Here is a 144,179-nt window from a genome sequence, read left to right on the forward strand (position 1 = left end):
GCTGGTTAATTAACTGGCAGCTTATTGATCAGTTTCACAACCTCAGGCAACTTTCCTTCTCCTTCTTGTGCTGCTCTCCCAACCACCTGCACTCCTCCCCTGACCACAAGTGCCCCTTCCCCGACTACCTGCACCCCTCCCCTGACCACCTGCACCCCTCCCCCGACCACAAGCGCCCCTCCCCCGACCACCTGCACCCCTCCCCCGCCCACAAGCGCCCCTTCCCCAACCACCTGCACCCTTCCCCTGACCACAAGCACCCCTCCCCCTGACCACCTGCACCCCTCCCCTGACCACCTTCACCCTCCCCTGACCATCTGCTTCTCAGCTGAAGACTGTGCTATGCATTTCACAGCTTTACTATCCCCCTCATCCTACCTGCCCCACCAGTCACTGCTGGCTTCAAATGCTGGATTCAAGACGGTCTCAGATGATAAAGAGAGGAAGCACTTTCCATGCCCCGAGTTAATGTTCTGCAGGATGATTCTGTTCCAGACAAACTCTTGAAAGGGTGTGGTGAGAGATTGTGTCATAGATGATGGACTTTGCACCTTCTCCTGATGCATTTGACATAAAGTACAGGCATCCACCCTCCAACTACGATCCACAGTGTCCCAAATGTAGGCACCCTAATGCTGATTTATTACTCTGCCTATGGTCCTGTGCCTATGTTGCACAGTATTGGGACAGGGTCCTCAGCTTGGCAAAAAGCCCATGCAAACAGAAGTTGCAAAGGGGCCTCTGCGTCTTCAGTTACATGTCAGATGATGTGCAGGATGCCAGTAGTAAACCGTATACTCCAATGGTTTGAAAAAGGCACTCCACAGGCTGGGGAGGGTCAGGTGACCCGTAACATGTATGTGTCCTTTGCTCAATAAACAAACGAAAGTTTGAAGCCAGTGGAGTGACTTTTTCAAACCACTGGAGTATACAGTTTGCAGGGGTGGTGTACCTGCTGGGAAAGAGCACCGGCCAGCCACCTTATCCAGGTGAGCAACAAGTGAACCCCAGAGAAATGATTGGAGTGCCAGTAGTAAACCGCATGGTTTCATATTATTCTGGTAGTGGCACGGAGATTGGCTAGATGCTTGCCCCGCCCATCACCGTAGAAGGGAGTACAGAGAGGGGGGGGGGGGGTTGGGCAGGGGCTCTTCATATTGCACAAGCTTCACACCCTCCAAGCAAAAGGTAAAGCACACTAAGCACTTTCCCAAGGCATGAAGGAGTTGCATTCTGAGTCACATGCCCCTCGTGGAGTGAAAAACTTTGTTGGGCAATTTCAGGCAAACAAAATGGTACTTAACAGATCATTTGAAGGGTGCTTTTGGAGCATTGGACCTGGAATGATACTGTAGAAGCCCTAGGAAGATATATTAGTGTGACCCCTATCTTGAGGCGATGGGGTAACATTGTCTTTTGTTTAGGTTGTTCAGGTTGTACAATATGAGTCCAGCATGAGAGGAGGGATGGGTGATCGGGGGAGGGGTCTTTTTGTTATCTAAGATGATCTGCACTATATAGCGTCTCACAATTTTGTTTGTTGAGATAAGGTGGATAAGTGATCTACTACATCATTCTGCCGTTTTCAAATATTCCTGCTCTGTGGTCCAGCAATTGCACGATTATGTTCATGTTTAAAAAATACATAAATAAAATGTTGTTGTAAAAGAGAAACACTGGGCACACATACACATTAGAAGAGGGGGACACCGGCTGGGGGTCTATCAGATGTTGCAATATTGAACTCTGTTAGCGCCACACACCAAATCGAAATCTAGTGACAGAGATATTACAGCATTCCTGATTGAAATCGATTAAAAGGTCGATCGGGCAGCCATGTGCCACTGATTCCATAAAAATATTGTATTGGAAGCCCACAAGACCGAGCAATATACTGTATGGGCACAATAAGACCTTATTTCCTGGTTATAACTGTAAACACGTTTGTACTGTGCAAGGTGGGGTTATGTCACAGACCTGAATGGAGAAACAGGGTTGGACCACAGTTTGCAGTAACACAGACACTGGAACCAGGGAATAAGGTGCAAAATAAAGATTTATTGCAAATGAAGGCAAAAAAACGTGAATGCAAATATCATGCAAACCTATGCACAGCACACAATATATACAAATAACCCGGGAAGCAGTGACAAATATATACAACACCTGACTATGTAACTACCGGTAAGTACATGATAATATATACAGAAAGTAACAACATACAAATATATACATTCATATGCGGTAACAATGCATCAGGCAGAGTATCAGAGTCAAACAGGAGAGCAAGGTCAGTAACAGGTATGCAGGTAAAGTACAGTACCAGGGATAAGGCAAAAACAAGGTCTCAGACAGAATATACAGGGCTCGGCAACAGGAAGGCATATACAAAAATCAGGGCAAGACACAGGAACCAAGGTGTCCAGAACCTCAGGCCTGGGAGCTCAAAGTTCTGACAATCAGTAGGAGGAAGAGGCAGATCTAAAGGCACGTACACACGCCGTACTGTAGCTAACGAAGGTTCCGTCAGACCCCCCCGGGCGGGCGTTCTGCCGACAGTAGGACGTATGTACACGCTGTTGGCAGACTGATAAGACTGATCCGCTGAGTCTGCCGACAGAGTGTACACACATCCTACTGTCGGCAGACCGTTTGTCCGGCGGGAGGGTCTGACGGACCCGTCCTTAGCTACAGTATGGCGAGTGTACGCGCCTTAAAACAGTCCATATGATTAGTGAACACAGGATGCAGCTGGTGATGAGTTCACTTGAAGCCATTTGGAGGCCAAACAGGGAACTGCAAGTCCTTATAATAGTATTAACATGCCCCCTGCTGGTAAATGCTGCAAGTTCAGGACAATGCAAAGTCCTCAGAGCCATTTGCTGGTGGAATGATGGAATTTCATGACAGTCCTGACCCATGCTGCCACCAGCAGGCAAAAAGCAGCAGCACAAGGTTCCTGACAGGCTAATGGGGGGACATAAGTGTAATAAAGGTGTTACAACACAGGCAGTAAAAATAATTGCAGCAGGGATGGTATTGTTTTATCAAGTATATATACAGTCACATTTTATTTGCAGCTTCCTAACATAAACCCCCTTTAGACTCAATCATGGTCTCCATATTGATCATTGTGGTTTGGTGTACATCTGCTGCAGTGTCTAGGTGTCTGGAGCGGCAGTACGAGGATGTGTATTGTTGTGCTGGATGTACATGTTGCCGAGTTAGAAGCTATGGTCTGTCTGGGTGTCTGGAGCAGCAGTATGAGGATGTGTAATGTTGTCCTGGATGTACATGTTGCTGAGTTAGAAGCTGTGGTCTGTCTGGGTGTCTGGAGCAGCTGTATGAGGATGTGTACTGTTGTGCCGGATGTACGTGTTGCTGAGTAAGAAGCTGTGGTCTGTCTGGGTGTCTGGAGAAGCAGTATGAGGATGTGTACTGTTGTGTCGGATGTACGTGTTGCTGAGTAAGAAGCTGTGGTCTGTCTGGGTGTCTGGAGCAGCAGTATGAGGATGTGTACTGTTTTGTCGGATGTACGTGTTGCTGAGTAAGAAGCTGTGGTCTGTCTGGGTGTCTGGAGCGGCAGTATGAGGATGTGTACAGTTGCCCTAGATGGACATGTTGCTGAGTAAGAAGCTGTGGTCTGTCTGGGTGTCTTGAGCAGCAGTATGGGGATGTGTACTGTTGTGCTGGATGTACATGTTGCTGAGTTAGAAGCTGTGGTCTGTCTGGAGCGGCAGTATGAGGATGTGTACTGTTGTGCTGGATGTACATGTTGCTGAGTTAGAAGCTGTGGTCTGTCTGGAGCGGCAGTATGAGGATGTGTACTGTTGTGCTGGATGTACGTGTTGCCGAGTTAGAAGCTGTGGTCTGTCTGGGTGTCTGGAGCAGCAGTATGAGGATGTGTACTGTAGTGCTGGATGTACATGTTGCCGAGTTAGAAGCTGTGGTCTGTCTGGGTGTCTGGAGCAGCAGTATGAGGATGTGTACTGTTGTGCTGGATGTACATGTTGCTGAGTTAGAAGCTGTGGTCTGTCTGGGTGTCTGGAGCAGCAGTATGAGGATGTGTACTGTTGCCCTGGATGTACATGTTGCTGAGTTAGAAGCCATTGTTCAAGAAGTTATTTGAACAGCTCTACCTGGGGAATGTAAACCTCAATGCACAGATATCTCTGGGGCTGTTCTTCTACTGCAGAACTCGGCACAGACTTCTGAACCACACAGGCAGGTATCTGAGGGGGATTCCTCCAAGGGGCAGCATACCTCCGCTGCTCATGTGTTTCCTCTCTACTGTGGCCTCTTCTCCCAACACCTGCTCCTCTCACTGCCAGTCACCAACTTCCTCCTATATATATCCTCCTATTCTCTGGCCTCTCTGCCTCCTCGGCCTGCATTAACACTGGGCCAGTATTTGTCAGGACAGAACTTGTTCCTAGGGACATTCAGGATTGTGCATTAGTCAGTTACATATGAAAGTGTGTCTCTTGTGTTGGTACCTATGAAACATTATTACATTAATAAAATGCTACGATTCATACGCTGATATTCTCCTCATGGTTATTCTAAGGCAAAACAATGGAGAAAATAGGTAGGAGCAAAACATTTCCCACACTCAGCACAGAATTATGGCCTCTTATGGGTGTGAGTTCTCATATGAACACCAAGCTGGGATTTTCCCACAAAACATTTCCCACACTCAGCACAAGAATACGGCTTCTCACCAGTGTGAGTTCTTTTATGTAGAACAAGCTCTGATTTCCGTGCAAAGCATTTCCCACACTCAGTACAAGAATATGGTTTCTCACCAGTGTGTGTTCTCTCATGTGCAATGAGATTTGCCTTCTTTACAAAAGATTTCCCACACTGAAAACATGAAAATGGTTTCTCACCGGTATGGGTCTTTTTGTGTTCAGTAAGATTTGATTTATCTACAAAAGATTTCCCACACTCAGAACAGCAATGTGGCTTTTTCCCTGTGTGATATCTCATGTGTCTTAACAGGTTTGATTTCTGTACAAAACTTTTCTTGCATTCAGTACAAGAAATTGTCTTTTCACTGGTGTGAGATCTTTCATGTTGAGCAAGATTTGGTCTACTTCTAAAACATTTCCCACACTCAAAACATGAAAAAGGCTTCTCTCCTGTGTGGGTTCGTTGGTGATTGTTAAGCTGTGATTTGCGTAAGAAGCATTTCCCACACTCAGAACATGAATATGGCATTTCACCTGTGTGCTGTCTCTTGTGCAGAACAAAGTCACCTCTATGCATGAACCTTTTCCCACACTCAGTACAAAAATATGGCTTCTCACCGCTGTGAACGCTTTCATGTCTGAGAAGCTGATGTTTCTGAGCAAAAGATTTTCCACACTTGGCACAGGAATATGGCTTCTCACCTGTGTGCGTTCTCTCATGTATAGCAAGCTGTGATATAAATACAAAACCTTTCCCACACTCAGCACATGAATACGGCATCTCACCAGTGTGAGTTCTTTGATGGTTGACAAGGTCTGACTTCCGTCCAAGACATTTCCCACATTCAGTACAGCAATAAGGCTTCTCACCGGTGTGAGTTCTCTCATGTGCAACAAGCTGTGATTTCTGAACAAAACATTTCCCACACTCAGTACATGAATACGGCTTCTCACCAGTGTGAGTTCTACTATGACTGATAAAGTATGAGTTTGTTTTGAACCATTTTCCACACTGGGCACAGTAAAATCCCTTCTTCTGATTGGCTCCCACATGTGGCCCCCTGGGGTTAGAGGGACTGGGAGAGTTAGTGAGAGTATTTGTGGTAGTAGAGATTTCTGCAGGAGAATCTTGCATGATGTCATAATCATACGTAATACAGTCTGTGGATACAGAGAGACGAGTCTCTGAGAGGTTCCTGATGCCGGGACTCCGCACTGCAAATAGAGAAACAGCATCAATTCCTGTTATTCTGAGGGGAAGAACGGTTATAAAAAACATGAAGAAAAAAAAACTTAACACTCCCCCCCCCCCCTCTCCCCTTCCAACTGGTCTGCAAACCATCTCTGTCTCTGACTGCAACAAAAGCATAGCTGTCAGTAAGGCCACATTCACAGTGGCATGAGAGGGAGGGTTTCCTGTATAACAGGAACAAAACACAATACAATCAAAAAGTCGTAAAACACATTATAGCCGTGTTTTCATCACATACGGTGAAGCATACACACAATGAAAAGTATGCTTCACTTCTCCTGTTAATACAAAGTGGAAAAGAGGCACCAAAGGTATAATAAAGCTGTTTGGAACCTTGTGCTTCCGCTTTCTGCCTGCTGGTGGCAGCATGGATCAGGACTGTCAATAAGTTACATCATCCCACCAGCAGATGACTCTGAGGACTTTGCATTATCCTGAACCTCCACCATCCAAACAGTGGTGGCCCTGTTAATGCTATTGTAAGGACTTGCAGTTCGCCATTTGGCCTCCAGATGGTTTCAAGTGAACTCTCACCACCAGCTGCAGGATGTGTTTGCTATCACATGAACTATTCAGAGCGGACCCAAACAAAACATTTTTTAATTCAAAATATTTAGTTGCACCACTCTGACACATACGAAGATAAATAAACACTCCTTCAGGCCTATGAGCATTTCAGTGCAAGCTTTTCACCCTTCTCTATACATAACTAGGGTTATACAGATGGCAGCCAATCCTTCTGAGCTTAGTAGGAGGTTTTAGATCATGGGTGTGTTTGTCATCAGCTACCCTCCCTCACAGGGGCGTCCTCTATGTGAAATCTCACAAAAGCTGAGATCACCTCCCCTGTGACATCATCAGTAGCAGCCTGTGTTTTGTTTTTTATCTCCACCACCAGTCTGCCGGATTCTGTCCCAGCAATATGAAAGGAAGAGAGGGGTGCCTCCAATCAACGTAAAAGATTTTATATTTCTCATCATTCAGCTGAATAAAGGTTGCTATTTATTATTATAAGTTAGAACATAGATGTTATTTTGTTTTATTTCGGAAATCTTGAATTTTTTATTTGGGTCCACTTTAAGAACTGCCTCTTCCTCCTGCTAATTACCAGAACTTTGTGCTTCCAGGGCTGAGATTCTGGACATCCTGGTTCTCCTGAAATCCTGTATCTGTTGCCTGATCTATATTCTGTCTGATCCTGATTCCTGCCTGCTCCTATGCACTGCAATTGGTTTGTTGCTGAATTTGTATTATGTTCTGACCGTGATTTCCTCCTGCTTTCTTTGTACTGCGATTGGTTGTATATATTGATCCTGTGTATATTTCCTGTATATATTTAGTTAGTTAGATAGGATTATTGGTGTATTGCACATTGATTATTTTTGTATGGCGATTGCTCAGTTATGGGGTGTGCATGCATGTGGTTGCACTTATATTGCATTCTATTGTACGCACTATCTGGTCCTAATAAAACCTTATTTGAACCTTATTCCTTGGTCCCAGTCTCTGTAACACTCCACACGGTGGTCAAATCCGGGTTCTCCAGCCAGGTTTGTGACAAAAACTGTGTTAAAAACAGCTAAAATGAAAAGGGTGAGGTGGCTTACTTCAATGAATACAAATTCATATACTAAACACTTCACTTTTATTTATGCTGGCAATGCGTTTCGTAGGTCTGTGCCCACTTCCTCAGGCCAAATAAACCAGGGCTGTGGAGTCGGTCCAAAAATCCACCGACTCCTCAGTTTAGGATTCCACCGACTCCGACTCCTCGACTCCGACTCCTCAGTTTAGGATTCCACCGACTCCGACTCCTCTAATTTGCATATTACAATTTTGTTGATTAAAAGTATGTAACATGAAATTCGTCTCTTAACTGCCAACGCTTAGGAATTTTACAAGACAACTGAAGTGAGAAGGATATGTAGACTACTATATTTATTCCCTTTAGACTAAAACTAGTCCTTGGTAAGAGTACTTGTAAAAGGTACAAACCGGAACAAAGAACATCTATCAGGCCCTAGGCAATGTAACTGTGGGTACATGTAAGAATGATGTGCAGGTACTCTGCAGGGAAATGAGAAGATTGTAAACAGACAACACCTCTGTGTTCAATGTGCACAGTATTCTCAGTGGATTCCCTGCAGCTCTGTGGGGAGTGCATATGTAGAGTATAGTACTACTGTGTAACAAAGTAAACCTGAGACAGATGAAATTAAAGTTTTATACATACCTGGGGCTTCCTCCAGCCGCCTTCAGGATAATCAGTCCCTCGTTGTCCTCCTCCACCACCTGGATCTTCTGCTATGAGTCCAGGTACTTGAGCCAGTCGGGCGTAGTGCGCATGCACACACTCCGCCGCCAGGAGCATACTACACCTGTGCAGCACTATTGCGCAGGTGCAGAATGTTCCTGGCTGTGGGAGCGGCATGTGGCAAGACAGCGCTGACTGGCTGAATTACCAGGACTCCTAGCAGAAGATCCGGGTGGTGGAGGACAGCGAGAGACTGATTAGCCTGAAGGGGGCTGGAGGAAGCCCCAGGTATGTATAAAACGTTACTTTTCATCCGTCTCAGTTACCCTTTAATTTGTAGTCACCAAACCAAATTTTAACAACATATCAAATTATTTGATTTCATCAGCAAAGATAGTGCATACATTTGCATAAATCAGCATCAATGCAGAACTATTTCCATGTCGTTGACCATCTCTATTAGTGACACGGCTACACATCAGGCTTTATTCTTACAGCATAGATGTTATTTAGTATATATAAGAGATTCCTGTGTACACATCATATATACAGTCACAATCAGATATGTATATCTGACCTTAAAAATACGGGGACTGCTTTATTGAAGCAGCACAAGTAACTAATTTTGATTGGTTTATTTCATTTTTGTGGACTAAGCACAGCTATTACTGTATATATAGTGTATATATACATTATTTTTAATGACTATTATCTGAGAAATAGAACATTTTATCATATTTTCTATTTTAATTACAGTTACAAATTCATTAGGAGTCTGTTAGCTCAATTTCAGCGGAGGCAGCTACAAGATGACTTAGCAGAATAATCTGCAACCCAGGTTAAAGTTCTCCCCCAATCCAAGTGAATACCCTCTCTTCCAGCTGGGAGATACAGAACCACAAACACTTAAATTGGTGGAACAGCATCTGAAATCTTTATTTACAGGTCAATCTTATATACACCCTGATGTTAGGGAAAAAACCAGATTAGACCGGAGTGCACATAGAAAATATTTGAAACAATAGCATAGACATGGTACAGACAGCAGAGACAATAGGATTTGTTATTCTGTAAACAACTGGCAGAGGTAGACTTTGTTACATGTGTTAATTTCTCAATAGACCAGGTTTTTTAACAACAATGCATGAATAGGTCTGAGTCTTCAGATCTCTGTCACAGTGGCTTGTATGGTAATATACCAACTGGGTATTGAAATACAGGTTTTGTATTCAGGTGCCTGGAACTTCTAGAGTGTTAATTATTAATGTATCTGTAAAGCACTGTCTGGAGGAATGTGCTGCTGAAGCAATGATGTCATTTTTAAGAAATTGTGATGTGCTGTATATATTTTAATATCGGGGTGATTTAAGCAGCACATTATTACAACCTTTCAACCCAACCTTTGATCCCAACCTTTTCTAAAGGAAAGGGCGGGATCACTTAGATACTATGCACAGCTCTATGTATGTTAGAGATCAATGAGTTAGTGTTGTCATTGGTACACAAATACAATATACAGTTTAAAGGGTTACACAACTACACGATGAATTAACAGTAGTTAGCTTTGCTAGTATATCATCCTAATCTAGCCCTGCATAACTTAATGGAAAACTGAATGTGGTAAACTGTAACAGGTTGCCTAAAGCCACACCTCACCCATAAGGTTAGAACTCCTTAATGCATTTTGGAAAAAAAAATGATCCTCGAGTGGGTCCAGGAAATGTCAGTTCATTATTGCAGAGTAGAATATTGTTCATTTGAAGGGTGAAGGAGGACGGTGAATTCATCACCATAAGCCCTCATGATGAATGCAGATGTTTTTCTGCCAAGCTCTCACTGTCTCGGGGCAAACAGACAGTGGCGGCTGAGAGCTGGCCGTGTAATCACCGTGGCTACACCCAGTGCCTTTTTGTTAGCAGTTTCATTGTATGGCATTGGGCACCCATAAAAGAAATGGAAACAGATTTATAGTATTCCATAATCAGGTGATATCACAGGCAGGTCTCCAAGTGAACAGGTAATAAAGAACACTTGTGCAGGCAAATTAGTAAAGATGAATCAGACAAGAGTTCAAGGTTTGTCAAACTGCATGAGCCAAGTAATTGATAGCTCAGTCTCAATCAAAGCAGTTATGTAGAGGTCCTCAATGGTAATAAGTTAAACAGCTTAGTGGGTGTGTGCAACCTATTTACCACATGCGTAGCTATGTAACAATATTTTTGACAAAGGTTACTCTCTCTATTCAAATTTCTTTTACTAACATCATACTGTCTGTAAATCCTAGTACTATAGAGTTCTGACACTTAAACACATTTCTCTGACCTTGCTTTATACAGCACAGTATCAATACAAACAGACATATGGAGACAATTACAATCAAATCAACCAATAAGTATTTTACATGACATATTTGTCTCCACCCTCTCCAGGCATGTTAGAACACTGATGTGGGCCCGGTTATGAGGCTGTGTGATTCAGCCACTTGCAGGTTTAGTTGGCCCCCCATCTCACCCCGTGCACAGTAGGTGGTACAGGGGGTCAACGTCTGCTGTTCAAAACCCTCCCCAAATGCACAACACCAGGGTTTGTTTCCCACACCCCTCAGATTGTAACCAGAGACAGACCAGAAACCAACAAAGAAATTGCTGTAAAAGCATTTGTTAGAATTTTACACAATTACAAGTGAAAAAATATAAGTATGTCACTTTGCTTAAGGGACTCATCACCATTAATATTATACACGTACCCAAACATTCACACAATTGTTTGCATTATTCTTGGCAATATGAACAGAAAACCTGGCATGAGCATAACTTCTAGTAATTTGAGCATATGATTTTGGACACAATCTCTACATTACATTCATATCGGCATGAGTGCAAGCTCAAGTTAAAATGATTACATTTCATTCACAGCAACTTAATTCCTACTGGAAGATTTACAAACCTAATTCACCCATTGACAGCAAAACTGTTGTGTGCTTTGAATTCTCAGGTATATGCAAAAATACCTGACAAAAAAAAAAAAAACCCACATAAAAAAACAAAAAACTTCAGATGGAACATGCCTTTCCGTATGTTAATTTTTTATAACCAACTTTAAATTACAAATTTTAAGACATGTTACATCTGGTTCACCCGAAATAAATTGTTTCCTATGCAAAACACTAAATTCAAAACATCACAATGGCCAGCAACTTTGTGCATGGGTCATTCATTATATGAGGTGAAAACCAATTACACATTCAATCTCACCTGCCTTGCCTCAAGACAATTTACAAACCCTCTCCTATAGTAGACAAAGAAAGACAACACATGCACATTTACATAACCACAGTCCGCATACCTTAGACTCCAACAATAATTTAGCTTTTGACTTTTCTGACTGTAGAAAAAAACGATCAATTAAATTAAGAGGTTTATTCCTAACTCTAAAAAAAATATTTGGATACTCTCTGTGCACAGACACATACACAAACAGACAAACAACATATAGCTGGGATCTTCTTTTGTTTCTGTTTCCTGACACTCTCCTCATTGCCCCCAGTCTTTTCAGGGAAGAGGAAAGAGAAAAAACAAAAGCATTAACACAAGTCTCTCCTAATACATTGAGGGAAGGGGTAGAAACCTGCAACAACTCTGAGCAGATGTCCAGAGATGCATATTTAAAGTACAACCTAGCTGAAAAAGTGCAACCAGTCATACACAAGCAATTTAAATCACAGTTCCACAGAAACTACAGTGAGAGGAGATAGACAAACACATTTATAGTAATTAGAAGAAAAGGCTCAGAAACATCTAGTAGCCAGGCCAGAACATTTTGGAGGGACTGATAAAAAAAGTTATCCTGCGGCCGCAATGCCCATTCAAAATGTCCTGGTCCAGAGAGACACCTGCAACTGCTGAGTGTCTCCGAGAAAAAAAAATGAAACTCCTAAATAGAGTTAGTCAGAAATAAGATTCAAAGCAAATTGTGGAACATGATTCTTTCTAAAACTTACAAATCTATATATCCGCATTAAACAGCATCACAGAATATGATACATCATAAATCAAAAATAACCCGTGGGAGTCCCCTTACCTTGAGACTTTCCCATTATGCCAAGCTAAAAAAAAATAGAGTGAGATTAGCTGAGTTTGAAGGTTTATCTAGGGATGGTGACGTCAGTATTAGACTTTACTGGCAAACCTGGTCTCCAGCTTATGTGATTCTTCTATAGTTTCTAATCAGGTTTAAATACACCCGATTTATGGTTTGAATTTTAACTATCCTCTGTGGACAAGTTTATACCTTCAATCTCAGCTTAACCTCACATACAATCTACACAAATCTATACAGTAACATGCAATCTTATATAACTAAAATTCACTTAAGCGACTATACAACAATATACAAGGTTTAGAGAGAATATTCACTTAGACACACAGTACTGCTTTACTTTAGGAATATCAGATTCCTGGGAGAGGCGCTACAGAAGCACTTTCCCTCCGGGTTCTATTAATCCGCTCTGACAGTATAGGGTGGTAATCAAAAAATAGAATTACTCACCCGATACTGTATATGGCGGATCTAACTTCTCGACACCAAACTGTTAGCTCAATTTCAGCGGAGGCAGCTACAAGATGACTTAGCAGAATAATCTGCAACCCAGGTTAAAGTTCTCCCCCAATCCAAGTGAATACCCTCTCTTCCAGCTGGGAGATACAGAACCACAAACACTTAAATTGGTGGAACAGCATCTGAAATCTTTATTTACAGGTCAATCTTATATACCGTATATACTCGCAAGCAAGCCGAATTTTTGACCCCCCAAAAGTGGGCCAAAAGTTGGGGGGTCGGCTTGCTTGCGAGTCATGTGTGGGTGGGTGGGTGGATAGGTGCTGTCCCTCCCCGCTCCCCCCGCGGCCACCGCTGCTATTACCTTAGGCGGCGCCGCTGCCTCTATCCCCGTCCTCCTCCGGTAACTCATTCACAGCAGCGCGCCCCCCGCTGCTGTGATGACGCAGGAAACCATAGAGAGCGGTTCCCATAGTAACGGCATCACGCTACAGGAAGCCGCTCTCTATGGTTTCCTCGTCATCACAGCAGCGAGAGGCGCGCTGCTGTGAATGAGTTACTACCGGAGGAGGACGGGGATAGAGGAAGCGGCGCCGCCTGAGGTAATAGCAGCAGCGGCGGCCGCAGGGGGAGCGGGGAGGGACAGCACCTACCCACCCACCCATACTGGGGCATTATGCTAGCTATATGGGGCACTATACTAGCTATAATGGGGCACTATACTAGCTATAATGGGGCACTATACTAGCTATACTGGGGGCACTATACTAGCTATACTGGGGGCACTATACTAGCTATACTGGGGGCACTATACTAGCTATACTGGGGGCACTATACTAGCTATACTGGGGGCACTATACTAGCTATACTGGGGGCACTATACTAGCTATACTGGGGGCACTATACTAGCTATAATGGGGCACTATACTAGCTATACTGGGGGCACTATACTAGCTATACTGGGGGCACTATACTAGCTATACTGGGGGCACTATACTAGCTATACTGGGGGCACTATACTAGCTATACTGGGGGCACTATACTAGCTATACTGGGGGCACTATACTAACTATACTGAGCACTATACTAGCTAAACTGGGGCACTTCACTAGCTATACTGAGCACTATACTAGCTATACTGAGCACTATACTAGCTATACTGAGCACTATACTAGCTGTACTGGGGCATTTTACTAGCTATACTGAGTACTACCTACCTATACTGAGCACTATACTAGCTAAACTGGGGCACTTCACTAGCTATAATGAGCACTATACTAGCTATACTGAGCACTATACTAGCTATACTGGGACATACTGGGGGGATCACGCGGCCAGCGTTTCCTACCCCCGGCTTACATGAGGGTCAATCATTTTTTCCTGTTTTTTGGGGTAAAAGTGGGGGGGTCGGCTTACATGCGGGTCGGCTTGCTTGCGAGTATATACGGTACACCCTGATGTTAGGGAAAAAACCAGATTAGACCGGAGTGCACATAGAAAATATTTGAAACAATAGCATAGACATGGTACAGACAGCAGAGACAATAGGATTTGTTATTCTGTAAACAACTGGCAGAGGTAGACTTTGTTACATGTGTTAATTTCTCAATAGACCAGGTTTTTTAACAACAATGCATGAATAGGTCTGAGTCTTCAGATCTCTGTCACAGTGGCTTGTATGGTAATATACCAACTGGGTATTGAAATACAGGTTTTGTATTCAGGTGCCTGGAACTTCTAGAGTGTTAATTATTAATGTATCTGTAAAGCACTGTCTGGAGGAATGTGCTGCTGAAGCAATGATGTCATTTTTAAGAAATTGTGATGTGCTGTATATATTTTAATATCGGGGTGATTTAAGCAGCACATTATTACAACCTTTCAGAGTCTGAGCATTTTTTCCCGACTCCGACTCCAGGCACCCAAAATTGCCCGACTCCACGACTCCGACTCCACGACTCCGACTCCACAGCCCTGAAATAAACTGCCTAAAAACATTAAATACAAGGCACTCATTGCTCAAGCACTACAAACATATTCAATATACCATATACAAAAATATATAAAACAAATAAAATATGTTAATATGCTATTAAAGAGAATCTGTAATGTTAAAAATCGCACAAAAGTAAACATACCAGTGCGTTAGGGGACATCTCCTATTACCCTCTGTCACAATTTCGCCGCTCCTCGCCGCATTAAAAGTGGTTAAAAAACAGTTTTAAAAAGTTTGTTTATAAACAAACAAAATGGCCACCAAAACAGGAAGTAGGTTGATGTACAGTATGTCCACACATAGAAAATACATCCATACACAAGCAGGCTGTATACACCCTTCCTTTTGAATCTCAAGAGATCATTTGTGTGTTTCTTTCCACCTGCATCTCTCATGCACTGAAATTTCAGGCTGCTCGTTTCTTCCTGCAAACAGCTTTGTCCTTGTCTGTAATTCTTCAGTATGTGAAAGCCCAGCCAGCTCAGAGGAGGATTTATCCAGCTTGTAAAAGATAAGAGAGAAGAGAGAAGCTGCCCTAATCTAAATAATACACAGGCAGTGTGCATAGAGGGGCCTGGAAGGGTGAGTTCATAGCAGAACCACAACACTGAAGAACTTGGCAGCCTTCCAGACACAGGCCGACAAGTCTGACAGGGGAAAGATACATTGATTTATTACAGAGACTGTGATAGTAGAAAGTGCTGCAGTAAGCCAGAACACATTAGAATAGCTTTTGGAACTTGTAGGATGATAAAAAACAGGGTGCAATTTTTGTTACGGAGTCTCTTTAAACCTGCACATATGTGCACTTATAAACCAAATCCATGAGGACAAATATACAAAAATAAACAAAGCATGTGTATGAGTATGCGTCCATAATGGCGCATATGTAGACATGGAAGGGCATGGTGTATAGTTAATTGAATGACACTGATGCTCATATAAGGGGAAATAAATTATATAATACGCTGTTAGGGTGCATATGGATACGGAAAATTATATATATATATTGTGTGCGTGTGTGTGCTCTGGAGCAATGTCATTTGAATGGGTGGTTTGGGGCCTCTAACAGCCCTGGGCTTCATCTTATAGTTATACCTCTTATTACTACAGTACTACTAAATGTAATCAATACACTTACCTCCAGCGTGACTCATACAGAAACAAGGCATTAACCAGTATTAGTAGAAGTATTAGCACTTGAGATATAAACGTCATGGTAATAATGGTAATACGGAGCCCATGCTACAGCCCTGCACCTTCCATGCACACACACAAAGAAGTAGCCACTTCACCACAAAACATGCTATTAAAGTGAACCTCCAAACTAAAAACCTACTCAGCTGCACTGAAAAGGCTTGGTGTTTCTTTAACAGTTTCACAGCATCAGAAATTTGTTTTTCCTTACCCAAGTCTCATTTTTAGCTGCACAGAAGAAAACTGCCCGGGCATTTTTCCTCTGATGCTGTGTAAAGCATGATGGGATTTCTGATGTTGTTGTTCTCCTTCCGCTGTTTTGGTTCAAATTTGTTTTTGTTTTTTAATTTTTAATTTAAGATTTGAAGCCTAGCCTGCGCAGCTGGTCACCCCTCCGGTGATCAGGACACAGGACAGTTGGAACTGTGTCTCATGCTCCCTGCCACCTCATTTCAACCAAAAAGATGGCTGCCCCCATGAAATCACAAACATTTGCCTGGTAATTTAAAACAGGGTAGGTAAGAGATTATATTACTTACCTATTTTAATTAACATAACTAATGTAACTTAAAGAGAACCCGAGGTGGGATTTAATTATGTTAGTGGGGCACAAAGGCTGGTTGTGCACACTAACACCAGCCTCTGTTGCCCCATGGTGTGCCTCCAGGACCCCCCTGCCCGCTGCTATACACTCCGCAGTGCTAGCGACACACAGCGTGTCGCCAGCACAATGTTTACCTATGCCGTGTCTGTTAGCGCCGCTCCCCCGCCTCCTCGGTATCGGCGCTACCCGCCCGCGTCCCTTCCCTCCTAGCGCCGATACAGAGGAGGCGGGAGTGCGGCGCTGACTGACACCGCATAGGTAAACATTATGCTGGCGACACGATGTGTGTCGCTAGCACTGCGGAGGGTATAGCAGCGGGCAGGGGGGTCCTGGAGGCACACCATGGGGCAACAGAGGCTGGTGTTAGTGTGCACAGCCAGCCTCTGTGCCCCACTAACATAATTAAATCCCACCTCGGGTTCTCTTTAAAGGATACCCGAAGTGACATGTGACATGATGAGATAGACATGTGTATGTACAGTGCCTAGCACACAAATAACTATGCTCTGTTCCTTTATTTATTTATCTGCCTGAAAGAGTTAAATATCAGGTATGTAAGTGGCTGACTCAGTCCTGACTCAGACAGGAAGTGACTACAGTGTGACCCTCACTGATAATAAATTCCAAATATAAAGCACTTTCCTAGCAGAAAATGGCTACTGAGAGCAAGAAAGAGATAAAAAGGGTAATTTCTTATCAGTGAGGGTCACACTGTAGTCACTTCCTGTCTGAGTCAGGACTGAGTCAGCCACTTACATACCTGATATTTAACTCTTTCAGGCAGATAAATAAATAAAGGAACAGAGCATAGTTATTTGTGTGCTAGGCACTGTACATACACATGTCTATCTCATCATGTCACATGTCACTTCGGGTATCCTTTAATGACAGTATGTTTGTTTAGAATGAAGTTCCCGTTTAAATACTCATCTTAAAGAGTACCTGTAGCGAAAAAAGTGACCCCAGGGGGTAATGACTCAGGATGGGGAACCCTCTAGATACTAATAAGGCTTTCCCAGTCCTCCTTAGCACCCCAGATCCAGCACTGGCCCCCCATAAAGTCCACTGACAACCATGAAGGTGCAGTAATGGCTCTCACCACATTTCCACTTGACCCCGAGCGGAGAGCCACTGCTGCACCTGCGCGAGGTAAACAGATGTCAATATTGCGGTGGCCGCTTCTCTGGGGGAGCCAGCGCTGGATCAGGGCTGCTGAGAAGGATTGGGGAAGCCTCATTACCATCCAGAGGCTTCCCCTTCCCGAGGTAAGTTCCCCCGAGGCAGCTTTTCTAACTCACAGCTTTCCTTTAACATTGTTATTAGCTTATGTCTTATATTGGAGCTAACTCTCTTGCTTACAGTCTGTACCAAACAAATACTAATACCTCTATGTCATCAATGCCCCTCCTGTGTGATATAGTCAGCAGTGTTCTCATGTATCAATCTGTGTACAGTGATGTACAGTGACCGCTATCAGCTTATTACAGGCCGGTAACACTAAGTCACTCTCCGCCGGGCGGATCGCTCAGAAGCAGCCGTATCAGTCCGCCGACAGTGCGTACACACGCCGGACTGTCGTTGGAACGCCCACCCAGCGGGAGGTGACGACGGACCCGTCGTTGCCTCCAGTCCGGCGTGTGTACGGACCTTATTACAGGCTGGTAACACTAAGTCACTCCCTACTGTGACCAATCTGTGTACGGTAATGTACAGTGACCAATCTGTATACAGTAATGTGCAGTGACCATTATCAGCTTATTACAAGGCAGTAACACTAACTCACCCCTACTGTGACCAATCTGTGTACAGTAATGTACAGTGGCCATTATCAGCTTATTACAGGCCAGTAACACTAACTCCCCCCTACTGTGACCAGTCTGTGTACCTTAATGTGCAGTGACCATTATCAGCTTATTACAGGCCAGTAACACTAACTCACCGCTACTGTGACTAATCTGTATACAGTAATGTGCAGTGACCATTATCAGCTTATTACAGGCTGGTAACGCTAAGTCACCCCATACTGTGACCAATCTGTGTACAGTAATGTACAGTGGCCATTATCAGCTTATTACAGGCCAGTAACACTAAAGGCCCGTACACACGTCCTACGGGAGGCAACGACGGGTCCGTCGTTTCCCCCCACTGGGCGGTGTTTACGCCGACAGTAGCGCTTGTGTACGCGCTGTCGGCGGACTGATAAGGCTGTTTCTGAGTGATCCGCTCAGCGGATCGCTCAGGAACAGGCTTATCAGTCTGCCGACAGCGCGTACACACGCGCTACTGTCGGCGGAAACACCGCCCAGTGGGAGGAAACGATGGACCCGTCGTTGCCTCCCGAAGGACGTGTGTACGGGCCTTAAGTCACCTCTACTGTGACCAATCTGTGTACAGTAATGTATAGTGACCATTATCAGCTTATTACAGGCTGGTAACACTATGTCACCCCCTACTGTGACCAATCTGTGTATAGTAATGTACAGTGACCATTATCGGCTTATTACAGGCCAGTAACACTAATCACCCCCTACTGTGACCAATCTGTGAACATTAATATACAGTGACCATTATCAGCATGTAACAGGTTAGTAACACTAAGTCACCAATCTGTGTACAGTATTAGCTTAAAATATATTTTCAGTGCTTCTACCTACCTGAATCTATATTAGTAAAATGATCTTCCTCTTTAATTTTCACCATCATGACACCCTCCTCTGTAGACAGCTGATCACTCCTCACATACGTCTCTTCTTCTTCCTCTTTAATTATCCTCATCATGTCACCCTCCTCCATAGACTGCTGATCACCCCTCACATATGTCTCTCCTTCTTCCTCTTTAATGGTCCCCATCATGTCACCCTTCTCTGGAGATTGCTGATCATCCCTCACATACGTCTCTTCTTCTTCCTCTTTAATTGTCATCATGTGATCTTCCTCTATAGACTGCTGCTCACCCCTCACATATGTGTCTTCCTCTTTAATGGTCCTCATCATGTTACCCTCCTCCATAGACTGCTGATCACTCCTCACATATGTCTCTTCTGATTTAATTGTCCCCATCATGTCATCCTCCTCCATAGACTGCTGATCACTCCTCACATACGTCTTTTCTTCTTCTTTAACTGTCCCCATCAGGCCACACTCCTCCATAGACTGCTGATCACACTCTCCCAATCATGACTCTCACGCTCAGCTTAGTTTAGTTCTCCACCCTGAAGCCATAAAATAATAGTAAATAATATCTTTAAAATATGACCAGTAAGAAACAAAGTACATAAAAGAATACAATCTGGCAGATGGAGCATAAAGCAAGCCTGGGAATGTGCCGTCCTCCAATTAAGATGCAGGAGAAGAAAGATGAAGCTGTGGAGGGAGAAGAGATCCCAAAAGCAGAAACCTCAAAGCCATTTAGCAATACAAGGACACTAATTGTTTCTTAAAACTATATATCAAAAAAATGGCATTACTTTATTGCCTTACACTTATGACATGGTGTAGGTTTTTTTTTTGCTTGTGGTAAATGGGTAAGAAGTCTGATTCAAGACCCATCTATCATATGCACTACTGAGGGCTTGTTACCATCTCCACTGGGAGACCATAGGGCTTCCGTTCCCATTAACGGAATGAACAGAGTACACAGGGAGAGGAAACATTTGCTATCTTTTCTTACAAGCCACTGCTGACAGGCATAGGACTACTGGTAAAGAGAGCAGAGGGGGGCCCACATCCTCAAGATCCCTTCCTGCACAGATCAGAAGATTACCTTTTATAATACAAACTCATGTGTGATCAGAGTCCTCCTTGATGCAAAGAAGGCATCTTGCTGAATGACTAAGATCTGAAATAGATTACCCCAGGCGTCAGCAAAGGGCAGTTAAAGGACCACTATCACAAAAAAAGTAGGCAGTTAAGATCTGACAGGTTTTGGGCCATTCCATCTCCTCATGGGGGGATTCTCAGGGTTTTCTTTGTTTTCAACAGCATTTCCTGAACAGCAGTTGCAAAGTCTAACTGACAAAGTAGTGTGCAAGTGAGTAGGGAGACTGGCTGGAATCTTTCTATTTTGGCAGTTAAACTGCTGTTCAGGAAATGCTGTTGAAAACAAAGAAAACCATGAGAATCCCCCATGAGGAGATGGACTGGCCCAAAACCTGTTGGTTCTGTCAGATTTTAACTGCCTAATTTATTTCACGACAGTGGTCTTCTGATCCTCTCTTTCCTGAAAACTGGACCCATCCCAAATGTTCTTTTATTAAAGAAGACTCTCCTTGGAATGGTCAGATTGTCCACAGTCATCAGTAAATGGTCCACACAGGAAATATTACTATCTGCAGGTGTTAAATGCCATTCCATTTTTATCTCAGATAATACAACAGATTTTGTTAGGAGAGAAACCTGCTTTGATCTCCCCTCAGGGTTTCACTATGAGCTAACCTGTGTCCAACATATGACAATATTAGATATATAAATAATATCCAACATAGCCCACATTTGGTCATGCACCTCTTTTTTATCATTTGTCAATTAAATAAAGTAAGTAAATAGACAAATATAAATTGAGCCTTGCACTAGAAAACTGGCAAACAAGTCTCAGCAGTTATAAAAGTCTCTTGTATAACAACCACTGCAAGGGGGGTGATCACTCAGGATAGTGACAGGTGTACTATGACCTCCTCTGTAACAAAGTATGTCCATCCCGACCTCGATCTCTGCTCAATATAACAAGAAGCATACAATTACCTCTTCTTCAGCCATTTCCAGCAACGAGACCTCCATTTTCTGTCTGTGATCACTTCCTCTATGCTCATGCTGCCCACATTACTTCCGGTCTTTGTGGTCATTTCTTCCTATATGTGCGTTCCAGCTGTAGATGTGTGATCGCCATCTTGTGGTGAATTGGCTAACTGCAGCTTCCATTCCATAGTAATGGAACGCTGGATAGATGTACGTGAAATTATCCAAGAGGTTGCAACGAATAACATCCCAGAACGAAGAAAGATTAAAAACTTGGTTGTCTGATGTGGCTTCAACCACTTCCTGCAAAACTGGATACACCTGAACGTCCAGTTGGCCAACTGTTCCTGCAAATAGGATGTACAGGTGCGTCCTGTCATTTTCCTGCTACAACACATGCACACGTGTGCTCCTGGCAAGTCCAATGTGTGCACTTTTTTAACCTTAACTTTTTTAACCTTTTTAGTTCTTTTCACTTATTTTTCAGGATCACCTACGGGTGATCCTGAAAACGATCAGAACCATAGCTCTAGAGGTTCTGGAAGTCTACAGCGGTGAGGAAGCAGGCCTAGCACCACTGGCAGGGCAATACCTTCTCTCTCACTGTAGCTCTGCCCCTTTGACATCGTAATATCATTATTCCGTGGCGTTCGTTGCTCCTGAAAATGACTTTTTCTGTCTCTTTGACCCACATAAAGGGGTGCCGTACTGTAACTGATCCAGCAGCCGCTTCCCAACAAAGAAGCAAAGTGTGTCAGTTTGGCATGGGAGATGGTAGGCATAGCATAGCTCACACTGTAAGGCCTGGGCAGTGGTGCTGAGGCTTACTGCTCCCCGATCACTCCCGAGCCGCTCAAAACGCCCCATTAGCACTCATGCAGCATGTCCTATCCACCCCCCTTGTCCTGCGGTCTGGATGGGAGCACATGCGCCGGGAACGCAGGAGCTGGGGGAGCACATACACCAGGAAGTGCTTAGGGAGTGTGGCCACAAAGAAGGAATGGATATACTGTGCATGCTCAGGTTGGCTGAGTCACGACCACTTATGGCGCATTGTGCGGTGCAGTAAAATGGCACAGAAGTGATCAGTGGGAGTGGTAAGCCTCAGCACTTCTCCACACAGGACAGTAGCCTTCGCTAATATTGCATGCAAAAAAAAATGGCACTATAAACACAAACGCTGGATAATCCATGAAGAAATAGCAATAGCAGTATTAGGAATCCAATAGCATAAAACCAATTAAAAACCAGCGGTGGTGAATACAAGGACAAGGTGTGCATAAATACACAAATTACGTTCTGATGAACACAATAAATCACACCCTCCAGGTACCTACACTAATCACTGCAAATGTCAGCACTATTTTGCATAATAAATCCACAATAAACACCTCAATAGATCAAAGTAAGCTGCAGCCACCCTATAATATAAGGCCAATTGCAGGCAAAACTGGAATTCACGATTAATGAACTAAGTCTTACCCAGGGATGTAGGCACTACCCGCACGCCGAGCCCTGCATCACATCTGCGTTCTCCCGCACGGAATCCTCGTTCAGCCGCAATCCATTCCCGGTACTTGGCTCAGTCTCACTGCGCAGGAGGCCCCCCGCTGACATCACTGAGCTGAATACCGGAGAAGATTGCACTTAACGGAGGCACGCGGGAGGACGGCGAGGGACCCAGCCATGCTTATGGGGCTAGAGGAAGCCCAGAGTAAGTAAAAAAACGGCCACTTGACTCATCTCTGAGTCTCTTTAACTGAGAAGGATGTGAAGGCTGCCATATTTATTTCCTTTTAGGCCAGTTTTACATTATTTTTTGCGTTGCAATAGGGATGTGATACGTCTGCTGCATCCCCACCGCAATGCAAAAAATTACAAATATATGACCCTGCAGCAGAGGACACTGACAGGGTTATATGCATAATCATGCCTCCCCCACTCAGTGACGTAGAGTAGAATCTCGTTATAGAAAACACTCATATAATAAACTCAGTCCTTAGGTCTCAGCAAATGCGTCTACATAAATATACAACGTATGAACCATTGTTTACACATAGTGCTTCGCCTATAGACTTACATTCCCGCAAGCACCCTGCATTAAGCGCAGTGCTTGCGGTAATGGGCTGTTGCTCTTGCGTTGGGGCACAGCAAGGAACTGCAATAAGTGTGAAAGTCTCCATACACTTTAATTGCTTTTGTGGCCCCTTGTGGCAAAATAGGGAAACGCAATGCAGGTGTCCTCTGCTAGTGTAAAAGGAGCCTAACACTTAATGTGTCTTTGATAAAGGTGTGCATGAATAAGCTCTGAAGAGGAGTTGGAGAATACGTGACAGGCAGGGTGAGGCCATGATTACCCCGGAGACGCTGTGGACCCACTCTCATAGACGGTCATTATTTAAGGGTGAGTGCTCCATCTTGAGGGTTCGATGGTGGTGTTTCACACATTGATGCAAACCTGTGTCATAAACTCCTCCTACTTAACTTTTAAGATACACCTGAGACCAGTTTGGTCGGGACTCTTGCTCATATCGGACTCTTTTGCATGTGTGCTTTGACTTTAGTATTGAGCTATTTGAGTTATAGATAGGTGCACCACCATTGTGGACATCTTCATTTTTTTTATCAGCAGTGTTTTATGTGATATACATAGTGTGTCTCCACTATAATAAGATCTACCCCAAAAATAAGGCCTAGCTTATATTTTAAGCATGCCTGAAATATAAGCCCTACCATTAATATAATACCTAGCTCTGGGACGCTTTGTGTATGGGGAGGTGTTCAAGCTGTAGGGGCCCCCTTTGACCCTCACACTGACACTGTACGCAGTACGCTTTGCCGGCTCTGTGCTGGCGCTCCCCTCCTGTCATAATCTATGTGTGCTTGGCTGATGCGTTCCAGGCGCACATTGATTATGACAAGAGGGGAGCGCCCGTGCAGTTCCGACCTAGCGTACTGCGCACAGCATCAGCGTAAGGGTCAAAGGCCCCCCTCACAGCTTGAATACTCCGCCCCTTTAGCAACACTAGGCGGGGCCAGTTGGCACAGGCACAGTCTACCCCCGCAAGCCCTCCCCCAATGCGCTCCCAGTGGTGGGGCACGCACACGTGGTCAGGCCATGCATGCACAGTACACCCCAACTGGTGAAGCTAGCAGGGCATCTACTGGAGGATCCAGGAACGTAGTCATACACCGAGAACCTACATGCACCTACACAAGAAGGATGGAGGCCTCTCAGTCCCTCCCGTTTTCAAGTATTACTATAACTCCCAGCTGGAGCAGATCCCCCTTATGAATGCTGGTGCCCTTTCTCCCATGTGGGTAGAGATTGAGAATGCTTGTATTTTGCCCTATACGCTAAAGCGTTCTTTAGGCTCTACAACCTTTGCCCTCCACGTTGCCACATAACCTACCATAATTTGATTGTTTGTCATAAAATTTGATTTAAAGAGGAGCGGTCAGCCATACTGTCTCAGAAAACAAAAAAACATATATAAAGTAGATAAATACTTTCTCTACTTACATAACATATGTATTGCACTGTCCATGTTTTAATTTTAGTGATTTTTCTACAGTAAAAAAAAAAATAAAAAGATAAAATCCTTTCTTAACATTTCCGATTTTAAGTGTGGCTATTTTGAAGCCGATTCTGATGTAATTTCCTCCTTTAGTCTCCTCTACCTGATTTGCCCGCCTTTCACTATAGAAAGTGCATTATCTTAGCATGAGAAATTTTGGTCAATCAGACAGGAACAGAGGTGTGGGAGGGGAAAACAGGAGGAAGGCCTGGTGCACACCAAAACCCGCTAGCAGATCCACAAAATGCTAGCAGATTTTGAAACGCTTGGTGTAGTACATTTCATATATTGTTACAGTAAAGCTTTTAATAAACAGCTTCTGTAACAAAAATGCCTGCAAAACCGCTCTGAACTGCCGTTTTTCAGAGCGGTTTGCGGTTTTCCTATACTTTACATTGGAGGCAGAAACGCCTCCGCAATCCAAAATCTGCAGCAGCCCGGGAGTATGCGTTTCTGCAAAACGCCTCCCGCTCTGGTGTGCACCAGCCCATTGAAATACATTACCCAAGCGTTTCCACATCCGCAAGTGGATCGAAAAACGCTGCCGGACCGCTCTGGTGTGCACTAGGCCGAAAAGAGGCTTCAGCCAATCAGGCTGCATTAGTTAAGTCTGGGGGGGGGGGGGAAGTACAGAAGCGAAAAAGACAACCCAGCATGCCCTGCAACTTCTTTTTTGAGTACCAAATTTTGTGTGTAGCAAATAAGAGTCAGGTAAACTGGGGAATGATCATTTATTAACAAGAAAAGTAATAGTGATTTTAACTTTTGGATTGCCTGGTTAGCATCCTTATTACTTGTTTACCAGATAAGCATAAAGAATTGATTTTTGATTTTATGCCCGACAGTTACTTTTAAGCCCGACAGGAGTTATCAGTAGTTCTGCACCTGCGCGGTACGCTCCGATCCACGTGGCGGTGATTGACAGCGCCGCTAGACCTGGAGGTCGTCCTGACGTCATCGCCGGGGACCGGGAGGCAGCTGCGGCAAACGGCTGACGGCAGAGCTGCAGCAAGGGACATGCTGGGAGCTTGGGACTGGACGAAGCCCCGGGTAAGTAGCACTTATTTTCTTTAAAAACGGCTGATAACTCCTTTAAAAAGAGACACTGAAGCGATAAAAAAATGATGATATTATGATTTGTACGTGTAGCACAGCTAAGAAATAAAACATTAAGATCAGATACATCAGTGTAATTGTTTCCAGTACAGGAAGAGTTAAGAAACTCCAGTTGTTATTTCTATGCAAAAAAGCCATCAAGCTCTACGACTTTCAAAGTCGTGGAGAGGGCTGTCTTCTGACTTTTATTATCTCATCTGTTAGTGAACAATTTTCTTTTTCTCTACCAGAGGAGAGGTCATTAGTTCACAGACTGAAAGAATCATTTTGAATGCTGAGTGTTGTGTAATCTGCACATATTAGAGAATGATGCAATGTAAGAAAAAACACTATATACCTGAAAATAAAAATATGAGAATATTCTCTTTGCTGCTAATCTTTTAGTAATTATTCAAAGTACACAACCAATTCATTATATCATATCTTTTTTTTCCGCTTCAGTGTCTCTTTAAGTATAATTTTCAATCAGCCTGTTCCCCTCTATATCAACTTTTTTCAAATCCTGATTTTCCCCCAGGATTGCACCCGTTGGTCCTTCAGTGCTGGATAATCAAAGGTCTGGTCATGATATAGTCTATGTCCATCAATAGAATAGCAAGTAATGTGTGGTCCGGTGTAAGTTGAGGAGCAGAAATCTAACCAACAAACGTCCAATAATACTTTAATGACTAATGGTACATGGTTTACTGCAAGCTTTCAAAACGTTAAGTTTCTTCTTCATGCATTATACAGAACTGCATCAGAACCGTACAATAAGAAATATTGAATCACATAGACTTTTATATGATGCTGTAGGCTCACTCTGACATGATGTCACACATTTGTACCCCCTTTGAAATGTTTCATAGTTCTGAGGAATCTCTCTTCACCTAATTGTAACTCCACTGACCCTAGGGTCTTGGGCCATAAGCCCTCGAGAACCAAGCCATAGGCTCATCCAACGCATCTCTAATGCTACACAAATTTACAAAGTAAAAAGCTGGAGAATTGCTACCTTGTCACTTTCAGCTGTTACTCAAAAAGTACAAAATGTCATGATGTCTGAAACAATTCTAGCAAAAATTGACTCTTTTTTCACAAAACATGGAATCCCTGGATATCATACAGGGACATAATGGCACGATCCTTGGTACTTAATTCAGGCTTGTGGAGTCGGAGTAATTTTGGGTACCTGGAGTCGGAATCAGAAGTTTCATAAACTGAGGAGTCAAGTGATTTTTGTGGCGACTCCTCAGCCGTGATTTCATTTCTCCTTCTTTCCTGTTGGCAGATTAACTGTTAATTACCCATCTACTATGCCGTGCCTAGGCTAACGTACTTTAAACCTCTGAGAACCAGTTATACATGTACTGTGTCTGTCAATATGGAACTTTACCTTTTGGTATTTGGCATTCATATGTGAAATGTATAAATCTATTCACTTATTTGCAATATGCTGTTGCCTATAGGTGGGAGCAAACGATTTCCCTCACTCAGCACAGGATAATGGCCTCTTACAGGTGTGAGATCTCATGAACACTAAGCTGTGATTTTCGCACAAAACATTTCCCACACTCACTACAAGAATATGACTTCTCGCCGCTGTGAATTCTTTCATGTCTGAGAAGTTGATGTTTTCGAGCAAAAGATTTCCCACACTCGGCACAGGAATATGGCTTCTCACCGGTGTGAGTTCTCTCGTGTACAACAAGCTGTGATTTTCGCACAAAACATTTCCCACACTCAGTACAAGAATAAGGCTTCTCACCGGTGTGCGTCCTTTTGTGTATGACAAAATCTGTTTTCTGTGCAAAGCATTTCCCACACTCAGTACAACAATACGGTTTCTCACCAGTGTGAGTTCTCATATGAACACCAAGCTGTGAGTTTTGCACAAAACATTTCCCACACTCAGTACAAGAATAAGGCTTCTCACCGGTGTGAGTCCTCTTGTGTATGACAAGATCTGTTTTTTGTGCAAAGCATTTCCCACACTCAGTACAAGAATACGGTTTCTCACCAGTGTGAGATCTCTCATGTGCAATGAGATTTGCCTTCTTTACAAATGATTTCCTACACTGAAAACATGTAAATGGTTTCTCACCGCTATGGGTCCTTTTGTGTTCATTAAGATTTGATTTCTCTAAAAAACATTTCCCACACTCAGTACAGGAATATGGCTTTTCCCCTGCGTGATATCTCATGTGTCTTAAAAGGTTTGATTTCTGTGCATAATGTTTCCCGCACTGTATACAAGAAATTGTCTTTTCACTGGTGTGAGATCTTTCATGTTGAGCAAGGTTTGATCTACTTCTAAAACATTTTTCACACTCAAAACATGAAAAAGGCTTCTCACCTGTGTGGGTTTGTTGGTGTTTGTTAAGCTGTGATTTGCGTAAGAAGCATTTCCCACACTCAGAACAGGAATACGGCATTTCACCTGAGTGCTGTCTCTTGTGCAGAATCAAGTGATCTTTATGCATAAACCTTTTCCCACACTCAGAACAAAAATATGGCTTCTCACCGCTGTGAATTCTTTCATGTCTGAGAAGTTGATTTTTTTGAGCAAAACATTTCCCACACTCAGTACATGAATACGGCTTCTCACCAGTGTGAGTTCTACTATGACTGATAAAGTATGAGTTTGTTTTGAACCATTTCCCACACTGAGCACAGTAAAATCCCTTCTTCTGATTGGCTCCCGCATGAGGCCCCCCGGGGTTAGAGGGACTGGGAGAGTCGGGTGGAATATTAGAGGTAGTAGAGATTTCTGTGGGAGAATCTTGCGTGATGACATCATTCTCCGTTGTACAGTCTGTGGATACAGAGAGACGAGTCTCTGAGACATTCCTGATGCCAGGACTCCGCACTGCAAATAGAGAAATATCATCACTTCTGAGGGGAGGAACAGCAATAAAAAAAAAAAGAAGAAGAAAAACACTTCAGATTGACCCCCCCCCCCAACCGGTCTGCAAACCTTCCCAGACTCAACAAAAGCACAGCTGTCAGTAAGGCCACGTTCACAGTGAGACGTTGCATTGCGTTCCCTGTATAACAGGAACAAAACGCAATAAAATGAAAAAGCTGCACCACACCTTATGGCAGTGTTTTCGTTGTATATGGTGAAGCATACAGTGAATGAAAAATATGCTTCACTTCCCCTGTTAACGTGTGTTTAGTGGTAATGTGCTGCATGCGGTACGGTACCATACCATGCCCTGTTACACTGCAATGCACCCACCGCACTGTGAATGTTGCAGGAATGGCAGGGAGGTAAGACCCCGCATATTCTGGTAGGCGAATGCAGCATGCAAACACCTTGACATTTTAATTAGATGAGAGTCAGTGTCAATTAGTCAATAGACCCAGTATATAAGTCAGGTGAAGACTGGTTAGAAGCACACACCTTTCACTCTTCTCTAGTATGCACTGTATGTACTGTTATCTTTGGGGGAGTTGTGGGGGGGAGAAAGTGCGTATAGGTCCCCTAACAGTGGCAGTGCACCGGGGGGGTCTGCGCCCCCCCCCCCCTCGAACCCATCATTGGTGTGTTCGCTCCCAGGATGCGCATTGTGCACTATGGGTAAGTAAATAACGCAGTAGAGCATCTATCCTTTGGAGGGGCGGCATGGGTGGTCCTCCCTAAGCGTAGGGCCAGACCAACAATATTAACGTTATGGAGTGGCCAGCCCAATCCCCAGACCTCAATCCAACAGAAAACTTGTGGGGTGACATCAAAAATGCAGTTTCTGAGTCAAAGCCAAGAAATAGAGTAGAACTGTGGACTATAGTCTAATCATCCTGGGCTGGACCTGCTCACAGTGGCCATGACTCCATGCAACACAGATGTACAGCGGTTCTCAGAAACAGCGGTTATACAACTAAATATCAGTTCAGTGATTCGAAGGAAAGCAAAATCTTAAAACATTTTTCAATTTATAAAGTGAATGTTTGAGTTTATAAAGAAGAATGCAAACACTGCTGTTTTTGGTTTTTTTTTTTTGAACCGTCTAATATTTACTGTTCTTCAATATCTTGTATTGAATATATTTTTCTTCATGTTTTGATTTGGAATAGAATGCGGAGTGTTCCCAATGCATTTGTGAGTATGGAAATAAAAGCTATTCGAAGGATTTTGAGCTTCATTCCCATTTTTAAACACACTGCTATTATTTTGAACAAAACTGTATGTAAAAGTATACAGAGGACTGTTAGTATCATTATGGGAGTAATTACAAGTCATGAGAGGCCCCCACAAATGCTGGTGCCTTTTTGTCCATATTAGATGCTGTAGGCCAATCTGCCAGGGGTTACACAACCAGTATGTACACAACAGGACATGATCTGGGGGCTGAGCCCCAGAATTGTGGGAGGGTAGGGGGGGGGGGGGGGGTAAGTGGCCTGTGGCCTCTAACAGCCCTGGGCCTCATCTTATAGTTATTATACCTCTGATTACTACAGTACTATAAAACACTTACCTCCAGCAAAACACTTACATCCAGCGTGACACATCTGAAGAAGTTTCCTTTTTACCACGAAACATGCTATTAGCTCTAATATTATTTGTTTATAGCTCGTGTCTTCCTGACCTACTGTATATTGGAGCTTAAGTCTCTTGCTTACAGTCTGTACCATGCTAATTGTTCTCTATGTCATCAGTGCACCTCCTGTGTAACATAGACAAGACAAATAACATTTATATTGCGTTTTTCTCCTGCCGGTCTCAAAGTACTTGAGCTGCAACCACTAGGGCGTCTCAGTAGGCAGTAGCAGGGTTGGTCTCTCTCAGCACACAAATTCCACCACCCACCGCGCTGGTCATACTCTTGACCTCATATTCTCAAAGTCCACCTCCCTCAGCAACCTGGACATCGCACCTTTCCCTATCTCTGACCATCACCTCCTCACCTTCACTATCTCCCCACCAACAACTTCTCTCCCCACCCCTCAGCCTGGTCGATGGCAGAGAGACCTACGTAATCTCAGCCCAAATGTCCTAGCAAGTCCCCTTCTCTCCCTCTCCTCCCACCTACCCACTCTAACATGCCCCAATGAAGCGGCTGCACAATATAACCTTGCCCTCTCATCCGCTTTAGATCAAGCTGCCCCCTCAATCTTCCGCCCTATCAAGCCCCCCAACCCCCAACCCTGGCACAACACCCACACACGTAACCTCAGGAAAGAAACTCGAGCAGCCGAACGGAAATGGAGGAAATCACATCTCAATGCTGACTTTCTAGATTACAAGGCCAAACTGTTACTCTTCCACACTGCCCTCTCTGAGGCTAAACAAAGGTACTTTGCAGCACTGATTGGAACCCAAGCTTCCAACCCTCGACAGCTTTTTGCTACCTTCAATTCCCTCCTCAACCCCACTCCTCCCCCTCCCAGCTCCTCCCTCTCAGCCAATGACCTTGCCAACCACTTCACCACTAAAATTGCAACAATACGCAATGAAATTTCCCTCCTCCATCCCTCCCTTACCAATGCGTCTCAGGTTGTCCCCTTGCCTTCCCTCCCAGCGGCTCCCTTGTCTCATCCACCCCTCGCCTCTTTTGCTCCTGCCACGATTGATGAAGTCAGCCTGCTGCTAGTGGCTCCCCCCCCCCCCCCACATCCTCTCCCTGTGATCCGGTACCCGCGAATACTCTTCGTCCCCACTTCCCTGACCTGGCCCCAGTCCTCACCTCCTTGTTCAATCTCTCCCTTTCCACAGGCATCTTCCCCAAAGCATTCAAACAGGCCACTGTGCTTCCCCTGCTGAAAAAACCCTCACTCGACCCATTCCTACCCTCAAATTACCGCCCAATCTCCCTCCTTCCCTATGCTTCTAAACTCCTCGAACGCCTAGTCCACCAGCGCATTACCCAATACATCAATACCCTACTTGACCCCCTACAGTCTGGATTCCGACCTGCGCACTCAACTGAAACAGCCCTCGCCAAGGTGGTCAACGACCTTACCCTTGCCAAGGCCAAAGGCAGTTATTCCATCCTGCTCCTCCTTGACCTCTCTGCAGCATTTGACACTGTTGACCACTCCCTCCTCCTCCAATCACTACAGTCCATGGGCATCCATGGGCTTGCCTTGGCCTGGATCTCCTCCTACCTATCTAATCGCTCCTTCACCACTTCCTTCAATGGCTCCTCCTCAACTCCTGCCCCCCTTTCAGTTGGGGTCCCCCAGGGCTCTGTTCTAGGCCCCCTTCTTTTCTCCATATACACTTCCTCAATTGGCAAGCTTATCTCCTCCCTGGGCTTCAATTACCACCTTTATGCAGATGACACTCAGATTTACCTCCATACCCCCGATCTCTCAGCCACCACCATAAACAAGGTCTCCTCGTGTCTCTCAGCAATTTCCTCCTGGATGTCAGCTAGGTTCCTAAAGCTTAACCTAGACAAAACTGAGCTCCTGATCTTTCCACCCCATGCTGCTGCACCCATCCCAGGTTTCCACCTCACAATCGACAACACAACCATTCTCCCTACCTCCCAGGCCCGCTGCCTGGGTGTCACCTTGGACTCTGACCTCTCCTTCATCCCACACATCCAAAACATCACAAGAGCCTGCAATTTACACCTCCGTAATATCTCCAAGATCCGCCCATTCTTAACCCCGGACACGACCAAACTGCTCATCCATGCCCTCATCATCTCCCGCCTTGATTACTGTAACTCACTCCTTTCTGGCCTCCCCCTGAAACGCACTGCCCCCCTTCAATCAGTGATGAACGCGGCTGCAAGACTCATCCATTCTTCGCACCGCTCTGCATCCACATCTCCCCTTTGTGAATCCCTGCACTGGCTCCCTATCCGTCTCAGGATAAGTTTCAAGATTCTATGCCTGGCGTATAAATCTGTGCACAAAACATGCCCTACCTACATCTCGGAGCTTGTTCACAAGTATACACCAGGTCGCCCCCTCCGTTCCTCCAACGACCTTCGCCTCACCACCCCGCGCATTTCACACTCCCATGCCCGCCTGCAGGATTTCTCAAGAGCTGCCCCCACCCTCTGGAATGCCCTTCCACCACCCATCAGACTTGCTCCCTCTTTCAACACATTCAAGCAAGCCCTCAAAACCCACCTCTTTATGATGGCCTACCCACCTTCTACCACACAGTAACTCTCTAAGGAATATTTAACAGCCCCCCCTAGTGTTTCCACCCCTCCCTTTAGATTGTAAGCCTCTGGCAGGGTCCTCCACTCCCTAGTGTAATCTACAGGATCATGTGCTCCTGTCCTATGACAGCCTGTACTTGTATTACTGGGCCTACCTAACCAGCCCATATTGCATGATCATGTATTTTGTACAATTTGTATGTATAACTTTGTTCTATGTTGTATAACCTTATGTCTGTCATCCTTGTATCATTGTATATATTTATTGTCCAGCGCTGCGTAATATGTTGGCGCTTTATAAATACAATAAATAATAATAATAATAATCAGTGCACCTCCTGTGTAACATAGACAAGACAAATAACATTTATATTGCGTTTTTCTCCTGCCGGTCTCAAAGTACTTGAGCTGCAACCACTAGGGCGTCTCAGTAGGCAGTAGCAGGGTTAGGGAGTCTAGCCTAAGGACTCCTTGCTCAATAGGTGCTGGCTAACTGAACAGGAAGGGCCGAGATTTGAACCCTGGTCTCCTGTGTCAGAGGCAGAGCCTTTAACCACTATCAGCTTATTACAGGAAGGTAACACTAAGTTACAGTAGAGGTGAATTAGTGTTACCGGCCTGTGATAAGCTGACAGGAGTTAAGGGCTCCGCCTCTGACACAGGAGATCAGGGTTTAAATCTTGGCCCTTCCTGTTCAGTAAGACTGCACCTATTGACCAAGGAGTCCTTGGGCTAGACTCCCTAACACTGTGTACAGTAACCATTGTCATCTTAAAATATCTTTTCAGTGTTTTTACGTACCCGATTCTATATTAGTAAAATGATCTTCCTCTTTAATTCTCACCATGACGTCCCCCTTCTCTGCAGACTGCTGATCACTCCTCACACACGTCTTTTCTTCTTCCTCTTTAATTGTCCCCATCCAGTCACTCTCCTCCATAAACCGCTGATCACTACTCACATATGTCTCTTCTTCTTCCTCTTTAATTTTCCTCATCATGCCACTCTCCTCCATAGACTGCTGATCACTCCTCACATATGTCTCTTCTTCTTCCTCTTTAATTGTCCCCATCATGTCACCTTTCTCCATAGACTGCTGATCTCTCCTCACATACGTCTCTCCTTCTTCCTCTTTAATTGTCCTCATCACGTCACCCTCCTCCATAGACTGCTGATCACTCCTCACATACCTGTATGTCTCTTCTTCCTCTTCCTCTTTAATTGTCCTCATCATGCCACCCTCCTCCATAGACTGCTGATCACTCCTCACATATGTCTCTTCTTCTTCCTCTTTAACTGTCCTCATCATGCCACCCTCCTCCATAGACTGCTGATCACTCCTCACATATGTCTCTTCTTCTTCCTCTTTAATTGTCCTCATCATGTCACCCCCCTCCATAGACTGTTGATCTCTCCTCACATAAGTCTCTCCTTCTTCCTCTTTAATGGTCCTCATCATGTCACCCTCGTCCATAGACTGCTGATCACTCCTCATGTACGTCTCTTCTTCTTCCTCTGTACATGTCCTCACCATGTCACCCTCCTCCATCAACAGCTGATTACACTTGTATAAGTCTCTCATTCCAAACAGAGTTTAGTTCTTTACTCTAAAGCCATAAATCAAAAGTAAAGAATGCCTTTAAAATATAACTAGTAAGAAACAGAGTACAGATTTTTTTTTTTTTTTTTACTTTTTGGTGTTTCGGAAAGGGGTCTGATTTTCAATACCCATCTATCTCATGCACTACTGAGGGGTTGTTGTTCTCCACAGGGCTAGTGCAGACCATAGCGCTTCTGCTCCCATCTGCTTAATTATAAGTGTTAATAATTGGGGCTACTTCCTGCGCTACCATTTGCTTATTTAATTAGTCACAATTTGCTTATCTGTAGACTGGCCCTGCCTCTGTGAGGCTAGTGTCTAGTGTCTAGTATATTCACAGCTGCAATCAGTCTGCTTGTTAGCATCAATCTAGCCAGGGATATATTATCAGATCATATGGCCAGCAGTGTATAAATTTAAGGGTATACATTTAAAGAGGAACTCCAGTGAAAATAATGTAATAAAAAAAGTGCTTCATTTTTACAATAATTATGTATAAATGATTTAGTCAGTGTTTGCTCATTGTAAAATCTTTCCTCTCCCCGATTTACATTCTGACATTTATTACATGGTGACATTTTTACTGTGGGCAGGTTATGTAGCTGCTGCTAGCTGTTTTGGCTGTTGCTAGAAAACAGCTATTTCCTGTCTGTGAACCTTGTTACATTGTGGCAAACTGTCAAAAAGACCGCGGTCCTCAGAGCTTCTTGTGGGAGGGGTTTCACCACAATATCAGTCATACAGCGCCCCTGATGGTCTGTTTGTGAAAAGCAATAGATTTCTCATGTAAAAGGGGGTATCAGCTACTGATTGGGATAAAGTTAAATTCGTGGTTTGAGTTTCTCTTTAAAGGGTATTAATTTAAGGGTACTTTAGAATAACAGAATAATACCAGACTTGAACCAGAAGAAAATAGAAGTGAACTAGCACAACATTCTGGGCTGTTGTTCATGTGCTGATTTTCTATACCTTGCATAGAAGTACCCTCAATACCATATTCAACATACACCAGCTAAACTTAGTAAGAGGGATATGGAGGCTGCCATATTTATTTCCATTTAAGCAATACCAGTTACCTGGCTATCCTGCTAATCCTCTACCTCTAATACTTTTAGCCATAGACCCTGAACAAGCATGCATCAGATCAGGTGTTTCTGACAATTTTGACAGATATGACAAGATTAGCTGCATGCATTTTTCTGGTGTGATGCAGACACTTCTTCAGCCAAATAGATCAGCAGGGCTACCAGGCAACTGGTATTGCTTAAAAGGAAATAAATATGGCAGCCTCCATATACCTCACTACAGTTTTCCTTTAAGCACTGCACACCTGCTGACCAAACTACCGATGGTTTCACCGTGCCCCACCAACCACACCACTGCTGATCTTCGCTGGCTGCTCCACTGCTGAACTCCCCACCAGCTAATCCATCGTCGACCTCCAGACAAGTTACGTCATTACCAACCAGACCACCCATCTACCAATCACACACTGATGGATTTTTTTGCCATCATTGATGTTCTACCAACTTCACTGCTGATCTCCTGTGGACTGCTCCTCCCCAGATTGATTATTGATGCAATTTTGCTGAACCCCTTCAGCCACATCATTGGTGACATTTATCTCATCTTGGTCTAACTGCTGTCCCGCTGTCTATGCTTCCACTCTCCAGACCCCATCCTACCTTATCCCTTCATTACAAAATGTACCCCTTCCCTCCTATTCACTCCCAGAACCCTCCGCCATTTCCCAGCCATCTCCCTCTCCCCCATCACCACCACCACCACATGCTCTACCTCCACCTTCTTCTACACCTTGTCCCTTTCTGTTTCCCCGCACCCTCTCCCCTTCTGTCCTTAGACTCTCATTCGGCCCTCAACCCCCATGCACCTCCCTTCTCTCCTCCCCACATTCTACCCGCACACCCCCTTGGCATAACCTTATTCCAATCTGTCCTACCTCTAGGCATTCGCTCACTATTTCCTGTGGCCTCTGGAATGCCAGGTCCACCCGCAATAAGCTCACAGCCATTCACAAGCTCTTCATATCCAAATCCCTCACCTTCCTCGTCCTCACGGAAACATGGTTCACACCCTCTGACTGTACTGCTGCTGCAGCCCTCTCCTATGGGGGCCTACACCTCAGATACACCCCCAGACCTGACAACAGGACTGGAGGAAGGGTGGGCTTGCCCCTCTCCCCATCATGCACCTTCCGGGTCCTTTCACCTCCCCCCCCCCCCCTCTGCACTTCTCATTCTTTGAGGCCCATGCAATCCGCATCAACCATCACTTTCCAGCCATCTTTGCGGTCCTATACCGCCACCCTCTAGCTCCACATCTCTCTTCCTTGCCAACCTAGCCTCCTGGCTACCCCACATTTTGTCATCTGACCTCCCTACAATCGTCCTCGGGGACTTCAATATTCCTATTGATACGCCCAACACACCTGCCACCACTCAGCTACTTTCCCTCGTCAACTCCCTTTCCCTCTCCCAGCACGCAATCTCCCCAACCCACTCTGCTGGTCATACCTTCGACCTCATCTTCTCCAAATTCGCCACCCTCACCAACCTGGACATTGCACCATTCCCTCTCTCTGACCATCACCTCCTCACCTTCACCCTCTCCCACTCCTCCTCCTCTGCTCTCCCTACCGAGCCTGGTTGATGGCAAAGGGATTTGCGCAATCTGAATCCAACCATCCTAGCTGACCCCCCCCCCCCTCTCCTCCACCCTCCCCACCCTGTCATGCCCCAATCAAGCAACAGCACAATATAACATTGCCATCTCATCAGCCTTAGATGAAGCTGTCCCCCTAACCTTCTGCCCCAACAACTCCCCCAATCCCCAACCCTGACACACCACCCACACACGCAAGCTCAAGAAAGGGACACGAGCCGCTGAGCGGAAATGGAGGAAATCACGTCTCAATCCCGATTTCCTGGATTATAAAGCTGCTACTTTTCCACACTGCACTATCAGAAGCTAAACACAAGTATTTTGCTGCCCTGATTAGAACTCAAGCCTCCAACCCACGACGTCTCTTTGCAACGTTTAACTTCCTACATAACCCCACTCCTCCCCCCCCTAGCTGCCACTGCTGACAGGCATAGGACTACTGGTAAAGAGAGGAGAGGGGGACCCACATCCTCACAAGATTCCTTCCTGCTTGTCACCAGCATCTACATTTGGTCATGCACCTCTTTTTGTTATCATTTGTCAATAAAAAAGTGGGAAAATAAACAAATAAAAAATGAGCGATGTTTATATGATGTCGAGGATGTGTGTGTGTGTATATATTAGAGAGAAATAATACTAGAGAGAAATGACAATATTGGTGCAGAAATGGCTAAACAGGGCAAAATACCACTTATGTGCGGAGAGTATGTTGACTAGATATGTTGTCCTGTCCCTGTAAATGAGAATGGACTTTAAGTCCCCAACCATAATCTATTGCACACTAGGGAAGGGGGGAGATGATAATTCTAGAGGGAAATAACAATATTGGTGTAGAAATGGCTGTACAAGGCAAAATGACAGTAATGTAATGAAGGTATGTTGACTGGGCACGCTGTACTGGCCCTGATTGACCTGAATTGTGAAATGACAAACCATAATCTATGGCACATGTAGGGGGACCGCTAGAAAACTGACAAACAAGTCACAGCAGTTATATAAAAGTCTCTTATATGGCAATTGCTGCAAGGGGGGTGATCAGGATAGTGACAGGTGTACTATGACCAGGCCAGTTTCTAGGGCCGTGCGGCCCGTGCGGGCGCCCTGGGCGCCAAAGGAGTTGTGGGCGCTGTAATGGAGGGGGGAGTCAGCCGTGGGGAGGGCAGCCCGACCTCTCCCTCCCTTCCTCGCCGCGGGCCGCCCTCCATGCTCCCCCCTCCGAGTCTGACTGCAGGGAAGCGCTGTGTAGGGAGGGCAACTCACCTCCCTGGTTCCAATCGCCGCCGGTCTCCTCTTCTCTTCATAGCCGCTGATACACACGCTGCTTCCTGTTTAGCAGGAAGCAGCGTGTGTATCAGCGGCTGTGAGGAGAAGACAGAAGAGGAGACCGGCGGCGATTGGAACCAGGGAGGTGAGTTGCCCTCCCTACACAGCGATTCCCTGCAGTCAGACTCTGAGGGGGGAGCACGGAGGGCAGCCCACGGCGAGGAAGGGAGGGAGAGGTCGGGCTGCCCTCCCCGCGGCTGACTCCCCCCTCCATACAGGGGGGCACCTACCTAATCTAACCTATACTGGGGGGCACCTACCTAATCTAACCACACTGTGGGGGGCAGCTACCTAATCTAACCACACTGGAAGGCACTTACCTAATCTAACCTATACTGGGGGGCACCTACCTAATCTAACCACACTGGGGGGGGCACCTACCTAATCTAACCTATACTGGGTGGCACCTACCTAATGTAACCACACTAGGGGGGCACCTACCTAATCTAACCACACTGGGGGGCACCTACCTAATCTAACCACACTGGGGGGCACCTACCTAATCTAACCTATACTGGAGGACCCCTACCTATCTAACCTGTATTGGGGGCATTTACCTACCTAGCCTATACTGGTGGCATTTACCTACCTAGCCTATACTGGTGGCAACTATACTGGCTACCTATATTGGAGGCACCTACCTAACTAACCTATACTGGGGGCACCTACCTATTTAACCTAGGCTGGGGGCACCTGCCTATCTAACCTATACTGGGGGCAACTGCCTATCTAACCTATACTTGGGGCAACTATACCGGCTACCTATACTGGAGGCACCTACCTGGCTAACCTATACTGGGGGCAACTATACTGGGGCACCTATGCCTGGCTACCTATACTGGGGGGAGCTATAGCTGGCTACCTATACTGAGTGCAACTAGACCTGACTAACCTATACTGCGGCAATGTATACCTGGCTCCATGGGGGGAGGGGGCGCAATTTTAACACCCTCGCCCTGGGTGCATTTTAGCCTAGAAACTGCCCTGACTATGACCTCCTCTGTAACAAAGTATGTCCTCCCCGACCTCTGCTCTGCTCAATATATAACAACAATCCATACCTCTTAACTTTTTGAGATGAGAAAAAGGGACACTTAAGCCACGCCCCAGGCCACACCCTCGCCACGCCTCTTGTCATGCATACCATAAAGATTTCATAAGAAACATATGTTGTTTTATAATTCAAACCACACTGGTCCTTTCTATCCTGGTTCATTTTCCTTCATAGGCTATCATTCATAGAAGTGCTGTCGGTAAATTAAATCAGTGCGGGGAAACACCGCTGTCGGTATTTCAGCCTTCTGGGTGGTCATTCATAAAAATGTTGCCTGTTGCGGTAGGAGTGCGGAGATCGGAGCAGTGCTTTTCAGCGCTGCTAGATTTGGGAGCAGCCGGCGCCTCCATAGACTTCAATAGGAATCACTCCTATTGAAGCGCTCAGTGAGTAACGTCGGCTCCTTCAGAAGACAGAGCCGAGGTTGCTTAAAAACATAATTCGGCCTCCAGCAATTGCTGGAAGCCGAATTATTTCATTCCCAGACTATTCCTTGGTGGCCTGGAGGGGGAATAGTAATTAAATCGGCCCGGAATGGTGCAGAAGCAGGATCAGCTATATACCGCTGTATCCTGCGCCCAAGTCTACTGGCGCCGATTTCAAATGTACTCTGCTGAGATATCCCGCTGTAGGCTGTCGGTAGGCATGCGGAAACAGGAGAATCTGGCCGAGTCCCTCCATGCGGTGTTCTCTCTGCTGCTGCTTGGGAGGTCTGTCCCATTCACTTACATATACTCCGCATGCCTATCGCTACATCCAGGGGAGCGGTAATCCCCGTCCACATACCGCCTGCTTTAGTTTTTATGAATTGATATTTTGTTACATTTCCGCATGGAATCACCGTATAATGCGGTGATTTATCGCTCTGCTCGGGAAAGTCCGCTTCAAATGCGGAAACAGCCTTCATGAATACACATTTTGCTTGGTGGTCGGTAAAGTCGGCTGTTTTTAGCATTTCCGCATGGGGGAACGCTTTATGAATGATAGCCATAGTAACATTTTAAAATTAGAAATATGTCAATTTAAAGGTTGGGAATAAAGTTTAGAGTCAATCAAACACATTTTTAGTATAGAAATATATATATTTACATAGAAAGAGGGACAAAGTCCTGAAAGAGGGACAAAGTCCTGAAAGAGGGACAAATGAGGGTGACAGAGGGACAGGGCTCCCAAAAAGGGACTGTCACTCCGAAAAAGGGACAGTTGAGAGCTATGACAATCACACAATTACCTCTTAGGCAGCCATTTCTAGCACCGTCTCTCCTCCATTTCCTGTCTGCGTTCCATCACTTCCTCTATTGACACCCACATGACTTCCTGTCTTTGTGTTAATTTTTTCCCATCTGTGCGTTCCATTGGAAGAGACGAGATTACCATCTAGTGGTGAATTGGCTAACTGCAGCTTCCATAACTGGAATCTTCAGCACACAGCTATACTGTATATTATTATTTACCATAATCTATCACTGCACACATTCTCATCTACAGCTGATTCTTCTCCATAATTTGTGTTATTAACATAATTATTACGGGTAAATGTATGCCGTGTGTGAGATTAGTACAGACATGGGTATGGCCAAGACTGAAGAGTAATAAGACTTGTATACAGCAATCAATAACTGTATATGGAAGGAGAGGTGGTGGTAAATATTAAAGAATGCATTAGTATTTGATGAAATGTGAACACTCGAAGTGCTTGAGGGCTGCCGCCACAAAGGGCACTAAGTAGGCCACCCTGGAACACTAATGGACACCTGAAGCGAGAGATATGGAGGCTGACATATTTATTTCCTTGTAAACAATACCAGTTGCCTGACATCATGCTGATTTTTCTAGCAGTAGTGTCTGAATAAGTCACCTGAAAGAAGCATGCAGCTAACCCAGTCAGACTTCTGTCAGACCACCTGATCTGCATGCCTGCTCAGGGTCTATGACTAAAAGTGTTAAAAGCGGAGGTTCAACAGGACAGCCAAGCAAATGGTAATGCCACCCTGGCGTTCAGTTTCCCCAGGATTTCCGTGCAAAAAGTGTTTCAATTAATTTCCAATAATTTGCAACCATTTTTTTTTGCAACCAATTTTTTTTTTATATTAAATTTAATACAGATTATTGTATTGAATTCAATTTAAAAAAAAAAGTGTTTTCTGCAAGATGTTGATGACGCTGTGTGACCCTGGTGTCATATACGCCGATCAACGGGGGACATGTGATCGCTGAGGAAGAAGCAAAATCCGCCAAGGGACATGGAAGAAGACACTGGGGAAGCTATCAGAGGTACGCGACGAGGGATCAGCATGCCAATGGTGAGTATAAGACCCAGATGTATAGGTAGAAGATGTGCAGCCAGGTATAGTTAGCCAGATGTGCAGCCAGGTATAGTTAGCCAAGTGCAGCAAGAAGGTTCAAAACGCAATACCCCCAACCATCATACCAGTCGGTGCAGGATCAGGCAAGCCAGGCCATAGCAGAAACAATGTACAAAGGAGGATCCGCAAACCAGAGTAGGTTGAGGTAAAAGGGCTAGAAAGTTTATTCGAAAATCCACAGACAGTACAATAAAATCACAGGATCAACTAACGCGTATCGGGCCTACCATCTGCCCTTAGTCGTAGTCACGATATTACGAGACTTGGTGACGTCACCAAGTCTCGTAATGTAACTGTACAGAGAACGAGACTTCGGAGATGGAGGAGGAAGTGCTGCTGCCGTCGCTGGAGAAAGCCCTCGGTGAGTAAATCGATTTACTCAATGGGCTTAGAGAGGGGGCGGGGGGAGGAGATCGGGAGGGGGGACATCGGGAGGGAGGGGGAGGAGGGGGATAGGCCGCCCGCAACAGCCACAATAGAGGGGGATCCCCCCACCCGCACAGAGGGGGATTCCCCGCCCGCAACAGCCACAATAGAAGGGGATCCCCCCGCCCGCACAGAGGGGGATCCCCTGCCCGCAACAGCCACCATATAAAGGGGTTCCCCCCGCCCGCACAGAGGGGGATCCCCGCCAGCACAGCCTCCACATACAAGGGGGATCCCCCGCACATTCTCTGCCCCGCTGGCTGCCCAGGGATTCCCTAGGGTGGCTGGATGCTTGTTCTGCACACTGTGGGTAGCACAGATCGCTACCCACAGCGTGCAGTCAGGCATCCAGCCATCCTGGGGAATCACTCTGATAAGAAAAAAATGCAGCCGGCGGGGCAGAGAAACAGGAAATCTCCCTGTCGGCATGGACGAGCTCAGCTCGTCATTAACGTTTTTTGCAAGTTTTTGCTGGACGAACTCAGCTCGTCCATACCGCCAGAGAAGCTACAAGATACCAGATGCAAATGAAGTAGAAATAACAGGGGCAGCAGGTATATACTGACAGCAGTCCTGATGCCCACCGATGCCTCGTTCTCCTTTCTAATTCTTCAATCCTACCTAAATGTCCCTCAGCAGCCTCCCCTGGGTTGCCGGAGTCAGGCATTAGTGCACAGATGCTGGCCAGGCTGCGCACATCCTACAGCATCCGTCCACTTCTGGGAGCATTCTCTGTTCATGCACATAATGTAGTGTGCATGCACCGTGCACATTCCCAGCCACAGATGCACTGTAGGATGCACAATGCCGTGCCAGCACCTGCGTATTAATGCCTGACTCCTGCAACCCGGAAGAGGCTGCTGGGGGGCATTTAAGTAGGATTGGAGGAGTAGAAAGGAGAACAAGGGAGCAGTGGGCATCAGGACTGCTGGCAGTACATGCCTGCTCCCCCTGTTTATCCTACTTCATTCGCAACTGGTAACCTCTAAAAGGAAATTAATATGGCAACCTACATATCACTCTCATTTCATAAGTCTTGCTTAAAAAAATGACTTGCCAAAAAGGTGCTGGCTCCAGCCAGGATGCAATCTCCGCTCTTCTACATCAAAGGTGTTGTCTTTATCCAGATTCCAGTCCACTATCCAGCCAATGTTCCTAGTTCAGTCTTCATTCAAAGTGTAGAAAAAGTATGCTTGGTTGGTAAAGACTGAGCAGGTGTAAGATATGACCTCATGTGTGAGACTTTGAAACCAAAACTCAGCCATTACTATTTGTGTATTGTGATTGGATGCAATAAGGACACAGGCTTAAAAATAAAGTACAAAGGTGACGATTGGCCAACAGTATGCACATGTGGCTTATCCAGACTAGAGGCATTGTGATTCGTGTGATTCATAATTACACGTGATTCATGTAATTATGCAAGAATTAGAATCTGGGTGGGACTTGGTGTGGGTTTGGAAGTTCAACCTCGATTACGGTATGTCTGAGAACATTTTTTTTCTCTGTACCATTGCAGTCACACATGGCTCGATTAGGAGTTGAAGTGCCTATCCATCTCTTTCTGATCAGAATCTGATTGGATTCTGATTCCAGGGAATCTACTGAAAATTGATCAAACTGCAGTGTTGCACTGTCTAATGCAGTGCAGCAATGTGGACAATTGTTTGACTGCTGCTCCTGCCCTGTCCCCAATTCCAGAGGTTTTTAAAGAAGGTACACACACTGTGTTTTCAGCTGAGCCTCTTTATGCCAGCCACCAGTCAGGTGCCGGGTTGTGTCTGGTCAGAACAGATGCCCCAATATCTATATTTATAGTTCTTTAGACTGTGCATGATATTTTGTAGAGATATACTTAATGCTTTGCAAAGGCCTGACGAAGGGTTAACAACCCGAAACGGACTAGTGTCGTTGCCTGAAATGTACTGTTTCATCTAACAAAGCACACAGTGTCTAAGATCTGTTGGAATATAATGATTTTCTACATTTGTACTGTGAAGAATTCTTACTGATAAATATAAAAAGTTTATCTTTTTGAAAAAAGATTTTTTTTGGATACAATAAAGTGTGATATTAAACTTTGGAATCAAAATACTGTTTTGTGGTTTCACCTTGTTAACAAAGATCCTCCTATTCAGAAATCCAATATTATCCTGAGCATGGTGGGGTGCTCAAGCATGGATGATTATCTATGCCTATCTTGAGAGTTCTTTCTTTTTCTCGGACTCATTCCCAACGATTTTGCGATGCATGAGAAGAAGGTGACAGACCCAGTCTGAAATCCATGTTCTACAAGATAAACTGAAGGAAATGAAAGGACTGGTCTTGGAGAGAAGAGACGCATACCTGACGCAATCACAGTTCTGGCAGGCGATGCAACCTGGCTTTTCCAGAGAAGACTTAGAAATGAACCATATTTATCGAGTGGCTCATTGGCAACCGGAGGTCACCCAAGACATAACCAAATGGAAGAGAAGATGCTGCAGGCAACAACAGCCAAACCTGATTTCAGATTTCAAGGAAAAGTCCCAGGAATTCTATTTGTGTTTTGCAAGTCAAGAAGAATCTGAATCACCAGAGAACTAAGCCATCATTAACCCAGTATTTTTGCAACCTGTTAAGCAAGATTTCATGAGCAACCGCAAGGAAAGCCAGGATGGAACATGCACCTCTGTTCATGGCCATGAGCAAATCTGGATGAGGGCTGCTTCACAGCTGTGTGGTTTCTTGAAGCCAGGTGGTAGAGGGTCAAAGAGGTTGTTTCCTGAGAGCCTGGCTTCAAGTTGCAAGTGTTGCAAACAACATGATTTTGGCCGGCCATAAATTTAAAGAAACAAAAAGGTAATGCTTACAAGCTCATTGGCTACTTAATACTCAGACATTCCAGGAGGTCTAATGAGCAAGAGGCAGATAGGTACTCCCTATATATCATCTGCACTTCCCTTTTATACCAACCCCAGCATAGTAGACTCCATGGACCCCATTCAGTTATTTTTCAAATACATTTTCTCCTGAGAGATAATGTTTCATCTTCATTTTTAAATTACTTTTCAGTACTTTCCAACTGAAAGAGTTCCAAAAAGTAGGTGAAAAAGTACTATCAAATTTATTAAGCAAGTATTTCCTAGCTTGCTTGTGCATTAGCGTACATTAAATAAACTCAGAGATGAGTCAAGCTGCCATTTTTTTACTTACCCGGGGCTTACTTCAGCCCCATGAGCATGGAGGCTTCCCTTGCCATCCTCCCGCAGTCCTCACGGAATCCTCCATTTGGCTGCAATCAATTCCCGGTACTCAGCTCAATGGGCTCAGTCTGACTGAGTGACGTCAGCCGGGGTCTTCTGCACTTGCGGAGAAGGTCCCCAAATGCACAGAAGCCCCCCCCCCCCCCGCTGACATCACTGAGCCAAATACCAGAGAAAATTGTGGCTTAACAGAAGCACTCAGGAGGACAGCGAGGGTCGCATGCATGCTTATTGGGCTGGATGAAGCCCCGAGTAAGTAAAAAAGAAATGGCCACTTGACTCGTCTCTGAGTCTCTTTAATTGAGAGGGATGTGAAGACTGCCATATTTATTTCCTTTTAGGCCAGTTTTACATCTATTTTTTGTGTTGCTATAGGGATGTAAGATCCAGGATCTTCCGTAATCGGCAGCCTGCCGAGACCCGTTCTGTGGATTTTACTTCCGGGTCTTGGCTGCTGACATCACTGGAGCGCAGGTGGCTGTACAGCCCTCAATGGACAGTCGGAGAACACGCTCTCAGTATGCGCTCCACCAATGTAAACAGTAGCCACGTGTCTGCCTGCGTGTCAGATGACTAGCTGACACGCTGAAAGCTACTGATTTGTTTTCAACTCTGCTTCATGTTGATTGGTTAGTCCTTGTATTTAAACTCAGTGAGCGCTCCCAGTCATCACCCATGATAGCATTAGCTTTGGCTTGCTAGGTGTGCTCTCACTGTCTGATTGATTCCTGTTGCTGATACCTGCCTTGTACCCTGACCACGCTTAACTTCTGCTGGATTCCTGTTGCCAACCACTGCCTGAACTTGACTACACCTTGCTTGCTGCCTGGATTGATCTCTTCTCTGGACACAGATTGCATGAACTCTGCCTGGACTGACTCTGGCTTGTTTGGACTACGATATCTCTGAGAACTCCAACCCTGATCTGCTACTGCTCCCTAAAGCTCCTGGCTTTCTGCATCTTCTCATCTGGATAGCCTCATCCACTAGGCCTCAGGTGACTGTCTTATACTGCTTATATTGCTCTGTTGTGCCCATATTGCATTGCCAAGTAATTAGGATTTGTCTGGTGATCTATCTGTCAGACCGTATGCTACATCTACCTGCAGTGTATTGTTAGTATTGTGCTAGGTAGGAGATTGTTCAGGTGTTATGGGCTGGGCTATAGGTCAGTCATATGGGCATACAGCTTGACCTCATAGTCATTGACCAGACAAGCCTGACAGTATCATGGGCTAGAAATCCCCTTCTCAAAATGGATGCTAACGGGGGCGTTTACAAATGGAGGTACTTTGTGAAATGGTATCTCAACTTAACATTTTTGTAGAGGAAGTCCAAAAGAATTATTCACAAATTGAGCAACAGCTCACTCTTGCTACATCCCAGGCTGTTCCAGTTCATGCTACTAATCGTCCTGCAGAATCTCAGTTACATTAAATCAGCCTGAACCAAGACTGCCATTACCTGAGAGATTCAATGGAGATAGATCCAAGTTCAGACTTTTCAAAAGTGCATGTTATATACATTTTCAAATGATTCCCAGAACTTATGCCAATGAAACCACCAGAGTTGGAGCCATAATTTCATTGTTACTGGATGTATTTTCTCCAAAGGAGGCAGATGAATTACCACCTCATAGGTCTTATGATTGTGCCATTGATCTTTTTTTCTGGCAGTATGCCCCCTCATGGTCGTCTGTATAGTTTGACCAGGCCTGAGGAGAGAGCCATGAAGGAGTATATCCCAGATAATTTACTGAAGGGGTTCATCAGAACCTCTCCCTCACTAGCTGGTGCAGGGTTCTTTTTTGTGGAGAAAAAAGATGGTGGTTTAAGACCTTGCATTGATTACAGAGGGTTAAACAAAATAATTATAAAAGATCGATATCCATTGCCTTTGATTATTTGTTTTCTCAGGTTGTGCTAAGATCCTTTCTAAGTTAGATCTTAGAGGTGCTTATAGTCTCATTCGTATCAGAGAGGATGATGAATGGAAAACTGCATTCAATACTAAAGTTGGTCATTATGAGTATTTGGTCATTTGGGTTATGTAATGCCCCTGCAGTATTTCAGCGTTTTGTTAATGATATATTTCGTGAGTACCTTGGAAAATTTATGGTTGTCTATCTTGATGATATACTAATTTTTTCCTCTTCCTTGTCTGAACATCGTGATCATGTGAAAAAAGTATTAACGAAGTTAAGGGAGAACAGATTATATGCTAAATTGGAAAAATGTATCTTTGAAATGACACAAGTCACATTTTTGGGTTATGTGATTTCTGATTCCGGTTTGACTATGGATCAGGAGAAAGTCAAAGCAAAAGTCAAATAGAATGCTTTATACACAGATATTCCCCTCACTGAGGTCAGAGCTTATGGGAGGTCCAGAAGATCTCATAAAATCTTCATAGACTTACTTTCATTTCGGCTGACAAACGTAGCCGTACACCTGGAGCCCACATACACCTACACAAGAAGGATGGAGGCCTCTCAGTCCCTCCCCTTTTCAAGTAATACTATGACACCCAGCTGGAGCAGATCCCCCTTATATATGCTAGTGCCCATTCTCCCATATAGGTAGATATTGATCTTTTCCCCTATACACTAAAGCATGCTTTAAGGCCTATTTCCAATAGTTCTGCATCAGTTTTTCTGCATCCAGATTTCTGGGTGTGGCTATGGGAACAGTGCATCATGCAGAAATCTGCAAATTGGGTTCAGTGGAAACAGGCTCATAGGCATTCATTGGAGTCAGTTTTCTGCATTCAGAATCCGTGTGTAGTGGAAACAAACCCTTAGGCTCTACAACCTTTGCCCTCCACATTCCTCCACAACCTACCATACTTTGAATGTATGGCATAAAACGAGATTTTAGTATAAATTTCATTCAGCCTGTTCCCCTCTATATCAACTTTTTCAAATCCTGATTTCCCCCCAGGATTGGACCTGTTGGTCCTTCAGTGGTGGATAAGTGGTCTGGCCACAAAAGAGTCTATGTCCATCAATGGTAAAGCAAGTGAAGTGTGGTCTGTTAGTCGAGGAGCTGAAAAGCAGATATCAAACCAAAAAAAGGTTGATTCCGGTGATGCCTCTAATGACTAACTGTACATGGTTTATTGCATTCTAAACAAACGTAACATTTCTTCTTCAGGCATTATACAGAACTGGATCAGAACCATACTAAAGTACATACTTTTTATGATACTTTTACATGAGTCTGTAGGCTCAATCTGACACATCATCATACAGCATTAGTTACTCAGAAATGTAAAAAGACTTCCTGAGTATTCAGATCTATTGAACTCTTGCAGCACTTGTCAAATACAGGTAAACACAAACAATAATCAACTTAGCCTACAGAATCATATAGAAGTGTCTGTATGTTACGTGCACTATTGTATGGTTCTGATCCAGCTCTGTATACCTGAAGAAGACTTAACCTTTTGTAAGCTTGCAATAAACCATGTACAGTTACTTATCAAAAGTAAAATTCCTAATATGCAAATGGTAATTATCTTAGGCTCCCCACCTCTGAACTGTTTCGAGCTGCTCAGATCTTTCACTATATGAGGTCTGTTAGTAAACCAGGCTCTGAGGTCCAACAGTCCACCTTCCAGATAACTTTGTACCTCCGACCCCTTTAAAAAAAAAGGTTTGATCTCTGTTCTATATATATACCATCCATGATTGCCACCCAGGAGATGGTAAACTCCCATTTATTTCCCTTTGGGAACGAGACCTGGGTGTATCCATGTGTAATGTGAATTACACAAAACCTGTAAACAAACCACTTATTTGTCACCCAGGCACTTTTATTTATTGTAGGTTCAGATTCAGAGCATATAAAAAAAAAATCACAAACAGCTCTTATGTGTAAAAGATAACATTTAATGAATAGATACTTAACTACAGAATGATGGTCAAATGTCCAGATGTCTTTCAGCTCGATCAGATAAGTTCACAAATAGTCCTGAAGGGCCCCATATGCCCTGATAGGCATCTCAGGTACGGGGACCCGGGCAATGCTGCTGGCAACAGCAATCCCATCACGAGGCCAAAGATAATAGGGTGTTGGCCTCTTTTAAACCCATTCTAGACAAAGACATAGTCCCAATCATTCCTAAATAGTCTTCACTTCAGGCCATAGAGCATTATAAGGCTATGGTCATCTGCTCAGCAAGGTATATTACATATACTTAAAAGAATGTTCCATATAAGGAAATGGTCAGTAGTCAAAGAAATGGCTGAAGTAAAAGAATGTTAACTCTTCCCATAATGTATATACAATATCACTGGTAATTGGATGAGACATGATTATATAATTGATTAAAAGTACATCATCCTACACCATGACAGACGAGGAATGGGGGTATTTCTTGGAGACATTACCTAAGGGAAGCCTCCATAGTTCAACTATCAAGGTCTTCCTTTGCCTTCAGCATCACACTTACCTCACTCCTCATCAGCTGCAACCATTGCAAAACCTAAACGGTTCTGCCCTCAGGTCTTGTCTCTGAAGGGACAGGTTGCCCACTTGATCTCAGCAGTTCTCCAGCGGCCATTTTTTAAAGACCCTAAGGTCCTGGGCCATAAGCCCTTGAGAACCAACCATCTGAGCCATAGGCTCATGCAACACAGCTCTAACGCTACAAAAAATTCACATAGGTACCAGCTGGAGAATTTCTGCCTTGTCACTTTCAGCTGTCACACAAAAAGTAGACTCTGTAATGATGTTTGAAAAAATTCTAGCAAAAATGAAAGGCCGTGGACTGTTTTTTCACAAAACATGGAATCCCTGTATATCATAACAGGGACATAATGACACAATCCTTAGTATTTAAATAAAATACTACAAAAAAAACAAAGTGTTTCACTTACCTGGGGCTTCTGCCAGCCCCTTGCAGCCTTCCTGCTAATAGCGCAGGACGCTATTCCAGGCGGGAATGCAAAGAAAGATACGAGTGGCCTGGGGTGCCCAGGCGCAGTTGCCACATTGACGACAATGAAGCTAGCTGGTGGCGGGAGAACAGAGGATTGTGGAGGGCCGGCGTGGGACAGGAAGGCTGCACGGGGCTCGCAGAAGCCCCAAGTAAGTTAAACTCTTTGTTTAGTAGGATTCAGTTCCTCTTTAATTCAGGGTTGTGGAGTCAGAGCAATTTTAAGTACCTGGAGTCGGAGTTGGTGGTTTCATAAACTGAGGAGTAGGATGATTTTTGTACCGACTCCAGAGCCCTGATTTAATTTCTCCTTCTTTCTTGTTGGCCGATTAACTGTAATTACCCATCTACTACGCCGTGCCTAGGCTGACTTACCTTAAACCTCTGAGGACCAGTTATACATGTACTGTGTCTGTCAAAAATTCATATGTGGAATTTATAAATCTGTTCTCTTATTTGCTAATATGCTGTTGCCAACTCTCTGAGTCTGGCTAGTTAATTTCCACTGTTGATCATTTCTGATAGTTGCTGTTAGCTGTTTTACTTATATGTTTCAATAAAGAGATTTTGAGAATATAATCTTCATAAAAAGGACATTTCCTGGCCTGAGACTCTGACTTCATAGAATTATCGAATTCTAAGGCAGTACAGTGGAGCAAAAAGGTGGGAGCAAACTATTTCCCTCAATCACATGTAAAAAGGAAGGAAACCGAGAGCCCAATATAGGTTAGAGACAGAGGCGCTCGGCCGCGCTACAGACAACTACTAGTTCTTTATCTCGAATTGACTGCCTGATGAAGCAGGACTTTTGCCCGTGAAACGTGTTGCATACTGGAGCTACAAATAAATGTTATTTTGTTTATAAAATAACAAATCATTATCTGTTTATCCTTGAGGGAGGTAAGTCCACCAACTTCCCCCTTTTTAAACAGTTTTTAGACGTTTTTATTCTACTTTGGCGCCTGTGTTAAAAAATTTTTTGAATTTCCCTCACTCAGCACAGGATAATGGCGTCTTACAGGTGTGAGAACTCATATGAACACTAAGCTGTGATTTTCTCGCAAAACATTTCCCACACTCTGCACAAGAATACGGCTTCTCACCAGTGTGAGTTCTCTTGTGTATGACAAGTTGTGATTTCTGTGCAAAGCATTTCCCACACTCAGTACAAGAATATGGTTTCTCACCAGTGTGTGTCCGCTCATGTGCAATGAGATTTGACTTTTTCACAAATGATTTCCCGCACTGAAAACATGGAAATGGCTTCTCACCGGTGTGGATCCTATCGTGTTCAATAAGATTTGCTTTATCTACAAAACATTTCCCACACTCAGAACAGGAATATGGCTTATTCCCTGTGTGATATTTCAAGTGTCTTAAAAGGTATGATTTCTGTGCAAAACTTTTCCCGCACTGTGTACAAGAAATTGTCTTTTCACTGGTGTGAGATCTTTCATGTTGAGCAAGGTTTGGTCTACTTCTAAAACATTTCCCACACTCAAAACATGAAAAAGGCGTCTCTCCTGTGTGGGTTCGTTTGTGTTCATTAAGCTGTGATTTGCATAAGAAGCATTTCCCACACTCAGAACATGAATACGGCATTTCACCTGAGTGCTGTCTCTTGTGCAGAACCAAATGATCTTTATGCATAAACCTTTTCCCACTATCAGTACAAAAATATGACTTCTCACCGCAGTGAATTTTTTCATGTCTGAGAAGCTGCTGTTTCTGAGCAAAAGATTTCCAACACTCAGCACATGAATATGGCTTCTCACCTGTGTGAGTTCTCTCATGTATAGCAAGCCGTGATAGAAACACAAAACCTTTCCCACACTCAGCACATGAATACGACATCTCGCCAGTGTGAGTTCTTTGATGGTTGACAAGGTCTGACTTCCGTCCAAAACATTTCCCACACTCAGTACAGCAATATGGCTTCTCACCGGTATGAGTTCTCTTATGTTCAACAAGCTGTGATTTCTGTACAAAACATTTCCCACACTCAGCACAGCAATATGGCTTCTCACCAGTGTGAGTTCTCTCATGTGCAACAAGCTGGTTTTTCTGTATAAAACATTTCCCACACTCAGCACATGAATACGGCTTCTCACCAGTGTGAGTTCTTTGATGGTTGACAAGGTCTGACTTCCGTCCAAGACATTTCCCACACTCAGCACAGCAATATGGCTTCTCACCGGTGTGAGATCTCTTATGATCAGCAAGATGTGATTTCTGAACAAAACATTTCCCACACTCAGTACATGAATATGGCTTCTCACCAGTGTGAGTTCTACTATGACTGATAAAGTATGAGTTTGTTTTGAACCATTTCCCACACAGAGAACAGTAAAATCCCTTCTTCTGATTGGCTCCCGCATGAGGCCCCCTGGGGTTAGAGGGACTGGGAGAGTCGGGTGGAATATTTGTGGTAGTAGAGATCCCTGCGGGAGAATCTTGTGTGATGACATCATCATCCGTTGTACAGTCTGTGGATACAGAGAGACGAGTCTCTGAGAGGTTCCTGATGCCGGTACTCCGCGCTGCAAATAGAGAAACATCATCACTTCCTGTTATTCTGAGGGGAACAACGGTTATAAAAGACATGAAGAAAAAAAAACTTCAGATCCCCCCCCCCCTCCCCCTCCAACTGTCTCTGACGGAAACAAAAGCACAGCTATCAGTAAGACCACGTTCACAGTGGGATGTTGCTTTGTCTTCTCTGTATAACTGGACCAAAATGCAATAGAATCGAAAAGTCATACCCCACATTATTGCTGTGTTTTCATCACATACGGTGAAGCATACACTCAATGAAAAGTATGCTTCACTTCTGTTAATACAAAGTGGAAAAGAGGCACCAAAGGTATAATAAAACTGTTTGGTGCCTTGTGCTGCCGCTTTCTGCCTGCTGGTGGCAGCATGGATCAGGACTGTCATGGATTTCCATTATTCCACCAGCAGATGACTGAGGACTTTGCATTATCCTGAACCTCCACCATCCAACACCAGGGAGCCTGTGAATGCTATTGTAAGGACTTGCAGTTCCCAGTTTGGCCTCCAGAGAGTTTCAAGTGAACTCTCACCACCAGCTGCATCCTGTGTTTGCTATCACAAGGACTATTTAAGAACTGCCTATTACTCCTGCTAATTGCCAGAACTTTGTGCTCCCAGACCTGAGATTCTGGACATTCTGCTTATCCTGAAATCCTGTATCTGTTGACTTAACCATTACACTATCCAGCGGTGGCTAGATAGTGGTTAAGGGCTCTGCCTCTGACACAGGAGACCTAGGTTCGAATCTCGGCTCTGCCTGTTCAGTAAGCCAGCACCTTTTCGGTAGGAGACCTTGGGCAAGTATCCCTAACACTGCTACTGCCTATAGAACGCGTCCTAGTGGCTGCAGCTCTGGCGCTTTGAGTCCGCCAGGAGAAAAGCGCGATATAAATGTTCTGTTTGTTTGTTTGATCTATATTCTGTCTGACCCCGATTCCTGCCTGCTCCTTTGTACTGCGATTGGTTTGTTGCTGAATTTGTATTATGTTCTGACCATGATTTCTGCCTGTTACCATTGTACTGCAATTGGTTGTATATATTGATCATGTGTATATTTAGTTAGTTAGTTAGGTAGGGTTCTTGGTGTATTGCACATTGATTATCTTTGTATGGCGATTGCTCTATTATGGGGTGTGCATACATGTGGTTGTACTTATTTTGCATTCTATTGTATGCACTATCTGGTCTTAATAAAACCTTATTTGAACGTTATTCCGTGGTCCTGGTGTCTGTCTCACTGCAAACTGTGGTCAAACCCTGCTTTCTCAATCAGGTTTGTGACAAAAACGGTGTTAATAACAGCTACAATGAAAAGAGTGAGGTGGCTTACCTCAATGATGACAAATTCATATACTAAACAATTCACATTTTTTTACACTGGCAACGCATTTAATGGGCCTGTGCCCACGTCCTCAGGCTAAATAAACTGCCTAAAAACATTAAATACAAGGCGCTCAGCGCTCAAGCACTACAAACACTTTCAATATACCATATACAGATATATACAACAAATAAAATATGTTAATATGTTATTGTACCTGCACATATTTGCACTTCTAAAGCAAATCCATAAGGACAAATATATTAAAATTAACAAAAGCATGTGTATAAGTATGTGTCCACTGATGCTCATATAAGGGGAAATAAATTATTAATGTGCTGTTAGGGTGCATATGGATAAGGAATATATAATATAATATAAATATATAATTTCATTCCCTATCCATATGCACCCTAACAGCACATTAATAACACACACACGCACGCACGCACGCACGCACGCACACACACACACGCACACACACGCACGCACACACACACACACACACGCACGCACGCACACACACACACGTATTCGGCCCCCTTGAAGTTTTCCACATTTTGTCATATTACTGCCACAAACATGAATCAATTTTATTGGAATTCCACGTGAAAGACCAATACAAAGTGGTGTACACATGAGAAGTGGAATGAAAATCATACATGATTCCAAACATTTTTTACAAATAAATAACTGCAAAGTGGGGTGTGCGTAATTATTCAGCCCCCTTTGGTCTGAGTGCAGTCAGTTGCCCATAGACATTGCCTGATGAGTGCTAATGACTAAATAGAGTGCACCTGTGTGTAATCTAATGTCAGTACAAATACAGCTGCTCTGTGACGGCCTCTGAGGTTGTCTTAGAGAATATTAGGAGCACCAACACCATGAGGTCCAAAGAACACACCAGACAGGTCAGGGATAAAGGTATTGAGAAATTTAAAGCAGGCTTAGGCTACAAAACGGTTTCCAAAGCCTTGAACATCCCACGGAGCACTGTTCAAGCGATCATTCAGAGATGGAAGTATGGCACAACTGTACACCTACCAAGACAAGGCCGTCCACCTAAACTCACAGGCCAAACAAGGAGAGCGCTGATCAGAAATGCAATCAAAAGGCCCATGGTGACTCTGGATGAACTGCAGAGATCTACAGCTCAGGTGGGGGAATCTGTCCATAGGACAACTATTAGCCATGCACTGCACTGCACAAAGTTGGCCTTTATGAAAGAGTGGCATAAAGAAAGCCATTGTTAACAGAAATGCATAAGAAGTCCCGTTTGCAGTTTGCCACAAGCCAGGCGCTCTGGTCAGATAAGACCAAAATTGAACTTTTTGGCCAAAATGCAAAACGCTATGTGTGGCAGAAAACTAACACTGCACGTCACTCTGAAAACACCATCCCCACTGTCAAATATGGTGGTGGCAGCATCATGCTCTGGGGGTGTTTCTCTCCAGCAGGGACTGGGAAGCTGGTCAGAGTTGATAGGAAGATGGATGGAGCCATATACAGGGCAAACTTGGAAGAAAACCTCTTGGAGTCTGCAAAAGACTTGAGACTGGGGCGGAGGCTCACCTTCCAGCAGGACAATGACTCTAAACATAAAGCCAGGGCAACAATGGAATGGTTTAAAACAAAACATATCCATGTGTTAGAATGGCCCAGTCAAAGTCCAGATCTAAATCCAATCGATAATCTGTTGCAAGATCTGAAAACTGCTGTTCACAAACGCTGTCCATCTAATCTGACTGAGCTGGAGCTGTTTTGCAGAGAAGAATGGGCAAGGATTTCAGTCTCTAGATGTGCAAAGCTGGTAGAGACATACCCTAAAAAACTGGCAGCTGTAATTGCAGCAAAAGGTGGTTCTACAAAGTATTGACTCATCGGGCTGAATAATTATGCACACCCACTTTGCAGTTATTTGTAAAAAATGTATGGAATCATGTATGATTTTCGTTCCACTTCTCACATGTACACCACTTTGTATTGGTCTTTCACGAGGAATTCCAATAAAATTGATTCATGTTTGTGGCAGTAATGTGACAAAATGTGGAAAACTTCAAGGGGGCCTAATACTTTTGCAAGCCACTGTATATATACACTCTGGAGCCAGTGTTCTCCCCAAGCTCTTTTAGCCGGGTGCTTCACTAGTTTTGGTGAGCGCCCGACTATCATTGGCTCACCTCCTCCTATGCTGTAAGCAGAGTTGCTCACAGAGGCACCAGCCCTGCATTCTCATCTCGCCCGGCTACTTTTTCATGCCACCCGGCTGGAATAAAATTCTGGGGAGAACACTGGGAGCAATGTAATTTGAATGACTTTATACAATTATACAAACCCGAAACTGTGCAAAATATCTTCCTAACAGTCGTCAGAATTGGCCTGCCAGTTGCACCAGCCAGAATGCGCGATATCGGTCGCTCATCTCTGTTTATCTACATTTTTTATACCAATTGTGGGTAAAAGTATACAGAGAACTATTAGTATCATTATGGGTGTAATTACAAGTCATGAGAGCCCCCCCCCCCCCCCCCCCACAAATGCTGGTGCTTCTCTGCTCCTTTGTTCATATTGGAGACCCTAACAAGCTGGAGTCAGAGGTCACACAAGCAGTATGTACACAACAGGACATGATCTGGAGGCTGAACCCCTGAATTAGAGGTGTTGGGAAAATGGTCTGAGGCCTCTAACAGCCCTGGGCCCTAATCTAACTCTGATTACTACAGTACTACTAAGTGTAAGCAAAACACTTACCTCCAGCGTGACTCATACAGGAACAAGGCATTAACTAGTATTAGTAGTAATATAAGCACTTGAAATAAAAACGTCATGGTAATAATGGTAATACGGAGCCCCTGCTACAGCCCTGCACCATCCAGGACACACACAAAGAAGTAGCCTCTTTACAAAACATGCTATTAAGTACTCATCTTAGGGTAATGACCTCCAGAGGGGGGAAGCGTCAGGATACTAATGAGGCTTTCCTAGTCCTCTTTAGCACCCCGGATCCAGCACTGGCCCCTCTGCTGACAATCGCACAGGTTCAGTAACAGCTTTCACCACTGGGTCCCCTGTACAGTGCACCTCACGCATGCACAGTAGCTCGCCTGCATAGTAGAGCGGACACGGTCGGGCTCGGATATTTCCACCTGACCCCGAGCGGAGAGCCACTGCTGTGCCTGCATGAGAAGAACAGATGTCAATATTGTGGTGGCTGCTTCTCTGGGGGAGCCAGCGCTGGATCAGGGCTGCTGAGAAGGATTGGGGAAGCCTCATTACCATCCAGAGACTTTCCCTTCTCGAGGTAAGTTCCCCCGGGGCAGCTTTTCTAACTCACAGCTTTCCTTTAACATTATTATTAGCTCATGTCTGCATGATATATATTGGAGCTAACTCTCTTGCTTACAGTCTGTGCCAAACAAATACTATTATCTCAATGGCCTCAATTCACTAGGATCATGCTGGAGATAATAAGGCAAGAGAAAACGTACCTCCACACAGTGAGAGTTATCTTATCTCTTCATTCCTTAAGTAACCTCCTCTGTAGTTAATTTACCTCCTCTGTAGTTAAGTTACCTCCTTTGTAGTTATTTTCACATGCAGTTAATTAACACCCTGTCTTTAACTCTGGAGTTATTTTAAGGATTGAAGAGTTAACTTAAAGACAGAAGAGTTAACTTTAGGTTTGCCTGAGGTAAAATGTTTCCTGAATACTACATGCCTTATCACCATGGTAACAACTCTAGAAACGTTATTAAAGACAGGAGATAAGCTTAGTGAATTGAGGCCTATGTCATCAATACAGAAGAGGGAAACCGGGAGCCCAATATAGTGTAGTAAGTACTGCAACCACTGTATAAGCAGGTGAGGAGATTTTCCTGTCCCCACTCAGGAGGAAGAAGAAGTCGTTCTCTGTAGACAGGAAAAAAGGCGTATCCCCCTCTACCAAGGGTGGATAATTAATATGTAGAAAGAACAGAGGCGCCAGCAGGATAAAATCAGGTAATAAAACGTTTAAAAGTGCTTTGGAGGCAGCGGTGGACTTACCTCCTGTAAGCAGACACTATAAACTGTCAGTTCATATCTAAATACATTTAAATATAAATCTAAATAAATAAAATGTATTTCGATTTGAACTGACAGTTTATAGTGTCTGCTTACAGGAGGTAAGTCTACCGCTGCCTCCAAAGCACTTTTAAATGTTTTATTACCTGATTTTATCCTGCTGGCGCCTCTGTTCTTTCTACATAATATCTATGTCATCAATGCCCCTCCTGTGTGATATAGTCAGCAGTGTTCTCATGTATCAATCTGTGTACAGTGATGTACAGTGGCCATTATCAGCTTATTACAGGCCGGTAACACTAAGTCACCCCTACTGTGACCAATCTGTGTACAGTGATGTACAGTGACCACTATCAGCTTATTACAGGCTGGTAACACTAAGTTACCCCTACTGTGACCAATCTGTGTACAGTAATGTACAGTGATCCTTGTGTTATTACAGGCCAGTAACACTAAGTCACTCCCTACTGTAACCAATCTGTGTACAGTGATGTACAGTGACCATTGCCAGCTTATTACAGGCTGGTAACACTAAGTCACCCCCTATTGTAACCAATCTGTGTACAGTATTAGCTTAAAATATCTTTTCAGTGCTTCCACCTACCTGAATCTATATTAGTAAAATGATCTTCCTCTTTAATTCTCACCATCATGTCACCCTCCTCCACAGACTGCTGATCACTCCTCACATACATCTCTTCTTCTTTAATTGTCCCCATCATGTCATCCTCCTCTGTAGAATGATGATCACTCCTCATATATTTCTCTTCTTCCTCTTTAAACGTCCTCATCATGTCACCCTCTTCCATAGACTGCTGATCACTCACATTCATCTCTTCTTCTTCTTTAATTGTCCCCATCATGTCATCCTCCTCTGTAGACAGCTGATCACACTCATATGTCTCTCACACCGAGCTTAGTGCTTCACCCTAAAGCCATAAAATAATAGCAAATAATATCTTTAAAATGTGACCAGTGAGAACACACAGAAGAATACAATTTGGCAGATGGAGCATAAAGAAAGCCTTTAAAATGTGCGCCCCCCCCCCATTAAGATTCAGGAGAAGGAAGATGAAGCTGTGGAGGCAGAAGAGATCCCAAAAGCAGAACCCTCAAAGCAATTTAGCAATAAAAGGACGCTAGTTGACTCTTAAAAACTTTATATTAATAAATTGTGATTGCTATTATCGCCTTACACTTGTGACATGGTTTAGGTGTTTTGTTTTTTGCTCTTTGGTAAATGGGTAAGGAGTCTGATTCAAGACCCATCTATCATATGCACTACTCAGGGGTCGTTACCAACTGAACTAGGCTCGTGGAGACCATAGCGCTTCCATTCCCATTAACGGAATGAACAGAGTACACAGGGAGAGGAAACATTTGCTATCTTTCCTTACAAGCCACTGCTGACAGGCATAGGACTACTGGTAAAGAGATGTGTGCTGAACATTCTTTTCTGAAACACACTTTACAAAAGCACTGGTACTTACTACAGAATGACCCAGCTATTGGACATGTAGTTCCAGAACAACTATGTGTTACATTTAAAAGGGCTAAGTCGTTGCGTGACAGTCTAGTGCATAGTCACTTCAATGGGGTCAACCCAAGGCGCCACTGCATAGTGTTGGGCACTTACACATGTGGGGGCTGCCCCTACTGTAGATACATACATGTTGGTAGATCTGTCCTTCTCCCCAATGGTAGCACCTTTCAATTAAAACATTACGTAAATTGTCAGACCGAACTAGTGGTCTATTTATTATTATGTCCCTGCGGGTCTTTTTATATAGGAAAAACTAAGAGACCGCTATGGAGGCGAATATCTGAACATATACAGAATGTGAACAATGATGAGTCTCTCACTCCTATTATTATTATTATTTAGTATTTATATAGCGCCGACATATTACGCAGCGCTGTACAATGTATATATATATATATATATATATATATATATATATATATCTTGTCACTAACTGTCCCTCAAAGGAGCTCACAATCTAATCCCTACCATTGCCATATGGCTATATTATGTAGTGTAAGTACTGTAGTCTAGGGCCAATTTTTTAGGGGTAGCCAATTAACTTATCGATATGTTTTTGGAATGTGGGAGGAAACCGGAGTGCCCGGAGGAAACCCACGCAGACACGGAGAGAACATACAAACTCTTTGCAGATAGTGCCCTGGCTGGGATTCGAACCAGGGACCCAGCGCTGCAAGGCGAGAGATCTAACCACTACGTCACCGTGCTGCTCGACATGTAAGACAATGCCCGAAATGCACTACCAATAGATTGCGGTTTGTAGGTCTTGATAGAATACATGAAACTATACGGGGGGGGGTAACTTTGATCGCTTGCTCCTTCAAAGAGAAACCAGATGGATCTATAATCTAAAAGCATGTCAATCCCCGGGTCTGAACGAGACCTTCGGTTTTGCTCATTTCCTACCTCATTAGGTTTGTGTTGATGGTCTGCCGATTTGGTTATTCTCCTCCCCTTTAACCTGTAAACGGTCCCCCGTGGGCCGCTTGAGCTGTTTGCATCGGATCGCGATGTTCCCCACTGTTTAGCATATGATGAGTTTTTTTTACGCCATTTCACATGCAGGTCTGGAGACTATGATGCCCCGGACAGGCATGCATTCCTCTTCCAGTCCCAACAGCTATTCGTTAGGTTGGTTAATAGGGTTTACACTTTGTGCCCATTTAGACCTCGAGCTATTAATAAAGTATATATATATATAATTAATCTTTGATTCTTCTGGAGCTTTTTTGTAGATAATTAATTTAGTCACTAGTTGCTGTGGGTGACTGCTATGTCTGTATGTTGTTTGTGTACCTGTCTCTGTGGAGCCACCGTAGCTCTGCTGGGTCGCGTCAGTGGGAGTTGACACGCAGCGGTGAGAGGTTTTCCACACTTCCTCCCTTCTGGTCCGCACGCGCAACTTCCGCCCATGACGCGTACTTCCGCCGGGCTCCGATTGGCTACCACAGAGGATTTGAATGGCCGCACAGTACTGCAAGACATGCCTTCTGATGACGCCGTGAGAACGGCGAAACATGTAAAGGACGTGCTTGCATGAGACGCCGTCCCCTCCCGCAGCACCCGCAGTCTTCCTGTATGGGACTTGCATACCTTTTCCAGCCTGGCCACAGATTGACGTCTGCTTCTGCAGGCCACCTGCATCTCTTGGAGCCAGTCTCTTTCCACATGGACTGCAAACGCTAGTTTCCATACAGCCAGCGAATGGGGAATCTGGAGACTCTTTCTCTGGCCGGTTAGTTGCGACACTGGATTACAGCGCAGCGGATCCAGGGAGATTCTACATCACAGGTGGACTACTCAAGCTCCTTTCCCAAGACGGTGGAGTGGTGAGATAATCCTGTTGCTAATTCCAACATGATGGGAACTCTTGCTTACATTAGTTGCTGCATTTAACCTGAACCCTGCTTGTGCTGCTTTGCTTTCTAACCCACACCCATTGCGGCTGCTGGATTGAACTGTACTATATATCCAACATTGAGATTTGGAGTAGGCTATAGCATGAAATTTTATGCCGCTACCAACATTATTCATATAGTTCTATCCTGGCCAGGAGCATGCTTGGTGGTATGCATGACTGGTGTTAGCGTGAGGGGATGGCCATCTCATGGGGTTTTTAACACACATTTTTTCAGTATTTATGTTTTTCAATAAATGGTACTATTTTACAAACTTTCTTGAGGTTCTTCAGATTATTCTTGTAGATTGGTGAGCACCTGTAGTCCATAGATCGCCCTATTTATGTGCAGATTGTACTGGTAAAGAGAGCAGAGGGGGGCCCACATCCTCACAAGATCCCTTCCTGCACAGGTCAAAAGATTACCTTTCATAATTCCAACTCACGTGTGATCAGAGTCCTCCTTGATGCAAAGAAGGCAGCTTTCAGAATGAATAAAAATAGCCATACACTGGTCGATTTGCCATCAGATTCGACCAACAGAGCGCCCTGCAGTGACACAGGAAGTTATAAACGGATGCCGCCGGATGCCGTGATGTGGAAGGTGATGAGGAGAAGATGCCAGTCGGGAGCCGGGAGGTGATGCGGAGAAGATGCAGGGAAACAGCTTCAGGTAATGTATACATGCATAGATCGTACACCGCTACATGCGCTCCCTACCCACGGGCCATCAATTTCCCGCACGGAGCGATCGTTCTATTTCGGGACGAAATAGATCGAAATTTAGCGTTGAGCGTGAACGATTTGACAGCAGATTCGATCCCAGTGATCAAATCTGCTGTCGATCGGTGGGTAATCGGCCTAGTGTATGGCCAGCTTTAGATCTGAAATAGATTGCCCCAGGCATCAGCAAAGGGCATTTAAGAGTACCTGCTGTCTGCTGGGGTCCATTGTTCTTCTGATCCTGTCTTTCCTGCAAAATTGACCCATGCCATCTGTTCTTTTATTAAAGAAGACTCTCCTTGGATTCGTCAGATTGTCTACAGTCATCAGTAAATGGTCCACACAAGAAATACTACTACAGTGTTCTCCCCTGAGCCAAATAGGTGGGCGGGCCACCCGGGTAAGATTACACCTCGCCCGGCTGCCAACACGTGGCTGTAATTGAAGGTCGGGCTGTTCTGCTCCTCTGCGTCATAAATCCCCCCCGGCTGACAGCACGTGCCTGTGAATAGTGAAGCCAATGCTGTTCTGCTCCTCAGTGTACGAGATCTCGTTGAGCTTGTACAGTCATTGAATTAGCATGGACTGGGCGTGACCATTTACATCCTGATCAGGCAGCCGCTGTGTTCCCAGGATCGTAGTCAGGAAGCCAGTCAGCGTGTGAAGCTGCGGGTCGGGGAATGGGATATGTGCCTGCAGCTTCTGTGTGAGTTTGTATGAGAGCAGCCCCGCTACCCCCCTTCATTGTGAAACTGTTCTCTGGAAGAAGCCAGGGAGACCGGTGTTGTGTCTGATTACGCTGCCTGTTGATTTGTGCTGCCCCGCATGCGCAATAGGAGACTGTGCGGCCACATTTCCTATTGAATGATGCTGCTGGTGCTAAAATACTAAATATCTCCGCTTCCACACATACACTCCTCAAATTTTCAGTGTAGGGAGGGGACCCTCAGAACGACCTCAATGCCAAATTGCAGCCCCCGAGACCCGCTGGTTCCTGAGATAGGTTTCTGTAATCTATCTTCTGAACCAGCAGGGCTCAGGGGCTGCAATTTAGCATAGAGGTGTTTTGGGAGGTCCCCTCCCTACCCTGGAAATTTGAGGAGTGTATGTGTGGAAGCGGAGATATTTAGTATTTTACCACCTGCAGCATGATTAACTTCACACTGAGCATGCGTGCTACTCAGCGTGGAAGGGAGCTTCCGGGGGCAGCGCATTCAGACATTACACCAGCTGTAAAGCCATTCAGCCAGAACTTCTCCCTAACCCCCTCCTGGTAGAACTGATAAGGACCCGGGGCTTGCAGAGATGAGACTGCAGGGTCCTAATGCTGACCTGTTAAAGTAAAGGTGTCCATACATCTAGTGATGATGGGCAGATTCAACCAAGAGACAAATCTCTCTCTAATCAAATCTGATTAGAGAGAGATCTGTTGGGTGCCCATACACTGCTGGTTGATTCCCGATTGATTTCAGCTTGAAATCTCTCAGGAATCATCCGAATCCGCCGCCTCGCCCTCCTGGTGTATAAATGTACCCCTGTGTGTGCATTTATACATTACCTGTCCTGTGTCACCCACTGCGCAGTGCTCATCTGTCTGCTGCTTCCTGCTCCTCCTTTTGCACGTCACATGCTGCAGGTGTTTATTGCGTGGTGTGTGTGACGTCACTCGCGCTATACGCCGGCAGCGTGAGGCACAAATGGAAGAGGAAGAAGCTGAAGACAGATGGGTACTGTGCAGGGGGCAACATAGGACAGGTAATGTAAAAATACACACACATTTACACACTTTGTGAACAGCGCTGTGGGTTTCGTAGTTCATCCCAATAAGATATCGCTCACTGTTACCGCACACAACCGATCAAACATGGTGGCCCAGCATCTTGCAGCATGTCTGTCGTCCCAAAATAGGTTGCGTCGTTGATTAGGCATGCTCTTGGCGGCACCAATTTTTATCCAATTTGATAATTATCGAATTGGATGGTTGATCAGCCGCCAAGTCAAGAAAAGTATGGCCAACTTAAGTAAACCTCAATATGTGTTTCACTGACTGAAGTTTTCGTTGACTGACAGAAAGGGAAAGAAATATAGGTTTTTACTTACCTGGGACCTGTAGTCCTTCAGTTCCCTCGCTGTCCTCCCACTCTGCTCTATTATGTGCTCCTCCAAAATCTAGCTGGCTGGGCTACTGCGCATGTGCTGTCCTGGCCATGTGCATCCTCAATTGTGCATCCATGTCCTGGAGCATTCTGTGTATGCACATTTGAGACATTTTACAAACTGTGCATGCCCAGAACGCTGCTGGCCATGGGAACTGAATAGAGGTGGTGCATGTGGCTAGCACAGCACATAGTGTGACAGCTGCACAACAGAAAGGACCTGGGGGACAGCAAGGCACCTGAAGGACTACAGGGGGCTGGAAGACGCCCCAGGTAAGTAACATTTAATGTCTTTCCCTCACTTTAGGTCGTCTTTAATTACTAATTTAATCCTACCATAGTCATAGTCTAATGCCTTACCATATTATTATCATGTATTTATATAGCTCAGACATCTCCTGCAGCACTTTACAGAGTACATAGTCATGTCACTGACTGTCCTCAGAGGAGCTCACAATCTAATCCTGTCATAGTGTAATATCCTACCATATTTATTATGATGCATTTATAGCACTGACATCTTCTGCCACACTTTAGACTACATAGTCATGTCACTGACTGACTGTCCTTAGAGGAGCTCACAATCTAATCCTACCATAGTCATAGTCTAATGTCCTACCATATTATTATTATGTATTTATATAGCACTGACATCTTCTGCAGCACTGTACAGAGTACATAGTCATGTCACTGACTGTCCTCAGAGGAGCTCACACTCTAATCCTGCCATAGTCATAGCTCCGCCTAAGCCACGCCCACATTCAGTTGCATGGCAACACCCATTTTTTTGCGCTGGCCCTTCATTCCCCCGGGTTGCTCCCCACCCGGCTACTTTTTCATGCCACCCGGCTGGAAAGAAATTCTGGGGAGAACACTGTACTATCTGTAGTGTTAAATGTCATTCCAATTTTTATCTCAGATAATACGTTCATAACAGTTTCTGTTAGGAGAGAAACCTGCTTTGATCTCCCCTCAGGGTTTCACTATAAGATAACCTGTGTCCAACATATGACAATATTTGATATAGAAATAATATCCAACATAGCCTACATTTAGTCATGCACCTCTTTTTATAAATTGTCAATAAAAAAGTAAGTAAATAGACAAATATAAATTGAGCCATGTTTATATGATGTGGGGGGATGTGTGTATAAGGTGGGGTAGATATGGAAATACTAAGGGGAAGGGGGGTGGTAGTATAGTTATACTAAGGGGAAATGACAATACTGGGGAAATAATTACAACACTGGGGAAAAATGACTATGCAGGGAAAATACCAGTAATTTGTGGAGAGTATGGCTTCAATTCATCAAGCATTACCGCATTCGGTAATGCTGAAAACAGCTGACTTTACGGAGCACTTAGTAAAATGTTAATTCATGAAAATTGTTACTGCATGAGAAGCTGACATTCCTGACATTCCTGAGCAGTGAGATAAATCACCGACTTGTTCGGTAATTACCTCAACACGTCAGTAAAATGTCAATTCATCAAGCTTACAGCATTCGATAACATGTGCGGTGATTATCTCCAGCTCTCCCGTCGATAACAAGCTTGGAATGCCTTCAGTGTGGATGTCTCTGTGTTTGACAGGAGCAGTCAGCTAATAGAAATGTCCCCTGTCCCCTGCAAGTGCTGATAGGTCACACAGGCTTCTCTTTAAAGGAGTTCTGTGGGGGGTTGTGGAAGAGAAAAACGGACACTTACTTTGGGCTTCTATCAGCCCCGTGCAGCGGTAATGTCCCACGCCGTCCTCCTCCCATCTGCCGTTCTCCGCCGCCGGCCCCGGTCTAAGCGGCATGGGATCCAACTGCGGCTGCGCTAGAGTGGCCGCGCACCCCGCTCGCTTCCGCCTGCGTCATCAGAAGCTTACTGCGCAAGTGCCTTACAAGGCTCCGTTGTACTGCGCCTGCGCAGTAAGCCTCAGATGACGCGAGCGGAGGCACGGCAACGCGCATTATTCGTCTGTATGTCAGACGAATAATAGCCCGGTGCCGGCTGCGGGGAACGGCGGATGGGAGCAGGACGTCGTGGGACATTACCGCTGCATGGGGCTCATAGAAGCCCAAGGTAAGTGGCAGTTATTCTCTTCAGAAACCCCCACAGAACCCGTTTAACCACTTCCCGACCGCCCACTACACAGGGGCGGCGGGGAAGTGGAGCCCTGCAGGACGGCCTCACCCACAGAGGCGGCGGTCCATTTAAGGGCATGGGCGGAGCGATCGCGTCATCCGTGACGCGATCCTCCGCCGGCGCCTGTCACCGCTCGCTCGCCGCAACATCCCGCCGGCTATACGGAAGCGCCGGCGGGATGTTAACCCCGCGATCGCCGCATACAAAGTGTATAATACACTTTGTAATGTTTACAAAGTGTATTATACAGGCTGCCTCCTGCCCTGGTGGTCCCAGTGTCCGAGGGACCACCAGGGCAGGCTGCAGCCACCCTAGTCTGCACCCAAGCACACTGATTTCTCCCTCCCCTGCCCCAGATCGCCCACAGCACCCATCAGACCCCCCCCTGCCCACCCCCCAGACCCCTGTTTGCACCCAATCACCCCCCTAATCACCCATCAATCACTCCCTGTCACTATCTGTCAACGCTATTTTTTTTTATCCCCCCCCCCTGCTCCCTGCCCCCTCCTGATCACCCCCCACCCCTCAGATTCTCTCCAGACCACCCCCCCCTGTTTACTGTATGCATCTATCCCCCTGATCACCTGTCAATCACCCGTCAATCACCCGTCAATCACCCCCTGTCACTGCCACCCATCAATCAGCCCCTAACCTGCCCCTTGCGGGCAATCTGATCACCCCCCCACACCAATAGATCGCCCACAGATCCGACATCAGATCACCTCCCAAATCCATTGTTTACATCTATTCTCTCCTCTAAACACCCACTAATTACCCATCAATCACCCATCAATCACCCCCTATCACCACCTGTCACTGTTACCTATCAGATCAGACCCTAATCTGCCCCTTGCGGGCACCCAATCACCTGCCTACACGCTCAGATTGCCCTCAGACCCCCCCCTTATCAATTCGCCAGTGCATTAATTACATCTGTTCTTCCCTGTAATAACCCACTGATCACCTGTCAATCACCTGCCAATCACCTATCACCCATCAATCACCCCCTGTCACTGCCACCCATCAATCAGCCCCTAACCTGCCCCTTGCGGGCAATCTGATCACCCACCCACACCATTAGATCGCCCGCAAACCCGCCGTCAGATTACCTCCCAAATGTATCGTTTACATCTGTTATCTTCTCTAAACACCCACTAATTACCCATCAATCACCCATCAATCACCCCCTATCACCACCTGTCACTTTTACCTATCAGATCAGACCCTAATCTGCCCCTTGCGGGCACCCAATCACCCGCCCACACGCTCAGATTGCCCTCTGACCCCCCCCCCCCCCCTTATCAATTCGCCAGTGCATTAATTACATCTGTCCTTCCCTGTAATAACCCACTGATCACCTGTCAATCACCTGCCAATCACCTATCACCCATCAATCACCCCCTGTCACTGCCACCCATCACTCAGCCCCTAACCTGCCCCTTGCGGGCAATCTGATCACCCACCCACACCATTAGATCGCCCGCAAACCCGCCGTCAGATTACCTCCCAAATGTATCGTTTACATCTGTTATCTTCTCTAAACACCCACTAATTACCCATCAATCACCCATCAATCACCCCCTATCACCACCTGTCACTTTTACCTATCAGATCAGACCCTAATCTGCCCCTTGCGGGCACCCAATCACCCGCCCACACGCTCAGATTGCCCTCTGACCCCCCCCCCCCCCCTTATCAATTCGCCAGTGCATTAATTACATCTGTCCTTCCCTGTAATAACCCACTGATCACCTGTCAATCACCTGCCAATCACCTATCACCCATCAATCACCCCCTGTCACTGCCACCCAACAATCAGCCCCTAACCTGCCCCTTGTGGGCAAACTGATCACCCACCCACACCAATAGATCGCCCGCAGATCCGACATCAGATCACCACCCAAGCGCAGTGTTTCCATCTATTCTCTCCTCTAAACACCCACTAATTACCCATCAATCACCCATCAATCACCCCCTATCACCACCTGTCATTGTTACCCATCAGATCAGACCCTAATCTGCCCCTTGCGGGCACCCAATCGCCCGCCTACAATCTCAGATTGCCCTCAGACCCCCCCTTATCAATTCGCCAGTGCAATATTTACATCTGTTCTCCCCTGTAATAACCCACTGATTACCTGTCAATCACCTATCAATCACCCATCAATCACCCCCTGTCACTGACACCCATCAATCACCCGCTGTCACTGACACCCATCAATCAGCCCCTAACCTGCCCCTTGTGGGCAAACTGATCACCCACCCACACCAATAGATCGCCCGCAGATCCGACAACAGATCACCACCCAAGCGCAGTGTTTCCATCTATTCTCTACCCTAAACACCCACTAATTACCCATCAATCACCCCCTGTCACTGCTACCTATCAGATTAGACCCCTATCTGCCCCTAGGGCACTCAATCACCCGCCCACACCCTCAGAATGCCCTCAGACCCCAGCCCTGATCACCTCGCCAGTGCATTGCTTGCATCTATTCTCCCCTCTAATCACACCTTGAGACACCCATCAATCACCTCCTGTCACCCCCTAGCACACCTACCCATCAGATCAGGCCCCAATTTGCCCCGTGTGGGCTCCTGATCACTCGGCCAAACCCTCAGACCCCCTTCCGATCACCTCCCCAGTGCATTGATTGCATCTATTTTCCCCTCTAACCACCCCCTGAGACACCCATCAATCACCTCCTGTCACCCCCCTAGCACTCCTATCCATCAGATCAGGCCCAATACAACCTGTCATCTAAAAGGCCACCCTGCTTATGACCGGTTCCACAAAATTCACCCCCTCATAGACCACCTGTCATCAAAATTTGCAGATGCTTATACCCCTGAACAGTCATTTTGAGACATTTGGTTTCCAGACTACTCACGGTTTTGGGCCTGTAAAATGCCAGGGCGGTATAGGAACCCCACAAGTGACCCCATTTTAGAAAAAAAAGACACCCCAAGGTATTATGTTAGGTGTATGACGAGTTCATAGAAGATTTTATTTTTTGTCAAAAGTTAGCGGAAAATAATTTTTATTGGTTTTTTTTCACAAAGTGTCATTTTTCACTAACTTGTGACAAAAAATAAAATCTTCTATGAACTTGCCATACACCTAACGGAATACCTTGGGGTGTCTTCTTTCTAAAATGGGGTCACTTGTGGGGTTCCTATACTGCCCTGGCATTTTAGGGGCCCAAAACCGCGAGGAGTAGTCTAGAAAACAAATGCTTCAAAATGACCTGTGAATAGGACGTTGGGCCCCTTAGCGCACCTAGGCTGCAAAAAAGTGTCACACATGTGGTACCGCCGTACTCAGGAAAAGTAGTATAATGTGTTTTGGGGTGTATTTTTACACATACCCATGCTGGGTGGGAGAAATTTCTATGTAAATGGACAATTGTGTGTAAAAAAATCAAACAATTGTCATTTACAGAGATATTTCTCCCACTTAGCATGGGTATGTGTAAAAATACACCCCAAAACGCATTATACTACTTCTCCTGAGTACAGCGGTACCACATGTGTGGCACTTTTTTACACCCTAAGTACGCTAAGGGGCCGAAAGTCCAATGAATACCTTTAGGATTTCACAGGTCATTTTGCGACATTTGGTTTCAAGACTACTCCTCACGGTTTAGGGCCCCTAAAATGCCAGGGCAGTATAGGAACCCCACAAATGACCCCATTCTAGAAAGAAGACACCCAAAGGTATTCCGTACGGAGTATGGTGAGTTCATAGAAGATTTTATTTTTTGTCACAAGTTAGCGGAAAATGACACTTTGTGAAAAAAAAACTATTAAAATCAATTTCCGCTAACTTGTGACAAAAAAATAAAAACTTCTATGAACTCACCATACTCCTAACGGAATACCTTGGGGTGTCTTCTTTCTAAAATGGGGTCATTAGTGGGGTTCCTATACTGCCCTGGCATTTTAGGGGCCCTAAACCGTGAGGAGTAGTCTTGAAACAAAAATGACCTGTGAAATCCTAAAGGTACTCATTGGACTTTATGCCCCTTAGTGCAGTTAGGGTGCAAAAAAGTGCCACACATGTGGTATCGCCGTACTCGGGAGAAGTAGTACAATGTGTTTTGAGGTGTATTTTTACACATACCCATGCTGGGTGGGAGAAATACCTCTGTAAATGACAATCTTTTGATTTTTTTACACACAATTGTCCATTTACAGAGGTATTTCTCCCACCCAGCATGGGTATGTGTAAAAATACACCTCAAAACACATTGTACTGCTTCTCCCGGGTATGGCGATACCACATGTGTGGCACTTTTTTGCACCCTAACTGCGCTAAAGGGCCCAAAGTCCAATGAGTACCTTTAGGATTTCACAGGTCATTTTGAGAAATTTCGTTTCAAGACTACTCCTCACGGTTTAGGGCCCCTAAAATGCCAGGGCAGTATAGGAACCCCACAAATGACCCCATTTTAGAAAGAAGACACCCCAAGGTATTCCGTTAGGAGTATGGTGAGTTCATAGAAGTTTTTATTTTGTTGTCAAAAGTTAGCGGAAATTGATTTTAATTGTGTTTTTTCACAAAGTGTCATTTTCCGCTAACTTGTGACAAAAAATAAAATCTTCTATGAACTCGCCATACTACTAACGGAATACCTTGGGGTGTCTTCTTTCTAAAATGGGGTCATTTGTGGGGTTCCTATACTGCCCTGGCATTTTAGGGGCCCTAAACCGTGAGGAGTAGTCTTGAAACGAAATTTCTCAAAATGACCTGTGAAATCTTAAAGGTACTCATTGGACTTTGGGCCCTTTAGCGCAGTTAGGGTGCAAAAAAGTGCCACACATGTGGTATCGCCGTACTCAGGAGAAGTAGTATAATGTGTTTTGTGGTGTATTTTTACACATACCCATGCTGAGTGGGAGAAATATCTCTGTAAATGGACAATTGTGTGTAAAAAAAATTAACAAATTGTCATTTACAGAGATATTTCTCCCACCCAGCATGGGTATGTGTAAAAATACACCCCAAAACACATTATACTACTTCTCCTGAGTATGGCAATACCACATGTGTGGCACTTTTTTGCAGCCTAACTGCGCTAAGGGGTCCAAAGTCCAATGAGCACCTTTAGGCTTTACAGGGGTGCTTACAATTTAGCACCCCCCAAAATGTCAGGACAGTAAACACACCCCACAAATGATCCCATTTTGGAAAGTAGACCCTTCAAGGTATTCAGAGAGGGGCATGGTGAGTCCGTGGCAGATTTCATTTTTTTTTGTCGCAAGTTAGAAGAAATGGAAACTTTTTTTTTTTTTTTTTTTTCTCACAAAGTGTCATTTTCCGCTTACTTGTGACAAAAAATAATATCTTCTATGAACTCACTATGCCTCTCAGTGAATACTTTGGGATGTCTTCTTTCCAAAATGGGGTCATTTGGGGGGTATTTATACTATCCTGGAATTCTAGCCCCTCATGAAACATGACAGGGGGTCAGAAAAGTCAGAGATGCTTGAAAATGGGAAAATTCACTTTTTGCACCATAGTTTGTAAACGCTATAACTTTTACCCAAACCAATAAATATACACTGAATGGGTTTTTTTTTTATCAAAAACATGTTTGTCCACATTTTTCGCGCTGCATGTATACAGAAATTTTACTTTATTTGAAAACTGTCAGCACAGAAAGTTAAAAAAATCATTTTTTTGCCAAAATTCATGTCTTTTTTGCTGAATATAATAAAAAGTAAAAATCGCAGGAGCAATTAAATAGCACCAAAAGAAAGCTTTATTAGTGACAAGAAAAGGAGCCAAAATTCATTTAGGTGGTAGGTTGTATGAGCGAGCAATAAACCGTGAAAGCTGCAGTGGTCTGAATGGAAAAAAAGTGGCCGGTCCTTAAGGGGTAGAAAGCCCTAGGTCCTCAAGTGGTTAAACCCTCCAGGCAGTGAGCAGAGAGAAGGGACAAAAGATATTTTCCAGGTTCCCTTCGGTGGTATAACCCTTTGAGTCCCTGTTTGAAAATGCAAAGATGCTGGTGGTGAAATCACCAAGCATGGCATGTGTAATGTCTCCAGGAAGTTAATCTACATTGTGGCAATTACGTAAAATGTTAGGAAAGACTGATGGACAGATTCAGAGCAGCGGAGGCAGAATAAAAAAACAGTAACTATAACACATGTTTACATCTAAAGGGATGTCGGGATGCCTTCTATTGTACATTTCTGGTAGCAGCTTGAAACAACACAGAGACATTCCAAGCTGCTCTGCACTGCTCTGCTGTTATCAAACAGTCTTTGATGAATTGAAGCCGTAATAGTTCGGTAACTTAAAGCGGAATATAACCCTGCATTTCAACTTTGCTCTAAAACATTATTTACAGTATATTATATGCAACCAGCATTTTTTTTTTTTTACTAGACCAGCATTGGAAGGGTTACACAGGGCTTTAAAGTTCCTGGAGATTTCTGCAGACGCATCTGAACTTGAGATAGATACATTTTGTTTACATAAATGTATCTAAGTGTTGAATGTGACTCATCTCTCTCACTGAGAAGGAGTTGGAGGACAGCCAAAGAGTGTGAAACATTTCTAAATATATACATATAACTAAATAGAATGTAACTATCTGAACGTCTGCATATCTCTCCACGGAACTTAAAACCTCTGTGTTTAACCCTTCCAATGCTGGTCTAGTAAAAAAAAAATGCTTTTTGCATATAATATGCTGTAAATAATGTTTTAGAGCAAAGTTGAAATGCAGGGTTATATTCCGCTTTAACGAACCTCTACTGCACATGGGAAAATATTGATGAATCAGTGAAGTGTAAAATACCGAATGCGGTATTTTAACGACTGGGGTTTTGTTATCGAACAGCCTTTGATGAATTGATGTTTATGTGTGTTGACTAGGCATATTGTCCTGGCTCTGACTGAACTGAGTTGTGAGATGCCAGCCATAAACTATGGCACATGTAGGGGACCACTAGAAAACTGGCAAACAAGTCACAGCAGTTATATAAAAGTATCATGTATGGCAATTACTGCAAGGGGGATGATCAGGATAGTGACAGGTGTACTATCACCTCCTCTGTAACAAAGTATGTCCACCCCGACCTTTGCTCTGCTCAATATATAACAACAATCACACAATTACCTCTTCTAGACTTCAGCCATTTCCAGCAACGTCTCCCCTCCATTTTCTGTTATCATTTCCTCTACTGCTGCCCACATTACTTCCCGTCTTTGTGGTAATTTTTTCCTATATGTGCGTTCCATCTGTAGATGTGTGATCGCCATCTTGTGGTGAATTGGCTAACTGCAGCTTCCATTCCCTAGCAATGGAACTATGGACAGATGTACGTGACAATATCCTAGAGGTTTGCAACGAATAAAATCCCAGAACGAAGAAAGATTACAAAATTGTTAAATTGTTTGTCTGATGTGGCTTTAACCACTTCCTGCAATCTGGATGCACCTCAACGTCCAGTTGGCCAACTGTTCCTGCAAATAGGATGTACAGGTGCGTCCTGTCATTTTCCTGCTACAACGCCATATACACGTGTGCTCCTGGCAAGTCCAATGTGTGCACTTTTACCTTAACTAAAAGGATACCCGAAGTGACATGTGACATGATGAGATAGACATGTGTATGTACAGTGCCTAGCAACAAATAACTATGCTGTGTTCCTTTTTTTCTTTCTCTGCCTGAAAGAGTTAAATATCAGGTATGTAAGTGGCTGACTCAGTCCTGACTCAGACAGGAAGTGACTACAGTGTGACCCTCACTGATAAGAAATTCCAACTATAAAGCACTTTCCTAGCAGAAAATGGCTTCTGAGAGCAGGAAAGAGGTAAAAAGGGGAATTTCTTATCAGTGAGGGTCACACTGTAGTCTCTTCCTGTCTGAGTCAGGACTGAGTCAGCCACATACATACCTGATATTTAACTCTTTCAGGCAGAGAAAGAAAAAAAAGGAACTCAGCATAGTTATTTGTGTGCTAGGCACTGTACATACACATGCCTATCCCATCATGTCACATGTCACCTCGGGTATCCTTTAACATTTTTTTTTAACCTTTTTAGCTCTTCTCAATTCTTTTTCAGGATCACCTACAGGTGATCCTAAAAAACAATCAGAACCATGTATCTGGGGGTTCTGCAAGTCTACAGCAGTGAGGAAGCAGGCCTAGCACCGATGGCAGGGGGCAGGACAACACCTTCTCTAACACTGTAGCTCTGTCCCTTTGCCATCATAATATCATTATTCCGTGGCGTTCGTTGCTCCTGAAAAGGAGTTTTTCTGTCTCTTTGACACACATAGAGGGATGCCGTCCTGTACCTGATCCAGCAGCAGCTCCACAAAAAAGAGGCAAAGTGTGTTAGTTTGGCATGGGAGATGGTAGGCATAGCATAGCTCACACTGTAATGAATGGGCAGTGGTGCTGAGGCTTACTGCTCCCCGATCACTCCTGTGCCGCTCTATTGCACTTCAAAACACCCCATTAGCACTCATGCAGTATGTCCAATCCACCCCCCTTGTCCTGCGGTCTGGATGGGAGCACATGCGCCGGGTAAGTAGGAGCTGGGGGAGCAAATGCACCACGAAGAGCTCAGGGAGCGTGGCCACAAAAGAGGAATGGGCATTCTGTGCATGCACAGGTTGGCTGAGTGATGATCACTTATGGTGCATTTTGCAGCGCAGCTGCACGGAAGTAATCATAATCAGTGGGAGCTGTAAGCCTCAGCACTTGTCCACACATAACAAAAGCCTTCGCTAATATTGCATGCAGAAAAAAAAGACATCCATGGCACTATAAACACGAACGCTGGATAATCCATTATAAAATAGCAAAAATCTTTATTAGGAATCCAATAACATAATCAATTAAAAACCAGCGGTGGTGAATACAAGGACAAGGTGTGCATAAATACACAAATTACGTGCTGATGAACACAACAAATCACATCCTCCAGGTACCTACACTAATCACTGCAAGTGTCAGCGCTATTTTGCATAATAAATCCGCAATAAACACCTCAATAGATCAAAGTAAGCTGCAGCCTCCATATAACATAAGGCCAGTTGCAGGCAAAACTGGAATTCACAATGATTAATGAACTAAGTCTTACCCAGGGATGTAGGCACTACCCGCACGCCGAGCCCTGCATCACGTCCGCGTCCTCCCGCAGTCCTCACGGAATCCTCCGTTCAGCCGCAATCCATCCCCGGTACGCAGCTCAGTCGGGCTCAGTCTGACTGGGGTCTTCTGCACAGAAGGTCCGGGCATGCACATAAGGCCCCCCACTGACATCACTGAGCCGCTTACCGGAGAACATTGCAGCTAAACAGAGGCACTAAGGAGGACGGCGAGGGACACATCCATGCTTATGGGGCTGGAGGAAGGACCGGGTAAGTAAAAAAATGGCTATTTGACTCATATCTGAGTCTCTTTAACTGAGAAGGATGTGAAGACTGCTATATTTATTTCCTTTCAGGGCCCTTTTAGGCCAGTTTTACATCATTTTTTGTGTTGCAGTCAGCATACGATACTCCTGTCGCATCCCCACCACAATGCAAAAAATGACAAATTTATGACCCTGCAGCAGAAGGTGCTGACAGGGTAATATGCATATTCAGGTGTGTGATTCAGACCCTACTGACCAGAAAGATCAGCAGGACTGCCAGGCAACCGGTATTGTTTAAAAGGAAGTAACCATATTTTTCAGAAGATAAGAAGCACTTTTCACCCCACCAAATTGAGGGGAAAACTCAGTGCATCTTATAGTTCCAATCACACGTATTCGGACTGGAGCAAGGTGTCCCTCTCCGAATATCTATATTTTGCAGGGTCTGCTGCCACCAGTAGTCACAGTGCATCAGAAAGAGGAGTGCCCTGAGGCTGCAGAGAGCACACGCTGCTCCGACCAACAGGAAGAAGCTGCACATAGCCTTCAGCAGGCTTCGGGAAGCCATCTACCAATGAGGCAGGAGACATGTCACGGCCACCTTCTGCTGCCATTCCTTAATTGGAGCCGATGGTCTTGGGGGCGGGACCATGGCTCCATCATTGGATCCAATCACTGCACCCTCTCAGTAGCAGTGACATCTGATAGGTGACTGCTACTAAGGGAGTGCAGTGATTGGCCCCACGTTATTTGCAGTACTAATCAATGCTGCTATAACCACAATCTAAAACATGCAAATGAAAACATTTTCTGATAAAAATCTTAATTTTTTAAGATGAAATTACAGTAAAATAAGAGTTTATTACAGTATGTCACAGGAAGTAGGTGCTGAGGACCAAAACTGAGATGAGGTTTAAATTCAGCAAAACAAGCAAATTTCTACAGACATGACACAGAGATAATCCAACCAAGTCACTGCTGGCTAATTAACTGGCAGCTTATTGATCGGTGTAACCACCCTAAACGACTTTCCCTCTCCCTCCTGCTTCTGCTTCCCCCGACCACCTGCTACTCAGCTGAAGATTGTGCTCTGCATTTCATCAGTAAAATTTGCCTAACACAACAGCTTCACTCCTCTACACCCCCCTCCCCCGGCCCTCAGTCTACCCACCCCACCAGTCAGTGCTGGCTTCAATGCTTTGCCTCAATATTATTTGATTGTCATATCAACCTCCCCCCACCCCTCCTTCAGTTAGAAGCCATTGTTCAAGAAATTGCCGTTTTTGACTAACTTGCATGGGACATGTAAACCTCACTGCACAGATATTTCTTGAGCTGTTCTTCTACTGCAGCACTCTGCACAGACTCCTGAACAGCATAGCCAGGTATCTGAGGGAGATTCCTGCAAGGGGCAGCATACCTCCAGTGCACCAGTGGTGCTCAGCAGAGCTCGAATATTCGAGTAGCTAGAATATTCAAGCTCTTTTTCAGCTATTCGAGCTCGGTATTCGAGCTCCGAATAGCTGGAGCTATTCGAATGGGCTATTCGAGTGAACTCGAATAGCTCATTCACTATTCGCGCTATTCGAGCTAACAGCGCTATTCGAGCTCGAATACCGAGCTCGAATAGCGTCATAGCCCAGATTGATGTCCTTAGAGCCAATCAGAGGGCTCCCAGGCCCTCTGACGGCGGCCAATCACTGAGGGGGACCTTGGCCAGCCCTATAAATAGCGGCCGCCATGTTCTGTTTCTCCGTCCTTGCCCGACTTTGCACAGAGAGAGATTTGCTCCTTTGTGCGTTGGCTTAGCAAGAGCTTTATTGTGGTCATTTACCTAGCGTTTTTGCTCACATACACCTCCTATATACACCTATATTGTTGTTAGTTAGATAGACATTGTATTTTAGTTAGTAGCTTTTGTGTTACATAGAGAGAGACTCAGACAGCTGCTGCAGGCTTACAGCTTTAGGCCTCAGGGCCTTGCCTGTGTGGGCAGCTGTTCTCTCCTGTCCTCTGTTTATTTCTCATCTATACCAGTATTTCTGCTGTCCTTTAGTACTGATTGATTGTATTTTGTATTGTAGTTATATACTGTAACTGTACTAGGACACTCACTCAGTCACTGTTCATAGGCTACTAGCTCCTGCGTGTGCGTGCACTCACTGTCTGTGTACTGTACACACACTCTATTTCCTTCTGAATAGTTATATACTGTAACTGTACTAGGACACTCACTCACTGACACTGTTCATAGGCTACTAGCTCCTGCGTGTGCGTGCACTCACTGTCTGTGTACTGTAGTGTACACACACTCTATTTCCTTCTGAATAGTTATATACTGTAACTGTACTAGGACACTAACTGTCACTGTTCATAGGCTACTAGCTCCTGCGTGTGCGTGCACTCACTGTCTGTGTACTGTACACACACTCTATTTCCTTCTGAATAGTTATATACTGTAACTGTACTAGGACACTCACTGACTGTCACTGTTCATAGGCTAGCTCCTGCGTGTGCGTGCACTCACTGTCTGTGTACTGTAGTGTACACACACTCTATTTCCTTCTGAATAGTTATATACTGTAACTGTACTAGGACACTCACTCAGTCACTGTTCATAGGCTACTAGCTCCTGCGTGTGCGTGCACTCACTGTCTGTGTACTGTAGTGTACACACTATTTCCTTCTGAATAGTTATATACTGTAACTGTACTAGGACACTCACTGTCACTGTTCATAGGCTACTAGCTCCTGCGTGTGCGTGCACTCACTGTCTGTGTACTGTACACACACTATTTCCTTCTGAATAGTTATATACTGTAACTGTACTAGGACACTCACTCAGTCACTGTTCATAGGCTACTAGCTCCTGCGTGTGCGTGCACTCACTGTCTGTGTACTGTACACACACTCTATTTCCTTCTGAATAGTTATATACTGTAACTGTACTAGGACACTCACTGTCACTGTTCATAGGCTACTAGCTCCTGCATGTGCGTGCACTCACTGTCTGTGTAGTGTACACACACTCTATTTCCTTCTGAATAGTTATATACTGTAACTGTACTAGGACACTCACTGTCACTGTTCATAGGCTACTAGCTCCTGCGTGTGCGTGCACTCACTGTCTATCTATTTCCTTCTGAATAGATATATACTGTAACTGTACTAGGACACTCACTCAGTCACTGTTCATAGGCTACTAGCTCCTGCGTGTGCGTGCACTCACTGTCTGTGTACTGTACACACACTCTATTTCCTTCTGAATAGTTATATACTGTAACTGTACTAGGACACTCACTGACTGTCACTGTTCATAGGCTAGCTCCTGCGTGTGCGTGCACTCACTGTCTGTGTACTGTAGTGTACACACACTCTATTTCCTTCTGAATAGTTATATACTGTAACTGTACTAGGACACTCACTCACTGACACTGTTCATAGGCTACTAGCTCCTGCGTGTGCGTGCACTCACTGTCTGTGTACTGTAGTGTACACACACTCTATTTCCTTCTGAATAGTTATATACTGTAACTGTACTAGGACACTCACTCAGTCACTGTTCATAGGCTACTAGCTCCTGCGTGTGCGTGCACTCACTGTCTGTGTACTGTACACACACTCTATTTCCTTCTGATTACTGATTGATTATTGTAATTTCTGCCACTTCCAGACTTACTTACTGTTACTACTTACTGTACTAGTAGGGACACTCAGTCACTGTTCATAGGCTAGCTCCTGCGTGTGCGTGCACTCACTCACTGTCTGTGTACACACACTCTATTTCCTTGTGATTATTACTACTGATTATTGTAACTTCTAGTTGTACTTACTGACTCTGTTACTACTTACTTACTGTACTAGACACTCACTCAGTCACCTCGCCCACCAACCCACTCCATTAAAGTACCCCACTTTTCACCCGCCCTTTTCAAAAACTTTTGTGTTTACGCCCAAAACATCGAAGATGTCTGGAAGTGGCAGCCAGCGCGGTCTGGGCAAGGGGAAGGGCAGCAAGGGAATCAGGAGGAGAGGGAGCAGCATTGTGGCAAGCCGCGGGCGCGGCCGCGCCACCATGCACAGTTCCGCAGCAGCAGCAGCAGCGTCAGTGGCTAACATTCCTCCTATAGCCACTGGCCGTGGACGCCTTGGGCGCTGCCCAGCAGGAGCATCTGCAACTCACGCTGCAGAGACACAGCAGCAGCAGCGTGTAGCACCTGCTCCGATTTTCCTCCAGCCGGGTCGGAAACGTCCCATTGAGGAAAAGGATGCAGACACTGTGGTGCAATTGATGACGGAGGATGAGCAGCCCGCCATCAGCTCTGCATCCGAGGCCTCCACCCTCACCACCACCACCACCACCACCACCCCTGTTCGCAGCAGCCGCCCAGCAGGGCCTGGGGAGGAGGCCAGTTCACCGTCAGTCGCCGACCTGTCACTCAGCACTCTTTTGACCCCAGGCATGATGAGTCAATTGTCTGCTATTGTTGGCGATTTGGAGGAGGAGATGCTGATGGGCACTTTGGGGGATGAGGGATTGGACAGCAAGACTGTGGCGACAGTCAAGCAGCCCATCCATGCATCAGGAGAGGAGTTTGGGGGGTCATCATCCCAGCAGGACATGTTTCAGGAGGGGGAGGATGATGATGACACGGTGACAGACAGAGACTGGGTGCCACCAGCTCCAGGGGATGTCGTCATCAGCAGCTCTGAGGAGGAGGAGGAGGATGCGCTTGTGGGCCTTGCAAGGAGGCGCATTGGCAGCAGTAGGCAGGTCCCCCAGCCTGCTGGTGTCTCAGGCTCAGCAGCAGCAGCAGCAGCAGCATCTGCCAGTACCACCACCAGCCGCACCCAAGCCCCCCCCCCCCCCCCCCCCCAACCACCACAGGGAGACAGGCAGCAGCGGTTCCATGCCGTAGGGGGTTGTTTTTGTCACCAATCTGGTGCTTTTTCACCATGCCCACAGTGTACAGCAAGTACGCCACTTGCAACCACTGTCAGCGGAAGTTGAGCAGAGGTGCAGACCCCTTAAAGTTCAGCACCAGCTCGCTCATCAACCACCTTGCTGCGAAACATTTCCACCAGCATGAGGAGTTCCAGAGGCTGAAGGCATCTGGTGCTGGCAGTGGCACCACACCCATCACTGCACAGCCTTCAGCAGCAGCAGCAGCAACAGCAGCCACCCGCCCTCCTGCTCCTCCAGCAGCACCAGCAGGAGTGCGGAAACGCACTGCTCCTCCCCCCTCTGCAACTCCTGCCGCCGACACTGAGGCCTGTTCTGGCAGCCAGTCCTCAGTGGCCTCCTCTGCTGTGTCTGCTGATTCCCATGCCAGCAAAAGGCCACGCCAGAGCCTTTTGAGCGAGTCCTTCCAGGGGGTGGTTAGGGCTCTGCCTCCCAGCAGCCGTCGCGTGCGGCAGCTGAACGGCTTGCTGGCACGGGCCATGTGCTCCCAACTCCTGCCGTACACGCTCGTGCAGGAGGGGAGCGACATTCGTGCGCTGCTTGCTTGCGCAGCCCCAGACTGGCAGCTCCCCAGCAGACACTTCTTCACCCGCAAGGCCATTCCTGCACTGCACCGCTTTGTGATGGCCAATGTGGAGCGAGGGCTGGAGCACGCGGTTGGTGAAAGGGTCCACGTCACCATGGACTCCTGGAGCAGCCGCTTCGGGACAGGCTGCTACCTGTCCTTCACTGTCCACTGGGTCAGCTTGGTGGAAGGGGGTGAGGATGGGAGAGCAGCAGCGGGCACAGCAGCAGCAGCAACACAGTGGGTGGTGCCACCCCGCAGGGTCGGGGGAACTGCAGCAGGTTCCTCCAATCCTCTGCCATCCTCCGGCACACCTGGCCAAACCCCCCGCCTCAGCAGCAGCGTGAAGGCCCGCCACTGCCAAGCGCTCCTGCACTTGGTCAGCCTTGGGAAGACCAAGCTGACGGCAACCCATGTGTTGGCCAAACTCCAGGAGCAGGAGAGGATTTGGCTGACCCCCAGAGGCCTCAGAGTCGGAGAGGTGGTGGCCGACAATGGGGCCAATCTGGTTGCCGCAATAGACAAGGGAAACCTGACCCACATCCCCTGTCTTGCCCACGTGCTGAACCTGGTGGTGCAGAAGTTCTTGCGCACGTACCAGGGGATGGGCGAACTGCTGGAAACGGCAAGGAACGTTGTGCGTCACTTCCGGCGCTCGGCTGCAGCCTGTGCGAGCCTGGAAGACGTGCAAAAGGAGCTGGAGCTGCCACGCCATCGGCTGATCCTTGACGTTCCGACTCGCTGGAACTCCACCCTGGCGATGTTGGAGTGTCTGGTTGAACAGAAGCACGCTGTCAACCAGTACCTTGCCCAGGCCACTGTTTCCGCCGCTCAGAGAAGGGACAGGACCAGCAACATCCCGTCCATTGTCCCCGATGATGACTGGAGGCACATGCAGCAGGTGTGCTTAGTGCTGGCCAACATGCAGAGAAAGAGGCCTTGCACATCCCTAAGTAAAACTTTTTGATTTATTTGAAAAAGGTTAAAAAGGCATACATTACACATCCAAATGGTATAACGGAGAGAGGTACAGGCTGGTGGGGAGGTCGACAGCCGTTTCGCGCCGTCACATAGAGTGGCACTTAGTGCTGGCTCCCTTTCTGCAGGCCACTAACATGGTGAGCAGGGACCATGCTATGGTCTGCGAGTGGGTGCCCCTGGTTTGTCTGCTGAACAGGGCCCTCGATGCTTTGCTGGAACAGGGAGCGGCAGCCTTGGACCAGCAGGAGCGGCAAGCAGCTGCACAGTCCACCTCTGAGGGGGAGGAGGAGGAGGACTTGGTGGAGGTCCCTGACCTTGCTGCTGATGAGGGGGATCAGCACAGCACAGCTGAGTTGGTGCGGGGGTGGAGAGAGGATGAGGCGGCAGAGGAGGAGGATGAGGTGGACAGCACTGCCGTCGATGTGCCAGCAGACGTGGCCCGCCTCTTCCCAATGGCAGCGCACATGCTGACGTGCCTGCGCAAGGACCCGAGGGTGATCCAGATGAAGCAGAGGGAGGACATCTGGATCAGCATGATGTTGGACCCACGCCTCAAGGGGAAGTTGAGCCAGTTCCTGCCGCCTGCAGGAGGAGACCCAGCGCAACAAATAAGGAGCTTGCAGCAGGCCCTTGTTGAGCGCTTGGAGGAAGCCTTCCCCCAGCCTTCCACCCCCACTGTCCAGCCAGCACAGAGGCAGCAGCAGGTGCCTGCATCCAGCAGCAAGCGCCCCACAGACCTGCTGTCTCTCAGCAACGAGCTCTACAGGACTGTAGAGGCTCCGGCAGCAATGACTAGAGAGGAGGTGCATGCAGCAGCATCCTCCTCCGGTCACAGCCAGCGCCTGACCCGCATGGTGGCTGACTACATGGGGTCCTACAGCGGGCTTGACAGCGATGCCCCTGTTGATCCCATGGAGTATTGGGTCAAGCGCCTGGAGATCTGGAGCGAGCTGGCGCAGTACGCCCTGGAAGTGCTGTCCTGTCCCCCTTCCAGCGTGCTGTCCGAGCGCTGCTTCAGTGCAGCTGGTGGCGTGGTCACCGAGAAACGCTCACGTCTGTCTCACAAGTCTGTGGACAGACTGACGTTTCTCAAGATGAACCAGGCGTAGGTGGAAGGCGAGTTCCTGGCCCCTGTTGTCGGCGAGAGGGGGACATGAACTGAAGAACCATCGTTAATGTGCCTTACCACCCTTTACCACCTCCTGGCTTCTGCTCACTAAGCCAGCCTGGTTCACTTTGACTATTACGTCGCCTGCAGCCACACATTTTACACCTACAGTGGGCTGCTGTGTACTGCCCTTCTGCTGTCTGTCTGTGTTTCCCACTGTCAGGGTACACAGATTTACCTTCTGCTGCCACTCTGCCACCAGCTATTACTTCAAAAAATAGCTATATCTGTGTAATTGGTTGTAAAACCAAAACTACAAAACCATTAAAAAAAAAAAAAGGTTTAATTTTTCTGAGGTGCCCGGGTTGAAAACTGTGTTGTCCCAGTTGTGTATTGGACACAATGTGGGCTGCACGACCGCTGTCTGGGACCTCCTGTTGTGTTTATTTACGCCCTGGTATCACCGCTAGGTACCAGGGCTATTATGTCACGCTGCCTGCCTGCTGCCACACTCACACTACTCCTCCATTCCTCCTGTTGCTGCTGTCTGTCTGTGTTTCCCACTGCCAGGGTACACAGAATTACCTTCTGCTGCCACTCTGCCACCAGCTATTACGTCAAACAATAGCTGCTCACATAATTACTCCTCCATTCCTCCTGCTGCTGTCTGTCTGTGTTTCCCAACGCCAGGGTACACAGATTTACCTTCTGCTGCCACTCTGCCACCAGCTATTACGTCAAACAATAGCTATATATATGTGTAATTTGTTTTACAAACAAAACCAAAAAACCATAAAAAAAAAAAAGGTTTAATTTTTCTGAGGTGCCCGGGTTGAAAACTGTGTTTTCCCAGTTGTGTATTGGACACGATGTGGGCTGCACGACCGCTGTCTGGGACCTCCTGTTGTGTTTATTTACAGCCCTGGTATCACCCGCTAGGTACCAGGGCTATTATGTCACGCTGCCTGCCTGCTGCCACACTCACACTACTCCTCCATTCCCCCTGCTGCTGCTGCTCTCTGTCTGTGTTTCCCACTGCCAGGGTACACAGAATTACCTTCTGCTGCCACTCTGCCACCAGCTATTACGTCAAACAATAGCTGCTCACATAATTACTCAAAACCAAAAAACCATAAAAAAAAAAAAAAGGTTTAATTTTTCAGAGGTGCCCGGGTTGAAAACTGTGTTGTCCCAGTTGTGTATTGGACACGATGTGGGCTGCACGACCGCTGTCTGGGACCTCCTGCCTGCTGTGTTTATTTACAGCCCTAGTATCACCGCTAGGTACCAGGGCTATTATGTCACGCTGCCTGCCTCATTGACTGCCTGCTGCCACACACTCATCCTCCTCCTCCTGCTGCTGAATTTACCTCCTGCTGTCTGTGTGTTTCCACTGCCAGGGAGCACATACAATGGCGCTTCCAACATGCGTGCGCCACCAGCTATTTGTTACGCTCAAAAAAAGCTGCATTTCTTTAAAAAAAAAAAAAAAGAGGAGGAGGAGGAGGAGGAGGAGATATAGAAGAAGAAGATATAGAAGATAAAGAAGAAGAAGAAGTATATACAGTACTGAACAAAATTCTGGACACAACTTCTCTTTCCACCTTTTTTTTTTTAAAGGAACATCCCCACATAATCACTTGCTGTTGTTACTTGGAAAAAAAGATGTTTCTTGCATCATTCACCCTCAAAACAAGTGTTGGAAGCTATTTAAGGCCGATTCGAATAGTGAGCTCGAATAATGAGCTCGAATACCGACTCGAATAGTGAGCTCGAAGTCCGAGGTCGAATCGAATAGTAAAAATTATTCGACTCGAATATTCGACTGACCTCGAATAATTTACTATTCGAATTCGACCAAACTCGAATTTTTAAAAGGGGTATTTGAGCACCACTGCAGTGCACACCCGTTTCCTCTCTACTGTGACCTCTCCTCCCAACACCCGCTCCTCCCACTGCCAATCATCAGTGTCCTCATATGTTTACTTATATTCTCTGTCCCCTTCTGCCTCCTCAGCCTGCATCAGTACTGGGCCTGTATTTGTCAGGACAGAACCCGTTCCTAGTGAGATTCAGGATTGTACATCAGACGGTCACATATGGGAGTTGGTCTCTTGCTGCTACCTATGAAAAAATATTAAATTAATAAAATGCTTTATACACAGATATTCCCCTCACTGAGGTCAAAGCTTGTGGGAGGTCCAGAAGATCTCATAAAATCTTTATAGACTTGCTTTCATTTGGGCTAAAAACGTAGCCGTACACCTAGAGCCCACATGGCCCTACACAAGAAGGATGGAGGCCTTTCGGTCCCTCCCCTTTTCAAGTAATACTATGACTCCCAGTTGGAGCAGATCCCCCTTATGAATGCTGGTGCCCATTCTCCCATGTGGGTAGATATGGATATTTTCCCCTATACACTAAAGCATGATTTAAGGCCTATTTCCAATAGTTCTGCATCAGTTTTTCTGCATCCAGATTTCTGGGTGTGGCTATGGGAAACAGTGCATCATGCAGAAATCTGCAAATTGGGTTCAGTGGAAACAGGCTCATAGGCATTCATTGGAGTCAGTTTTCTGCATCCAGAATCCGTGTGTAGTGGAAACAGACCCTAAGGGCCTGTTTCCACTACAAGCAGATTGGATGCAGAAAAACTGACTCCAATGAATGCCTATGGGAAAATCTGCATCAGAAAAAATCGCGTTTGGTGGAAACAGGCCCATAGGCATTCATTGGAGTCAGTTTTCTGCATCCAAAATCCACGTGTAGTGGAAACAGGCCCTAAGACTCTACAACCTTTGCCCTCCACAACCTACCATACTTTGATTGTATGGCATAAAACAAGATTTTAGTATTATTTTCATTCAGCCTGTTCCCCTCTATATCAACTTCTGATTTCCCCCCAGGATTGGACCGGTTGGTCCATCAGTGTTGAATAAGTGGTCTGGTCACAAAAGAGTCTATGTCCATCAATGGTAAAGCAAGTGAAGTGTGGTCCGTTGTTAGTTGAGGAGCCGAAAAGCAGATATCAAACTAAAAAAGGTTGATTCCGGTGATGCCGGTAGATGGTTTAATGCATGCTTTCGAAACGTTACATTTCTTCTTCAGCCATTATGCAGAACTGTATCAGAACCATACAAAAGTGCATACTTTTTATGACACTTTTATACGAGTCTGTAGGCTCAATCTGACAACAATACCTGAAGAAGACTTAACCTTCCGTAAGCTTGCAATAAACCATGTACAGTTACTTATCAAAAGTAAAATTCCTAATATGCAAATGGTAATTATCTTAGGCTCCCCACCTCTGAACTGTTTCGAGCTGTTCAGATCTTTCACTATTTGAGGTCTGTTAGTAAACCAGGCTCTGAGGTCCAACAGTCCACCTTCCAGATAACTTGTACCTCCGGCCCCTTAAAAAAAAGGTTTGATCTCTGTTCTATATTCCATCCATGATTGCCACCCAGGAGATGGTAAACTCCCATTTATCTCCCTTTGTGAATTACACAAATGTATCTCCCTTTGTGAATTACACAAAACCTGTAAACAAAGCACCTATTTGTCACCCAGGCACTTTTATTTATTGTAGGTTCAGATTCAGAGCATATAAAAATAACTCACAGACAGCTCTTATGTGTAAAAGATCACATTTAATGAATAGATACTTAAGTACAGAATGATGGTCAAATGTCCAGATGTCTTTCAGCTCGATCAGATAAGTTCACACATAGTCCTGAAGGGCCCCATATGTCCTAATAGGCATCTCAGGTACGGGGACCCGGGCAATGCTGCTGGCAACAGCAATCCCGTTGCAAGGCCACAGATAATAGGGTGTTGGCACCTTTTATACCCATTTTAGACAAAGACATAGTCCCAACCAATCCTAAGTAGTCTTCACTTCAGGCCATAGAGCCTTATAAGGCTATGGTCATCTGCTCAGCAAGGTATATTACATATACTTAAAAGAATGTTCCATATAAGGAAATGGTCAGTAGTCACAGAAATGGCTGAAGTAAAAGAATGTTAACTCTTCCCATGCTGGCAATGGGCACTATACTATATACAGTATGTAATAACATGTACATACAATATCACTGGTAATTAGATGAGGCATGATTATATCATTGATTAAAAGTACATCATCCTACACCATGACAGACAAGGAATAGGGTATTTCTTGGAGACATTACCTAAGGGAAACCTCCATAGTTCAACTATCAAGGTTTCCCTTTGCCTCCAGCATCATACTTACCTCACTCCTCATCGGCTGCATCCATTGTAAAACCTAAACTCCACCCTATGCTTCCGTAATTGTAACTCCACTGGCTCCCTGGTCCATATTTGGTGGTTCTGCCCTCAGGTCTTGTCTCTCAAGGGACAGGTTGCCCACTTGATCTCAGTAGTTCTCCAGCGGCCATTTTTTAAAGACCCTAGGGTCCTGGGCCATAAGCCCTTGAGAACCAACCATCTGAGCCATAGGCTCATGCAACATCTCTACCGCTACAAAAAATTCACATAGGTACCAGCTGGAGAATTTCTGCCTTGTCACTTTCAGCTGTCACACAAAAAGTAAACTCTGTAATGATGTTTGAAAAAATTCTAGCAAAAATGAAAGGCCGTGGACTGTTTTTTCACAAAACATGGAATCCCTGTATATCATAACAGGGACATAATGACACAATCCTTAGTATTTAAATAAAATACTACAAAAAACAAAGTGTTTCACTTACCTGGGGCTTCTGCCAGCCCCTTGCAGCCTTCCTGCTAATAGCGCAGGACGCTATTCCAGGCGGGAATGCAAAGAAAGATACGAGTGGCCTGGGGCACCCAGGCGCAGTTGCCGGATTGACGGTAATGAAGCTAGCTGGCGGCGGGAGAACAGAGGATTGTGGAGGACCGGCGCGGGACAGGAAGGCTGCAAGGGGCTCGCAGAAGCCCCAGGTAAGTCAAACACTTATTTTTAGTAGTATTCAGTTCTGCTTTAATTCAGGGTTGTGGTGTCAGAGCAATTTTACCAGTTATACATGTACTACAGTAGGATGCAAAAGTTTGGCCAACCTTGTTAATCGTCATGATTTTCCTGTATAAATTGTTGGTTGCTACAAAAAATGTGAGTTAAATATATCATATAGGAGACACATACAGTGATATTTGAGATGTGAAATTAAGTTTATTGGATTTACAGAAAGTGCACAATAATTGTTTAAATAAAATTAGGCAGGTGCATACATTTGGGCACTGTTGTCATTTTATTGATTCCAAAACCTTTAGAACTAATTATTGGAACTCAAATTGGCTTGGTAAGCTCAGTGACCCCTGACCTACATACACAGGTGAATCCAATTATGAGAAAGAGTATTTAAGGAGGTAAATTGTAAGTGTCCCTCCTCTTTTAATTTTCTCTGAAGAGTAGCAACATTAGGGTCTCAAAACAACTCTCAAATGACCTGAAGACAAAGGTTGTTCACCATCATGGTTTAAGGGAAGGATACAGAAAGCTGTCTCAGAGATTTCAGCTGTCTGTTTACACAGTTAGGAACATATTGAGGAAATGGAAGACCACAGGGGCTCAGTTCAAGTTAAGGCTTGAAGTGGCAGACCAAGAAAAATCTCGGATAAACAGAAGCGATGAATGGTGAGAAGAGAGTCAACCCACAGACCAGCACCAAAGACCTTCAACCTCATCTTGCTGCAGATGGAGTCACTGTGCACCGTTCAACCATTTGGCACACTTTACACAAGGAGATGCTGTATGCGAGAGTGATGAAGAGGAAGCCTTTTCTCCACCCACAGCATAAACAGAGCTGCTTGAGGTATGCTAAAGAACAAGCGACACCCATGCTAACCTAGTAATAAAAAACACATATATAAGTAGATAAATACTACTTCTACTTACATAACAGATGTATTGTGCTATCCACGTAATGATTCCTGTGAATTTTATAAAGGAAAAGCAGAAAATCCTATTATCGGCAGTGGTCATCTTGCCAAGCTAATGCTGACATCATATCCTCCCTGACTAGTTTTCCCCCCTCCTTTCTCTTGCTCATTGTGTATTCATTAGCTGCCCTCCTCCCAGAGTCTTTTTTTTTATTTACACATCAAATCACTGAGTCACCTCAGCCTTGCTTGTAAACACAAGTGATCAGAGGGTGTTCCTGATAAGCAGCTAGGCAGGGAAATAAATGGAAGAGGAGGAATATAATGTAGATAAAAAGAACTCCCAGCATTCCACTGTTTGGCACTAGGGCCAGTGCTCCTAAAGTATGTGATAACTCCAAACCATAACAGCAGAATAAGTTGTGCAAGTTTTGAATGCAGAATTAGCATCTTTATCACTTAATACACTCAGACCAGTTGCTGTTGAAATTTTATTTTCATGGTGACGATACCGCTTTAAAGCACATTTGGACAAGCGTGGTTTATTTTGGAATAAGGTGCTGTGGAATGATGAAACTAAAATGGAGTTATTTGGGCGTTATGCATAGAGGAAAAAGAACACAGCATTCCAAGAAAAACACCTGCTACTTACAGTAAAATATGGTGGTGGTTCCATAATGATGTGGGGTTATGTGGCCAGTGCAGGGACTGGGAATATTGCCAAAGTTGAGGGACGCATGGATTTTACTCAGCATCAGCAGATTCTGGAGACCAATGTACAGGAATCAGTGACAAAGTTGAAGCTGCGCCGGATCTTTTAACAAGACAACGACCCTTAACACTATTCAAAATCCACTAATGCATTCATGCAGAGGAACAAGCACAATGTTCTGGAATGGGCATCTCAGTCTCCAGACCTGAATATAATTGAAAATCTGTGGTGTGCGTTAAAGAGAGCTGTCCATGCTCGGAGTCGGAAGCCATCAAACCTGAATGAACTAGAGATGTTTTGTAAGGAGGAATAGTCCAAAATACCTTCAACCAGAATCCAGACTCTCATTGGAACCTACAGGAAGCGTTTAGAGGTTGTAATTTCTGCAAAAGGAGGATCTACTAAATTTTGATTTGATTTCTTTTTATGCACCTGCCTAATTTTGCTTAAACAATTATTGCACACTTTCTGTAAATCCAATAAACTTCATTTCACTTCTCAAATATCACTGTGTGTCTCTCCTATATGATATATTTAACTGACATTTTTTTTTTATCTTAATACCCAACGATTTATACAGGAAAATCATGACGATTAAAAACGTTGCCCAAACTTTCGCATCCCACTGTATGTCTGTCAAAAATCCATATGTGTTATTTATAAATCTGTTCACTTATTTGCCAATATGCTGTTGCCCACTCTCCGAGTCTGGCTAGTTAATTTCTGCTGTTGATCATTTCTGATAGTTGCTGTTAGCTGTTTTACTTATATGTTTAAATAAAGAGATTTTTGAGACAACAATCTTCATATACAGGCCATTTCAAGGCCTGAGACTCTGACTTCATAGAATTAGCAAATTCTAAGGCAGTACAGTGGAGCAAAAATTGGGAGCAAACCATTTCCCTCACTCAGCACAGGATAATGGCGTCTTACAGGTGTGAGATCTCATATGAACACTAAGCTGTGATTTTCGCACAAAACATTTCTCACACTCAGTACAAGAATATGGCTTCTCACCGGTGTGAGTTCTCTTGTGTATGACAAGATCTGTTTTCTGTGCAAAGCATTTCCCACACTCAGTACAAGAATACGGTTTCTCACCAGTGTGTGTTCTCTCATGTGCAATGAGATTTGACTTCTTCACAAATGATTTCCCGCACTGAAAACATGAAAATGGCTTCTCACCAGTGTGGGTCCTTTTGTGTTCAATAAGATTCGATTTCTCTACAAAACATTTCCCACACTCAGAACAGGAATATGGCTTATTCCCTGTGTGATATTTCAAGTGTCTTAAAAAGTTTGATTTCTGTGCATAACTTTTCCCGCACTGTGTACAAGAAATTGTCTTTTCACTGGTGTGAGATCTTTCATGTTGAGCAAGGTTTGATCTACTTCTAAAACATTTCCCACACTCAAAACATGAAAAAGGCTTCTCACCTGTGTGGGTTCGTTTGTGTTCATTAAGCTGTGATTTGCGTAAGAAGCGTTTCCCACACTCAGAACAGGAATACGGCATTTCACCTGAGTGCTGTCTCTTGTGCAGAACCAAGTGATCTTTATGCATAAACCTTTTCCCACACTCAGAACAAAAATATGGCTTCTCACCGCTATGAATTCTTTCATGTCTGAGAAATTGATGTTTTCGGGCAAAAGATTTCCCACACTCGGCACAGGAAAATGGCTTCTCACCAGTGTGAGTTCTCTCATGTATAGCAAGCTGTGATATCCATGCAAAACCTTTCCCACACTCAGCACATGAATATAAATTCTCACCGGTGTGAGATTTCTCATGTACAACCAGCTGTGATTTCTGCACAAAACATTTCCCACACTCAGCACAGCAATATGGCTTCTCACCAGTGTGAGTTCTCTCATGTACAACAAGCTGTGATTTCTGTACAAAACATTTCCCACACTCAGTACATGAATACGGCTTCTCACCAGTGTGAGTTCTACTATGATTGATAAAGTATGAGTTTGTTTTGAACCATTTCCCACACTGAGCACAATAAAATCCCTTCTTCTGATTGGCTCCCGCATGAGGCCCCCCGGGGTTAGAGGGACTGGGAAAGTCGGGTGGAATATTTGTGGTAGTAGAGATTTCTGTGGGAGAATCTTGCGTGATGACATCATTCGCCGTTGTACAGTCTGCGGAAACAGAGAGACGAGTCTCTGAGAGGTTCCTGATGCCAGGACTCTGCGCTGCAAATAGAGAAACATCATCACTTCAGAGGGGAGGGACAGCAATAAGAAAAAAGAAAAAAAAAGACTTCAGATTCCACCCCCCATCCCCCAACTGGTCTGCATACCTTCCCAGTCTCAACAAAAGCACAGTTGTCAGCAAGGTCACATTCCCAATGAGATGTTGCATTGCATTCTCTGTATAACAGGAACAAAACGCAATAAAATGAAAACGTTGTACAACACCTTATGGCAGCGTTTTCGTTACATATGGTGAAGCACACAGTCATTGAAAAGTATGCTTAACTTCTCCTGTTAGTGTGTGTTTAGTGGTAATGTGCTGCATGCGGTACGGTACCATACCAGGCGCCATTATACTGCAATGCACCTGCAGCACTGTGAACGTCACATAGGTGGTGCATTGCAGTGCGGTAAGCTAAGTTACAAAACTACCATCGCATTACATCGCGATGCACCATTGTGAATGGGCTTTACACATATTACATGGTAAGCTGGGGGAGCATTTCTGAAATGCTGAATTAATTCAAGCAGAATTCAAGCCACAGTACATTGTGATGACAGTGAAGCATGGTGGTGCAAGCATCATGATATGAGGACGTTTCTCATACTATGGTGTTGGGCCTATTAATTGCATACCAGGGATCATGGATCAGTTTGAATATATCAGAATACTTGATGAGGTCATGCTGCCTTATGCTGAAGAGGATAAACCCTTGAAATGGGTGTTCCAACAAGACAACAGCCCCACACACCAGTTAACATCCAACCATCTTGGTTCTAGGCCAACAAGATTGATGTTATGGACAGGGGCGAACTGACCATTAGGGCACTCGGGTCAGGGGGGCTCGTCGCCCGCTAGAGAACCCTGAGCAGGAGGGGAGACAGCCAGTGAAGGAGGGCGATGGGCATAGCAGCAGAGAAGGGGGGACGTTTCCCCCCCCTTCCCTCACCTTGGGGCCCCCCTTCCTGGCTCTCCCCTCCAGAATCTGTAAAGTGTTGGACTCGCACAGCGAGCAGCGGCTGACAGCGGGCGGAGACTTACCGCTGTACAGCCACCGAAGGGAGTGCTGATCTGTGTGCCACTAGTCTGGGCTTCTCAAGCCCAGACTAGCGGCACACAGATCAGCGCTCCCTCTGGTGGCTGTACAGCGGTAAGTGTCCGCCCGTTGTCAGCCGCTACGCGCTGTGCGACACTTTACAGATTCAGGAGGGGAGAGTCAGGAAGGGGGGCCCCAAGTGAGGGAAGGGGGGGGGGGAACTTCCCCCCTTCTCCGCTGCTATGCAAATTGCCCTCCTTCACTGGCTGTCTCCCCTCCTGAAGACACCTTCAAGCCTGGCTGTATATACTGGGGGCACTTATAGACCTAGCTACATATACTGAGGGCACCTATAGACCTGGCTATACTGGGAAGACCTATACACCTGGCTGCATATACTGGGGAGATCTATACACCTGGCTGCATATACTGGGGGCACTTATACACCTGACTACATATACTGGGGGCACTTATAGACCTAGCTACATATACTGGGGGCACCTATAGACCTGGCTATACTGGGGACACATATACACCTGGCTGCATATACTGGGGGCACTTATAGACCTAGCTACATATACTGGGGGCACCTATAGACCTGGCTATACTGGGGACACATATACACCTGGCTGCATATACTGGGGGCACTTATAGACCTAGCTACATATACTGAAGGCACCTATAGACCTGGCTATACTGGGGACACCTATACACCTGGCTGCATATACTGGGGACACCTATACACCTGGCTGCATATACTGGGGACACCTATACACCTGGCTGCATATACTGGGGAGACCTATACACCTGACTACATATACTGGGGGCACTTATAGACCTAGCTACATATACTGGGGGCACCTATAGACCTGGCTATACTGGGGACACCTATACACCTGGCTGCATATACTGGGGAGACCTATACACCTGGCTGCATATACTGGGGGCACTTATACACCTGACTACATATAATGGGGGCACTTATAGACCTAGCTACATATACTGGGGGCACCTATACACCTGGCTGTATATACTGGGGACACCTATACACCTGGCTACATATACTGGGGACACCTAAAGACCTGGCTATCTATACAGGAGACATCAATACACCTGGCTATCTGTACTGGGGACACCTATAGACCTGGCTATCTGTACTGGGGACACCTATAGACCTGGCTATCTGTACTGGGGACACCTATAGACCTGGCTATCTGTACTGGGGACACCTATAGGCCTGGCTACCTATTCTGGAGACACCTGTAGACCTGGCTACCTATACTGGGGACACCTATAGACCTGGCTATCTTAACCGGGGACATCTATAGACCTGGCTATCTTAAATGGGGACATCTATAGACCTGGTTATCTATTATGGGGACACCTGTAGACTAGGCTACTTATACTGGGGACACCTATAGACCTGGATACCTGCACTGGGAAAACCTATAGACCTGGTTACTTCCACTGGGTAAACCTTTTGACCTGGTTACCTATACTGGGGGCACCTATTTTGGGGAAACTGCTGCCAGATTAACTATTTTTGGGGAACTGCTGCTGCCAGATTAAGTGTATTTTGAGAAACAGCTGGCAGATTATGTGTATTTTTGGGGAACCGCTGCCAGATTGTGTATAATGGGGGAACTGCTGCTTCCAGATTCTGTGTATTTTGGGGGAACCACTGCTGCTACATGTATTTTTGGTGATCCGCTGCCAGATTACGCATATTTTGGGAGGCCGCTGCCAAATTATGTGTATTTGGGGGAACCGCTGCTGCCAGATAACGTCTATTTTGGGGGAACGACTGCAATATTATCTGTATTTTGGAGGAACCTCTGCTAAATTGCATGGATTTTTGGTGAAATGCTGTCAGATTACATGTATTTTGAGGGGAAACACTATGGCAGAGTTCAAACTTCCCCGGCAGACCTTTTACACCACTGCTAAGGTCATGTATATTTTGCCCCACCCATGACCACGCCCACATTCTGTTGCGTAACCACACCCATTTTGGCGTGCCGCGCATAGCGTGGTGCAGGGGTTTTTGTCAGTATAAAATATCACAATATAACATATTTACTGTTGACAGTAAATTATTATATCTTAGTCTGTAAAAATATAACGTGAAAGGTGGGAAACACTGGTATGGGGGCCCCATAATCTCCTATTGCCCGGGGGCCCCATGAGTTGTCAGTCCGCCCCTGGTTATGGAGTGGCCAGCCCAATCCCCAGACCTTAACCACTTCTGTACCAGCAGTCTATGTCCCCTTAAGGACTAGAGACTGCTGGTCCTTAACCACTTGAGGACTACAGTGCTAAACCCCCCTAAAGACCAGGCAATTTTTTGCTTAATAGGCCACTGCAGCTTTAAGGCCAAGCTGCAGGGCCGCACAACTCAGCACACAAGTGATCTCCCCCTCCCCTTTTCTCCCCACCAACAGAGCTCTCTGTTGGTAGGCTCTGATCGCTCCCCAGATGTTTTTTTTTTATAAATATTTTTATTATTTTTATAATAAATAGGCCTATTTTTTAATTTTTACTGTCCCTCCTCCCTCCCTCCCCTCGCCAGCCAATCAGCGTGATCAGCTGTCATAGGCTTAAGCCTTTGACAGCCGATCACTCCCCAGCCTATGGAGGGGACAGCTGTGTCACACGGCTGTCCCCAGTACAGCGCTGCCTTAGATCGCAGTGCTGTACTAAGTAAAAAGACGGTGCGTCTAACAGTCTCCCGAGTGGCGATCACCGCTGGGAGACTGAAGGCAGAGCGTTAGGCGGTCCTGGTGCAGCCACCGCGGTCATGCCCACTGGCGTGAGGCAGTCGTTAGGTAGTTAAGGGACAACGAATCACCGCAATCATCCGCCGCCCCCGCCAGTCTGTCCCCGCCACAGGTCCATCTCTCTGCAGTCGCTATGGCGGCAGAGCTGTGCGAGAAGGTCAGGAGCCGATCTTACTGGCTCCTGACGCTGTCAATCAATGTAAGCCAATGGGATTGGCTTACAGTGATGACAGGGTCAGGAGCCAATGAAATCGGCTTTTGACTGGCTCACACAGCTCTGCCATCAGGGGGAGTGATCTGCTGCAGGGAGAAAGACAGCGGTGCGATCGGCAGAATGCAATGCGTGTTGAAATCTACGTCTTGTCAGATCCACACAGCAAAATGCAGGACGTAGATTTCAACTGTGTCGGTCCGGAACCGGTTAATGCAATAGAAAACTTGTGGGGTGACATCGAAAATGCAGTTTCTGAGTCAAAACCAAGAAATAGAGAAGAACTGTGGACTGTAGTCTAACCATCCTGGGCTGGAATACCTGCTCACAGTGGGCCAGAAGGTGGGTGACTCCATGCAACACAGATGTACACTGGTTCTCAGAAACAGGGCTTATATACAACTAAATATCAGTTCAGTGATTCGAAGGAAAGCAAAATCTTAAAACATTTTCAGTTTATATAGTGAATGTTTGAGTTTATAAAGAAGAATGCAAACACTGCTGTTTTTTTTTTTTTTTCGAAGCGTCTAATATTCACTTTTCTTCAATATCTTGTATTGGAAATATTTTTCTTCATGTTTTGATTTGGAATAGAATGCGGAGTGTTCCCAATGCATTTGTGAGTATGGAAATAAAAGCTATTAGAGGGGGATTTTGAGCTTTATTCCCTTTTTATTAAAAACACACTGCTATTATTTTGAACTGTACATAAAAGTATACAGATAACTATAAGTATCATTATGGGAGTAATTACAAGTCATGAGAGCCCCCACAAATGCCAGTGCCTCTTTGTTCATATTAGAGACCCCAACATGCTGAAGGCCAATCTGCCAGGGATAACACAACCAGTATGTACATACCCTCCGTTTCCTCCCTCTCTGCCACAGATTTAACCACCCACTTCACCAACAAAATTGTCACCATCCATCAGGAAATATCCAATCTTCACCTCCCACCCCTTCCCATCCAGCTTCTCCTCCACCCTATCCTCCCCTCATCTCCTTCAACCACCTACTGCAGACCTCCCATACCACTACCTGTCCCCTTGACCCCATCCCTTCTGATTTACTCCAGCCTCACTTCATGATTTGGTCCCAGTCCACACTACCCTGTTTAACCTCTCCCTATCTACAGGCACCTTCCCTTTAGACTTCAAGCAGGCCACTGTAATACCCCTGCTCAAGAAACCCTCTCTCGATCGCCCACTGCCCTCCAACTACCGCCCGATCTCCCTCCTCCCCTTCGCGTCAAAACTCCTTAAGTGTCTGGTTCACAAATGCCTGACCCAGTACCTCAATGCCAACTCACTACTAGACCCACTGCAATCTGGATTTCGGCCTGCCCATTCAACCAAAACAGCTCTCACCAAAGTGGTCAATGACCTTGCCTTAGATAAAGCTGAAGATAAATACTTCATTCTCCTCCTCCTTGCCTTTTCAGCAGCTATCGACACAGTAGACCATCCCCTACTCCTCCAGTCCCTCCAGTCCATGGGCATTCATGACCTCGCCCTGACCTGGCGGAAACTCAGTATTTCCATTTGACAATATGTTTTATGGTAATAAGATGTCCATGCTAAAGCCCTGTACCTTCCAGACACACACCTGAAGAAGTAGCCTTTTTACCACAAAACAAGCTATTCGTTCTAATATCACATTTGTTTATAGCTCATGTCTGTCTGACCTATATTGGAGCTTAAGTCTCCTGCTTACAGTCTGTACCACGCTAATGGTTCTCTATGTCATCAGTGCACCTCCTGTGTAACATAGACAAGACAAATAACATTTATATTGCGTTTTCTCCTGCCGGACTCAAAGTACTTGAGCTGCAACCACTAGGGCGTCCCAGTAGGCAATAGCAGTGTTAGGGACTCTAGCCTAAGGACTCCTTGCTGAATAGCTGCTGGCTAACTGAACAGGAAGGGCCGAGATTTGAACCCAGGTCTCCTGTGTCAGAGGCGGAGCCTTTAACCACTATCAGCCCATTACAGGCTGGTAACACTAAGTTACAGTAGAGGTGACTTAGTGTTACCGGTCTGTAATAAGCTGACAGGGGTTAAGGGCTCTGCCTCTGACACAGGAGACCTGGGTTCAAATCTCGGCTCTTCCTGTTCAGTAAGACTGCACCTATTCAGCAAGGAGTCCTTAGGCTAGACTCAAACAACAAACAAAGAACATTTATATTGCGCTTTTCTCCTGGCGGACTCAAAGCGTCAGAGCTGCAGCCACTAGAACGTGCTCTATAGGCAGTAGCAATGTTAGGGAGTCTTGCCCAAGGTCTCCTACTGAATAGGTGCTGGCTTACTGAACAGGCAGTGCCGATATTCGAACCCAGGTCTCCTGTGTCAGAGGCAGAGCCCTTAACCATTACACCATCCAGCCACCTAACACTGTGTACAGTAACCATTGTCAGCTTAAAATATCTTTTCAGTGTTTTTACGTACCTGAATCTATATTAGTAAAATTATCTTCCTCTTTAATTTTCACCATTATGACACCCTCTTCGACAGACTGCTGATCACTCATTACATACGTCTCCTCTTCTTCCACTTTAATTGTCCCTATCCAGTCACTCTCCTCCATAGACCGCTGATTACCCCTCATGTATGTCTCTTCTTCTTCCTCTTTGATTGTCCTCCTCGTGTCACCCACCTCCATAGATTGCTGATCACTCCTCACATACGTCTCTTCTTCTTCCTCTTTATTTGTCCCCATCATGTCACCATCCTCCATAGACTGCTGATCACTCCTCACATACGTCTCTTCTTCTTCCTCTTTAATTGTCTCCATCATGTCACCCTCCTCCATAGATAGCTGATTACACTTGTATAAGTCTCTCACTCCAAACTTAGAGTTTAGTTCTTTACTCTAAAGCCATAAAACAATAGTAAAGAATACCTTTAAAACCTGACCAGTAAGAAACAGAGTACAGTTTTTTTCACTCTTTAGTAAATGGATAAGGGGTCTGGCTCAAGACCGCTCTATCACATGCTCTACTGAGGGGTTGTTATCATCTTCACTGGGCTCCTGCAGACCATAGCCCTTCTGTTCCCATTCACTGAAGGCACAGTGATTACAGGGAGAGGTAATATTTGCTATCCTTCCTTGCAAGCCACTACTACTGACAGGCATAGGACTACTGGTAAAGAGAGGAGAGGGGGACCCACAGCCTCACAAGATTCCTTCCTGCTTCTCACCAGCATCTACATTTGGTCATGCACCTCTTTTTGTTATCATTTGTCAATAAAAAAGTGAAAACGTAAACAAATATAAAATGAGCCATGTTTATATGATGTGGAGGATGTGTGTATATACTATAGAGAAATAATACTAGAGAGAAATGACAACATTGGTGTAGAAATGGCTAAACAGGGCAAAATGCCAGTTATGTGTGGAGAGTATGTTGACCTGGCGCTTGTCAATGTGAATGAAGTGTGAGAAGACATTGATAATCTATGGCACATTGGGAGGGGTGGGGGGGGGGGGTGATAATTATAGAGGGAAATAACAATATTGGTGTGGAAATGGCTATACAGGGAGAAATTACAATACTGGAAAGAAGGTGTGTTGACTGGGCATGCTGTCCTGGCCCTGACTGAACTGATCTATGGGATTACTAATGGGAAATGACAACACTGGGGAGAAAAATGACTATGCAGGGAAAATACCAGTGTATGTGTTGACTAGGCATGTTGTCCTGACCCTGACTGAACTGAATTGTGAGATGCCAGCCATATTCTGTGGCACATGTAGGGGACCACTAGAAAACTGGCAAACAAGTTACAGCAGTGACATAAAAGCCTCTTGTACGGCAATTACTGCAAGGGGGATGATCAGGATAGTGACAGGTGTACTATGACCTCCTCTGTAACAAAGTATGCCCACCCCGACCTCTGCTCTGCTCACTATATAACAATAATCAGACAATTACCTCTTCTGGGCTCTGCCTGTTCAGTAAGCCAGCACTAATTCAGTAGGAGACCTTTGGCAAGTCTCCCTTACACTGCTACTGCCAATAGAGCGCGCCCTAGTGGCTGCTGCTCTGCTCTGGCGCTTTGAGTCCGCAAGGAGAAAAGCGCAATATAAATGTTATTTGTCTTGTCTTGTCTTGTCTTCTGCTGCCATTTCTAACAAGGTCTCTCCATTTCCTGTCTGCGTTCCATCACTTCTTCTATCGCGGCCCACATGACATCCTGTCTTTGTGTTCATTTCTTCCTATCTGTGCGTTCCATCTGGCAGACGCAAGATCACCATCTTGTGGTGAATCGGCTAACTGCAGCTTCCATTACTGAAACCTCCAGCACCCAGCTATTTATTATTATTATTTTTATTGTTTTTACTATAATTTATCACTGCACAACATTATCATCTTAAGCTGATTCATATTCCATCATTTTCATTATTAACATTATAATTATTACTGGCAAATGTATGCCCATTAGGCGTTGCACAGGTTGTAGGATAGGTTTCCGTGTGTCAGATTAGCATAGACGTGAGTATGGCCAAGACTGAATAGGGTAATAAGACTTGTATACAGCAATAAATAAATATATATGGAAGGAGAGGTGATAGTAAGTATTAAATAAAGCATTAGTGATTAGTGTTAGATGAAGTGAGAACCCTCATATAGTGCTTTTTTTTCCTGTCTTGCTCAAAGAGCTTGAAGGTTGCATCTGCAAAGGTCACTCAGTAGGCCACCCTGGAACACTAATGGACACCTGAAGTGACAGGGATATGGAGGCTGCCATACTTACTTCCTTTTATACAATGCCAGTTGCCTGACATCATGCTGATTTTTTTTCTGATAGTGGTGTCTGAATCACACACCTGAAACAAGCATGCAGCTAATCTAGTCAAACTTCAGTCAGACCACCTGATCTGCACGTTTGTTGAGGGTCTATGGCTAAAAGGACAGCCAAGCAACTGATATTGTTTAATGGACAACTGAAGCGAGAGAGATGAGGAGGCTGCCATATTTATTACCTTTTAAGCAATACCTGTCTATCCTGTTGATCCTCTTGCCTCTAATACTTTTAGCCATAGACCCTGCACAAGCATATGCAGATCAGGTGTTACTGACATTACTGTCAGATCTGACAAGATTAGCTGCATACTTCTTTCAGGTGTTATTCAGACACTACTGCAGCCAAACAGAACAGCAGGGCTGCCAGGAAACAGGTATTGTTTAAAAGGAAATAAATATGGCAGCCTCCGTATTCCCACTTCAGTTGTCCTTTAAAGGGAAAAAAAAATATGGCCGCTTACATATCCCTCTCACTTCAGGAGTCTTGCTTAAAAAATGACTTACCAAAAAGGTGCAAGCTCCAGCCAGGATGCAATCTCCGCTCTCCTACATCAAAGGTGTTGTCTTTATCCAGTACACTATCCAGCCAATGTTCCTAGTTCAGCCTTCATTCAAAGCGTAGATAACGTATGTTTGGTATACTGTAGATAGAGTATGGGCTGGTTCACTCGAGCGTCTGCCTGGCTTTCGGTGGCGCTGCGTTTGGGCTTTCAGCGGCTTTCAGCGGCTTTCAGTTGCGGTCTGTGTTTTTCATCCCCATAGGGGGACATTAGCTGCAGCCGTTAACCGCCACTGGACGCTATGTGTAGCACCCAAGGTCGCCTCAAACGCCAGGGAAAATCGGAATCTGAACGCCGCATTCACGCAAACACCGGTAAAAGCCTGGTACAGTCCCGAGCACCGGCGGTAAACGCGGGGCAGATGTCCGTGTGAACCAACCCTTGGTGTGAGATATAACCTTATATGTTTTGAGACTTTGAAACCAAAATGTTAGCCATGACATTGCAAGGATTGGTTGCAAGAAGTGCACAGGCCAAAGGTGATGATTGGCTGACAGTGTTATGGCATATCCAAAAAAAGACATGGTGATTGAATGTTAATGCAATTATGTATACATTAGAATCTGGGTGGGATTTGGAGTTGGTTTGGGGGTTCAACCTCAATTATGGCTGAGAACATTTTTTTTCTCTGTACCATTGTAGCCACACATGGCTCAATTATAAGCTGATGTGCTAGCCTATCAATTTGATAACTCTCTGATCAGAATTTATGTGGATTCTAATTCATGCATGAAATGCATTGAAAATTGATCAAACTGCAGTGCTGCACTGCCCAATGCAGTACAAGGCTATGGCCTATTGTTTGACTGCTGCTCCTGCCCCATCCCCAATTCCAAAGGCTTGAGAAGGAAGAGACAGATCTCCAGGCTGAAATCTGAGTTCTACAAAATAAACTGAAGGAAATGGAAAGCAGGTCTTGGATAGGAGACACTTAGTTGCGGGGCATACCTGATGCAATCTCAGATCTGGCACGTGACATTACCCGGCTTTTCCAGGATCTGGCCCCTGAAATCTCCATAGAACACTTAGAAATGAACCATATGCACTGAATTGCTCATCGACAACTGGAGGTTGCCCAAGACACATAACCAAATGGAAGAGAAGCTGCTGCAGGCAACAACAGCCAAACCTGAATTGAGATTTCAAGGAAAAGTCCTGATGATGCTATTTGTGTTTTGTCCGTCAAGAATCTGAAACACCAGAGAAAACTAAGCCATAGATATCACAGATATCATAGATGTCTCCTGCAGCCAGTTAAGCAAGATTTCATGATGAACTGTATGGAAAGCCACCAAGATGTCCAGCAGAACCAGGAAGGTACGCGCACCTCTGTCCATGGCCATGAGCAGATCCTTGCAGATCTGGATGAGGGCTTCTTCACAGCTATGGGGTTTCTTGAAGCCAGACTGTAAAGGGTCATATTTGTAGTTTCCTGAGAGCCTGGCTTCAAGCTGCAAGTGTTGCAATAAAGCCATCAGACGCTTTTTCTGAGTGGCTATTAGTCCAAAAGAACAAAGCTCACGGAGGTAATGCTCACAAGCTCATTGGCTACTTAGCTCTCAGACATTCCAGAAGGTCCAATGAGCAAGGGGCAGAAAGTACTCCCTACATATCATCTGCACTTCCCCGTTATACCAACCCCAGCAGAGTAGCCTCCATGGCCCTTATTCAGTTACCTTTTTCTCCTGAGTTTTCTCCTGGGAGATCATTTTTTGTCTTCTTTTTATTGAAAAAGTTTCAAAAGGAGGGTGAAAAAGTACTACCAAAATTATTAAAGTATTTTCTAGCTCGCTGGTGGTTTAAAGGCATTTTATTGACAAGGTGTGAAAATATCAGCTAGGAGAAAAGGTTAATTGAATAGGGGCCCGCGTCTGCTAAATACTCCTAGTCAGGGCCGGTTCTCTCATGAAGCAAGGTGAAACACTTGCATCAGGTGCAGAGATTACAGGGGCAGCATGTTTGTACTAAGTGTTTACACTTACAGCATGCAGTCAGAGTAGGAGGGGAAACGAGAGCAGAGCGAGGTGAAGAGGTCATCATTGGGAAACATCAGCTTTTTGTGTTGTGTGAGGAGTCTGACAGTGAGTGAGGAGGGGGGAGGCATTAGGGCAGCAGTGTTTCATTTGACTTGCACTGCAGAAGGGAAGAAGTGGCACTGCTGTACTGACTGATGAGGAATGGAGTGGCCGAGGGTGAGCAGTTTGTTTGTCGCAGACTCACAGCCAGCCAGTGTGCTATTGTGTTGAGCTGCAGCATGTCATGTGAGAACATTAAGTGTAGCAGAGCCAATTGTCGGGTGCTGTGTGATCATTCCAAATTGGGGGGGCGCATTTTTGCAAGTTTGCCTCAGGCAGCAAAAAGTCTAGAACTAGCCCTGCTCCTAGTAGACATTCTCCCTTACAGCATGTGCTGCAGATATTTGATTAACGACACAAAAGTCACCCTTGACTTGACTCCTACTGCTAGTGTGATCTCAGCAAAACTACTGTGACCAGGAAGTGGCCCTATTGAAAATGAAAAAATCTAAATGACTCTGTATACAGTATGACTGACTAAGACAACTGAGTCTTCTGTGGCTGTCGTATCTTCCTTTTATCACTGAACCACTTGGCCATAAACTGACACGACAGCTGCAAGCCTGGGATGGTGTCTTGAGAAAGCGATCTGCTGTGCCAACTGTTGTCACCCACAGATTGCAAGATGTGGTCAATCTACAACACCCAAGATGCCAAAAACATTCACTGCTTTCAGACTTCCTTTTTTTCGTAAACCATTTTTATTGACTAATGACTATAAATCAACAAACTAGTCCTCTGTTGTCTGAGATCTGGATGTCTTGCTCACTTGCAGGCCTCTTTTCCCTTTTCAGTGGGCCAGAACCTCCATCCGTTACCTGTGTATTCAAATACTGATCATCCTTTAACAATTATATGATTTGAACTATGTGCCAATTATTAAAAGTGTAAGGGCCCGTTCACAATTGAGGGTTTCCCGGCGATTTCGGCAAAACGCTCAAACACTAGCGCTTTTGAAAGCGCTAGTGTAATTAAACCCTATGAGCTCGTTCTTATTTGGGCAATTTGCGCTAATTGCCGCAAATCGTCCAACATTTTTTTCTAGCCTTCAAACATCTATAAACAGCTTCATTTGGAGTAAGCACCCGGCTAGGCCATTACTATTCAAATGCCACCAGGCTGCTATCCTCAGTAGAATTTTTGAGTGGTGCTCTCCTGGCTCCATTAAGGGCTTGTTTCCACTGTTGCGACGCGATTTCGCCGGCATTCCGACGCTTGTAAAAACACATGCGGATGCGTTTCCGCATGCGTTTTTACCCGCGATTTCGCATGCGATTTCGCATGGCAGGGTGCCATGCGAAATTAACCATGACACTGCCAGGGCAAAATAAAATTGAAAAAGAAGCGAAATCGCGGGTAAAAACGCATGTAACAAACGCATGCGTTTTTACTATTAAATACATTAGCGGCGATTCGCATGCATTCCACTCGCAGGCGAATTCGTTGGCTCTTTTGTGCGTTTTTTTACCGCTGAAAAAAACGCACCTCAACAACGCTACAGTGGAAACAGGCCCATCCACTTGCATTACATGTGCGAATCTGCATGCGTTGGACGCATGCAGATTCGCGATAGTGGAAACGAGCCCTAAGAGTTGGATCCAGGTCGCACAGGCCTTTTCTGAGTTTCCCTTGGCTAATTTACCTTGGCTTTCACCTACTGCCACCACAAAATGGTAAATATCAATCCATTCCTTTTTTCTACATTAAAGGAAATCTTACGCCTTGGGGGGGAGGGGGGGGTGGAAACCAGTTTTACTTACATGGGACTCCAACTGGCCCCCTGCAGTCGACCTGCGCCCGCAACCGGAAGCCTTGGGTTCCCTGCCGCAGCTTAGTTGCTGTCTTGGCAACTGGCTCTGTTACTGGCCACTACACCTGCGCAGCCCTCACACATCATCAATCCCGCTCCCATGGCCGGGAGCGTCCTGTGCAGGCGTAATAGAGGCTTTCCCGTACTGCGCCTGGCAGGACGTTCCCAGCCACGTGAGTGCGATCAATGATGCGTGCGGCCAGAGCTGTGCAGGCACAGTGGCCGGCGACAGAGCCAATCACCAGATTACAGTTCGACTGTAAGGGGGCCAGTAGAAGCCCCAAGTAAGTAAAACTGGTCTCCCCTCCCCCCGGCTTAAGTTACCATTTAAAGGAAACCTGTAACAAGAGGGATATGGAGGCTGCCATATTTATTTACATTTAAGCAATACCAGTTGCCTGGCTGTCCTGCTGATTCTCTGCCTCTAATACCTTTACCCACAGCCCCTGAACAAGCATGTGGCAGACCCCGTGTTTCTGACATTATTGTCATTTCTGACAAGAATAGCTGCATGCTTGTTTCTGGTGTTATTCAGATACTACTGCAGCCAAATGGACCAGCAGGGCTGCCAGGAAACTGGTATTGTTTCAAAGGAAATAAATATGGCAGCCTCCATATACTTCTCACTTCAGTTGTCCTTTAAGAACCTTCTGAGTGTTTGCCTCCACGGGAAGCCTGTTCGCTCTCTCTGGACCGTTAACACTCGCTGGTGTTGATCAATCCTTTTCAAAAGATTTATTATTTATTTAGGATTAGGATATGCCCGTCTTCCTGTCACTACCTGCTATCAGGACAGGGGTCTTCCTGTCTCCACCTGCTATCAGAATATCTCCCTGTCTTTCTGACACTGCCTGCTATCAGTATACGTCCCTGTGTTTCTGACACTGCCTGCTATCAGGATATGTCCCTGTATTCCTGTCACTACCTGCTATCAGTATATGTCCCTGTCTTTCTGACACTGCCTGCTATCAGGATATGTCCCTGTCTTCCTGTCACTACCTGCTATCAGTATATGTCCCTGTCTTTCTGACACTGCCTGCTATCAGGATATGTCCCTGTCTTCCTGTCACTACCTGCTATCAGTATATGTCCCTGTCTTTCTGACACTGCCTGCTATCAGGATATGTCCCTGTCTTTCTGACACTGCCTGCTATCAGTATACGTCCCTGTGTTTCTGACACTGCCTGCTATCAGGATATGTCCCTGTATTCCTGTCACTACCTGCTATCAGTATATGTCCCTGTCTTTCTGACACTGCCTGCTATCAGGATATGTCCCTGTCTTCCTGTCACTACCTGCTATCAGTATATGTCCCTGTCTTTCTGACACTGCCTGCTATCAGGATATGTCCCTGTCTTCCTGTCACTACCTGCTATCAGTATATGTCCCTGTCTTTCTGACACTGCCTGCTATCAGGATATGTCCCTGTCTTTCTGACACTACCTGCTATCAGTATATGTCCCTGTCTTTCTGACACTGCCTGCTATTCAAGATATGTCCTTGTCTTCCTGTCACTACCTGCCACCACTGTGTCACTATCCTATCTGTCACAACCTGCTATCATCATGTCACTATATCACTAACTGCCTTTGACTACCTGCTATCACAATCCATCTACTGCAGACAATTATAGTACAAGACCTCCGTCTTATTTTTCTGCAGTATTCACTTTACAATTTTGCTATAACCACAATTCAAAACATGCAAATAAAAAACATTTCCCGATAAAAGAAGATCTTTATTGAGGTTTTAAGAAGAATTTACAGCAAAATAAGAGATTATTACAGTATGACACAGGAAGTAGATGCTGAGGAATCGTAAGACCACAATCATGTGACAGGAAACTACTCCAGTGGTCCAAAACTGGGATGAGGTTTAAATTGAGCTAAACATGCAAATTTCCACAGACATGACACAGAGATAATCCAACCCAGTCACTGCTGGTTGATTAACTGGCAGCTAATTGATCAATTTCAAAACCCGAACAAAAACTTTCACTCTCCCTCCTGTGCCCCTCCTCCGACCAACTGTTATACACATTTCACAGCTTTACTATTCCCCCCCCCCCCCCCTGCTCAGTCTGCTTGCCCCACCAGTCACTGCTGGCTTTAGTTTGAAGGATTCGGTGATAGTGGTTGCCCATGGTGTCCACTGTTCGGCACTAGCAATCTGATGACTGCACTTAGCAGCTTGACATTCACACAGCCACAGCAGGTATCAATGTGGACCACAGATGTTCTCAAGCAGTTAAGGAAATGTATTGGCTTCAATCAGAAATACAATGTGTTCATATCGTCTGCATTCTTCATTACATCAGCAAAGCAAGAATATGAATATCATTGCAGATCTTGGCGTTACATTGCAATCTTAAGTCAGCACTATAAAACTGACCTAGGTTCAGCATTAGGAAACTTAATTTAGGCTACATGAAGCAGAGTGGGAGTGCAGCAGAGGTAGAGTTAAGAGCATAAGTGAAGAGTACTTAAAGAGAATCTGCATTGTTAAAATCGCACAAAAGTAAACATACCAGTGTGTTAGGGGACAACTCCTATTACCCTCTGTCACAATTTCGCTGCTCCCCGCCGCATTAAAAGTAGTCAAAAACAGTTTTTAAAAGTTTGTTTATAAACAAACAAAATGGCCACCAAAACAGGAAGTAGATTGATGTACAGTATGTCCACACATAGAAAATACATCCATACACAAGCAGGCTGTATACAGCCTTCCTTTTGAATCTCAAAAGATCATTTGTGTGTTTACCTTCTGTCCCCTGCTTTTCTCATGCACTGAAGTGACAGGCTTCCTGCAGACAGCTCTGCCTGTGCCTCTGTTTGTAATTCCTCAGTATGTGTCAGCCAGCTACTTTCACAGCCTAACAGAGGAGGATTTTTATCCAGCTCTCTTCTATCACTGATAAGATAGCAGAGACACTGCTGGCTTATGTAAATACACACACACTGGAGTGGGGGCCTGGAGACTGTGCATAAACAGATCAGCACGGAAGAGTTGGCAGCCTTCCAGACACAGGCCGACAAGTCTGACAGGGGAAAGATACATTGATTTATTACAGAGACAGTGATAGTAGAAAGTGCTGCAGTAAGGCAGAGCACATTAGAACAGCTTTAGGAACTTGTAGGATGGTAGAAAAAAACGTTGTAATTTTTGGTACAGAGTCTCTTTAAGAATCGCGGGATTTATCTTACATACGTCCAGTTTACCAAGGGTTACTTTGTGACTTCCCCATGGGGTGTGTTGTGCATGTCAATCACATTAGGAGCTTTCTACTGGCTTCCAGGATTGTGTGACCAACAGGACACACACTGGGCAGCGGCAAAACCTCCAGACCAAACTGGGAGCTTCGCTGACTCGTACTCTGAATTCCAGGAATCAGAGTTATGGAAATGATTTGTATATATCTAGAGTCAGCGAGTCAGTACTGGGAGTAGATAAAGTCATAGTTGACATTTTTATATAGTAAGATGTTCACTAAAATCATCAGAATTAGGTTTCTCTAGAATATGTCTTAACCTCCCTAGCGCTTTGATTCCCCACAGCTGCGGGTGGTTATTTTCACCTAATTTTTTTTACCAAGTAGCTAGCCTAGCGCTAGCTACATGATTACCCCCCTCCTTGCTCCCTCCCCATCACCCTTCTGATCGCCGCCGGTGATCATTCCCATCAGGAAATCCCGTTCTGAATGGGATTTCCTGTAGGGCTTCCCTCGTCACCATGGCGACGATCAGAATGACGTCATGACGTCAGGGGGAGTCCCGATCCACCCCATAGCGCAACCTGGTAGTGATAGGCCAGGCTGCGCAAGGGGTCTGCGGAGGGGGGGGCTCTTTCGGAGCGGGTAGCGGCGGATTGGCGGGTAGCAGAACAAACACGCAGCTAGCAAAGTGCTAGCTGCGTGTTTGAACAAAAAAAAAATTATGCAAATCGGCCCACCAGGGCCTGAGCAATCTAGCGCGGCGTCCGTAATGTCCAGCTGGTTTTTAAAGGACTCCCGAGGTGAACATAAACTAATGAAATAAATGATTGTATCTATCCATTCTTCTCCTAAAAATGACTTTAAGATATTCCACAGTTTTATTTTATGTTTAAATCTACTTTAACCTCTTGAGGACCACAGTGTTAAACTCTCTTAAAGACCAGGCCATTTTTTGTAAAATAGGCCACTGCAGCTTTAAAGGGAACCTTAACTGAAGGGGGGTAAAGAGTTTCACTTACCTGTGGCTATTACCAGCCCCCTGCAGCAGTCCTGTGCCCTCAGAGCTGCTCTGGAATCCTCCGGTCCCCCGCTGTAACTTAGTTTCGTTTGACGACTCACCAGTCGGCCGTCCGCTCGCCATGCATATTATTGGATGCATTCCCTACTGCAATTAGCACTGTTGCGGATCGCAACGCGTACAAAAATACGCGTTGCCACATTCCACACGCGTAGATATGCGGCCCGCAGCAGCGCTAATTATAGTAGGGAATGCGTCCAATAATACGCATGGCGGCCAGCCGACTGGTGAGTCGTCAAAAACGAAACTAAGTGACAGTGGGGGACCGGAGGATTCCAGAGCGGCTCCGTGGGCACAGGACTGCTGCAGGGGGCTGGTAATAGCCCCAGGTAATTGAAACCCTTTACCCCCCGTTCAGTTAAAGTTCCCTTTAAAGCGGTATTGTCACCACAAAAAAAAAAAAATTTCATCAGCAACTGGTTTGAGTGTATTATGTCATAAAGATGCTTATCCTGCATTTAGAACTTGCAAAACTTTTTCTGCTGTTATGGTTTGGTGTTATCACATACTTTAGGAGCACTGGTCCTTTAGTAATCAATGCCAAACAGTTGAATGCTGGGTGTTCTTTAATCTATAATATAAGAATATAATTCTTTAATCTATGATATATTCCTCCTCTTCATTTCCCTGCCTAGCTTCTTATCTGAAACACCTCTGCTCACTTGTATTTACAAGCAAGGCTGAGGTGACTCAGTGATTGGAGGATAAGACAGTGCAGTTCCTAGTATACAACTCAGTGGGAGTGTCCTGGGTGGAAGGCAGCTAATGAATACACAATGAGCAAGAAAAGGAAGGGAGGGGGGAAAACAAGAGTCAGGGAGGATATGATGTCAGCATTAGCTTGGCAAAATGGCCACTGCCTAGAATAGGATTTTCTGCTTTTGCTTTATAAAATTCACAGGAATCATTACGTGGATAGCACAATACATCTGTTATGTAAGTAGAAGTAGTATTTATCTACTTATATATATGTGTTTTTTATTACTAGGTTAGCATGGGTGTTGCTTGTTCTTCAAGGCCAAGCTGCAGGGCCGTACAACACAGAACACAAGTGATCCCCCCCCCCTCCCTTTTCTCCCCACCAACAGAAAGCTCTGTTAGTGGGGAGAAAGTGGGGGGGGGGAGGAGTGGGGGGGGGAATCACTTGTGTCTGATCACCCCCCAGAAGTTTATTTTATAACAAATATTTGTTATTTATTCTTTATTAAGTTTGTGTATTTTTTTTTAATCCATCTCTCTCCCTCCCTCCGTTAGCCAATCAGCGTGATCGGCTGTCGTAGGCTGAAGCCTATGACAGCCGATCACTTCCCAGCCTGTGTCACACGGCTTTCCCCAGTACAGCTCTGCCTTAGATCGCAGCACTGTACGGGGTAATTAGACTGCGGTTTCGCCGTCTGTCTCCGAGCCGCGATGGCCAGGAGGTGTGCGTGATCTTCGTGGAGGGATTCACAGAGGGGAGCCACTCTGGTGGAGCGATGGGAGTAGTGGATAATTCTGGCTGCCGCATTCATGATCGACTGCAGCGGGGCTATTCGGGTCATAGGGAGACCAGATAGAAGGGCATTGCAGTAGTCAAGGCGGGAAATTATCAGGGCATGGATGAGGATTTTGGTGGTGATAGAGGTTTACCAAGTTTCCTCGTACTTCCGAATTTGCGTCCCACGTGACTACAGGCATATATACTGTAAGGGCTCGTGTGAGGTCATATAGGAGCCTCACATGGGGCACCAATGCAGAAGTATGGCAGAACCTTGGGGGACAGCAGACAGGCAAGGTATCTTTATGCATGGGCACCAGGGGGATATCGAACATCGAAGGGGAGGGGGGGGGATGTCGGCCAGGGGCATTGACATGAGGCCAATTCATGCTGAAATCGATCGGGAATTGGCCTGTGCGGAATGGTCAGCCAACAGATCCCTCTCTGGTCTGATCTGTGTCTTGGCTGAATCTGCCCATACGTCGCTAGTTCATACAATCATCTTATTCTAAGGCAGTGTAAGAAGAAAAAAAAAAAAAAGAAACAGGTGGGAGCAAAATATTTTCCTCAGTCATCACAGGATTCTGGCCTCTTACGGTTGTGAGTTCTCATATGAACACCTAGCTGTTGTTTTAGCACAAAGCATTTCCCACACTCGGCACAAGAATACGGTCTCTCACCAGTGTGTGTTCTCTCATGTGCAATGAGATTTGACTTCCTTGTAAATGAATTCCCACACTGTAAACATGAAAATGGCTTCTCACCGGTATGGGTCCTTTTGTGTCCAGTAAGATTTGATTTCTCAGCAAAAGATTTCCCACACTCAGAACAGGAATATGGCTTCTCACCCGTGTGTGTTCTCTCGTGCACAATGAGATTTGACTTCTTTGTAAATGATTTCCCACACTGATCACATGAAAAAGGCTTCTCGCCGGTGTGGGTTCGTTTGTGCTCAATAAGCAGTGAATTGTGTAAGAAGCCTTTCCCACATTCAGAACATATATATGGCATTTCGCCTGCGTGCTGTCTCTTGTGTAGATCAAAGTCATCTCCATGCATAAACCTTCTTCCGCACTCAGTACAACAATATGGCTTCTCGTTGCTGTGATTTTTTTCATGTGCAACAAGCTGATGTTTCTGAGCAAAAGATTTCCCACACTTGGCACAGGAAAATGGCTTCTCACTTGTGTGAATTCTCTCATGTACAACAAGCTGTGATTTCTGTACAAAACATTTCCCACACTCAGTACAGGAATACGGCTTCTCACCGGTGTGATATCTCTCATGTACAACAAGCTGTGATTTCTGTATAAAACCTTTCCCACACTCAGAACATGAAAAGGGCTTCTCACCTCTGTGATATCTCTCATGTACAACTAGCTGAGATTTCTGTACAAAACCTTTCCCACACTCAGTACAGGAATACGGCTTCTCACCAGTGTGAGTTCTACTATGACTGATAAAGTATGAACTTGTTTTGAACCATTTCCCACACTGGGCACAGTAAAATCCCTTCTTCTGATTGGCTCCCGCATGAGGCCCCCCGGGGTTAGAGGGACTGGAAGAATTGGGTGGAATATTTGTGGTGGTAGAGATCCCTGCGGGAAAATCTTCATCTGTTGTAAAGTCTGTGGATACAGAGAGAAAAGTCACTGAGAGGTTCCTGATGCCAGGACTCTGCGCTGCAAATAGAGAAACATCATCACTTCCTGTTAGAGAATTCTGAGGAGAATAACAGTTACAAAGACTTCAGCCTCCCCCAACTGGTCTGCAAACCACCCCAGTCTCTGACTGCATCCAAAAGCACAGCTGTCAGTTACACATATTGCACCATATGCTGATTAGATCGTGAGCCCCTCTGAGGGGAAGTGACAAGACAATATAATCTGTACAGCACTGCAGAAGATGTCAGCGCTGTATAAATACTAAATAATATGTAATAAGTCAGAAGAGGGGCATCAGAATTTGTGTGGACCTTCAAAATCAATTTATTTCGCCAAGTAAGTTTGCTCTGACAAAAAAAAATAAAAAAAAATAAAATACCAGGACAGACAGTATGTACCGTACTTTTCGCCGTATAAGACGCACTTTTTCTCCCCAAAAAATGGGGAGAAAAAGTCCCTGCGTCTTATACGGCAAAGGCAGGGAATCTCCGACTTACGAACTCCCGCCGATACGATCCGCAACCCGCCGTCGGGGATTCCCTGCCTGTGCGTCCTGCTGTGGCCGTCTCCTCCTTCCTGCCTGCTTGCCCCCCTCCTCGTGTCATCGATGACGCGTCATTACAAGCCGGCACCAGAGGAAGCCGCCCACAGAAGCCGGATGTCTTCAATCGCCACGAGCAAGATGGAGGAGGTAAGCAGCTGCCGCTTCTCAATTAGAGGGGGGCCCGGCGAGCGCACACACGGGGGGACACGAGGAGGGGGGCAAGCAGGCGGGACTCGGCGAGCACACACAGGGGGGACCCGGCGAACACACACAGGGGGGACCCGGCGAGCACACACAGGGGGGACCCGGCGAGCACACACAGGGGGGACCCGGCAGAAGAGAGATCTCCTAAAGTTTCCTCACGGCTTTTAGCATTATAAAAGCAAGATGTTAATTATAAAAGATTAAGGGGTGGTCAATGAGAAGCAAATTGTTCAAAGAGAATGCAGGATTATGTCAAACGTCATATGCAAATTAATACAATACAATAACATTTCTATAGCGCTTTTCTCCCATAGGACTCAAAGCGCTTAGGCTCTCTCAGATTCAGTAATTGGTAGTAGGATGAAGTATTCAAACAACAAAAGCTATATTTCTGCAAATGCCAAACTGAACAGGTGGGTTTTCAGTCTGAATTTGAACACGTCCAGAGATGGAGCTGTCCTGATCTGTTGAGGTAAGGCGTTCCAAAACGTAGGGGCAGCATGACAGAAGGCTCTGGGACAAAAAGTTTCCAAGTGGACTCTGGGTATGACGAGATTATTAGAACCTGTGGATCTGAGAATGCGGGGATTGCTACGCAACTGCAACATTTCTTTCATGTATCCAGGGCCCAGATTATTCATGGATTTAAATGTCAGTAGGCCGATCTTGAATAGGACCCTCCATTCTATAGGTAGCCAGTGAAGGTATGCAGCTAGAAAAATGGACGAATAAAATTCAACTTCAGTAGAATTAAATAGGTCCGCCTTTCAAGATGCATACATTTAAATACAGTATGATCTAGGTACAATAAACTCGGGATTTAGATTTGTAAACATAGAGGTATAGTAAACTACCTGTGCAGGTCCTGGCCACTCTCTATTATAAGTCTGTGGGAGCAGCGCCTAGTATAGTAAACCCAGATATAATAAAACTGTTATAGTAAACATGTTTTTTGCCCCTATGTGACGCTGACTCTGGATATAGTAAACAGTGGGCGGAGCATGCGTCATAGGTCAGTGTGACACCCATGGTCGGCTGCTCACATCAGGCTGGTTGCAGGTGAGTTGATGCCTGATAACATTTGTAAGACAAGGAGTATGGCACCGGCGCTGGATATACAGTACTGTACAAATAAGCAGCCTGGGGAAAATGAGGAATAATGTGAACATAAACAATAGGATGCAGTGTTACCACTTCCACTTTGCAATCACCAATAAAAGTATCATCACAGTCCTCCCATGGGATTGTATGCACTCCCGGGTATCTCTTCCCTTATTAGCGATGATGCTCCTGGTAGCATGTGGAGTGCAATACAGGCTAGTTTCACTTGTAGTGCAGATCAGAATGGGCATGCTCGCTGCAAAACTAAGAAGAGTAGAGTGCCAAGTCCCGCCCACGGAGGTATCAGAGCCACACCAAGAAAGCGAGTGGCTGCCTCTATTTAGTGACGGCTGCAATTTTTAAGAAGGACTGCATACTGCACCAGCAATGTGGGGAGGCTGCGCCAATCGCTGGAGCCATACTGGGTAATGTATAAATGGGGGAAATCGCAGGCGATCCGGGGGTGCCGAACACCTTTACTTGCTAGCCTAGTGCTAGCTAAAGCTTTTACAGCCATGTGAGCAAATTAATTAAATCTGGGGGACTCCTGAGGACAGAGAGCGTTATGCCCGAGACAGTGTCGGGCATACTGCTAAGGAAGTTGAAGGGAACCTTAACTGAGAGGGATATAGATGTTTCCTTTTAAACAATAGCAGTTGCTTCACAGTCCTGCTGATCTCTTTGGCTGCAGTAGTTGCTGAATCACACACCTGAAACAAGCATGCAGCTAATCCAGTCTGAATGAAGTCAGAGCTTCTGATCTGCATGCTTGTTAAGGGGCTGTGGCTTTAAGTATTAGAGACACAGGATCAGCAGGAGAGTCAGGCAACTGGTACGATTTTAAAAGGAAAAATCCATATCCTTCTCAGTTTAGGTTCCCTTTAAGACCACGTACAGTCTTAGATAATTTTATAGATGCCGAGGAGGAAATTCCTTTCTGCTCTAAAACATACACAACAGCATAATAACCGTTATAGAAAAACATTTCTTTGTTACAGCTTATACAACTCATGCAATAAATCTGCAGTGTGTCTACTTTCATGGAAGCACACATAGGGTTAACCTCCTATGTTTACAAATCAGCTGCTCTGCCGAGGCAGCCAGCTGGCACAGCTGAGAAATCAAATTACAGTGGTGATTAGTCCCAGATGAGGGGGAATTAGACAGGCTGAACTCTCTAAATACATACAGGGTGCATTTCTATATGGTTTCCTTCTGTCCTGTGCAAGAGTTCAGCTCCACTTTAATTGTTGTGACAGTCTATCCTGGGTCGTGTCACAACTCTCACACTCTGAGTCAATCAGGATTGTTTGATGCATTTCAATCTGGTGAGCTTGCTGGTAGCTTTATACTTGGCGAGTATCAATATTTTCTCTATCTTTGTAGATTTAAATCTATATACATACAGTATATAGATAGATACATAGCAACACTGTGTAATCGGTGGAAAACATATGGCCGCCCTCCAGTGGTCAAAAAAAGCTTTCCACACATATTACCGACCATTTACTGCAAACTTACCGAACACTTTGCACATTTACCGCAACATTACCGAACGATTACCGACCGTTTACTGCACTTTTATCGAACATTAATTGCAAGTCAATCACACTCAGTAAATTTTTAGTGAATACTCAAAAATAAAATTTAAAAAAATCAAAATCGGTAATTAACACTAGAGGTAAATTGGTGACCCAAAAAGTTACATCACATATTATTGTGAATAGAGCCCAATATCAGTTATTCTTTTCAAACAACTTTTATCTAGCCTGCGTAGAAGGCTAGTGTCTTTTCTGCTAGTTTCCACCCCCCACACTGGTAACCAGAATGCTCACAATCACCGTGCCTGTGGAGAGTAATAGCTACCAGCCCGATATAGAACTGCAGAAGGTTTTTACACTACACCACATTCCAAATGATGTAGATTATATTTTTGCCTGATTTCCCTAAGCAGTCAATGCTGGTGGCAGTCAGCAGCTTTTCTGAGTCATCAGCCATTAGAGTATGTATGATTTGAATGTTACTAAACAAACCTAATGATAACGGTAGGTTTTTCAAAAATATAAAAAAAAAAAAAACTTACCATGCGCCGTCCCATGTTGTAAAGAACTGAAAACATTTCATTTGTTGAATTTGCAGCATTAGGAGGTCATATTTACAATGGGTGGGACGACGAATCTGTCGAATCTTGTAAGCGATTTTTGGATTTAAATCACGACGCCATTTACCACGATTTTAATTCAACAAATCCTGACGCTGTGTCCCTGCACATCCGCTGCTCCCCCGCTTGCCTCCTACGCTCACCCCCCCCACATAGTTACAAGCAGCAGCTCACCTAGTTCATCGATTCCAGCGTGGAGTGTAGATCTCTCTATTCCTCCTCACTGTTTCCCTAGTGTCCGGCTTATGTTGATGATGCTGATCGTGTCATAAGCAGAAGCCAAGCACTAGGGCAACAGAGAAGAGAAAGGAGAGAGATCTAGGTCTGCGCTCCATGCTGGAATGCATGGATTAGGGGAGCTGCTGATTGCGCAGGGGGCGAGCAGAGCAGGGGGAGCTTAGGACCAGGAGGGAGGAGTGTAGAGGGGGCTAACACTACTAGCTACCTATACTGGGGGCACCTTTACCTAGCTATCAATACTGGGAACAACTATACTTGGCTAGCTATACTTGGGGCACCTATACCTAGCTACCTATACTGAAGGCACCTTTACCTAGCTACCTATACTGAAGGCACCTTTACCTAGCTACCTATACTGAAGGCACCTTTACCTAGCTACCTATACTGAAGTCACCTATATCTAGCTACCTATACTGAAGGCACCTATATCTAGCTACCTATACTTAAGGCACCTTTAACGAGCTACCTATATGGGAGGGCAACAATACCTGGCTACCTATAGTGGGGGTAATTATATGATGGATCACACAATTCTTTTGCACAGGATTCGTGAGGTTCAAAAGGTTTGAGATATTTGAGAACCCTTTTAGATTCGGATTCAAAGAAATGGTGGATTCGTCCCACCTCTAATATGTACTGAAATTACCAACTATCTCTTAATCAAAAACATCTTAACAGTTCAAGTTATATATTAATATAGGACCCCTTATTTGATAAAAGCTTTACAATTCTTGCATCAATTGAACTTGTGAGTTTTTGGAGAGTTTTTGCTTGAATTTCTTTGAAGTATGTCAGAATAGCCTCTCAGAGCTGTTTGGATGTAAACTGCCTCCCTCCATGGACCACATAGGTCCTTGACTATTGATGCAAACAGTTGTAATACACTGTATATGCAAAGCAGACCTCCACAGCAGGGGATAAGAGTAAACCTGTACAGGAGTATGACCCTTGATTTTCAGTTCTCCTAATGAAGTGGTCGTTTGACCACGATACGCATTAAGGATTCTACATGCTGCACGATGGATCCTCCTCCAACCCCACAATTTCCCTAGTTTGTTTATGGTACAGGCTTTGGGTGGCACCTCCTTTTTGCTCACAGACTCACACTGCCCTTGCCTTGATTACTGAATAAGGTTATATAGAATTAAGTTTATGTTGCAAATCACTGTATTGCACTATATTGTTATTACTTATTAGTAAGCACTATAATTATTTAGATCATAAAGCACGGACACTTTGATTCTACCTATTATAGTAACTGAGGAACTCCATGTGGGTGGCATCCTAGTGTAGTGTACAGTGCCGTGCACAGCGGGTTTTGGGGGGAGGGGGGGGGGGGCTTGGGTGTGGCGGCATAGCTAGCATAGTTGCCCCAGTACAGGGAGTTTAGTTGCCCCCATATGGCTAGTATAGTTACCCCAGTATAGCTAGCATGGTGCCCCAGTATAGCTAGTATAGTGTCCCAGTATAGTGCCCCAGTATAGCTAGTATAGTGTCCCAGTATATTGTCCCAGTATACTAGAGCGTATAGCTCCGCCTACCGCCTCCGTCATTCCATTGCTATCCAGAGATTGGAGAAGCTGTGTGTGAAGCGCCGCTCCGGACTGGACTCGCCTCCCTCCGCTGCCCGGCTCATTAGCATCATATATATGCACTGCTTCTGCCACTGGATCCGCCCATCGAGTACCGTATGGCGTACCTAGCTAGAATTGTGTGCCACTCTGCACTGGACGCGCCTCTCCCGCCCCCGCTCATTTAAAACCGAAAACCGCCGGATACAGTCGATCCCCAGATCGTCTTCACAGGAACCGCGGTTTCGGTTTAAAACCGAGAAATCGTGCAGCCCTACCTTGCAGCACTAGTCACTGCTTCAAATCCCAGTCAGAGCACTATCTGCATTGAGTTTATATGTTCTCCCAGTGTCTGAGTGGGTTTCCTCCGGGCACTCCAGTTTCCTCCTACATCCCAAAAACATACAGATAAGTTAACTGACTTCCTCCCAAATTGTCTGTAGACTACGATACATACACTACATGGTACATAGACATAGGACTATGATAGGGACTAGATTGTGAGCCCTCTGAAGGCCAGTAAAAGTGGACCTAAAGTCTTCCACAGGAGAGAAGGAAAACACAGAGGAACCCACCCTGTGTGCATTTAGAGATATTTCACCTTTGGACACTTAAATACAATTTTCATAATAATTCGGAACTCGGTGTACAAATGAAGAAATCTGCAAAACAGAGAGATGAAGAATATAGAGGAGAACCAAGGGAAGTAACCGCAACAATACTGACAGGCCTGTGCTACCATGGCAACAGTGGAAGATACAACTGTCAAGCAAGGATCTAGTATCCATTTTCAGTACTGTAATTTCAAAAGTTCTCCCCAAAATCTCTGATCATTTATACTTCCGAGCTGCAGCTGATCGAATGTAAAGGTGGCCATACATCTAGCGATGAAGTGCAGATTCAACCAAGAGACAAATCTCTCTCTGATTAAATCTGATTCGAGAGAGATCTGTCAGCTGCCCATACACTGCAGGCCAATTCCCGATCGATTTCAGCATGAAATCTCCCACTGCCTCACCGCTGCCCCCCAGTGTATATATGTAGCCCCCATCCCCATGTGTGTGCATTTACATATTACCTGTCTTGTGTCGCACTCCGCGTGGTGCTCATCCGTTTTCGGAATCCCCCGCAGGTTATTGTATTAAATTCAATGCAAAAAAAAAAAATAGTTTGCCACCAGATGTTGATGATCATGTGCGACTCTGGCGTCATCAATACCGAGGGAACAGGTCACTATCGGAGGTACACGACGAGGGATCAGCACAACAATGGTGAGTATAAGTGACTCTACTTTACGTAGCCAGGAATAGGTGCCCCAGTATAGTTATCCAGCTCTAGGTGCCCCAGTATAGTTATCCAGCTCTAGGTGATCAGTATAGGTTAGCCAGCTATAGGTGTCCCACTAAAGGTAGACAGCTATTGGTGCCCCAGTATAGTTAGTGAGCTATAAGTGCCCCAGTATAGGTTAGCTAGCTATAGGAAGCCCAGTATAGGTGCACCACTCACCGATCTTGACTCCCCCACAGTGATTCTTCACACCCTTTCCATCTCCCTCCCTTTGCAGTGATAGCGAGTGGCCAGCACTGTTACTCACTGTGCCTCTAATCTGTTCCGATCGCACCACCAGCTCTGATCTTTTCTGTCTACAGTACCAGGGCACAGCTTAATGTCGTCATGCTGCGCCCCAGTACTGTGGACGGGGAAGACCAGAGCGGGTGGTGGGATAGGCATGGACGAGAGGCATGGTGAGTAACAATGCCGGCCACTAGCTATCGCTGCAGAGGGAAACGAAGGGAGGCATAGAGAGAGAAGGGGGGGGGGGGGTGGAATTGGTGGAAAGGGGCAAATACTGGGTCTTCTATAGCTAGCTAACCCATACTGGGGCACTTATAGCTTGCCCAACACAGTGTCAGGCATACCACCCAGGAGGTTAATACAGGCTGGTAACACTATGTCACCCCCTAATGTCACCAATCTGTAAACAGTAATGTACAGGAACCATTATCAGCTTAAAGTATGTTTTCAGTGTTTCTACGTACCTGAATCTATATAAGTAAAATGATCTTCCTCTTTAATTCTCACCATGATGATACCCTCCTCTGCAGACTGCTGATCACCCATCACATATGTCTCTTCTTCTTCCTCTTTAATTGTCCTCGTCATCACGTCACCCTCCTCCATAGACTGCTGATCACCCATCACATACGTCTCTTCTTCTTCCTCTTTAATTGTCCTCATCATGTCACCCTCCTCCATAGACAGCTGATCACACTCATATACATCTCTTACTCTAAGCTTAGAGTTTAGTTCTTTATCCTAAAGCCATAAAATAATAGTACATAATATATTTAAAATGTGACCAGTAAGAAACAGTACACAGAAGAATATAATCTGTTAGATGGAGCACAAAGCAAGCCTGGGAATGTGCCGCCATCCAATCTGGTACTAGAGTCACCTATCTCATGCACTAGTAATGGGCTGGTGGTGACCGAAGAGCTTCTATTCCCATCAACAATAGGGACAATGATTACAGGGGGAGTAAATATTTGCTATCCTTCCTTACAAGCCACTGCTGACAGGCATAGACTACTGGTAAAGAGAGGAGAGGGGGACCCACATCATCACAAGAGCCCAACCTGTTTGTCATCAGCACCTACATTTGGGCATGTTCCTCTTTTTATCATTTATCAAGTTATGCGCAGAGAGTATGTAGACTATGCCTCCCAACTTTTTGAGATGAGAAAAAGGGACACATTAAGACACACCTCTAACCACGCCCCCACCACAACCCTCATCATGCATACCACAAAGAATTTAGAAGCCATAGATGCAGTTTTATCATTCAAACCACACTGGTCCCTTCTATCATTATTTTAACATTTAATAACAAAAGATGTATCAATTTAAAGGATGGGAATAAAGTTTAGAGTCAAACACATTTTTCAGTAAAAAACAAAGAGGAGCTGTTAGGTATAAGGTCTCAGAGAAAATAAACACATATCAGTAGTTAAAGATTGGCTGTACTTACATTACATATGCATTTCACTGTCCACGTTTGTACTTCACAGAATTTGTATATAGTATATGCAGAGATTGATGCTCCTGACAGCTCATGGCAGGTTCTATGTTTGTCTGTCTCCTATGAAGCCAAATGTGTCGTCATGTCCTGCCTGCTTCCTGATCACAGAAAAGCTCGTACTGAATAACACTAGTGTGCAGTGAATATTAATTAGCCATGTGGCTAGGAACAATAGCGGACTCCTGCAGTGTACTCTGCCCGGAGATTTATCAGTGCTGTGCACTGGACTGAGTTACATGCTATTGTTACTTGACCCTGTAACTTCTCCTTAGCAGCCGAGGGGAGGGCCCCAGAATGCTTTGCAGTATGGTATGCGGCTTGCGTCCTCTTAAAGAGCTTGGGTCTAACAGCTTTGCTGATAAGCACACATCAAATGAAAGAGAGATTTTTATCTTCACTATTGCCTTTTTGGCTTCCGTCTAAACTGTTTAACACGGGAGAATAGAGGTTTAAATTAGCTTCTGCAGCCTGACAGTTACTCTTTAACATACATTTTCCGAGATCTGTACATCAGTCCTGAAAGAGGGACAAATAAGGAATACAGAGGGGCAGAGGAATTTGGTTCCCAGAGGGGCTATCCCTCCAAAAAAGGACAGTTGGCAGCTATGTAGGTATGTTGTCCTGAATCTATGGATGTGACTGTACTGAATTAAGAGATGTAGAGAGACCACTAGAAAAATGGCAAACAAATCACAGTAGTCATATAAGAGTCTCTTGTATGGTAATTACTTCAAGGAGGATGATCAGGATAGTGACAGGTGCACTATGACCTCCTCTGTAACAAAGTATGTCCACCCAGACTTCTGCTCTGCTCAATATATAACAAGAAACACACAATTACCTCGTCGGCAGCCATCTCTAGCAACGTCCCTCCTCCATTTCCTGTCTGTGATCGCTTCCTCTACTGCCGCCCACATGACTTCCTGTCTTTGTGTTATTTCTTCTTATCTGTGCGTTCCATCTGGCAGACGCAACATTACCATCTTGTGGTGAATCGGCTAACTGCAGCTTCCAGATAATGGACTCTCCAGCACTCAGCTAATTATTAAAATGTATGCCCATTAGCATTGCACAGGTTGTAGGATAGGTTTCCATGTGGGAGATTAGTACAGAAAGGAGTATGGCCAAGACTGAAAAGCATCATAAGACTCGTATACAGCAATAAAATCACTTTATATGGAGGTAGAGGTGGTGATAATTATTAAGAAAATCTAATGAAATGTGAACACAATATAGTGTTTTCCTCCTATCAGACTAAAAGTGCTTGAGGGCTGCAGGCACAGAAGGCAGTCAGTAGGCCACCCTGTAACACTAATGGACACCTGGAGAGGGATATGGAGGCTGCCATATTTATTACCTTTTATTTAAACTATATCAGTTGCACAACATCATGCTGATTCTTCTGACAGCAGTATCTGAATAACACACCTGAAACAAGCAAGCAGTCAATCCAGTCGGACGACCTGATCTGCATAGTTGTTCAGGGTCTGTGGCTAAAAGGACAGCCAAGCAACTGTTGTTTAAAAGATAACTGAAGTGAGAGGAATATAGAGAATGCCATATTTATTTCCCTTTAATCCTTCCTGGCGGTAACCCCGAACGTAGTTCGGGGTAAGCCGCGCAACAGGTTTTCTCCGGCCCTGCTCGGCCGATTTGCTTACTTTTTTTTTTGCTGGACGCAGCTAGCACTTTGCTAGCTGCGCCAGCTCACTGATCGCCGCCGCCCCACGCCCGATCGGCGCTATCCGTCGCGGCGCGCGAGCCCCCCACCCCCCAGACCCCGTGCGCTGCCTGGCCAATCAGTGCCAGGCAGCGCCGAGTGGTGGATCGGGACTCCCAATGACGTCACGACATCGCTGACGACGGTGACGTCATCCCGCCCCGTCGCCATGGCGACGGGGGAAGCCCTCCAGGAAATCCCATTCTTTGAACGGGATTTCCTGATCGGAGATCGCCGAAGGCGATCGAAGCGGGCGGGGGGATGCCGCTGAGCAGCGGCTATCATGTAGCGAGCCCTGGGCTCGCTACATGATTTAAAAAAAAAAAAAACTGCTGCGCTGCCTCCTGGCGGAATTTTTCATACCGCCAGGAGGGTTAAGCAATACCAGTTGCCTGACTATCTTGCTGATTCTCTAATACTTTTAGCCATAAACCCTGAACAAGCTTGCAGCAGATCAGATTATTGCGACATTATTGTCAGATCTGACTGGATTAGCTGTATGGTTGTTTCTGGTGTTTTTCAGACACTACTGCAACCAAATAGACCGGCAGGGCTGCCAGGCAACTGGTATTGTTTCAAAGGAAATAAATATGGCAGCCTCCCTATTCTCACTTCAGTTGTCCTTTAAAAGGAATAAACATATGACAGCCTACATACCCCTCTCACTTCAGGAGTCTTGCTTAAAAAAATACTTACCAAAACGGTGCTGGCTCCAGCCGGGATGCAATCTCCGCTCTCCTACATCAAAGGTGTTGTCTTTATCCAGTACACTATCCAGCCACTGTTCCTATTTCAGTCTTCATTCAAAGTGTAGAAAAAGTATGTTTGGTATGTAGAGTATGTGCAAGATATGACTTCATATGTTTTGACTTGAGACTTTAAAACCAAAATGTCAGCCATGGCATTGCTTGATTGGCTGTTATAAGCGCACAGGCTTAAAAATACAAAGGTGATGATTGGATGACAGAGTGTGTGGCTTAATCAAATAAGGCATTGTTATAACATTGCATCATTACCTAATATTTGCAGTTTACAAACTACTCTCTGCATTTTAAACTATGAAATAGATCAGAGCTAATGGCCCTTTGAACTCCCCTGCAGTAAAACCTTGTCTGAAGTTGTCTTTCACAGTTTTTTTTTTAAATGTATATGTTACGGCCAAAACCAGAAATCGGCCAATTCTAGAATTGGCCGGCCATTTCTAGAAATGGCCGATTTGACGTTGGCCAAAGTCCAAAATGCTGGGAATTTCTGAGATTGGCCGGCCAGTTCTAGAAACGGCCAAAGTCAGTCGGCCAAAGTCCAAAAGGCACAAATCCCAGAACATCCCGGGTCCTGTTCAGCACCATGAATGGCACTCGGAAGTTCCTCTCTGCTCTGAAAGATGCACAACAGCATAATAACCTTCACAGGAAAAAAAAATTCTTTGTCACAGCTAATACACAATCCTGCAACAAATCAGCAGCGTGTCTACTTCCTGATTTCACGGAAGCAGAAAAATGTGTTAACATCCTGCGCTTTAAAATTAGCTGCTCTGCCGTGGCAGTCGAGTGACACAGGGGAGAGATTAAATTACAGTGGTGATTAGTCACAGATGAGGGGGAGGGTGCATGGCTGGGGGCGCTTCTCTGGGCGCTTTGCATGGCTGGGGGGAGCTTCGCTGTGCACTTTGCATTGCTGGGTTGCTTTGCTGGGCGCTTTGCATGGCTGGGAGAGGGAGGGGCGTTGCGCACTTTGCATGGCTGGGGTGCTTCACTAGGCACTTTGCGTTGCTGGGGGGCTTTTCTGTGTGCTTTGATTGGCTGTGGGGGCTTTACTGTATGCTTTGCATGGCAGGGGGGGGGGGGCTTTCCTTTGCGCTTTGCATGGCGGGTGGTGTTTGCCTGCGCTACTCACAGACCTCAGATCACAGCGACCGAAGAGGCGGGGAGAAGCGGAGAGAGGCGAAGCAGCGCGCACGCTACCCGCCCGGACCTGTACACTTCACATGCGGAAGTGCCAAATGACTGGCGCTTCCGCACTAAAGTGTTCACATCCTGGGGGTCACTTGTGCGCTTTGCCTCTCTCCACCTCCCTGGTCTGGTCGCCCTGATCTGAGGTTTGAGTAGCACAGTGCAGGCAGGGAAGAGCCGAGGGAGCAGGACTTCGGGACTTTCGGGACTTGGCCAGCCGCATACAGTCACAACGCGTTCTGGCTGGCCAAAGTCCGAAATTATGCCACATTTCTCACATTGGCCGCATTAGCCGGCCACTTCTCGTGAGAACATCAACCCAAGTTGGGTTAAAGAGCTCAGAGAAGCTGTTTTGCATAGATAACAAGTGAAGTTTAACTCTTCCTGTACTGGAAACAATATAAGACTCATATGTTTGCTACTAATGTTCTATTTCTTAGCTGTACTACACATACAGTTCATTATCTCATAAGTTTATTCTCACTTCAGATTCCCATTAAACATTCTTTCTTACCAAACACTTACCGTATTTTTCTGACTATAAGACGCTCCTGACCATAAGACGCACCTAGGTTTAGAGGACAAAAGGCAAGGGAAAAATATATACTAAACCTGGTGCATCCATGGTGAAGGGGCATCTTGTGGATTATGCCCCTTTGTACCTCTTGCCCCCTTGTACTTCTTGTGTCTCCTGCGTCCTCCTCTATCCCCCTTGTGTCCTCCTGTGTCTGCCTCTGTCCTTGTGTCCTCCTCTATGCCCCTTGGTGTCCCCGTGTCCTCCCCTGCATGGGCACAGTGCAGGGAGTCCCCGACATTGTGGCGGGTTGGAGGTTCATATTAACACACAAATCAGGAACTCCCTGCATTTGGACTATAAGATGCAGTGACTTTTTTTACCCACTTTTGGGAGAGAAAAAGTGAGTATTATAGTCCAAAAAAATACAGTACATTCATTCCTTTGCTCTATCCCCATCATTTATATTTTTAGATCCAAAGAGTTTATTAGACATAACGTTAATTTCAAATTTTTACAAACGAGCAATTATATGCCTCAAAGGGGACAGGTCTAAAGTTAAGCTTACATGTAAGCAAAAATGTGAAAGCATATTAACAGAAACAAAACATCAGCCACATCGTTTTCAATGTCAGCTGATCATTTATATTTTTTAATGCAGCATCCATTATCAACTGAAAATTCCCCCTCCTATTACATTGAGTACTGCTAGCTTCATCACTCTACTGAAACACTTAAGGACCACGGGCTTACACCCCTCTCCCCCCCCCCCCCCCCCCCCCCCCCCATAGTGACCAGGCCATTTTTTACAAATTAGGCCACTGCAGCTTTAAGGGTTCGCTGCAAGGCCGTACAACTCAGCTCACAAGTGATTCCCCCCTCCCCCCCCCCTTTCCATTTCTTTTGGTGGCTATCTCCAAGGAGGGTAGGGGAGTATTTGGAAGAGATTGCTTGCCAGGATAATAACTTCCTCTCTTCAAAGAGAAGTATGCGGGAGATATTTTTGCCTGTCCAGTGGCTCCAAGCTGATAGCTGAAGGCCTGAGGGGGGGGGGGGGGGGGGGGGGTGGGGGGGGGGGGGGGGGGGGGGGGGGGGGGAGTCGTTATTACCAAATAAGGAGGCTAGTTGAGAAGGGAGTTTGTCTAAGGACAAACTTTTAGATAGTTTTTTTCCAGAGGGAAATTGAGATTGAGCTAATAGTGTTCTACAAAAGGTGAGGAGTATCTGAGTAGGGAGTCCATATGAGGCTTGAGATTGGGAAAGGTTTGATTGAAGAGGCCTCTAGGTCCACCCATCTAGTCCTGCCTGAAGGGGAAGCCGATTGCATAGTTTGCGCTAAGCGGGATGCATAGAAATAGAGAAGCAACTGGGGGCCCCAAAACTGCCCTGTTGCTTAATTTTAGCTAGATGTTGGGATTTAATCCTGTGGTTTATGATTTCAGATGAATTTGGTGATATGGTCCAGTAACATCTTAATTGAACTTTACTCAAATGGCTCAATCCTTATTCAGGAGAGCAAACACCGGTGCAGGGGCAAACGCAGGATTTTTAAGGGGGGGGGGTTCCTGAAAGGTCCAGAAGCACGTATGTCCCCGAGTGCTTCCGAATACAGGTGGCTCCATACTGCCCATGCACAAAAGTGCGCTGGCGTATTACGGAGCTGCCTATCTTTGGAAGTACTCAAGGACACGAGTGTTTCTGAGGGCTTCTGGTAGCAGAAAATTTGAACGGGGTACAGCGCTGGAACAACTCCCCAAGAGAGGAACAGGAGATAGACTTAGTTTGGACAATTCAGTGGAATATGCTACATAGTGTCACATAGCGCAAGCGATACCCATATGATGCAGGGATATATGCATCTGCGGAAGATGGCGGCGCTATATAAATACTAAATAATAATATTTTGCCTCACCAGGATTGCACTTTTATTTAGCTTTCCTGTATGACAAGAAGACACAAATACCCAGCACTAGGGGAAGAGGGAAACAAAGGTGAATAAGGGAGGGCTGGTGTACACCAAGAGGGCTTCTGAGCGTTTTTCAAATCGACAGTGATTTGAAAAGCGCTTGGCTAATGTTACCCTATGAGGGTGTTCCCACAGCAGCGTTGTGATTTTTTCAAAATCGCAGGTATACTGCATGTAGCATGTTTTTGAGCAATTCATTCAAAAATCGCTCTGAAAATCACTTCACAAAATCACACTCACAAATTGCTAGCAATTGCTATTGTCATTTTGGCGTTGCACTAGCCCAGAGAGAGGAGTGGAGAAATTGAGAATAGCCTGAGATGGAGCAGAGAACTTATCTGTATTGCCGTCCCACATCACACAGGCTACTTGCCTGTAATCGGACTCCTGTCCCTGTCAGTCTCTCACACAAGTCAGAAAGAAGCCCTCCTGGAGTCTAGGGACTGTCAAAAACTTTTCAGCTTGTTAAACACCTTACCCACACATGCAGTCATTATAACAATGGGGAGAGACCAGACAGATGTTTGCCCACAGACCCTGAGTCCAGGCAATCTCTGCATCATGCTGTGCATATTTACCAGCTTGCCTGCACTCTAATTTCATCATGTCTGACACTTCTGTGCTGTGGGAAGTCCAGGACTCCATAATCAACATTCTCTCACTGCAGGCTGCATCTTCTTGTGAGGGAAGCTGGGCTGCCTCTCTCATTCTATTAGCTGGAGGGAGGCACCAGAAGTAAGAAGGGAGGGAGAATGAGGCTGTTTATATTATGCAGGCTTCCCTGGCTGAATACACAGCTCAGTGCAGGGGGGAGGTTCCAGGCACCCGGAATAGCCACCTCAGTTCGCCAGTGCGGTGCAACCCCTTCAGGCAGGCACACCACCCCTGCTCCACACAGTGATTCAAAATAAAATAGAAAGAGGCACTCCACAGGCACGAACTTGCGTTCAGTTTTATTGCATGTCGATATACACTACATGTTTCGGGCTCCTGATGAAGGGCGGAGCCCGAAACATGTAGTGTATATTGACATGCAATAAAACTGAACGCGAATTTGGTGATATGGGACTGGAGTTTACTGCTATAGGTAGAGTTCTAAATAAGTATAACAGTTTGGGGAGTAGAGTCATTTTGACTGCAGAAATTCAACCAGTCAGGGATAGGTGGAAACGATACCATTCATTGAGAAGACCATGAAGAGTTGTCAGCATAGAAGTATAATTTGCACTATACAGTTGATCGAGTTTTGGGGTGAGGTGCACTCTGAGATATTTGATACTTTATCCCTAAAATTGAAGCCAAATGCAGACGTGGAGGCCTGTTTTTGGATCTCGGAAAGGTCAAAAGCCATTGTCTCAGACTTTGTTTTATTGATTTTGAAACCAGAGACTTCACAGAATCTGTCAATGTGTTTGAAACGGTTAGGGGGAGAGAGACCTGAGGGTTAGAAAGTGAAAAATGGTGTCGTCAGCAAATAATGCCACTTTATATGATGACCTGCCGATCTTGATCCCTGAAACGTCAGTGTATTGTCTTATCAGGCTGGCAAGAGGCTCGATACACAGTGCAAAGAGGAGAGGAGAGAGGGGACACCCCTGACAAGTCCCATTAAGGATTGGGAATTGTTGTGAGACCAGGCCCATGTTACTCACAGCTGCTGTAGGAGCCATGTACATGCTTCTAATAGCGTTCAGGAAGCCCCTCAGAACACCAAAACTTTGGAGTACCATTCTCATGCATCTCCGGTTTACCCTGTTGAACGCCTTCTCTGTATCCAAAGAGAGGAGCAGAGAACGTGTCCTACAGGACCGCATGTGCTCTATCAGTCCCAAGATCCTGCGAACATTGTTGGTAGTCTGCCTGCCCATGATAAAACCTGTCTGGTCCGGATGGATAACGGAGGGGAGACATTTGTTGAGTTTCACAGCCAGTACTTTAGCCATGATCTTGAGATCAATATTTATTAGAGTGATAGGTCTGTAGTTTTTGACCTTGGCCGGGTCTCTGCCGGGCTTAGGGATTACCACGATAGTGGCCCTTAACATCTCGGGAGGAAGTTCTTCCTCGCCATTCATTAGCCTGTTCATGAGAATTGCTATCTCTGGGGCAAGAGTCTCTTCAAAGATTTTGTAATACTGTGGGAATTACCCATCCAGACCAGGGGCCTTAGAGGGTTTCAAAGACTTGATGGCTTCCAGAACCTCTTCTGCTGAAATAGAGGTGTTGAGGAGTGAGATCTGAGAAGCATCAAACCTGGGGATAGGGATGCGGGCGAGGTGGTCCAGAATGTATGGAGCCTGTATCTTATCCCTGTCTGTGGTTGTGCCAACAGGTCACACAATAATAACTAAGTGCAGTAACTGGCCCTGAGAGTCATGGACAGGATTTAGCCTGTTGAGAGCGAGCCTCTGGCTGAGTTTCCTCGCGAGCATGGTGTCTGGCTTATTGCTTTTTTCATAACATTTTTTATTTGTTAACTTGATAGAGTAATCAGCTTTGGAAAAAAGAGATGTGCATAGTTCCTGCCTAATGCTGGGAATATACGGTAAGTTTTTGTACTGTGTAATCGAGCCGCTGATGGCTCGATTGATAATTTCCGACAGGTCCGATCACCTGCCGGATCGATTCCCCGCTCGATACCGCGGGCAGGACAATTCTTAAAAAACGAAAAGATGATAAGGAGCACCCGCGGGGACGAGTGGCATTTGATCCGGGCGCCTGCGGGGATGAGTGGGGATGCACCAGAATCGAGCCAGCGGCTCGATTACACGGTAAAAAACGTACCGTGTATGCCCAGCAAAAGGGACTTCAGATGCTCAAGAGTTTGAGGGTCGCCAGAAGCTGCATGCAGGGATTTTAAGCATCTAATCTATTTTTTAAAAAATTCAAGTCATGACCTCGCCTGTCTCTTCAGTCTAGAGGAGAGTTGAATGATTTCCCTCTAACAATAGCTTTGTGTGCCGCCCACCGAATTGCCTGAGAAGTATCTGAGGGATAGTTTAAGTGGTTAATCTCCTTAGTGATAGTGCAGGCTGATTCAGTATTGGTTAAGAGAGAGTCATTCAATCTCCAGCTTGGTGGGCTTCTGCTGTAAATTGAGCAGAGGCCAACGATTACGGGTGCGTGATCAGACCAGGATATTTCTAAGTGGTCGGCCAATTCTAAATCATCTAGCAACAAGACATCCATTAGAATGTAGTCAATTCTAGTGTAACTCTGGTGGAGGTGGGAAAAGAAGGTGTGTCCCCTCTCTCCTGGGTGTATCGCTCTCCACGAGTCCCAAGTGTTAGTTTCACTGACAAATTGCAAGAGGGTTCTAATGGATGAGCTCAGCTTATGGGTACCACAGCCCCTGCCATCCAAGGAGGAATTGAAATCTCCAGCGATTATGACTTTGCCTTTTCTATAAAGTGAAATTTTACCAGTTAAAACATGAAAGAATGATTTTTGGCCCTCTAAGGGTTCGTACACAGAGACTAAAGTGACAGGGAGACCCTGCAACTCACCAACCACAATAATAAACCTACCAGATAGAATCCACCCTCAGACAGTCTTTTATGAGCTAGTATGGCTACTCCACATTTCTTCTGGGAAGTCGAGGCATAGTGAATGGACTGGAAGGATCTATGCCAGATTTTAGGCTCATGGCCTCTTTTATAGTGGGTCTCCTGGAGGAAAATTTGGTCTGCTTTAGCGTCAGAGTAATACTTGCAGGCTAATCGTCTTTTGTTAGGAAAGTTGGGTCCCTTTACATTATGTCAGATTACCCTAAGTGAAGAGAGCCCTGAGTCTGGGCAAGTATTTAAGAGACTAGGCATTTAAGAGCTATATTGCAGGAGTCTATCAGGCACATTCTATAACCAGTCTGTTCATGTAGGCCCCAAGTCTGTAGGGAAAGGTTACACTAATGGGGGGTAAAATGAGGGTGTTATCCCTCCTGGGATCAGTAGAAAACAAAACACAAAGGATTGACAGTCATCTGAGGATGGTAGTGACGGAGGCATACCTTGAGATAACATAGTAAACTATAGCAACGAACAATGAGTGCAAAGAATGAAATGCAATAAACATTTGAAACGCTGAACAGTCCCAAGGGAGAGCTATTAGAACTCAATATCTCTACTAGAGAGGGAATGTGCTGCGGTAGTAGCCACAGCATAATGTGGGGTTTAACCACTTAATGACCGCCTAACGCCGATAGGCGTCGGCAGGTCGCAGTGGTGTATCCATGGAAACGGCCACTCGTTTGAGCGGCCGTTCCATGTCAGGGTGTCTCCGTGAATAGCCTGTGAGCCTCCGATCGCGGCTCGCAGGCTAATTGTAAACACGCTGGGAAGAAATCCCCGGTGTTTGCAGCGTACGGCGCTGCTGTCCCAGCAGCGCCATAAAGGAGATCGGCGATCCCCGGCCTCTGATTGGCCAGGGATCGCCGGCATCTGATAGGCTGAAGCCTATCAGAGGCGGTACAGGACGCATCGCCGTCCTGTACCGCCCGTAGAGAGAAGGGGAGGGAGGGAAGGAGAGGGAGGGCAGAATAGCGCTGCGGAGGGGGGCTTTGAGGAGCCACACCCCCGCAAGGCACAAGTAGCCGGCGGCGATCAGACCCCCCCAGCAGAACATCCCCCTAGTGGGGAAAAAAAGGGGGGGGGAAGTCTGATCACCCTGCAGCAAACGTGATCTGTGCTGGGGGCTGAAGAGCCCACCCAGCACAGTGCAGGGAAAAATCCCCTGGTCGTCAAGTGGTTACCGAGGAAGCCTCCAAACTACGTTGGGCATTAGATGTGGTGGAATGACAGTTCAGTCACAGGCAACAAGGAGGTGTAGAGGAACAAGTCTGTTCAGGGTCACTCTTTCAGCAGGTGTTGATATCATATACCCAGCAGGTGAGGGACGAGAGGGCAGGCCATTTAATAGCGAGTGAACAGTGTTTAGTGCAGGGTCATGCCGGAACTCCGCCATGACTGCGAAGTGAGCCCTCACAATATATCAAAAGAGAGTGTGAAAGAGAGCAGAAAAAGTCTAGGGGGGGGGGGGGAAGAGCAATATGCTCACCCATCCGAGCTCACCGAGGTAGGGGATGCAGGAGCTGAGTTGTTGGGAGTCACAGGGTCACTTCTGGAGGGCACCTTAGGCCACGTGGGCTCGGGAGGAGGGATGCGATCCGGGCAGGGAGACAAGATGAGAGCTGAGGTGGTGTCTTGTTTCAGGCCTACCCGATAGATGATGTCCGGGATATCAGCTGGATCGGTAAGGGACAGTTGTTCCCCATCGTGCAGGACAGTTAATTTAAACAGAACCCCCCCAGCGGTACTTTATTTTATGGCAGATGAGGATCGCAGTGAGGGGTTTCATATCTTTGCCCCTTTTTAGGGTTGTAGGCGAGAGGTCAGGATAAAGCTGCATCTGTGAGCCTCTGAAGCGGATGTAGTAGTGCATCCGCACAATCACATCCCTCGGGAGGCCTCCGGCTTTGGGTTCAGCGCGAAGCACTGTGTGGGCCTGGTCCATCCGCAGGTCTTCCTCATCCAGAATAGGAGCAATGCTGCTGAACAAAGCTGTGAGGTAAGGATGCAAGTCCTCTTCGTCTTCCAAGATACTGCAAATCCGTAGGTTACAGCGTCGGACACGGTTCTCGCTGTCTCCTCGGACCTCCTTCAGGGTAGCAATGTCTGGGGGAACCCAGCACTGGAACAGTGGGATATTGGAAGATATTGGGAAGTCTCTGCACTATCCAGTGCGCTGTGTGTAAGTTAAAGATGTATGAGTACAAAGTTACAACTGAGGGTGCGGTCAGGGTGAAGCAATCCCGTGGAAAAATGATGAGGGGGGATATAAGGATGGAGAGGGGCAATTAGAACTGAAGAGGTGGTTAGGGTAGGGAGAGATTAGTTATGATAAAGAAGTAAAGGATAGAAGGGGCAATCAGAACCGGGGGGTGTTCAGGGTGAAGAAGTCAGCCAGGGCAGGGGAAGGTAAGAATGGAGGGGCTAGCTAGGGATGGTGTTTCCATAGAAGCAAAATGGGCAATTGCCCAGCACCCTAGAGCAAGTTGCCAAACCACACACGCCTCCCAAAATACATATAGTTGTTACCAGTGTCCCTGTAGACTATTCACAGCATATTGCACTCACCTGGCCAAAGGGTATGGTCTCCCTCCATCTATGCGCTTCATCCTCACGGGCACCTCATATCTGTGACCTGATGGCATGTACATACTCACATGCTGCTGGTTCATAGAGATGAAGCACCTGCGAGGATGAAGCACATAGATGGAGGGAGCGCATGCCGGTTGGTGCCCAGTATATGTAGTCAGGGGTATAGTAGTCCCCAGTATATGTAGCCAGGGGTATATGTGCCCAGTATATGTAGCCAGGGGTATATGTGCCCAGTATATGTAGCCAGGGGTATATGTGCCCAGTATATGTAGGCAGTAGTATATGTGCCCAGTATATGTAGGCAGGGGTATATGTGCTTAGTTAATGTAGTTAATGTGATGTTAATGATCTAGTGAGCGCGCCCAGACTGGTGCTGCTACTCTCTAAGGCTGCTCCAGACATTACATCTCATTTCTGCTACCTTAAACCTCTTAATGGAAAGACTGGACCGAAATTTCAGTGGATTCTAATGTAGCACTTCTCAAGCAACACCTATAACCTTTCAGAACACCTGGATTACTTGGGATGGCAAAGATTTAAGCTGGATTGGATCTTCCTTGGTATCACACACGGCTGAACACTGCACACCTTCCTTGGAATTGACCTGAGACCTTAAAGACTTTCTGCCTCTTTGTGCCCGCCGTCTCCCATCCTGTGAGTAACTTTCATCGATTATCTACAGCATCTATGCTCAATAGAATATATTTTTCTACATATATTATACATTATATCTTCAAATTCCTAAACAAAGGACTGTGTTTTCAAATCCATGCTGTCCATCCATACATTTCTGTGTAAGGACAATTCAGTCTATACAGGCCCTTTGATCTCTGCAGGATACCAGCCACAGCTGAGAAAGTTCACACCTTGACTCTAAATAGGGCCTTTCTCGGCAGGAGCCCTGAGCTGTCTCTTGTCCATCCTAATGTGTAAACATCAATGCTCAGCAGAGAGACTTTTAGCTGTATACCAACCAAGAAATATTTATCCAATTGACAAATCCACAATAATTCTACTTAAGTCTGTTGGAATCCTCAGAAAGACAAAGAGGATCGAGAGGACGTGGGAAAAGACGTTCTTCACCGCAGAACCAAAATAACTCTGTGACAAAATCTACAGAGTACACCCAGCCAACAACCCTAATAGCTCCAGCACAATCCAGCAGATATGACAGCCACACATCTGGAGACTGTTCTGTCCTGGAGTCATCAATCTCAGACCCTAGCTTCCAGGGTAGCCCCATCAAGGCTGTCCTCTATAACGTCAGATCGATAAACAACAAAACAGCAATCATACATGATCTAATAGAGTCTTCTTATCTGGCCTGCCTGACTGAAACCTGGCTTTCTGAACCAGTTGGCCCCACCTTGGAGGCCGCCGTGCCAACAAACTATTCCGTGATATACTGGAACAGGAAAGAATGCAGGGGAGGAGGGGTTGCACTTTGCTTTAGATCAGCTTTGAAAATCAGACCACTTACTGTAGGTCCTACCAACTCGTTTGAATGCTTGGGGGTGCAACTTTCAGCTGAGAAAAACACTAACATATTGCTGATCTACCGCCCACCAGAAAAATACTCGGACTTCCTTAAGGAACTTGTAGTCCTTCTATGCAACCTAACTGTAAGGAAACGCGGAAAAGCCGCCGTCTCTCAAGGTGAGGCGGCTGTTTCCGCGTCCAGCAGGGCGTCACAATGCGGAAAAACCGCCGCATGCCGCTTAGGCAGAGCTGCGGAATCCGCATTGGGAACGGCGGAATCCGCATTGAAAACGGCGGAATCCGCATTGGAAGCGGCCCCCACACGTGGTGCTCAAGATGCATTGCAAGACAGTTCTGGTGTGGCCGGGACTGATAGTCCACCAGGATTCAGAGTGACACGCACGCGCACAGAGACAGAGCTTATATAACAGCCAGAAGTAGTCAGCTGACCAGGCTGGTCAGCTGACATTTTCCACAACTTTCATTGGTCCAGCAATTAGGGAGGTCCTGGAAAGGTCCTTGAGTGTATATATACTGCTGGCTGTTCACTTGTTCCTTGTCTGGCATGCGATCACATACGTGGGAGCACTCAGATCCGTAGTCAGATCCGCAAGTGTGCCGGGACCAGCTGGAGCTGTAATCCTACACTTAGCTAGATTCTGTTGATAGCTAAAGTACTAGTTTGATTGTGATTATCTGTTATGACCCTTTGCCTGTCTCGACTATCCTCCTGAACTCTGATCTTGTACCTCGATATCTCTGATACTCTGTTGCCGAACCCCGGCTCGTCCTAGACCCTGCTTCTGTCTCCTGATTTTGTACCTTGATATATCTGATACCCTGTTGCCAAACCTTGCCTGTACTTCGACTCTGCTTTTGCCTCCTGATCTTGTACCTTATCTGTCCGTGTGTATCGACCTGGCTTGTCCGACCTCGAGAACCGACCTCACTATTGGAGGCGGTTCCCCGTCCTGTCAGTGACATCTCCTCCTGAGTGTCACTTTCAGACTAACCTTCCTACTATCAGTCTGACTCCTCCCGTCTTGGAGAGTCCAGATCTGCGGAAGGAATCAGCGCAGTACTTCCGACTGCGCTGAGGCTTGTTACTGTTACACCAAAACACTACACTCTACTCAGGTGAACAGAGGTTAGCTAGTATATTGGATTATCGGTGAGACTGCAGATCACTTATAATCTGGTATACGTCTGTATTCCCCGTGATACTGCAGATCACCGGTAATCAGACCTCTCTGTGCTTCACCGATCGTTACACTAACACTGGAACACCCCAGATGGATTGTTCTTGGAGATTTCAATACATGGGTGGATGACTCCTCTTCAAATTTTGGAATAGAGCTATCTCATGCCTTACATGAACTGGGCTTCCTCCAATCAATCAGCTCTGCTACTCACAGGAAAGGTCACACTCTGGACCTTATATTCCATACTGGGCTGTCAATAGCCAATGTGGAAATTAATCCTGTTGCCTGGTCAGACCATCACACTATCCACTTCTCCCTCTCAATACCAGCTGTCAAACACCAGGTCAAGAATCAAATAAAATATCGCCGCTTAAAAGGGATAACACCTCAACATATCCGAGATAACCTTAGAATTGATGAATTGACTGACTCCAGCTTGGACCCTGATACTCTGGTGTTTAAGTACAACAAATGTGTGTCCTCCACCTTTGAGACCATTGCTCCTCTGCGCACCAAATATCTTACTCCACACCATCATGCACAGTGGTTTGATAACGCTATAAAAGAGCTGAAAAGACAAGGCCGAAAACTTGAGAGACTGTGGCGCAAATCTCAGTCCCCAGAAGACAAACATGCCTTAATCCTCCACTTGAAGAGCTACCAAAAGGTAATCATGAGAAAAAAAATCATCCTTTCTATCACAAGAGATTGCAAATGCAGTTAACAAACCAGCCCAACTGTTCCGCACAGTGGAAAAACTCTGCAACCCGGCATGTCAAAAACTTAAAGAGACTCTGTAACATTAAAAAGATCCCCTGGGGGTACTCACCTCGGGTGGGGGAAGCCCCACGGATCCTAATGAGGCTTCCCACGCCGTCCTCTGTCCCACGGGGGTCTCGCCGCAGCCCTCCGAACAGCCGGCGACTGTGCCGACTGTCAGTTCAATATTTACCTTTGCTGGCTCCAGCGGGGGCGCTGTGGCGGTTTTCCGTTCCGAACTACACGGAAATACTCGATCTCATTCGGGTCCGCTCTACTGCGTAGGCCACTTGCGCCTGCGCAGTAGAGCGGACCCGACGGCGATTGGGTATTTCCGTGTAGTTCGGAGCCAACAGCCATCAGAGCGCCTGCGCAGGAGCCAGGAAGGTAAATATTGACGTCACCGCTGCACGGACTCCACGGAGGGCTGCAGCGAGACCCCTGACGGATGGAGGACGGCGTGGGAAGCCTCATTAGGATCCGGACGCTTCCTCCACCCGAGGTGAGTACCCCCCAGGGGATCTTTTCATGTTACAGTTCCTCTTTAATATCAAGTCTTCAAAGGACCTCTGTGACCAATTTGCCCATTTACTCACAGACAAAGTCTCCGCTATAATGTCCGCCATCCAACTTAGAGCATCTGAGCCTAATATAGCGCCGAAGACCATTAGCAGAGACAATGTAACACCTTGGTCAAACTTCAAAGAAATTGATGAAGAAGTCACATCAAGCATCCTCCTTCATGTCCGCCTAACTACCTGTGACCTGGATCCTGGCCCAACACAGTTCATGTTGAACTGCCCCGACCTGCTCGTACCGGTATTCCTAAAAATTATTAACTGTTCCTTAAAGTCAGGGATATTTCCTGCTTTACTGAAGGAAGCAATCATCAGGCCTCTCCTCAAAAAACCCTCCCTGGACCCAGATGCAATGACCAGCTACAGACCTGTCTCTAACCTCTCCTTTCTGGGCAAGCTAATTGAAAAAGCTGTCTACCTCCAGCTAGAAGCCAAAATCCTACAAAACAACAGTTATGACCCATTCCAGTCTGGCTTCAGGAAACACCACAGCACTGAAACTGCCCTCATCCAAATATGCAACCACCTGCTCATGGCAAGAGACAGAGGAGAGTGCAAGATCCTCATACTGCTAGACCTTTCTGCAGCCTTTGATACAGTTGACCATGACATCTTGATAAACAGGCTACAGGAATACTGCGGCATTGATGACATAGTTCTTCAGTGGTTCCAATCCTTCTTGAGTGGCAGAACCCACAAAGTGTATGGGGCCCTTCCTGTCCACCCCTGTATCACTTAAGTATGGGGTGCCCCAGGGGTCAATCCTCTCTCCCCTGCTTTTCACTATTTACATGTTACCGCTGGGAAAACGAATCCAAAAACATGGCCTGACATACCACTGCTATGCAGACGACACCCAACTATATCTTTCCTTCAAGCCTGGTGTGACAGACCCGGCTGAAACTAAATGCAGACAAAACTGAAGTCCTTCTGATTGGAGGGCAGAGCATGATAACAAAACAACTTAACTTGCAGTCTTCACCACTGGGAATAGGAGGCACGGATCTACGCAGCTCTGATCATGTGCGTAGCCTGGGAGTTCTAATTGATTGGGATTTAAACTTCAGAACTCAAATCTCTGCTGTGGTGAAATCATCCTATTTTCACCTGAAGAACATTGCAAAAATCAAGCACCTCATCCCCCCAGAAGATCTGCCAACCTTAGTCCATGCCTTCATCACACCACGCCTTCATCACATCCCGACTGGACTACTGCAATGCTCTCTACACTGGCCTTCCAAAAAAGGCCTTGTACCGTCTACAGCTGATACAGAATACTGCTGCCAGACTGCTAACCAACCAACCCCGTCTCTGCCACATAACGCCAGTCCTGCACTCCCTTCACTGGCTACCTATAGAATGGAGGGTGCTATTCAAGATCGGCCTACTGACATTTAAATCCCTGAATAATCTAGGCCCTGGATACATGAAAGATATGTTGCAGCTACGCAGCAATCCCCGCATTCTCAGATCAACAGGTTCTAATAATCTAGTCATACCCAGAGTCCACTTGGAAACGTTTGGTCCCAGAGCCTTCTGTCATGCTGCCCCTACGTTTTGGAACTCCTTACCTCAACAGATCAGGACAGCTCCATCCCTGGACGTGTTTAAATCCAGACTGAAAACCTACCTGTTCAGTTTGGCATTTGCAGAAATATAAAACTTTTGTTGTGTGAATACTTCATCCTACTAATTACTGAATCTGAGAGAGCCTAAGCGCTTTGAGTCCTATGGGAGAAAAGCGCTATAGAAATGTTATTGTATTGTATTGTATGTAGCCAGGGGTATATGTGCCCAGTATATGTAGCCAGGGGTATATGTGCCCAGTATATGTAGCCAGGGGTATATGTGGCCAGTATATGTAGCCAGGGGTATATGTCCCCAGTATATATGGTCAGGGGTATATGTGCCCAGTATATGTAGCCAAAGGTATATGTGCCCAGTATATGTAGCCAGGGGTATATTTGCCCAGTATATGTAGCCAGGGGTATATGTGCCCAGTATATGTAGCCAGGGGTATATGTGCCCAGTATATGTAGCCAGGGGTATATGTGCCCAGTATATGTAGGCAGGGGTATATGTGCCCAGTATATGTAGGCAGGGGTATATGTGCCCAGTATATGTAGGCAGGGGTATATGTGCCCAGTATATGTAGGCAGGGGTATATGTGCCCAGTATATGTAGGCAGGGGTATATGTGCCCAGTATATGTAGGCAGGAGTATATGTGCCCAGTATATGTAGGCAGGAGTATATGTGCCCAGTATATGTAGGCAGGGGTATATGTGCCCAGTATATATAGCCAGGGGTATATGTGCCCAGTATATGTAGCCAGGGGTATATGTGCCCAGTATATGTAGCCAGGGGTATATGTGCCCAGTTAATGTAGGCAGGGGAATATGTGCTTAGTTAATGTAGGCAGGGGTATATGTGCCCAGTATATGTAGCCAGGGGTATATGTGCCCAGTTAATGTAGGCAGGGGAATATGTGCTTAGTTAATGTAGGCAGGGGTATATGTGCCCAGTATATGTAGCCAGGGGTATATGTGCCTAGTATATGTAGCCAGGGGTATATATGCCCAATGTATGTAGGCAGGGGTATATGTGCCCAGTATATGTAGCCAGGGGTATATGTGCCCAGTATATGTAGCCAGGGGTATATGTGCCCAGTATATGTAGCCAGGGGTATATGTGCCCAGTATATGTAGCCAGGGGTATATGTGCCCAGTATATGTAGCCAGGGGTATATGTGCCCAGTATATGTAGCCAGGGGTATATGTGCCCAGTATATGTAGCCAGGGGTATATGTCCCCAGTATATATGGTCAGGGGTATAAGTGCCCAGTATATGTAGCCAAGGGTATATGTGCCCAGTATATGTAGTCAGGGGTATATGTGCACAGTATATGTAGTCCGGGGTATAGTAGTCCCCAGTATATGTAGCCAGGGGTACATGTGCACAGTATATGTAGCCAGGGGTATATGTGCCCAGTATATGTAGCCAGGGGTATATGTGGCCAGTATATGTAGCCAGGGGTATATGTGGCCAGTATATGTAGCCAGGGGTATATGTGCCCAGTATATGTAGCCAGGGGTATATGTGCCCAGTATATGTAGCCAGGGGTATACGTCCCCAGTATATATGGTCAGGGGTATAAGTGCCCAGTATATGTAGCCAGGGGTATAAGTGCCCAGTATATGTAGCCAGGGGTATATGTCCCCAGTATATATGGTCAGGGGTATATGTGCCCAGTATATATAGGCAGGGGTATATGTGCCCAGTATATATAGGCAGGGGTATATGTGCCCAGTATATGTAGCCAAGGGTATATGTGCCTAGTATATGTAGTCAGGGGTATATATGCTCAGTATATGTAGTTAGGGGTATATGTAGCCAGGGGTATATGTGCCCAGTATATGTAGGCAGAGGTATATGTCCCCAGTATATGTCCCAGTATATGTAGTCAGGGGTATGTGTCCGCAGAATAGGTAGTCTGGTGTCCCACCAGCAGGAGGGGAGCGGCGCAGTGGAAGGAGAGTAGTGGGCAGCGGTGGAGAAGGGAGGTCGTCTCCCCCCCCCCCCTTTCTCTCACTTTGGGGCTCTCCATCCCTCGCTCTCCCCTCCAGAACTAAAATTTGCGGGTGGCTGGCAGCGGGCGGGACTTACCTCTTCCTCGGTCCGGAGTGAGAGGGAGCACTCCACTGCCACTAGTCTGATCAAGACCAGAGCAGCGGCACGCAGATCTTACCTGGCGCTTGGATCGAGGAAGAGGTAAGTCCCGCCCGCTGCCAGCCACTGCAAATTTTAGTTCTGGAGGGGAGAGCAAGGGATGGAGAGCCCCAAGGTGAGGGAAGGGGGGCAGGGGAACATCCCTCCTTCTCCACAGCTACCCACTACTCTCCTTCCACTGTGCTGCTCCCCTCAACCCATGCCAGGGTGGACGGCATCCACCCTCTGAAAAAAGCAAGTGGACGTCGTCCACCCGCATCCACGCCCCACTCAACCCCTGCACTAGATCTCTTTTTTTTTGTTTCAACACAAAGTCGAAACTTTGCGTTAACCAAGGTAAAATGACAGTCCATAGACTTTCATTTTACCTTTCACACTCGATGCTGCATTTTGGTTCAAGGCAGCCGAGTGCGTTGAACCGCCAGAAGCTGGCGTTTTCCCGTCGGGTTAATTACTACCACCGCTAATCAGCGTCGCACCGCCACATCCCAACGACACGCCACAGGCTAGTCAACGCGTGCAGGAAACGGCTCCTGCATGCGTTGGCTAATGTGAAAGAACCCTAAGCAGTTCAAGGCAAGACTCCCTAACACTGCTCGGGGGCCTCTTGAGCGCATCCCAGTGGCTGCAACTCTTGAACGTTTTGAGTCCGACAGGAGAAAAGTGCTATACAAATATTCAGATTAATATTATTATAATTATTATAAGGAATTAATACTGTTTTGAGTTGGGTGGGGGAGGAGGATGGGGTCAGGTCACTACATACTCGGGCTGTGAAGCAGCGGAAGGTATTCCCAGCAGGCACATCTGTTCCTCCAGGCAGCGTGATATCTCATTATTTATTTTGCACAGGAGAGGCTGCACTGAAGAGCCCTCTCCACCGTCAAGTGGGAGCTCCAGTCCTGAAGGAGTTACTTTGCTATCCCGGTGGTGGAGAGAGCAGGGAGATGTTGCCCTGCGGCCTCCGTCCAACCACTGCTGTGCGGCCGCTGCAGATTCCCATCAGCTCATCAAACTCTCTCCTGTGTTCCTATCTGGTCTCTGCAAAGGCACCCACTGTACATACTCAGGACGGGCTGCAGTGCGGATGGACCGGGGCTGCACACACTCAGGACGGGCTGCAGTGCGGACGGACCGGGGCTGCACACACTCAGGACGGGCTGCACACACTCAGGATGAGCTGCAGTGCGGACGGACCGGGGCTGCACACACTCAGGATGGGCTGCAGTGAGGATGGACCGGGGCTGCACACACTCAGGGCGGGCTGCAGTGTGGATAGATCAGGGCTGCACACACTCAGGACAGGCTGCAGTGTGGACGGACCGGGGCTGCACACACTCAGGGCTGCAGTGCGGACAGACCGGGGCTGCACACACTGAGGACGGGCTGCAGTGTGGACGGACCGTGGCTGCACACACTCAGGTCGGGCTGCCGTGTGGACGGACCGGGGCTGTACACACTCAGGTCGGGCTGCCGTGTGGACGGACCGGGGCTGCACACACTCAGGGCGGGCTGCCGTGTGGATGGACCGGGGCTGCACACACTCAGGGCGGCAGTGTGGACGGACCGGGGCTGCACACACTCAGGGCGGGCTGCAGTGCGGACGGACCGGGGCTGCACACAC

General features: G+C 45.7%; 2 protein-coding genes across 2 annotated transcripts; both read right to left on the reverse strand.

The window, feature by feature from the left end:
- Positions 1-2,731: 2,731 nt before the first annotated feature.
- Positions 2,732-101,072, reverse strand: LOC137537125 (zinc finger protein 208-like). Its single transcript, XM_068259257.1, has 8 exons — positions 100,856-101,072; positions 99,369-99,792; positions 51,710-53,256; positions 33,884-34,676; positions 27,477-28,827; positions 22,810-22,909; positions 19,206-19,716; positions 2,732-5,906 (listed from the first exon to the last, which is right to left on the reverse strand). Exons 2-8 carry the CDS (start codon positions 99,730-99,732, stop codon positions 4,624-4,626), a joined length of 5,949 nt encoding a protein of 1,982 aa, XP_068115358.1. The 5' UTR covers positions 99,733-99,792; positions 100,856-101,072; the 3' UTR covers positions 2,732-4,623.
- Positions 101,073-110,815: 9,743 nt separating this feature from the next.
- On the reverse strand, positions 110,816-123,403 carry LOC137535349 (zinc finger protein 300-like). The gene is made up of 3 exons (XM_068257178.1): positions 123,345-123,403; positions 121,464-121,740; positions 110,816-113,567 (listed from the first exon to the last, which is right to left on the reverse strand). The coding sequence occupies exons 1-3, from the start codon at positions 123,357-123,359 to the stop codon at positions 112,507-112,509; spliced, it is 1,353 nt and encodes a 450-aa protein (XP_068113279.1). The 5' UTR covers positions 123,360-123,403; the 3' UTR covers positions 110,816-112,506.
- Between the last annotated feature and the right edge of the window lie 20,776 nt (positions 123,404-144,179).

This window comes from Hyperolius riggenbachi, chromosome 10 (genome assembly GCF_040937935.1).
Source record: "Hyperolius riggenbachi isolate aHypRig1 chromosome 10, aHypRig1.pri, whole genome shotgun sequence".
NCBI classification, from domain to species: Eukaryota; Metazoa; Chordata; class Amphibia; order Anura; family Hyperoliidae; genus Hyperolius; species Hyperolius riggenbachi.

Excerpts from the sequence above, each read along its gene's own strand:
- LOC137537125 (XM_068259257.1), bottom strand. The coding sequence starts at position 99,732 with ATGGAGGAGGGTGACATGATGGAGACAATTAAAGAGGAAGAAGAAGAG. Across the intron at positions 53,257-99,368 it reads TTTTACTAATATAGATTCAG|CGCGGAGTACCGGCATCAGG; the intron begins GTACGTAAAAAC and ends CTCTATTTGCAG. Across the intron at positions 28,828-33,883 it reads TTTTACTAATATAGAATCGG|TGCGGAGTCCTGGCATCAGG; the intron begins GTACGTAAAAAC and ends CTCTATTTGCAG.
- LOC137535349 (XM_068257178.1), bottom strand. Across the intron at positions 113,568-121,463 it reads TTTTACTTATATAGATTCAG|ACTTTACAACAGATGAAGAT; the intron begins GTACGTAGAAAC and ends CTGTATCCACAG.